General features: G+C 40.9%; 1 protein-coding gene across 1 annotated transcript; it reads right to left on the reverse strand.

Moving 5' to 3' along the window:
- Positions 1–11916: 11916 nt before the first annotated feature.
- Positions 11917–87312, reverse strand: ldlrad3 (low density lipoprotein receptor class A domain containing 3). Its single transcript, XM_083917074.1, has 6 exons — positions 87005–87312; positions 56593–56739; positions 46670–46795; positions 44478–44609; positions 13516–13909; positions 11917–12835 (listed from the first exon to the last, which is right to left on the reverse strand). The coding sequence occupies exons 1-6, from the start codon at positions 87057–87059 to the stop codon at positions 12631–12633; spliced, it is 1059 nt and encodes a 352-aa protein (XP_083773200.1). The 5' UTR covers positions 87060–87312; the 3' UTR covers positions 11917–12630.
- Positions 87313–103242: the final 15930 nt, after the last annotated feature.

The raw sequence follows: 103242 nt of genomic DNA on the forward strand, positions 1-103242 counted from the left end.
AACGGTAAAAAGAAAAGAAAAAGATTTGCAGGTGTGTTAAAAGTAATTTAAATGTGTAAAAATTACACAATGCCTATTCTTCTTTTGCTTATGACTTGTGCTATTTTCCTCAAAATACAATACTTGTAAGCCTCTTGTATACGGTGGTTTAACATTTCCTATCTGGCAATGCTGCTTTGTTTTCTTTTGGGTGCAGGGATTCAAATCCCCCAAAGCTCCATTAGAATCCCGTAGACACTGAGGTGACGCAGAGGTGATAAGTATGTGCAGGAATCTACTTTTTGTCCATAACCAGAATTATGTGAAGATCTGGGTTGGAAAATATCCAAAATGTCCTTCAAGGTTCACCCCAGAAGAGACATTTGGGAAATCTGTGTATATATTGCTCTTCGTTGCAGTATGGTGTCCCAAAGCTTTCACTTAAGTGAATGAGTGAGTGTGTGTGTGTGTGTGTGTGTGTGTTAGACATGCACACCACAAGATCATCTGTGATTATCACAGATGGCCTGGGGTCCCTTTGCTGACATGACTCTCATTTATAACCATCAGGGGTGGATGCTGCACCCTTACCTCTCCGTCAAGCTAATTCTCCTCTCTCTCTCTCTCTCTCTCTCTCTCTCTCTCTCTCTCTCTCTCTCTCTCTCTCTCTCTCTCTCTCTCTCTCTCTCTCTCTCTCTCTCTCTCTCTCTCTCTCTCTGTTAGATACACAAACTATGGACTAGTGCACTCTACCTAGCAACGCTCAGCACTGAATGGCATCACACACTGCTCTGTGGTCCAACTCTATAGTCAGCGGAATCAAAAGACGACTGATGTTTGAGGATCTGGCTGCTGTCCACAAGGGGGACTGTTTGTCTTTGCTGATGTATCATCACAATCCCCACAGCATTGTGTCATCTTCCATCCATTCAGATGTCTAGATTTAGATGAAAATTAAGAAGTTGCATAATCAATCAACTTTAAAACTGCTTTTCTTTTGGCATTAGATGCATACAAATGAGCCTTAATAGAATATTCTCTTTAAAAAGAACGAATCCTTCTCTCTATTCAACAGTTACTATGAAAAATTCCCCAAGTAAGGGAACTCAACAAGCTGTTACACATACCCGCCCCCCTCCCGCCTTCCTATCAATCCACACAGCAACCAGTGCTCACTGAAGAAAAGGGATCAGCTCCTTCTGGTGTGTTCCCTCGGCCCGTTTAGCATAGGTCCCCACCCTGGGGCCTTCGGGCATGGCTCTGTGCCCTGACACTGGAGTCTGGGGGAATGCACACCCTGCTGAAGGCTTTTTAATGGCTCAGAAAGGTCTTTAATGAGCTTGAAGATGCAGTGCGCCGTATGGCGTTGTTCACCTGGGAAAATGACAATCTGTGGACACAGGGCGATGTATACATGGCTGGCACATACACAGAAACACACATTCAACCGACTATTTGCAGCCTCAGCACACTATTGTCCTTTTAGTGAATAGAGCTGGAACGTGGTCAGTCACGGTTCCATTAGGGCGCTGTGTGCTTGAGGACTGATGTGTGCTTATGTGTGTGCTTGTGTTGTTGTTGTTTTTTGTGTTACTAGGTATAATTTTGTGCTCGTCTTCTCCAGTCTTGCAGTTATTCCATATTACACCCCTTTTGTATACCACCTTGAAATAAGGTTTTGTATTTATTTAATTACTTATATCGCCAATAGTAGAACACACAGAATATGCATGGCCCCCACCTCTCTTCATGCTGGTGCTAGGCGCTAATTAACAATAGCGGTGCCACATATAACCCCATTTGTTGCCTGCCTCCACCCCTCCAGGCCCCTCTCATTCCACCAGTCTACTATCTGCCTCACAAGTCTCTGGGGTCTCATAAACTAGCACACTGAATTTGGACAATCCAACACTGGCTTTGTTTCCCCCAGACCAGGATTTTCTCCTCATTAATAATTTCCCTGTCTTTTATCCTTTTTTCGCATAAACCTTTTCCAAGATTTGCTTCATTTGTTCTTTATATTTTCAAACTTTTATTCCACTCCTGTCCTTTATTGCTTTATATAAATACCAGTTAGAAATCAGTGGTTCTTGGTGCATCTTCTCTTGACTTCTTCATCCTCTTATACATCACTCTGTTTCTGCGTCTTCTCCTGTCCTGTCTCTCTCTGTCAGTCTTTCTCCTGTCACCTCCGTTTGTTTCCACGCAGCTGCAGGACTTTCTAACACCCATGACCAGCAGTGAGAGGTGCTTTATCAGCAGAGGGTGTGAACGTGACCAAGTGGGGACTTCCCTCTCTTCCTTGAGCCACAAAGCCAGGACGGTTTGCAACAGCACATCAGCACCAACAGAAAGGCACCCGCTTTTGTTTGCACTTAATGGATGCTGCCCATTCACTTATACACTCCCCTCCTCAATCTTAGCTCTTTTTAGTTCTGGCTTCAGTGTTCTTCTTTTTTTCAGCACAAGCAGTGCTATAAAAGGTTTCTTTCTTTCTTTTTCTTTCTTTCTTTCTTTCTCTCTTTCTGCGTTATAAGAAATAAAATCTGTGCTCCAGCAGTATTACAGTTGAGTGCACATATCACACAAAAGTCAAAGGTTTCTTTGATGTAAATCTCCTACTCTATCCATCTTTCTTTAAAAGTTCCTTGCAGATGTGCACACAGCCCCCCCCCCCCCCCCCCCCCCCACCCACACACACACAAACACACACACACACACACGCACACACCCTTCACACCTGAGTTTTACTGTTCCACTTCACAGAGCATCAGTGGTCAAGTCAGTAGAGCACGGTGAGCCTCTGCTTGTGGGCCCCTGAGTCAGAAGTTCGAGGCCCCTACTGCCCTCCAGAGGGAGTGCCCGTGGACGCAAGGGGAGGGTCAGGGCGGCCCTGTTTGACAGCTCAACACACAGGGTCTGCTGGTGACCAGGGGGCCATCGAGGGGACCAAACTATACTGCTTTAGATAGCACCACACCCCGGTTCCATCCCCCAAGCCTCCGGGCTGTTGTTCCCTCAGAGAAGAGGGTGTGTTTGCAGGAGAGACCAGGCGAGGAGAGGCAGGGCCCGAGACAAAAGACGATCCTTCGGCCAGCACTGTTCTGCATGGTAGCGGCTGTATTCTTCTCCCCTCTTTTTTGCTTTTTCTTTTCTGTGGTTAGCTGCCTTTGTGGAGACGTGATGGAGGCCGGGGGGCAGATATGATGGATGGAACCGGGGGGCATAGACGAGCTGGGGTGGGGGGTGGGGGGTGGCGACAGGGATGGAGAGGCCCCAGTGTCGTGCTCCCTGTCTGAGGGGAACGTGCGAGGCAAGGGGTGGCCGTGGGTGGTAGGCGGACTCGGGCAGGGCGGGGTGGCTTATGCTTTCTATGTTGTGTGCGTGTTTCATTTTAAAGGAGTGTGGATAGAAATGGGGGTGCGGTGGACTGAAAGGGGGGGGGGTCCATGCAGTATCTACGGATGAGGACATACGAGTGGAGAAGGGCGCTGCTGCGGGTGGGGAATTGTTGGAGTTGAGGGCACATGCTGAAGAGAAAGAATCATTTTTTAGCATCGTGGGGGATCCACGGTCCCTGATGAGACTGCAAAAAAAAAGTCCACCACAAGCAGATCTGTTCTCAAGTTGATAAATATTACAAAAATGTTGATTGATGAATATCCAATATCCTTCTGATATATCATTTAATACAAATTAGCAACAACTGAGAGTTAAACATACAGTCAATACTTGATAATTGTTAATGGGGGAGAGAGAGATTTAATAGTGGTAGAGACATAGTTTTTTGCACTGCCTAATGACTGTATGTGTGTGTTTGTGTGCATGTGCCTGTGCTTTATGTGTGCACGTGAACTGGGTGCTGACAAATGTGGAGCTCAGTTCTCTGGGGGACAGAAAGACAGATGAGGGTACAGAGTTGGGATGAGGCCACAATATTTCATCATAGACAGCATCGAACCAGACCTAGATAAATTGTTTAAAAAAATCATCATATGGGCAATCCTATTGGCCAACAACATATAAAACCACACACATAGAACATGATGTTGTCATCCATTTTTAAGCATCACTCTGCTCTTCTGTACTCATGTTTCTTGTGTATTCTGCAGAGCATCTCTTCTTTGTTTCATCATATGATAAGGATACTTAGGGATACTAGTATTCCCAAGGGATTACCCTCCTACTACGGCCTCCTTACTGCACCTTGCATTGTGGAATGTTCTCTCAGCAAATCAATGTCAGCCTGCTTCTTGACTCGCTTCCCTCTCCCGCTGTCCACCTTGCAGTGTGGAATGCTCTAATCCATACGTATACAGGAACAAGTGTTTATAACCACAGGAACACCTTTCAGTAATTTGCATAAAATCAAACCCCCATTTGACCACCTGACACCAGTCACATTCTGAATATCCTGTCATTTCGCGACAATTTAATGTCAAGGACCTGTTTTTTATCATGAGCACAATCTGCTGTTGTTGCTCCTTTATCTTAAACCAATTATTTGTTTTCAAAGCTTGTTTGAAATTCTTCAGGTTGCCATCAAAACAAAAGCAGCGAGCTCATACCACTCCCACTGTAGTCTATCAGATCGACTGGAGGTCTTTGTTGACACATACAGACCTCCTGCTGCATGACAAAAACACCCTTACACCACACTTTCACTTTCCGCTCATTAAGGGAGATAGCAAACCTCCTCCTGGTGCATTACAGACAGGAAACAAACAAAGAGGAAACCGTCAGACGCCAATCTTCCGCCCATCAGATACCAATCGGGCCTGGCAACCTGCTGGCATCCCTCTGGAGGACTGAGATCAGTATCTGGCAACATGCTGGTTGTCCAGTAGCCGGCAGCCTGGTGACTGTCACCCAGTGCCCAGAGAGAGACATCCTCTTAGGGCTGGGACAAAGGTGGCCGGTCCACAGGGATTACCCATTAGCATGCTAGTCTGTGTGTTTAACACTGGCCTGAATTGAACGGACAAGAGCCAGCACCCTGGTCTATTCTTAAGCAGGGAAGTGTTACTGTTTCAGCTGCTAATGCCGCTCTGACTTATGCATATATACGCATACATGCATATATATGAGAGGAATTTTTGTTTCTATAGGTATGCTGAATGACGTAATGACAGCACAGCTGTTTGAGGTAAACAATATATAACTTTTTATTTATTCAATAACCAGTTATTGTCTTTACTTTTCACTAAAAAATACATGTATTTTAAGTAATATCTCATGAGGGTTTTCAGTTTGCATTTAATGAACCTTTCCTTGACTTCCTTACAATGTGGTCTGCCGGCCTTTTGAACTGTGTGTGTTGGTGTGTTGGCCTTTTAGTGGTTATCAGACTGTGACATCCACTGAGTTAGGAGCAATATTACATATTGTTTGATGTTAGTTGTGCAGAATCAGTGTCATTGGTGCCTTTATGCTGTCAAAGAATGGCGTGAATTGCACAGCAAGGCATCTGTCCCAATCTAGGATTCATGCTAAAGTTTGAACATGAATGAAGCTGAAACCAGGTGGTAGCTGCAAATATTGCTGACTTATTCATGCTGTGAAACTAGCCAATTTGTCAATGGTGTTTTAGTTATCTGCGTGTTGGGGTGACCATAGTCTCACCATTTTCTCTCTCTCTCTCTCTCTCTCTCTCTCCCTCTGTGTGTGTGTTAGCCTAATGATGTGTAAAGACGCCTGTATGGAAATGTGTATTTGTGATTGTCCTCAATGGTTGTGTGTATGTGTGATGTGTGAAACGCTCCTGTTTTTTGGTGCTGCTGTGTGTTTGATTATGTGCTCAGACTTGCTGGCTGGTGGCTGATAATGACACAAGAGGCCGTGTGTTTGTGGATCTCTGAGCTGAGGAGATTCCCACCGTGCTCAGTGTGTCTGGGCTCTGTGTGTTTTTGAGGTTGCACGCGTGACTCCGCCAGCTGTTCTATTCTCCCGTTGGCCCCCTCAACCCTACCCAGCCCTGGTCCCTCGCCGACCCCTCCTTCCCTCAGAGGCCTGCTCTTCATCTGATAAGAGCCGCGCTGGCCAAACCCTCAGCGGATCTCCTCAGAGCCCCTCAGAATTGCTCCGTCCTAACAATACAGCCTCCTTCCCCTCCACGCTCAGTCCATTTACATGTGAAAACACTGGGTCTTATCTCCAGTTCACTGGAGCTATGGCACACCGGCCAAGTGAGTGTACGTGTTCCTATATGTGGGAGCAAGTGTCCTTGAGAGAGAGCTGCATTAGTGAAAGCAAGTGAACGCTTATGTGGCTAAATCTAAATTTATATCCCTACTTGAGCCTCGTATCTCTTACATTTTCCAGTTGCGAAGCATTATCAGAAATGACATGTGCATATTAAATATACACTAACCCCAAGAGTCTCATTCAGCACTAGTTGAAATAATTAAAATCTTTATTGTCAGCTGGGTATTAGCCAGCTTTATCGCACTTGCACCGTATCCAATAGCTAACGGCTACGGTAATGCCAAATGAAAGACCCCCAAGAGAGGAAAAGTAGTCTCTCTTCTCTGTCACCTTGGAATATTGCCATAGTGTCTGTTAACGATAATCTACATCTACATGAACGTCCCCACTTTCCTTACTGCAATGCAGGCCAAACCACTATTACTTCCTTATTGTCATCGTTTGCGTCATCTTTACTGTTCTCTACACTGTTGCCCACTGAGGGTCCATTGACTCAAGACTAATGGGGCTTGGTCTCATCTCCTGTGGGGGCATACATCAAAGGACAGCATCCTCTCGTCCAGCTCACTATTTTGCAGCATATAGAAATAGCCCTTTTGCCAATTCACCAGCTGCCAGGCAGAAAGATGCCGGACAGACGGCAAAAAAGAGAAGTGTGCAGGCTTTTAATTAAAGTCTGTGTAGTTAAGGGCTCGGGCTAAGCAAACATGGGCCTCTGGCATCAGAGTTTAAGATGAAGTAAAGGAGAGCGGGGCGATGAGAGAAAAGCTCCAAACATAGGAGGGGCGAGGGGGAGCGAAAATGAGAGATGTATGAGTGTGGGCTGATAAAAGATGAGCAGGGCCGTTAAAGGATGAGAGGCAGGTAGAGCGATGGGAAGGACAGGATAGGGGGGAAGGGTGTGTGTGCTGTCAGAGATGCTATCTCACATTATCTGTTGTATAATAATGTGATGCGGATATTGGGGAGGGAGGTGCGAGATGAGATGCAGGGTTTTGGGGGACATAACAATGAAAATAGGGGGCGACTGGTGAGATAATGTTCAGAGTATTCATGTATTCAGTGAATTCTGTGTCATAAGTGATGTAGATAGTTGCCATGAATCTTAGATGTATGCAAATGTGAGAAGGCCAAGCTTGAAATTTTGTTCCCAAAAGAGTATCAATAGCTTCTCTGACAGAACCTAAATTTGACATATTAGATTACAACATTGTAGCAGGACAGAAGCGAAGAGCGTTGCACGTTCTGCCCTAAGCTTCGTCCTTCATGGTGATACGGTGACCTCTATTGGTGGAGATGTAGAAGTGCACGTTTCTGTTCAGCAGCCACTACAGTGTGACATTAATGCACGGAGGGAAAACGTGGATACTTGAGGGGATTCAAGAGCTTCCCAGCTAAATGATATATGCTTTGATTTCACCGACTGTCACTTGATCGGTGCTTCACACCAGCAGAGGCTTTCTAAAAGTGGTTGAAGGTTTCAGTGGTGGAGAGTAACTTCGCACATTTACTCAAAGCATTGTACTGAAGCATATTTCTGAGATACTTCTTTCTATTTCATGCTACTTTATGCTACTTTATGCTTGCAGTCCACTGCAATCCAGAGGGAAAATTGAATTTTCTGCTCCACTACATTTATATAACAGCTCAAGTAGCAACTTACAAAACAAAAACAAAAAAACATATGATAACCTTATAAAATACATCCTCAAAGCAATTTCAGTCAAAAACAACTGGACTGGTTGTTTGTCTAGGAAGACGTTTCACCTCTCATCCAAGAGGCTTCATCAGTTCATGTACACATCTGACCAGGCTGGGTCAGATGCGTAATATATATAGTAATATCATAAATAATTATAAATCACATGGGGCCACTTTTACTGCAGAATGAGTATGTTTGTACTGCACTGCCCTCGGCTAACATACCTTTTTGTCCTCCACTTCTCCCCCCAATTTTTTCTTTATACTTACACAGAATGAAAAGTTGCTGAATGAAAGATGCTATGATAAATAATAAAATGAAGGTGCAGGAGTGGATATGTATCAAGTGGGAGTGCAGGGGCCTTCTTTCAGGACGAGTGAGGGTGCCGCATGGGCCAAGCTCACATACATGTCACTGTTCTGCATGTTGAAATAGAGGTAACTTGGAAATAAAAAAATGTGTATATGGATCTTTAAAGGAAACATATTTAATATTATTTTGTTTTTTATGAACATATCCATTGGAATGCACATGCAGGCACATTCTATGGGCCTAATGGAAACAGTCAGGATCATACATACAGTGCCTATAGAAAGTTAAGGTACCCTTTTGAAATAGTCACTTTTTTTGCCTTACAACATTCAAGTTAATTTTTTCAAAATTTCTGAAAATTAAGAAAAAAATTAAAAACTAGAATAGCAGCGTTGGAGTACCAAGATGTAATACTTTGTGGGGGCACCTTTTGCTTTAATTACAGCCATCAGTCTGTTTGGATTTGTCTCTACCAGCTTTGTGCACCTAGATTGGGAAATATTTCCCCATTCTTCCTGCAGAACTGTTGGAGTTCAGTCAGATTCTGTGGTGAGCGGTGATGGACTGCACTCTTCAAGTCCATCCACGGATGTTCTGTAGGATTCCGGTCAGAGCTCTGACTAGGCCACTCTAGGACATTCACCTTTCTGTCCTCTAGCCACTGTGTTGTTTTTATGGCGGTGTGTTTTGGGTCGTTGTCATGCTGGGAGGTGAACCACCTGCTCATTTTCAAGTGTCTAATAGTGGGTGTACTTGGAAGCATCCATTTTCCCTTCAATCCTGACCAACTGCCCAGTCCCTGCTGAAGAGAAACAAGCCCACAACATAATGCTGCTTCACTGTAGGTATGTTGTGTTTTGAGTGGTGTGCTGTGTTTGGTTTTCACCAAACATAGCGCTTGGAGCTCAGCCCAAAAAGTTTTGGTGTCACCAGAGAACCTTTTGCCACATGGCATCAGAAATGTCAATATGTTTTTACGAGACTCAGTGTGACATTTTTTAAGAAGAGGCTTCTTTCTCTCCACCCTGCCATACATGTACAGCTTGTGAAATTGTTGTCACATGCACAGATCGACCAACCTCTGCCATTTAGCCTTGTAACTCCTTCAAGGTCACCATGGGCCTCTCGCTTCCCTGGTCAATCTTTTCCTGGCTTAGTCCACCAGTTTGGAGGGGCGGCCCGATCTAGCCAAGGTCTGGGTGGTGCCATATGCCTGCCACTTCTGGACCACACTCTAAACGGTACTCAGAGGGATAGTTAAAGCCTTTGAAACATTTTTATATCCTTCTCCTAACTTGTGCATCTTTCCAACCGTGGTGAATTATTTGAGTTACCTTGCACTAATGGAGTGGAATCCTCAAGGAACAGCAGATTTTATTTTGAAGTAAAATCTAAAACACCACAATTGATGTCAGGTGGAGGCCAATTAACTTGGTGTGTGATCTGGAAGGTGATTGGTTATACCTGAGAACTTTTATAATAGTTATTCTAAAGGGACTCATCACTTTTTCAAGCCTGCTATTCTTTGTTTTTCATTTTTTATTAATTTTCAGAAATTTTGAATAAAAATTTCACTTGAATGTTGAAAGGGAAAATGTGTAAATCAAACTGGATACATACATTTTATGTATTATCATTTCAGGCTGCAAAACAAAAAAGTGACTATTTCAAAGGGGTATCAAAACTTTTTAATAGCCAGTGTATACTCTGATAATGAGGACAGTGAGTTTGAGGAAAGTGAAAGTGAGGAAGAATTCAACACAGAATCAGGACTGAGAGGCAGAAAAATACTAGCATACTCCCAATATCTTACTGCTGAAATGAATTTAATAGAATTTTTAGCATAATCTGCACCATACAGTTTAATAATCGATTTGAAACAGCATATTGTAACCAGGTGAAGGGTGAAAGTAAGGCGTAGGACAAAATAAGTGCACCCCTACAAATGATAATATGTTGTAAATTGTAATATGTTATGTTTTCTTTTTGAAGGAGCTGATGTATCATCTGAAGATTAACTTAATGAGAGGAATAAATATTGTGAATGCAGGACTTTTAATTGAGTATTTGTGGTATGGTCTCTTTTCTTTAGTAATGGATCAGAGTGCTTTCGGTCTCTCCGCCCACACTGTAGGCTCAGATGGCATTTCTGCTGCTAAATCTTTATTATTTGGGGATTTGTGATCTAACGTTTGTCTGTCTGGGGCACAGAATGGCGGTGAAGCCTCCAGATTTTACAATAAACACATTATGACAGTGTATTAAGTTACTGAGAAAATGTAATATTAGATGTCCAGGAAGACTCGAAGACACACAGGATCTGAGTCAGATTTTTATATTACTCTGAATGTACGGAATACAGTGGATAAAAAGATCATGATGGCCAATGTCACACATACACTTGCACGCACACACACACAAACACGCTCACGCACACACACACACATATATACGCAAATCACTAACTTCATGAGATCAAAAGGAATTTGATCTTCCTTAAAAAGATATAAACAACTGGTATAAATTTAGTCCTGAGAAATATTTTCCAGTTTTACAGCAAATAACATGAATTCTGTGTTACTCAATGTACCTTTAGACATTTTAATATAATAAAGGCACACACAGTTGAGACACAAAATGATTCCTTTGGAGGGAAATATTCTTGGGTGATAATTAATAATGATTATCTTTGGTTTGATTGTTTTTCTCATGCCTGCATCATCACTGCTGGCTCTGGAGGAAAAGAAAGAAGCAAAGGAGAACTACATTTACACCTTCATCCCTCACTTTAAACTCTACTTTTAAATACTTGTCTTTACTTCTACTATCTCCTACTGTATGTACAGTGTTGAACAAACCACTTTGATATGAACGAACAAAGGTCAAAAGACAATAGTACATTTATAAACACAGATCCTTCAGATATGGATTTCATCAGTCATTGTATAATACTACTGAGGGTAATTTTCCAGAATGACACAGATATTATATACATTAAAAAATCTCAAGCAAAATCTGTAACAATCTTATCTAAGACATGAAATTCTTAAAACTATGTTTCTGAGCTTACCACGCGACTTGTGCCCACAAACATGTCACATACAAAGGCACCAAACTGGCCACAATAACAACTACAAAATCATTTGGATTTCTTTTTTTGTGTCTACATGAAAACATTATTGGTCTTTGAACAGAAATGTAATACAAATGTATCTTTTGCTTAGAGGAATGATTTATGAAACTCACTTGGTAAGGATATATACTTTTAGAATTTCTGCTCAGCATTATTGGGGAAAAAATCTCCGTGGTCCTCTTCACATTTTGAGCCTGAATTTAACCAAATGACAACAAGAAATGTTGTGGAAAATACTGTGAAAAAAGCTCAAGACCTCAATTGTATCTTAAACAACTCAGTGGAAACACTTTGCTAATATGGGTTTAGTTTGAAGTACCACTAAAAAAAACCACAACCAGTCCACTTGAACCGTATTATCTTGTCACTACTCATATCAGCACTGAAAAAAAACTATTTGAAATGTTTGAGTACCTTTGACTGACTGTTCTTGTGTAGCGTAGCTGTATAGGTTTCTGTTGAACTATATGATTCAAAATCAATTTACACAATACTACTGTATTATCTTTGCTTTGACTTACTAATAAGATCAGCTTATTCGAAGCTAACACACTTTGTTTGTACCCTAATTGTTGAATGCACTTATTGGAAGTCGCTTTGGACAAAAGCGTCAGCTAAATAAAATGTAATGTAATTTAATGTACTCTAAAAAGTGTATCGACTTCATTCAGAATAAGGTATCAAGATGTCAAAATGATGAAGTACATTAAGTCATCAAACATAGAAGTAATCCTCAACAGTACAGATATTATCTGGCTTTCAGGTATTTGCAGTTAGAACACAATATAAATCTCTTATAAAGCTCACTATGGAAAACATAGTAGATGTGAAATGTGAAGTACAGCGAGGAGTATGGCAAAATGGTGCATGACTTTGTCTCATTGCTGCCAAAATGTGTTACACAACGGAGAATAACGGTACTTCTTTGGAGATGCAGGCTGTGGTCACTGTAAAGTACCATATACAGTATTTCTTCAAGGGGGCACAATTCAACTGAACTTAACGGATGAAAAATGGATGAATGTTGAACTGACTAATGTGTAGTGCAGCCAAAACCCCAGCAGGGGGAGCCAGCATACAAGATCAGTCTAGCAGGATGAGCTTGTCTCAGTCCAGTGCTTCAGTGAGCTGATGTGTAGGCAGCAAGTTTAGGACATTGTTGAGTCTACAGTCCCTTAGTCCCTGTTGTGTCTTCTCAGCAGGTCTTTGCTGTGGACTTGTCCTGACCTCATATAGCCCTGCAGCCGGGTCCTTCAGTCCTGCAGTCTCTGAGTTCTAACTAGTTCTACCAAGAGGGAGACTACAGCCGCTCCAACTCCTCTCTGGAGGTCAAACTCGGCTGCATGCCTGAAGCCACAGTTCTGGGTGTAGAGGGTGCAGAGGGATGTGCTGTAGGGTGGCTTAAGGCGTCTTGAGGGCCCTCATATTGAGGAAGCTCGCCCTCTGATGGAAGCTCCCCCTCTGAGAGGTATGGGGGAGGAGGGAGATCAAACCATGGAGGCCGACTGGGGGAAAAAAACAAGAGGAGACAGATAGAGGAAGAATGTGATGTCAGGGTTGTGAGATATTGCATAAGCACTGTACAATGAATGTTTTGTTGACTAAGACCAGCATCTAGCAAAGATTTGAGATGCAAACACCCCTGTCTAAGAAAATAACATCATAATGTAAGAAGAACCTGTCATTATTTAAAGACACCTGTAAGATTCAAATTCCAATATTATGTTTTTTTCCCCCCGATTTATTTTGATCAACTGGAAAAAAGTTATAATTAAAAAATGAATCATTGTGAAGCTGGTAATGGTGAAGAAAGGTAAATCAGAAAATCATTCTCTTCATTTTCACTGTATTTTTGTATTTATTTTAGTAATTTTTGATCAGCTTCGTAACCAGCAACAATCCCACCAAAAGCATCGCTGGGACCAATGCTGACAGATATTTTATGGATTTAGTCTGTATGAAAATCGACTGTATGAGAAGAACAAGCTAACAAGTACATTGAATTACAGTTGTATTATGTTTCATTAAAATTCTACACTAAATTCGATTATACTTTGCAAGTGAGACAACTTTTAACCCCCTATTTCTGCTTTTGGTTTAGTCATGGTTTACAAGGTTTTCTTTATAGATATAGACACAAGATTATAATCCTCCATACAGCTGTTAGACTTATTATTGCTTTCACCTGACATCCAGAACAGCTTGTGAGTAAGATGGAGGTGAGTCCATGGAGAGTCCGGAGGGATAAAGGGTCCCAGATAGCAGCTGCAGTGCCTGAGGAGTTGAGCTGTACTGGCCCGCTGCGGAGGGGGAGCCGGGGGAGAGACCAGGGCCCCCGGGATGGACGTGGCCCCGGTCCAAAATGACCAGACGGGACAGCAGCAGAGGCTGGTGGTGGTGCGAGCTCCCTCTGACACCTCTGGGCAGCAGGACGCTCCGCTTCCTCTGGTGATGGAGCACCAACGCCAGCAATGCCACCACCAGGACGAAGATAACGGCGCTGCCGATGACGGCGTAGGTGATGCTGGGGTAGTAGCGCAGACGATAGTCCAGTGTCACAAAGTCCTGCCCTGGAGCTTCTGTTAGGGAGAGGGAAGTAGATGAAGATAAAGTTGAGGATGGATGATGTAGGGGGTTGGGGAGAAGGGAGGATGAGTGGTACAGTTGCAGAGCTCGGGGAAAGGACAAAGGAGCGAGGGAAATGGGCATAAATAGCAAGCAGTAAATAGATTTCCAGTTCATCTTGAAATGTGTTCTGTCCGATTCAATAGGGGCAGCCTCTCTTGGAGATGAGAGCGCTATATAATAAGCCTAACAGCCGTCAGACTCGACCCAAGAGCCAGAGACAAGGAGAACAAATGTTCTAGTTTTAGATAAAACATAACTGCTTACGAGCAGACAGTACCGTGGAACTAAGGGGAGGGGTGGTGGTGTTGGGGGGGGTGGGGGGGGGGGGTGGTGGTGAAGGGATACTATTCATTAGGTAGCTGAAGTAAGGCTGTCCTAATGAGAAATGAGCTACATATAACTATTTTACAGTTTGTTTGAATTCAAATTACACTAATGCCTCAAGGTGCTGTAAACATCAAACCTCCATGTGCCTCCTAAAAAGTTCAAAACACCCTGTGGAATACTTTGTCTGCTCTGTGTTTGAGGTTTCTCCACTGCTGCTGAACAGACTCTGTGTATTAAAGCCTTATATAAACTTAAAAATGACTCAAATCTCTGTCCAATAGCTATCATGCAGACAGTTGAGGATACTGCCTAGAAAGCTTGCCAGGAAATGACCATTGCGAGATATCTCGAGGTACAATCAATTTTTCAAAATGCTGCCATCTGTAAGGATTAGATCCTCTGAAACTGTAAAGTAGGCATCTTTTGGAGCTGTTTTTTCAAGTTTTCCAGGCTTATATAGACTTACAGGCGCTTGGGGGATCTTGTGTTTAGCAGTATAGATTCCCCCTACATGTAAAAGCTTGAGCTACAGGGCCTCAGAGAATTCAATAAAACGTGCAGAACTTCACAAAAAGTCAACCAGTGTGACCCTGCTGTGTTGAGTTTTAGGTCTGGTTCACAAAGCTACGATGACTACAATGCCTGTGAAAGGGATTTCCACTTTCTGACTCCAAGTAGATTATGCAATTTACTCTCTCTCTCTCTCTATATATATATATATATATACTGGAATCCAAATCATGCATTGATAGAGGTCACAATGTGTACTTGAAGGAATAGTTGGGAAATAAGCTTGTTTGTTTTCTTGTATACAGTAAATGCTACGCTACGGCTAGCAGCTTTCTAGCTAAGCTAGGCATACAGGCTGTTAACAGGACAGGGAGAAACAACTAACATGTCTACGTTTGTTTAATTTGTACCAACAACAACAAAAAAAGAATAAGTTTAAGTTCCACCTTCATCAGGGTTATATGCCCGACTATTTCTTGGCTGGGCACACTAACTTCCTGGAGTCTCTGATGGTTGCCTGGCAACCTTACAAGGATAACAAGACTCCAGGAAGTGAGTGTGCCTTTCCAAAAACTAATTTGGCACATAGTCCCTGTAACACTGCAATGTTGTAGCAGTGAAGTGTTGATGCATTTTAGTTTTTGTACAGATTAAACAAACAACATACTGTATTATGTGTTAATCAGTGAGCTTTAGAGGTAATCATAAGTGGATTCTGTACCTTCAGAGACTACCCTGTTTCCAGCCTTTATGCTAAACTAAGCTAACCGGCTGCTAACTTCATATTTAACTGACCAATTTAATCTAATTCTCTGCAAGAAAACAAGTAAGTGCTTTTCTCAAAATGTCAAACTATTCCTTTGAGAATAAGGTGCTGTGGGTTGGAGAGACTATCAAAGCTAATATTTGTCAGATTTTTGCCAAAGTATTTGTATGGACAAAGAAGCAAGCTATCATTTGAGGTGTTTTTTGAGCTTGTTTTCTTGTTCTTCGAGACACCATGCTGCATGTCTACCTGACCTTGAAGGCCTGAGGGACTCTTCAGCAGTGTGTGTGTGTGCGTGTGTGTGTGCGCGCGCACGCACATGCTGTTCAATTCCCAACAACAACCAGCCTGGCATAAAGCCTATTTATGTACCAGTGTGTAGTCAGGGGCCCCATGCCTTAATTAAATCTAATCTAATTCAGATGCTCCACCCGCCTGCTGCCCCAACCAGGCACCAGCCAATAAAACAAGCCCCCTCGACCCCTCCCTTGTGATTTAAAATTGGCCAATCTTTCACGCTACCAATTAATTATGAACTGGACTCTCAGCAGAGAAAGGCCAAAACAAAGAAGAATTATTTCCATAATTACCTAGTAGAAAACGAACAAATAAAGAGATCCCACCGCTGCCACCCTACACTGCCTATCAGGTTTCAGTGCAGTCCTCTGGGAGCAGAGAGAAACACACACAAAAGGAACTCATAATGCTGTAACATTAACAATGAGAGCCTATTCGGTACATTAGCGATAGAAGCCTGAAAGGCTGTTTCAAATCACACAGGAGATGAAAACACTGAGAGGAAAGGAAAAAGAGACTGAAGCAAGCTTCTTTTCTGTTAGAGGAGAGAGGTCCTGTGTGTGTTGCCCCCCGCTGTGTGTGTGATTGAGCTCCGCATTCTGTGTTTCAGCCCATTTTGAGCTGTTAGTTGTAGTTACGGTACAAAGAAAGGTGTGATCACCTCATTCAAAGATAGGTGAGGGGGGTCTCACAATAACAATGGTAATTCAGATTCAAAAGAATACAGTCCTAGTCACACACCAGTGCCTTACTGATCAACCCATGCACTGCAAACCTGGATTTATTGAGACCCAGTGGAGCTGTGTGTGAGAACGCAAATGTTGGAATCAGTTGGATCGGACATTAAACAGACTTTACTCTGCCAGCTCCCTAGTACAGAATCTGTGTAATGTCCGATTGAGCCCATGTGTGAATATAGCAGGTAATTATCTGAAGAATTCACAGCAAGCGAGTGGGAATGTTGATGACATTTTGAACATGCAGCTTGCTTGAAACCAGAAGAAAACAAAAACATGAAAGTGAAGAAGAAGGGTCATTTACCCAAAGACTCTAAAATATCTAACTGGAGAGAAGACAAGATTTGCAAACTTGCAGATCCCTTTTATTACCAAATTATGAACTGGCTACGTGACCACGGTGAAATCAGCATCATGTCCTGCCTCCTGAACTCAGGTACCACCCCCTCACCGAAACCCAAACTGGACAATATCCTGTTGTGTGCTACATGGTCAGACCATGTCTGGACCTGATTCATCATTGTCCTGAGCCAGTGCCAGGTGTTGAATTCAAGGTACATTAAAGGAAAAAGGGGGAAAGTCACACACTCAAAACTATGATTACATCTTTTAATTTTAAATTATATAGATTAACATTTCTGCACATATTGCCTCCTTTAACATAATTCATTATTATATGATATTATGTCAAAACAGGTTAGTTAAAAGGAATGGCCTTCACTGTGTTTTACTGGCTTTCAGACCTTAACCGTCCCCACATCTCTTGTGATTGGTGTGCTCACACACCACTTATAGTGCCGGGTCCTGCTAGCATCTCTGACAGTGTTAATACATTTGTACCACATTCACTTCATGGAACTGTCATGATCAAAGGTGAACATCAAAGATCACTAGAGGCTTTCCTATCTTTTATTCTTTGTCAAACTAGTTGACATGAAAGTCCAAGCAAAGCTGCTTGGATCCACAATTGACCACACGGGGGTAAAGTTCAAAGTGAACAAAACTGTCATTTTAGTTAATTCAATCTTGTGTGACATGAAAATTGAAATTCTAAAAACCAAATGGACAGTTAGCTAAAAGTCATAGGCAAATGGTTCAACCTATAGCTGCTTTCATCTTCAGGTACTCCTCAATCTTCTCTTTATCCATGGAATCAACTGGAACACTCCTCTACAATTTCTGGAATTCTTCATCTACAACAAACTGGCAGTGCTTCTCATTGTGGAACAGGATCTTCTGCATATTTTAATCTTGAGGGGGTGAACATCCTCAGAAACATTATGGAGCATTTCTGAGTGGAGCTGCGTATAGATGTAGTTCTGTTCCACATAAATATGCTCTCCAGTGACATTGGCACAACTAACAGTGCTTCTATACTGTTTTCATAAACTCATAAACCTTCCATATGTGGAGGCTTGGGGAAGGGAGCTAGGTGCAGCCTCTCAGCCACTTTAATTACATCAGAGTGCCTTCTCCCCGCATCCCTCCCCTTTCCTCCCATCTCGCCTCCTCTTTACCACTCCTGTGCCTTTTGTTTCCCCCTCTTGCTTCTCTTCTAATGCCTCCCTCTTCCTCCCCCTCAGCTTTGTGCTTCCCATTACTCCCTCCTCTCCTCTGCACCCGCTATTCCACTCTAGTCCCCTCTTGTTGGTAATTTACTGTCATGGAGATGACATGCACCTTGCTTTTATGATATACAACAACTGTACTCAGCCTGGATTATGCACTCTGTGGAATGCTTATCAACAGCAAAAACCTTTCGAATCTCCATTTTCAATTTTTCTTCACTTTCTCTTTACACTCTCCAGGCTTGGTCCTCATTCTCTCTTAAATTGTCTACCACACTCTCTCTTTTTGCATTACATTATCTCCTACCTGCCTTCATCTTATTGTCCCTGCGTGTGAGTTGAGAATTATAGGGACATGGAGGGGTCACAGACAGACAAATGTGGACATGTCCAAAGGGAGTGGGAGGGAAGATGAGCATATAGTGCATTTTGAAGTATCATGTGCACACATCTTATCTTCCCTACCACAGACTGGGAAAATTGAAGTCCACACACTGCTCCAAACTAGCCTTACATTTATTACAAGAGACAGAGTAACACGGACCCCCTGCTGTATCCCTTCAATACCAGGAACGCACTCTTTTTGCCTGGATCCCTTTTTTTGTTGCTCTCTTCTACATCTTTGTGCTATCCTTTTTAAACCTGGATAACGAGCCTCATTTTCTTTGAGACTTTCCTTTTTCTTCTTCAACTGGCATTGTTAGGAATTCTCAGTGTGGTCTTACAAAGTAAAACCTAAAATCAGACTGATATATTGGCAAGGTCCATTTTTAGCTGTTCATATATTGAAAAATATAATGCCAGTTGGGGTAATAAAAAGAGGCAAATACATGTTAATTAAGGTAATTTATAAATAGTGTGATAATTACGTGTACATTACTGTAGTTTGTCCAGCACAGATGTTATCTTTTAGCTGTAAAATGTCCTGCTGAGTACTTGTACATATATTTGTCTTAGAGTTAGAGTGAAATGGAAGTTAGAGCGTCTTTATGTTCAGTAATGTAACCATTTTTCTATGTGAAACAGGTATAGTTACAAGAGGGATTTGAATCAAGTTGTTGCCAACTGATATTCAAACAGATATCACTCACCTGCAGTAGCAACAACAACCAACAACATCATCTCATCTTCATCCGCTTATCCGGGGTCGGGTCGCGACAACATAAAGAAAACAACAAGTGGGTTTTGTATATTGAGGGGTTACTGTAGCTATTTGCCCCCAAATCACCATCATACATCTTATGTCTAGGATCCCATGTTCCCAATGAGTTATCAAACTATTTTAAAGTGTTTTAAAAAAGAGAAAAGAGGGATTTTGATATAAAAATACTTAAAAAAGGATTTTTGACACATATTTAGAATATAACAAGAGCAAATAATCGGGACCCAGGACTATTGCTTGAGTTTCATTTCATTATGTCTTTACACAGCCCCATTTAAATGATCTTTATTAAAATAGTTAACTTGTGTTCAATTCTGATATACTGTATACACTAATGTCACTAATCTAATATCAACATCATCATCAGGTTTTTTTTTAAACTCAAGTAATGATATTGGTATCCGCCTCAACAACCTCAAGATTTACATTAAAGTGTAGCACAGCACATGAGTTATAAGAGAAGAAGCTTTCACACGAGAATAGTTCTTAGTTGAAATTAAATAAAAACAGAAATCCATTGAAAGGTGCTACAGAACAAGATGCCACAGAATATTGGTGCACACCCTCACATTGTGGGCTTGTATTCAGCTACTGAAGCAAACTGAGGGCCAATGTTAGTGCACAATAGGCTATTGAGCATGCAGTGATGATTAAAACAAGCTCTGAAGCACTTCTTTGTCTGCCTTTAATCAAACTATGCTGCAAATCAACAGCAGACATGTCGCTGGGCTGAGATACAAGTTTTTTTTTAATGGAACAAAATTCATTTATCCTGATTGGCTACCTGCCACTGAATATGCTAACCAACAACATGTCAGAATGCGCTCATCCAAGAATGAATGAGTATAATAAAAGGAATAGAAATCGGGCTAATAAAAGGTTCCAGATATCTTAATTGCCACACTTAAAACACCTCTAAATAAAGGGAATGGAAATATCCCCTCCCTCTGGCTCATTCCTGAGGGAAAAGCTAGGGCCTGCACAGATGTGCTTTACTTTCCCTATGCAATGAAGACTCATTTCCCATTCACAAAGTGCAATCTTTAAACAGAGTGCAAAGTGTGTGTGTGTGTGGGGGGTGGGTAATCATCCTCTGGCTCCAGCATTCCAGGGTTTGCAGGTAGGTGTCGAGTGCGGCTGTCTTTAGATGATGGAGGTTGGTCACAGCAGTGTTTCCCCTTATTGGAGCGTCACTTTGTCTGACGCTAATTACAGGTGTGGGCCCCTGGGCTCATTTTGCAGCTCTGTTGCCACAGTTACGCCCACAATAACGGAGTGATAAGATTAAGTGCAGAACCACTGACAGGCTTGGCCAACTCATAGCTCAAAACATTAAGTCCAGTATGAGAAAAGAAGAGGAAAAAGGGAAGGGAAGAGAAGCGAAGTGAAGCGAAGCGAAGAGAAGAGAAGAGAAGAGAAGAGAAGAGAAGAAGGATGAGAAGAAGGATGAGAAGAGAAGGGATAGATGAAACCACTAGGGGGCAGACAGCTCTCATGTTTTCTTGGCAACATGCACATACAGTATACTCATATACTTAAACACACATTCACATTTATCAGTTAGTAGTGGGCGGGCATCCAGTGCGTTGGGTTGAGGGGTGTGTTGGGGGTGTGTTGTGGGTGGGGTGGTGGGGGGTTGCCATCTGGCTTCAAAACACCCTCAAACAGACGCACACACATGCAATTAGTTCCCATACACAACATGCATGCTAACCAGGCACATGCATTCACAAGCATAGCATACAGTAAGTTCATCAAAAAAAAAAGTTCAAACACATCCACACACCCACACATTCACACATGCTTTTAGATGCTGCAAAAAAAAAATGCAATACAAACAAAATCCCACAAATCCTTTCATCCCGGTCCAGAGCGGGCTAACTAAACCCATGCCACATGGTGGAGAAATGGGAGAAAAAAAAATTGGGGGAAAACTACAAACAGCAACTTGTGGGTCGTTTGGAACACTCGTGCCTCTCCAATGCTAGCAGAGAGGAATCGAGAGACTGAAAAACAAACTCTTAAAAGTGACTGTGGTGGCTATGGTCGCAATAAAAATTGCTAAAAAGTATTATAAAACTGAAACTATCAGGGTTTTTTACTGTCTTTCTGGCACAATTTACATGTGCCATTAAATTTAAATCTTCATCTGGAATATAACACAATCATTCCACTGCCTTTACTCCCAGCAATTGTTGTCTGCGTTTTTCCCTGCATTGCGATTTGGTGCACCCTATAAAAGTGTAGTGAGGTTACTTTTCTTTCTCTACAGGAAGTATTCGAATGGATTTACAGCTGTTGTGTTTTACAACACGTGAACGTTTCAGTGTTTACTTTTGACTTTGGAAACGAGGATTGTCCTCTTTTGGTGCATCATCTTGGCCAGTAGCAGAGCCTTTAGTGGTTTTATTTCTAACTCATGAGCAGACACTGTCCAATGTCATCCAATCACTCTGTAAACCAGGATGGATGCTTCGAGCAAACACTTGACTTTAACCCAGGAGGCAGCTGTTATGTTATGTTACAAACATATTTATTTAAAAACCTACAACTATCTTATCCTAACTCTAGTATTTGTTTTTTGTTTGAATTCACAACATTAACCACACCCCCCTTTTTTTAAAACAGTGACTGCTGAGCTACCCAGTGGGTCCACAAATGACACCAAGGGGTGTATATGTTATGAGTATGGACGTGAAAAGTTTGAACCTTCTTTATCTAGATAAGACCTCCAGATACAGACCAAACTTTATTTCCCCACATAAATGCCTCTCCTCCATCCTTACTCACATGCTTTCACTACTGCACTCGAGATGTATGGTGTTTATTTGTGTGCTGTACCTTACGGATGAGACATATCCACTCAAGCACCACTGATAAATGGCTTTTGATACAGGCATCCTTGCAAAGAAACTGTGAAACACTCGGGGTATATTTCATCTAGCAGAAATGTGGAAACACTCAATGTTCTCACTGCATGTTAGATCAAAGTCTATGCAGGCCCAATGCCCTCAATGACAGGATGTCGGATTTCCTATTAGGTTCGTGCTTGACACAATGTGTTTATTGCTTTGACCTGCCTAAGCCCTTTGAGCAACTGCCTTCATGCAGGCATTTCAGGCCGCATGCATTTTAAACAAGAGCGTGAGATTTATCAATGCACTCTTGGATTTCAGAAAATGAGACGCTGGTTGTAGAACTTTAAGGACTAATGAATCCCTAAATAATCGTTTTCACAGCTCTCTTTAGATCTTAGGGCTTGGACCCTTTGCTTTCAGGTGATCATCCTCGTTGTCCTCTGTTCTGTGTTATTGTTTTTAATAAACCCTCCATGCCAACAAATTTCCCCCTGGTGGGACATAAAAGATTGATTGATTGAAAGCTGCTCTGCCAAGCCATGCTGGGAAGCAAAGTGTGTTAACTGCTTTGCTACGGGACTGTTGCAGATCCCTTCGGCAACCCAGCATTAATATTCATGTCCCATGCTATCACCCTGTTCCTGTTGCTGTGCCCCGTCATGTACTATATGTCTGTTCTTGTTAGCATGCACAGAGAAAGAAGGAATTAATGGACAGGCTGTGTGTTTGTGTGTGTGTGTGTGTGTGTGTGTGTGTGGTATTCTAAAAGCCTGCCTGTCCATTAATAATGTAACTTTGTTATGTCTATACGGTTTCATGAAGGAAAGCCTGTGTTTTTGTCTGTCTTTCTTCAACTCTGTCCATTTGTCTGTCTGTACATCCCTGTGTGTGTATGTGTGTGTGTGTTTGAGTGGTGCTTTGGGGAAGCGAGGTTTTCATGCTTCATCGGGCTTCTATTTGCCTGTCCTGTAATAACTTGTCCGCTCCATTGCTCGCCACTATCAGACCCCCCCATAACACTCAGTCACAACTTACTGTGGAGCTGCTAGAAGAGTGGAGGGGAGGTTGGAGTTAATGAATGACTTCAGCATCTGGAGAACATCCACAGAGGAGGAGGAGGAGGAGGAGAGTGAAGGGAAAGATGGGAAGGACAGGAAGGTTGAAGGGCAGGTGAAAGGAAGACAACTGGCTGATACATTTAAGGAGTAGCTATTGCAAAAAGGTTAAATGTTGACTATGGTAAATGAAGTGAGTACTACAGCATCATGTACTTGTAGTGACAAGAAGTCAGTCTGATTTAATAACCAATAACAATGCAGATTACTCTGACTGCTTTACTTTAATGGTATTGGTAAGCTTGGAACAGACACAGAAGGGCTACATATAGTTAATGCCTAATATTCAACAATGTTGAGTATAATTGGTTCTCGGGCTGCCCCCAAATAGTCGACCAAGCACTGGTCGACCAAAAAATCACAAGTCGACCAAAATTTAATTAGTTCATTGGTCGCAGGGAAAAAAAAATTGGAGCCATATCTTGTCAAAATTAAGTGAAAATCTATGTGACTGGCGGCTAGTATTGGGCCTAAAAGACTGTAGGGCTTTAATTTAAAGGACCAGATACAGGAAGTCATGACACTCACTCAAAGCAGTGTTTTTTTTTTTTTTAAGACGGCAGGTCCTCTCGACATCGTTAACAGTTAATCATTTATAGCCAATCATGTCGGGAAAGACGTCTAAAATATGGGATCACTTTGAAAAGAACAAGGATGACCCTAAGGTCACATGCAAACTTTGCAAGAAAAACTTCACCTATCACTCAACCATGACAAACATGACATACCACCTTAAAACATGTAAGTAAGTAACAAGAAATAACAAGAAAATTCTTGTTCGGGGGCAGTCCTAATTGGTTCTAATCTTTTATGTATGGTGCAGCCTTTTGAAGTTGCTAAATTGCAGTGACATATATGTGTATATGTGAACATATGTACATATACGGTACAGTATGTATGCGCTTAAAGATACATTTTCGTATTTTCTGCTCCGATTGTGTCTACTTGTCTCAGAGGGGTGGGTTGTTGTCTTCACACAAAAGTAAATTTCCTTCTAAGAATATTTAGACATTTTGGAAAATATGCTTGTTCGCTTTCTTTCCAAGAGTTAGATGAGAAGATCGACACTGCGCTCATATTTGTGTGACAGATGCATGTCGACGGGTGGTACGTGCTGAACTATTTCTTGGCTGGGCGCAGTGACTTCAAGGTGTACAAAGGACTTAATGTTGCTGCTGATGGGGAAACATGGGAGAACTGTAAAAAGTGAGACAGTAGAGTAGCCTCTGTAGAACAGTGGGGAAAGACTGAAGGTATGTTCACAAAGAACAGGCTTTTGTGTGTTGGTGAAAAGATGGGCTATGAATATAGCTTTTCCTTGTGTATCACAGAGAATCAGACGCAGTAGGAGCTGCAAAAGCAAAGATGCGTCACTCAACGCTCTACTGCTTCAACAGAGGCACAGGAGTGGGAGTTTCAACTCTTTTTTTTTGTAGAAACCCTTGTGGTGGCTGTAAAGGGTAGGCTATATTTCCTGGAGCAAAGGGAAGAATGGGGATGGTTAGAGGTTGCCCATGATCACTGAGAGGCTTTGAGTAAGATCCCCTTCCACCAAACCTGACGGTTACGGTCACCATGGCAACTGTTCTTTGGGGCAGAAAGGTGAGTTGGGAAGGGGAGGAGGCCTGCCTGATACTAGAAACAACCAGCACTCACTTACGCCTGACGCATGCGCACAAATAGATAAACCCAAGGCCAAGAATTGATGGAGCTGAGTGATAAGATAGTTGAGATTAAGAGTCCTATTCAGGACTGTGTGCATTTGCAGGGATGGGATCCACAGACTTCGTCAAGCCTCCACATGAGGGACAGGACACTAGGTTATAAACCGTAGCCTGGAGCTAGATAAACAAAACGGCAGGCAGAATGACATGCAGGAGTCACAGAGGAGACACACACTCATGTGACAGCCTCTGTGACAGGGGGCTGACGTGGGACGATTGACTTGAGAAAATGGGATTTTGTGACTTACTAAGCTCATACAATACAGAAGAGAGCTATGGATGTTGATGCTCATTAAGCTCAAATGTGAAGGTAAAGAATGTGAGAATGGTATTAAATGTATGGATATTTTATTATTTTTATGAAATATATTCCTGTCATGGAGATGATTTATGTACGCCATAATATGTTAAACTTTGTGTGAACTGAATTATATGTAAGCACAGTAGTGCATTTTAATACCCTGCTTTCACCCTGCTGTGTGACCCGGAGGACAGAGGGAGCTTCACAAATATTATGTAAGGACTGTGGATGAGCTTCCTTAACCATAAAACACATGAAATCAAGGCAAAACACCACATTTTCTTTCCATCACAGTTGACCTCTAATGTCAGCAGGATTTATTAGAAGTCAGATACATGGTTAACGGAAAAGGTAAATGTTACCAGGGACAACCTGACTAAAAATATGTTGAAAGACTGTGATGGGGAGGAGGATAAGGCTGAGTTGATGCTGTCACATGGATATTTGGAGAAAAACAACTATTTTAGAGGCACACAAAGGAGAGATACCATTCAAAACCCTATTACTAAAAGTCTGGCAGCAGCAGCAGGGTGTTTGTAACAGGACTAGTCTTTTAATAAATGGACAGCAGTGAGGACTGTTCTGTACTGCCAGCATGGCGTTGCGTCTAACTCTCAGATGTTTGCTCTGCTTACCGCTAATATAAGTTTCCACTGTCAACCAAAACCTTTGTTTCATAGCTCTTCAAAGCACTCAGAGGTCTATTTGTTATCAACAGCTTGAAAGGATTTTTTGCCATGAATAATGTGCTCCTGTCCTGAACCAATAACTTAAGTATGCACATTTTCCCAGATTGTGAAAAGCATCTATAACGGCGAATCTCTTTAGTCATTAACTGTAAATTGGGACAGTTACCAAGACATGCAAGCTTTTAGAATAATTCCCTTTTCTTTTTGGAGGTTTTATGCCTGCCAATGCTGTAAGAAAATCGACTTGTGGAGAGGGGGGATTATTAATGCATCACAATGAAAAGTTGCGCATAGGGAATGTTTTAGAACCTCTTCTTCAGGGATGCATTCGTGGAAACTCCAGTATTTTAACTTGAGAGGCATCCAAGAGATCTGTCTTTAGGAGACAAAACTTGGAAGATCCTTTTTGAGATTGCTTGAAAAGGATAATGCGAAATTTTAAATATTTTCCATTTGCATTTCAGCAGCTTACTCTCAAATCTCTAATGTCCTGGCAGACTTGCTTACACAGATAAGGAAGTTAAGTCAGTTAACAGTTAAACACATTATGCTTACAAAAAGCACATTCATGCTTACAAAAAGGTCATTAGTAATAAGCTAATGAAAAGGAGAAAATGAAAACAAAATTTGATATAGTCCTTTAATAAAAGTCCTTTAGTTTGACTTCTCAAGCTTATCCAACTCTCCGAAGGGAGTTATCCTACATCCACATTTGGTGATGAGATTAGTGCATGGTTATTGCTTCTTGCTTTAAACTGGGTGTGTCAGCTACCTTTGTAGATGTCATTTTTATTGATCACAAGTGGCAGTTAAGGCATCAGTCTCAGGCTGCCACTCACAGGTTCAACTGCTGAGTTTGTACCATAGCGCACTTGTGACTGGCAGGTCAACAGATGAGATCACAGGGTTGCTATGGTGCATCTTATTGTATCAGTGCTAACATTATGACACACAAAGATAGAGTGTGTCCGTTTTCTAAGCCCTCCTCTGTACAGAGATAAAACTAAATCCATTTGTGAACATTAAGTGACATGTTCTATTCTGTTTGTGTAAAAGGCGGCAACACTTTGAACTGCGAGTTAAAATCCAATTATTTTTATATTGTTCTGAGTAAATTATTCTAAACACATTTCTATATGTGTCAAAAGCAGAACACGTAATGTTCCCTTTCCAAATACAATACAATAATGTGTAAATTATATTAATTCTGAACACAAACAGCAACAACACAGAATAATGAAGACAAACTGCAAAAAATGACAAAGTATTGCAGTTAAATGCTGCAGCACTCTCAGGTTTAACGCTGACATAAACTCTGCACTCAGAAAAACATACACACACGCAAGAACACGCATGAGCACACAGGCAATACATTCCTCATGGTAACATTATCTACTGAGAGGAGGTGGCAACAGGAGACCGTGTTTCAGTGAGTGAAGCCCCAGTTGAAAGCATTTGATTTAGTTCTCAGAGCAGGGATCGTAGTCACACAGACAGGATTTCTAAAGTTCCGTAGAGACCTCTCTCTTAATAACAATGTAGGGAAATTGACAGTTGTAGAATAATCTCAGGTAGTTTCTTCTTATTTGATCACCTAAATCACTGAAGAGATTTCCATATATGTTCTGTGTGCATCGATAAATATGCACACAGGCCAGCCAATGCTGTTCAAGGCTAAACACAGCCAGCATGAACAGCCTGCTCAAGGCTTATCTCTTAAAGGTACAGTGAATCGCAGCTCCCCCGCCCCCACACGACAGGCCCACTTTATCCTGGCAGGCCACGCTACGATAAGTCTGAGCTCAGAGAGGAGAGGGGCGCAGGGAAGTCAGGCCAAGATCTAGCTTCAGATCAAGTTGGATAAACCCCGCAAAGATACACACACATTCATGCTATGTATAAACACACAGTAATTGATAAACACACAAAACATGGACGCACCAAATAATAAAAGTAGTCTGTAAAGAATAGGAAGGCGCTGCACACTCAGAATATCACTGCCCGTGTACAATGCCGGTCCTCCCATGGCTTCAGTTCTGCCCTGTTCTTCTCCTGGTTAAGAAACAGAGCAAGACCCCTGATGCCCATTCTACCACCTAATCCCCTCTTCTTCAACAATAGGCCTGGTCAGGCTGGTGGAAGTGCGAGGAGCCCCTGCGTCTTTTTATCAAAGTCAAACAACAGAACAACACAGCTCGTTGCTGAAGGTGTATGGCTCCTGCTCATACCTTTGTGTTCAGCTAGAGTGGAATCAATGGCCTCTGTCTGAGTGATAAGAAGTGAAGCATGATGGTCGTGCAGCTTGCGCATGTTTGCTCCAAGGGGGACAGTGGGGGTCGAGGAAGCATGGACAGATTTGGGATCAGTGCCTATGGGGAGGCTGGTACCTGGAGGTCAGAGATAAGGCTGGTCACAAAGCGTTCTCTCAGATAAGTGCCTGAAGTCGTGACCTTTTACGTATGAAAGACAAGTCTGCGAAAGAACGCAGGCCATGCATGCTGTGCAGTCTGAACAAACAATGGGGAGCTGAGGGGATAGAGAAAAAAAACGCCAGCAGGAATCTTGGTTTGCCTCACCAGAAGGTATGCTAAGTGTGTCACCATCTCTGTGAGGTCTTTTGCATACTCCCCAGCTATTATTATTTGTCAATCTTTCTCTTGTCTCTCATCTTCTTTCTCTCTCCCTGCACGTCATTTGCATATCCCGCACATCGAGTGAAGCCCACAGCTGAAAATAGCCGATTGAGGGCTTCTTGAAGACCAAAAGGACAGAACGGCAGTGTTCGATGAATTGCAGAGATGTGACAAACAACATCCTTTCGTACCTTGTCCCCTGGATATGTACAACACCAAAGCTTTATTAAGAAGAAGAAAATACATTTCCTCTTGTTGCTTAAGGGGAAGATATAAACACAACCCAGCCAATTAGGATCAATGCTTCTAAAATCAATTATGCATGTACTATTATAAATTCACTATATGCACAAGAGCCCTGTAGCTTATTGGCAGAATTGAAGCAGTGTGTGTTTAACCTTTACATGTGAAAGGAAGATTATTTTTCTACTTATACCCTTGCTGTACAGCTTACTTGCTCAATGTATTTTCCTCATTCCTTCCCTTGCACTCTAGTTCCCCCACTTTAGTTTTTTGTCTATCTTTATTGACAACATTCTTTCCTTCGTTTGATCACTAAAAGCTCAGTGAATGTTTGTTTTGCTTTCTCCCTCCCAGATGCCTTTGTTTCCTGGCTCTTATCAAAGTATTCAGATTCTTTATGCCTGTTGATCTTTTATACGCCTTATTCTCAGCAGGAGCCTCTTTTAATGGGCTAGACAGCCACATTAATGGATTCCTCCAAATCAATAACAGCCAGCCACAGTATATGTTAACGTAAACTAATGCTGCATCATCTTCAATAACTGATCCGTGTCCATGCATTCACATGTGCATATTTCGTCTCCGTAATTAATGCTTTTGAAAATATGCACATTTATTTATGATCCCATTCATCAGCACTAGGCTCAGGCACGCGAAACACAGACACACGATTTCTAGCCCACGCAACCAGGGATGAGACAGACCACACATCAAGCTGCTGCAAACAGTGCAAGTGTGTCAAGTCGATGCCCATCTAATTAATAATGCAGTTTCCAGCTATGCATCGCCCCCAGTAGCCTGAGGGAGTTGTCTGATACTGTGTTAGGGAGGGAGATCAGGAAGCCTGCTGTGGAGGGTTTGTGTGTTGATGCACAACTTTCACAGATGCAATTAGTTGGAACAAAAAGCAGGAACCCTCTAAAGAAAGATGATAGACTCCTTTCTTATTGCCTTTCTGGTTTTATTTTGTGGTGTGTCACATTAAGTGTCACATACCCGCTGTAAAACCCTGTTAATAAACAGCAGAAAACAGCACAGAGGCTAGTGAAAATGTTATGGTGGTCACTTCTTTTTTATATCTGTTACTTATTGAGTCTCTCTTTTGAAGTTGTGGCAGACTTATTTGAATGACGTCTGAGCAATGCTCCGGTGGAGACAAACAGAATTTATGGCTGAGATGACAATATGACCAGTTCTAATAATACATTCATGGTCGCCTTGAGTGTCATGTTTCCAATCCTGCCAGTTGGAGTTAGAGCTAAATACCTGTGACTACTGCAGTCATTTGTCCTGGGAATGAATGCTGATTTTAACATTTCCCACTAAATACCACAGCTAGGTTTTTTTGTGGCAAGCAGAGGCAAATGGGCTTAACTGTGTCACAATTCCATACTGCATGCTATACATTATATGAGTTATTGTCCTGTTCTGATTTTTACAAATAGAAAAAATAATACATGTGTGCTAACAGGCATCAATCAGTTTGAAAATTCTGGAGAGCAATTAATAAACATTCAAAGGTAATAAGTAGTATTGCCCAAAAAACTGTGTATACCTAATACCAAAGTAATCCCTCTCAACCTCACTTAGGACCCACTAGAATGGGTGGTGGTGTCTGTACCTGTAGAAACCCTACCCTCTGCCTGGATCTGGGTGTAGGCTTAGCCCACGTGGGAGTTTAACCCCCAGTCAATAACAGGCGCAGAGTTAGCAGCCCCCATTATCATTAGAAATGAAAAGAGGTAATAGGAGTTTAAAACTAATACTACTTTTTAAAAGTTCAAAACCCATTTTTAGAAGCAATGCAATGTTTCAAGGGAGAAAATTAAACTTAATAAAAAAATAAAAGAAAACATGTCAAAGAAAATCACAACCCTTAGTTTTGATGATATTTCTGTGAATACAAATGCAGCTAAAATCTTTCCCTGTAGACTGGCAGAGTTGGAGGATGCTGCTTTGAGAAACTAGGTTATCAACTATAAAACCCCACTCGAAAGCCGCCCCTCAGGAATACAGCCAATACATCCACATCTATTGTGCATGTGTGGTCTACAAGGGAATTGCCTATAGCTCAGCGCATGCAAAGGTACATCAAGAAGTGTTTCACAATTAAAAGAATTAATAAATGTACATTATAGCCTGTGTACTTTTACAGGCGGTGGCAGTCGAAACATTTCCAACATAAGGGATAACTCTGATGAAAGAACACTCTCTAAAGACCTTTAGAGCTACACTGTGTGTGGATTTTCTGTCCTATTTAAACATTTCAATGGTAGCCATTTTTCCAAATGCAATAATCCTGCAGTTTGAGAAAAAAAGAAAACTCTCTTCTTTCATAGACTTTCATTTACAATTCTTGTTGGCAATGAATCTGGTTTTGGAGCCCACACATCTGGATTTTTCTCATAGAGGGCAGACATTTCACTCTATTTTGGTTTTCCTCTGCAGAGGCAGCCACTTGTACAGTAAGTTCTTACTGCTCAGTATTTCTACTATATGGCATGGTTTTGAATGCACTACTGCAGCCCTGTATTCAATATACTGACAAACAAACAACTGATAAATGTCATCGCTCAAATGCACATTTAAATTCTCAATAATGTTGACCAGAGCAAGAAACACCTGAAGTGCCATCCGCATCTCATAACTATACACTTATACTCGAACACATGCACACAAACAGAAAACCAGCAGTCATCAATATCTTACCACGTGGACTTATTTGTACTTAACAATTATAGAAAGCCAAAAAGTGGCTATATCAACCATTACTATGTACAATGACAATGTCAAAGTCTAATTATGTTTATGTGCATATGAATACATCGAAAGCAACGGAGAAAAAGAAAGGCAGGTGTATAACAGAACAGCTATAAAACATGAGCATTTCTTCAACTTAAATACTTAAATACATCCAAAATGTGTTTAAGAATTCCTCCATTAATTGTGTCTAAAACGTCATGCAGTACATTTTTTCTTATCAGACCTCTTTTTGTAATCCCAACCCAGGTTACAGTGCTTCACACAAGGCAGCAAACTGATATCAAAACTACATGCACTTCTACATGCTTCAGGATCTGAGTTTATCTAAGACTCGCATAAGCTTGCGATGGATTTTTCAGATAAGAAATTGAGGCGGTGAAGATTATTAAAACCACAGCTCAAAATATAACCGTTACGCCATACTGATCGTAGATAAGTCATCACTGTTAACCATTGCTTCAGATGGTATATAAAGTATATGTTCAGATTATGTGAAAACCTATCTACAGAAAATGAGTCACCTGTAAAAACTACAAGCCTGTCAGTCATACACATGTACAGTCTGTCCCCATGCATATTAAAGAGGTAATAAATAGAACACTCATTTGTACATCAAAATGTACATCTGTGGCCTGTAATGTATCACTTTCATATTCTCAAAGGAATTTCAGTCAAAAACAACTGGACTTGGTTATTTGTCTAGGAAGACGTTTCACCTCTCATTGGATGAGAGGTGAAACGTCTTCCTAGACAGGCTTCTTCAGTTCATGTACGCATCTGACCAGGCTGGGACTGGTGCTTTTGACTGAAATTGCTTTGAGGATAACGATAACGATGACCTGGATATATGAGAATATTCATAGGCTCACTTTCATATTGTTTATTGCTGCTATAACAATCAATTAAAGATTTATACAGTACTGTCCAATGTATGACTCTTTTATTTCTTGGAGTTTCAGAGCAATGCATTTAGTTTTCTCTTCATCTCTGTCGCAATCATGCACTCCCTGGCAGTGCACGATTGTCCTGCAGGCACACTTGTCCTTGCTTTTTGCACACTCTTCCCACCAAAGAAAGCTGCTTAGGAGAAGGACCAAAGGTGAAACCCCACCACACAAAACGCTTTTGAATGTTCCCTGTATCGTGCTGTCTCTTGTTCTTTTTTTCCTCTCTATTCCCCCGGCTCTCTCAATCTCCAGCATGGTTTTAACATGCCTCTAGCATGTGGTGTCCATATGACAGTATCAAACAATGAGAACAACATTAAGAGGGAGAGAGAGCGAGAGAGCGAGAGAGAGGGATGAGGAGGGTGTTAGAGGGGATGTAAAAATACAAAAAAAAAGCACTAGTGCAGAAACAGAATGGTATTATCATATCATGCATTGTGTTTAAGCCTGGCCCATCTGATCAACGTGAGCGCAGACTGCCAAGAGGAAGCAAGAGAACAGAGACGAGAGGAGAAAGCCCGTGATGAGAGGAGACAAGGCCGTGGGGCATGAGGCGATGAAATGGTAAAGACAAGCGATGAGAAAAGGGTGGAGATGGGAGCCAACTGCCAAATCTGAGAAAAAGTAGATGTAGGAGGTTAATGGTACGAGTCAGAGAAACATCAATACGAAAAGGAACAAAAAAAAAAAGACATGGCAGCAGTGGAGGAAGATGGTGCAGAATCCAGTAATTACCATGAACGAGAGCACTGTTGCATGCAGGAACTAATCTCGCCTCCCTCTTCAATCTCCGAGCTTCAAGTATGACCTCCTTCAAAATCTCATACCCTGTAGTTTCCCTCTCCTCCCGCCGCTCTCCTGTCATCTCTCACACTCCTGTTCTCTATTTTGTTTGCTGCTTTCACCCTTACCTCCTCTCTTCTTTTATCTGCACTGCTTTGTTTCATTCCCAACTCACCACTGTGGCTCCACTTCAATCCACTTATCCTAATCAAGCATTTTGTTGTTTCCTGTTGCCCATGCTGCGCTGTTCTCAGTTCTGCTCTGCTCTTAACTTCGCTTCCTGCACCTGTCTCACAGGTTTTCTGCCTGCTTGTTCCCTCTCTCTGCAGATGCCTTATTTCCTGCTTACCTTCTCATCTTTTCGTCCTTTCAGTTCCTGTCTTTAGTGATTTTTCGCTTTCTACCAGCGACCCATGACCCCTTCCCGAACCTACTGTTTCCGTCACCCTGTTTCCCTCCGCTTCTCTGCCCTCCCTCTTGATTCCCTGTCTTCTACACAAAGAATCCAGAGGGTTTTATCTTTTTTTCCCTCAATGGCTTTGCCACTCTCCCTAATCCCTCATCTCCATCAGCTTCCCTCTCACTCTCGATCACTCTCTCCCTTGTGCTTTCTTTCCTTCTTCCGCTACATCGTCTTCACACTCACATTTTGCTCTTTTTTCCATCCCATATTTTACCCCGCTCACATTCCTCTCACAATTCTTCCTTTTACACCCTCTGACATGCAATCCCTCTTTCCTCTCTCCAGGGCACTCTTCTGTTTCCTCCAGTCCACTTAAGCCTTCCTTCTTTTTGAATTTCCCTGATGGATACATGCACCAAACACATATATGAACATTCACATCTCCAACAAACACACACACACACACGCACACGCACACGCACACGCACACGCACACACATTCAAGAGCACCCTCACCTTTATCATCACCGAAACACACATCTGCATTCTATCAAAACACCATCTATAACTGCTGTGGCTCTTTGTCTGTCAAGCAACACCTTCAGCTTAACCATATCATGGGCAAATGCACTCTTACAGTAAAGGCAGAAACACATTTGCAGAAAATAACCCGGCCCATTAGAGTGAGAGCTGACTGACACCTTATGCATCATCTGTTTAGCCCTAATAGCTGCACACTATTCTGGTCTATTGCCACTTAAATCTATGTATGTGGGAATACTGCTGCCTCTTAGTAATATTTACATCAATATGGGCTGTTTAGGAGCAAGAGCCGGTCGTCCACTACAGTAATTGGTAGATTGGTGGTTTGATACCCGGCTTCTCCAGTCTGCATGTTGACGTGTCCTAGGGCGAGACACTGTGTGAGAGTGCGTCTGAATGATTAAATTAGTGGCATCTTGCGTATGAATGTCTACGTTTACCATTTAATACTGAATTAGTTCGTCAGGTAATCATGAAGAAAGAATGCATGAAAAAGTAAAGCAGTATTCAGCAATGAAACCCCTTGCAATTTGACAGCCAAAAAGGATGGCCTTCAAAGAGTCAGTTCTGTTGACAAGATGCATTTTATATTCATATGTTGCCTTCTGTTCTTTGGTTTAATACACCAGTCTTTCTGCAAAACTGTGAAACCAGAGTTGTAATGCTATTAAGTGAGTCTTCTTCTGGATGGCTGCATTAGACATGCCTGAAGTAAAGATAATATGGTCAACCAAACAAAATTGTGTGCTGGAAATTAAATTGAGCTCTGGGCTCAACCATCATGAATTTACTGTATCTAAACCCCCCTTCCAACATTCATCAAAGCTATACAAGAGAATGTAATCATATTCAGTGCACCTCTTCGCTCTGGTTTCATAATTTTCTCCAGTTTTAACTTGATGCAATTTAAAAAATGCAAAAGCAGCATTTTTTCCTTCTCTTGGGCCAACCGAGATAAAAAAAATGTCTCTTGTGCAAACTTATAGAAACATTTCTAAGAGAAACCAAAAACAAGAAGTGATTAAATTTTCCTTTTTAAGCTCTTTTTACTGCATGCTGAACCTATAAGTGACTTCATTAATAATCTTGAAACTTTTTGCAAAGAAGAAGACAAAGTACTTTACAGCTATTGAGGACTTTACCAGGGTGACTAATGAGCAGTCGATATCTAGTATTGGTGCAGCCTCAAGACCACTTGGTCTTTCTTTAATGTGATATTGTTCAAGAAAGATAATGGCCTCGGGCACCTCATTGGAGTTTGCACAATGCAGAGTAGGCAGGCGCCATTTTCTGAAATAGCCAGTGTACTGTGAAAAGAGTGGAGGTAAGGTAAATGACTGAAATGATTTAGAGATGGAAAGAAACGGCTAGGAGAGAGAGGGAGCCCCATTCGAGCATCCCACACTTTACATGGTGATCTCACCTCCTTTCTGCTGTCAGCTAACCAGTGAGTGTGTACTGAGGGGCCAGAGACGGGTCTGTCTCTCAAGCCAAGTGTCGATGGAGCAGGGAAATGTTGCAGTTGAGGCCAGGCTTAACACGCTCTAATGCAAATGTGATGCTTGTAGAAGCACAAATCAGCCAGCTAATGAGCTTGTTTTTGTCCTTTTTAAGGTTTTACATTTTACAGAGCTTCTTAAGTAATCTAATGGTTCAGAATCAGATCATTCTTCATGATTCAATGTTGTTGGCTGGTGCGAGGCCATCAAGGACCCAAGCCAGCTCAAATAGAGATTGACACTTGTGCTATATTATCTCTTAATGGCAAACCTGAACTGTCCTTGGACTCATCCATTCACAAAGCTATGAAAGTGGAAGTATAGCAATAATGGCAACAAGAAGTGATGGAAAACAATCACAAGCACACCCACATACATGAACACACACAGACAAAAAAAGCCCCCTCACTCAAAGTACGACTCTACCCAATAGCAACAGTGGAGCTATTGTTCGGAGTGAAATTCCTCCACAAGTCTGTGGGTGCAGGTCGTCACTTGACCGCCATCACCATGGTGACTGAACGAGGATAGGTTTAGGAAAGGTTGTTAATTTACAGGAGCCTGAAAAGCAACGGCTGACTGGTCCTGATTCAAGGACGGGGGTGATTCATTCAGACTCTGGTCCCGGGAGTGACCTCCCCATAGCTAATGGCAATGGGGTCCTTAAACAACAGGAGCCCTGAAAAAACTGACACAGCCTTGGTGATTGGGGGGGAGATGAGGACGGAGGGAGGGTGGGAGTGGGCATATATTCTCAGATAAAGCACAGAAAACATGCACAACAGATGGGTGGAACTCATAGATAACATCAGTATAGATAATAAATGCTACTGCCAGAACTCCTAATTTAAAATGCACTCAACAATTTAGTCTACAATTAAAATTATGGAAATAAGAAGCTTCACCCCCTCAGTTCAACAGCATCTTGCCAACTGCTCGGCCTTCCTCTCCTGCAGACCAACAGCCAAGAGCCTCTCAGCGCTGCTTTGTGAACATGCTTATGGCTAACAAAACCAAAAACCTGAAACTGTCCCAGAGTTCAGATCCATGGGTGGCAACATGTGCAACCTCCCCTATTTGTGCCTGTCAAGTGTGCGTTGGCTCTGATAAACTGGCACTATTACGTTCCACTCCCACACCTCAGTCTACTGCCATTATATTCCCCTACGCCATTTCACACTCCCTCCCACACCTTTCTCTCTCTGCCAGCACCCTGAGTGCTACTGACGAACAGAACAACATCTCAGCCTTACACACGTCTCTACAACAAAAACTGCACATGGATTAACTTGTCATTTTAATCTACAGCACTTGTATTATTCAGGCCCAAAGTCTGGCAGCAATCAATGGGGGAGGACGTGTCTGTATGAGAGGCTATTAGCAGGCTAAAAAGATAGCAAAAGTGAATACATACTGAGAGACTTTTAATCACTCTGACACTCTGTATTCTTTCTATAACAAACTGACACTATATATTAATGTCTAGTTTACAGAGGACACTAATGGAGAGGCACGAGTTACTGCTGGATGTCAATGTATATACAGCCCCGTCTGAATTACTAGTGTGTCTTGGCCCTCTAAATGGCAGGGCTGTGAAGACAGGTTTTAGAATACATAGTGCTTATGCAAAACAGCAGATGCAGTGCTAGTGGATCTATCCAGTAGTTCTTACACAGCCTTAGGAGGATATAACAAATAGAAAGCTGCAGATTACTCTCTGTAGGAGGGGAGTATCCCTGGAGTTTAAAATGAGGGATTTGACTTCTCGAAGAGCAGCGCTCCATACACAAACCAGAAGGTTAGAAATATCTATTGTACTGTCGGTGGGAATAGAGGTTTGTGGCTATGTGGCGATGGTGGCCGAAATAAAGAATATGGTCATTTTAATGTTTTAGTTGGAGAGACATTGTTACAATTAGCCAAATTCCCTTGACAATCACTGTGAAATGTGATTCTTGCTGACAAGCGTGTCAAAATGTATAAAAGAAAATGGCAAGTTTAATTACACACAAATCATGGTCCCCTAAAAAAAATTGCTGACACTTCATTTTGCAGATGTGGGTGCGTGTTTAGTGCATGGTTTAATTTTTCATCAAACTAATCAGGGTCAGAGATGATGTCGACTGCCAATGTTCTGACATTTACTCATGTAGCAGAATAATGCTAATAATCAGCTTGCTGCCCAACATCTCACTGGCTGACAGTTCTCTGAGGACCTGTAGGCCAATGATTACTCTGATGGGGTCACTGGTAAAACCCATTATTCTACAAATGTGTTGTGCAGTTATACTCCCTGGACAAAGACTTTATAAAAGATATATCAGAATCGGAATCAGAATCAGAAATACTTTAATAAACCCAGGGGAAAATTGTTTGCGTTCAACTCCAGCTATACAAACAACATATTTATCAACAACAATATTATACAGATAACATATATTAGTAAATTTAAAAAAAACAAAAACATTTGTGACATCACTTATAGGCTAATCCAAAGATGGGCAAAGAGATGGAGCGTGCATAGAGCTAAGGCTGGCTGAATTGGCTGTGGTCTGTAGAATTGATGTAGCCACTTTCTGTTCAAAGAAAAAATCAAATTGATGTTTTGATACTTTCAAAGTGTTTGTGCGCCACTGGCGCTGCAGTCCTCATGACGTAAAGTATTTTTTTGCCTTTTATTTCTTCAATTATTGCCCCGATATTGAAATAAACAGTCTGGAGGAGACATAGCAGCGAAAGCATGAATCTTCCTCATGTGATATTGAAAAACTACAGCACATCATGAAACTTAATGCAGGATTGGATACACACACACACACACACACACACACACACACACACACACACACACACACACACACACACACACACACCAGACCAAAACAAAGACATTTGATGCTTGTGACTACACAAAGCATACCTTATCTTCCAAAATACACAAAGCCATTGGGAGCTTTTGATGCGCTCAAACCATCCTCTGACCCTCTGTTTCTACCTTCACATCACTTACACTTCCCCTCACTGTTACCTTTTCCTCTCTCAGAACAATTTCAGTTGAGGAAAAAAAAGATGAAGCTTCTTTGAGATAGAAAAGATGTGAGAATTAATCACTATCATACTCTCCCAAAGTCACCACACCATCTGATACTCTTCTGTCTATTTGTGTTAAAAATGTGTAATGAGAGACACTGATTGCATTCAAAATCAATTACTTTTCTTAAGTGACTCTGAGGGGATTCTCAGCCACTTTTTAAAACTTTTGTACAGAGTCTTTAAACCTGTCCTCGCCTTGACCTTCAGGTAGTTGCTTCTGGAGGTGGCAGAGTTATGTTTTGCAATTAAATATGCACAACGATCGCTGTCAGATGCACTGTGTGTGTGTGTGTGTGTGTTCATGCCTCCTTGAATATGCCGAGCGTCTCTATTGTTCTCAGCGAGGGCCCCCCCAGCATCTGGCCAAGCCTTGGGAGCCCTGCGGTGGAGTTTCAACAACAATTCATTGCAGGGGCAAACATGCGCTCCATCACTGCACTCTCTATCCCCTGCTATGAGCGGCTCGGCAGACCAGTGGGAGCAATGAGAGGCTCAGCTTTGCAAAACTAGCTATCATGTCATTTCTGTTTCTGGAGTTACACTGCTTGGCCTCGGGGTTCGACTTGAGATGGATGCTGCTCTCATCCTCCTCATCTTATCGCTACCCCTCGCTCAGTTGTATCCAAATCCCTGCCTTTCTCTACCAAATCACCTGCCTCTCTTTGCTTGCCTCCATCTTCCTGCCCATTGCTATTCATTGCTCCTCGCGACTCTCTTTCTGCCTCACTATATTATGTTTATGTGGTGTGCTTTCCATTTCCTTATCTCTGTTATCCGTTACACGCTCCCCACCCTACTCCTTCTATCTCACTGTGCAACGATTGCACCAATGCATTTATAGAAGATTGTGTATTGTTACATTGCACTGTTTGCCACTTTGCCACCTGTCTGCTATTTCAAAAATCAATTACCCATCAAATAAAACGATAAAGCGTAAAATCGGCTCTGTGCTGCTGTTTGTGTCTAACTGTGCTAAATTGTTTAAAACCGCTCTGATGGGAAATAAAAACACTGGAGGAATAAAAAAAAAAAGCTAAGGGGATGGTGTTGCTTCTGTAGATCTAATTATCTGACACCTCTAAGGCAGGATAACCAAACACTACTTGATATATGCCGGGATGATCTGTCTGCTGACAGGCTGCGTGCTGATCTCTCACTAGACTTTTCAAATCAAGGAAGCAAATGTGGAGACACTGAAGCAAGTAATTATGGGTAAGGAGGAAGAGGAGTTGAGGAGGTACAGGGGAGAAAGTGAGGAAGGAGATGCTGTGCTCAGGTGGCTTAAAACGGATATTGTATGCCTTATCTGTCACCTGCAGGTCTGTGCTTATTATAGAGAGAGGCAAAGTCAGAGTAGAATGTAAGGTGAGTATATGTGTGTGTGTGTGTGTGTGTGTGTGTGTGTGTGTGTGTGTGTGTGTGTGTGCGTGAGTGCGTGCGTGTGTGAGTTCATACAGGAAAGACATGCAGAGCCTGCCTTCACTCCTTCCGAAGCGCAGGGGCTGATGATAAAAAATAAATGAAGAAAAAAACTAAGCTACAAAAAACTGAGCTACTCTTCCTTGATGTGTTGTGAAGGTCACAACAACACGGAGCTCACGGCTTTTCAACACTTGTACTTTACGCAGCGCTACACAAGTTTCCAGCAGGAAAATAAGCGAGAGAACATTTGGGTCATTTGTGCTCCATACATACAAATAAATACTGTAAAATCCGTGCTGACAGGGAGTCTTTGGGAATATAACGATAGTAGCAAACACTCTCTGGCACTGGTACATTTCTGTGGAAGCTGAATTGAATATTTGCACTCTATGCTGCTGGATAGTTAAAAATCAGGGATTTTATGATGAGAAAAAATATATAACTTGGTACTCTAGACACCTGAAAACCCGAGATGAAGGTAGTTTGAGAAGCCTCTCAGTCAACTTGGAGGCATTTTAAAAAGATTGTTGCAAAGCAGAATACTTTCTTTTTTTACAGATGCATTCTATCTCCAAATCTCTCCAATAAAGATGATCATCTACATGACATTTCCTTGTATTGTGTTATCACAGTATACATTAAAAGTGACCGATAATTGTTGACTCCACATCAGGTGAATGGTAGTATACTGTTACTTTTTTGAAGACGGCGAGCTGTTCAACCTGAATCTAGTATTTGTGGAGAAGACCTTATGCCTCAGATACCACAACAACAAACATACACTCAGCTACATTCTGCCAGCACTGGAGTTGGTATTGTTCACCTGTCAACAAGGAAATGGAGTGCAGTGGACACAGATATCGATCGATATTTCTCCATCACTCACTGTAAGGTTCTATTCAGCATTCTGTGGCTCTGCATTGAGTCGTGGAGTATGAGAAGGACGGGTTTGCGATGATGGATGGACTCTCTTTCTTTCTGTCTCTCTCGCAAATAAACAGGTAAAAAATAAACAACAGAGAATTTTACTAAATCAGCTTCACTAATTAAGCAAAATGAAAAAAATAAATAATAAATAAATAAAACATTAGCTTGTCAAATTAAGATTTGTGAGGTAATACATTAGAAGGCTAAATTATAATGAGCACAATAATTATCCCCTGCGATGAGTATCTGATCTGTAGTTTGTCAATAGTGTCACATCAGAGCCATTTTTCACCGTTGAGGAAAGAAATGAACTGTTTAATTTTATTTTAGAGAATAAATGATGTTGAAAATGTTTCACCAGGATTTACTGTGTTCATATTCTGAAGCTGCAGAACTCCATCTCTGTGTATGGGACACATTTCTGCTGACTTTGCCTACAGACACTTTTCTCTGTACTCCACACTTAAACTGTTTTGTTATTTCTGCGTAAATCAATGTGACAGCATCACCTAGACAAAAGGGATATATAGGATTTTTTAGCCAAAAAAACCCACTGACATTTTTTGCTTGTGGTTATATGCACCTCAGGGTTGGACTGCTGGCAAGAAACATGTTGGCTTGCCAGTGCAAGTAAAGCTGAAGGGTTGACACAAGCCTACTAGTGTGCCATAGCAGCAGCTGCATGTGAGAAGTGAAGCTTCCAGTGGACTAAGAACGGCAGGCCAGATGTAAGTGGAACATGCCAGTGAAAATGACACTCGATACCAAAAGACATCAGATGTGCTGTCAGGGATCATACTTCTGTTATTTGTGATTCAATGCAAAGTCATCAAAACGTCATCAGTATCATTAGATTTCACAAAAGTACGCTAATGATGCCGTGGTGTGTTTTTTTTGTTTAACAGGCACAAAGAGGAATGTTCACAGCGGTGCATGTGTTTCTTCAGTTTGGTTATCAAAGTTTAACATGTAAGTGGCAACCTTTCCTAAGTGACGTGTTCAAAGATATCCGATGAAATCTGCTACAATGTTCCAGTATTTTCAACAATTATGGTCTGATTACAATACATACAGTACAGTACAGTACAGTACAGTACAGTACATATGAAAAGGTGATTGTTAGTATGCTGTTACTTTTTGGAACATTTTCGGAGTAATTTAATACTGCAAGTAATCAACTATTCAAAAATTGCAGTTTATCCAAGAGATAATGAACATGGACATCAATACACATATTATCAGTCTTTGTACTATGGTTGGGCATTTGAAGAAATGTCCTTGATCAATCATCCGGAAAATTAACGATCAACTATTGATTAATCATTATCAAAAATTTTTTTTCATAAAAGCCATAAAAATACCTAATACAGAGGATTTTCATGGTTGCAAGTAAAAAAGCAATTACTAAATGCTGGCTTCAGCGGAATCCTCCTACCATGAAACTCCTAACAAACATTATAAACTCTATCCAGGCAATGGGGAAATTGACTTTTGTGCTGCGGCTTCAAAAGGATAAAGGAGAGGAATGCTGGAAAAAAATGGGATTGCTACAAACACAAAGACTCTTAATTGTATTCCAATGTGTGGATATTTGTATTGTGTACAGTGCCTATGCTTTTCTTATTTGTACCTACTTCCAAATATGTGTACTGTCGTGTCCTAGCCCCCTTTTGTTTGCTTGTTTCTTGTTTTATGTTCATATATAGCAAAAATAAATAAAAAAAAACTCCCAAACAAATACAGCGTGTTTTTCCCTCAATGGAATAGTTTATATTTAATAAATATATAGCTTAATCAATGAATTTTCTCTGCCCGTTGTGCATCACAGCTCCTTCATGCTAAGACTGAGGTGATGCTAGGTTAATAGTAGGATGCATAGTAGTTTACAAGGGTCGGAAGTGCGTTGCCATCTTTTAGTTCGAAATAGTCTCATGCCAAACTTCGTCTTGACCTCTTCATCTTAACCTAAGTTAGTTTACAATTCATATGTATGGCAGCTTGTAAGCAGCTGACTATTTCCTTTTCTCTGTCTCTTAAAAACAGTTATATATCACCCCCTGAAATTTAACATGATCAACAAAATCTTTAATGATCGGTTATCGATTATCGATTGATCATGCCCATGCCTACTTTGTACATGTGGCCCCTCCATTTGTTGTTTGAGTTTGAGATGAAAAACATTTCAGGTATTAGTGAAGTGTTTATACTACATGCAAATGCCTTCAAACCATTGGACTTAGTAAACCATTGGTCCAGCAGAAACATAGTGTCACAGTGTACATTTTTAAATACCATATATATATGTAAAAAACTGTTTCTTATTCTTATATATTTCTAATTTGCTACTTATTGCATATATTCTGTTTATACCTGTATATATGGCTATTTTTGCATTCATTTTGGCATTCTAATGCTGCTTATATTTGGCATTGATTCATTTAGTCCTGCTGTTGGTTTTTAGGGCTATCCTGAATACCATTTTCTGTTCCTTGTGCAATGGCATTATGCTCGGCCTTAAACAATGTTTATCTTCATTAAATGACTTGAAAACAAACACCAGTCTGCTGCTACAGTAGAACCACACTGACCTATTCACACATCAGACGGCTCAGTTATAACACAACAACGGCAGATGTCTCCGTTACTGCCTGAGGTGGACGGCACAGTGCCGCAGTGTTTCAGTGGAATTAATAATTGATTTGTGGCAATTGCATGGTACATTTCAGCCTGCATGTGCGACTTTTATGCCAACCATTTTTGAAACAGAGCAGCTAATGTTGGTAGCAGAGTAACAAGTTAGTAAGCACTCTCCAGCAGCTGCAACCTAGCTCCAGTTTGAGGAGAGGGGAGGAAAGAGATAGGTAACAACGAATATCCAAATTGTCAACTATTCAGGTCCAGTCCTACTAGTTTTTATTAAGTGCACCCTGTTGATCAAAATAGACCAACTTTTTCTGGTTGTAACTCTGTGACTGAATTTGTTGTACAGTATACTTTGACAATTTGCTGCTGCAGCAATTCAATGTTCTCACAGGAGTGTGAAATATGTAAACCTCTAATAAAAAAACCTTTGAAACATCTGAGTCAAAGGCTAATCAGAGGGCTCAGGAACATCCTTCAACACACCCTCAGCCTGCCTGTGTCTGATTCTCAGTGCCTGAATAGATGTTCCATTCTCGCTTTCTTTCCTGCACACATGACCGTCTTACCTGCTGTAGTTAGGCAGAGCTCCTCGTCGCTGTTATCCTGACAGTTGTCCTGGCCGTTACACAAGAAGCTGCGGTCTACACAGTGGCCATTTCGACACTTGAAGCGAGCCTCCGAGCACACCAGTGGGTTGCCTGCCGTGGTTAAGTCAGGGCAGAGGTCAAGGGTCAAGTGTTAGTTCAAACAGGGTTACAGTGAAAAGTTTCAAAGTTACCTGAAAAACACAAGCACCACGGGGAGTGACTCTGAGAAACAAACTTCTAGCATAAACAACTTATTTAAAAGCAAATTACATTAATATTCTGCAGTGGTGCAATTTGTTAGAAGTTGTCTTGTGTATCTAATCTCATTCCATCTCCAACACTTTGATTTGATTTAATTTAGGGGAAAAACATGGGTATTACATTAGCATGGGGATTTTTATTGAAGATATTAAACTTTAAAAACAGTGTGAGTTATAGCAGTAAAGCATTGGACCTGGGGAGTCACATGAAAATCCCACTGAAGAAAAACATCAAAAATCCTACCCAGCACTCTCACTTCTTTTTAGCATATGTTCCAGTTTTGTCTTTAGCTTCTGCAAAATGAGGCAGATTTATCTTGTGAGAAGATCCAGACAATTACACAGTGGTGACGCAGTGTGTGCTGGGAGCGTGGAGCAAAGCTCCATTTAAATGGCCAGATTAGATTTGTGAGCGAAGTGCCCTGCAGGCGAGGAACATTGCCTCTGACGATGGTGAGTGATCAGCTTCATGCACGTTCCCTACTGAGAAAGCAGGGGTAGGGTAACGTGAGGACAAAACTTTACTGCTGGATCCTGGCGTTTTCTTGTCCTTCATTTCAATACAACATGTGTATTAACCTGTTTAAAGACAAAGCTAGACCCAAAGGTGCAGTCAGGAGTTAAAAGCGATAGAAACTAATAATGATGATTCAAACTTTTTTGAAAAGGTAATAGAATTTAGTACATTCACCATTCATACCTTGTCACCACTATTATGATCTGCTCTAAGTGTAGGGCTTGATAGTAAGTGGAGGGGAGAGCAACAGTGAAGAAATGGCATTGCTTATAATTTAATTCTCCTTCATTTTCCTCTGAAAGGAGGGACGTAAAGAATACCTACTTCACACTTTAAACAAAAGACCAGTAAAAACAGTAATAGCAAAAGTAACAAGGTCTAAAAAAAAAAGAAAATCAAGTGACATTCCCTGACCACACCTGCCCCATAACCACATTTTAGAAAAGGCAAGTTATAAGATCATGATCACATATTTGCTTTTAAAAATGAATAGTCCAACCTCCAAAGACGGGATGCCAGTTTAGTTCTTTTTCACAGAAAAATACACTATGAAACATTTAGATAGGTGAAGGAGGGAAGAAGAGTTTTTCTCTTTTGTTAAAAAAAAAAAAAAATCCATCCATCCATCCATCCAAAAAAAAAACTCTGTCCCTGAAAAAGAGCTATAAAAGGAGGGCCACCATGCCTCTGTTCCTCACACGTAGTTGAAGAGTAAATGTACATTTATGTGTAAACATGTTAAAAGCCTTGTTAGTGAGGTTAGAACCAGCACTATTTTGGCCACGTCCACCATTGAATAAAACCTTGCCTTGTTTGTGATGCCTCACAAAGGAGATAATGGCACATACTCTGACATTACGAGCCCAAAACTTAGTTTTCCCTGACTACATGAAAACAGAAAAGGAGATGAAAATGAAAGTGTGAAAATTGTCATGATGTAAAGCGTTTTCCATAAGATCTTTTTTCACTCATTCAGCGAGGATGAAAGGTCAAAACGCAAATAAAGAGCTACATTTAAAAAAAAAAATAATAATACCCATGTATGTGTGGACACTTATTACATCACTATGACATAATCACAGGTTTTTTCTTCTTCACAGAGTTGAAAAAGCTCCTCCTGAGCCATAGAAGACAACTGTTTTAAAAGGTTGAGTAGTACATGATGAGTAAACTGCTGGACTGCCCCTTTAATCAGATTTTACAGGAATAATTATATTTAGGAAGGTACATAATATTACGTAATCAACCAATCACTGGCTCTGTGAGCAGTACAGTAGCTGCAGGATAAACTGCTATGACTGAGGGCAGTATATCGTCGAACAGTCCATGACTTCTGGTGGACATGGCATGAGACACATTGCTATTATTGGAATTGTTTGCTGTGTGAGACTCACTGCAGTTCTCCTCGTCACTCCCGTCAGGACAGTCACTAAAGCCATTACAGCGGAAGCGTCCAATGATGCAGTGGACCCCATTAGCGCAGGCGAAGAATGTTGGGGCGCACTTTGACTTGACCTTAGCTAAGGAAAGATGGAGGGTTAGGGGAAGTGGTGGAAAGAGAAGAAATAATTGATTAATTTCTGGGTGATATGGAGATGATCAAGCAATTCTTAATGCACTGCATAATGATAGAATAAACCTTGGATCGCGATGCACTAAGGCCTTCTAAGTTTTCATTATGTTTCTATGATAATAAACACACCACTGTTTGTTTTTAAAATTAAAACAATAAACCATTCAACCAGTAAACACTGTACACGGTAAAAACAGTCAAACAGCTGCTTTGTTATGGAGACCACTTAATTACTCAGCTCATTTTTTGTTCCGTAATGCTTATCTTCATGCTCTCTGAAGTAAAGGGGTAAGATGCTGAGCACAAAATACTGATAGGAGAAGAAAATAAGTTAATGACAAAGACAAAGAGAGCAAATCGTATGGAGGAGTGTTTCTATGGATTCTCCTGTTGATAAGTCTAAGCAGGCCACGGGTCTTATCTCCCAGGACAGGCCTGACTGAGTGACGAGCCTGCAGAACATCAATGCCTGGCATCTTCCATTTAGCACTGCCCCTGGTTTTAACTCAAACACATTGATCTTCACTGGCAGGAGAAAAAACAAGATTGCAGGTAGATGCAGGCAAAGACATCAGAAACTAAAAGGACCTCACTTTAGTCGATCACAGTGAAGTTACAATTTCAAAGCCTGACAAGCCAACAATAAAAGACATTGCACTACAGTCATTGATATTTCCAATTTACAGTAACAGACCTATCCCAGACCTGCTCTACTCTGTCCTTTGTTAAACTACTCATGGATTATTACATTCCTGTCATTTACATTGTAATACAAATGCTTAAACTTGTAAATATGGCTTTGCGTGAAATCTACTCCTGTTGTTATTGTACTTACTGGAGACGGAGAAAGAAAAAAACGCCTAATCTAAGACATTATTATGATACTTGTTAAATAAGACTAGAAGTTAATGCCAGTGAGGGAACAGCATTATAAACATTTTAAACATTACAGAACAACAAAGGGATGGAACAACCCACACACTCAAACACACAGGGGCTGGGAGAGTGAGTGGGCAAACTAGATCTCAAAGCGAGCCACCAAGCAGTCTTTCTGTTTTTTTCTCCCCACTGAATACAAAGGGTGGAATTGGCCTGCTCATAGGTTGGCATTGTGCCGTCTCAAATGCCAGGGGCGCGCATTTTTCCTCTACAATATATTGTTGTAGGCTGATTTATGAGTTCTTTCAAGCTGCGGCGAGTACGTGTAGTGAGGGGGGAGGGCTAGGCATAACAACCACAAGCGTTTGGAGCGCCCGTCTCCAGAATGAAATGTAATCCACTGAACGCTCGAGGAAGCTGGGATAGCGCCCGTTCTCTGTGTCTATAGTCGGGGAAGCTTTTGTTTACCTGGACAGCAGAGGCCCTAACCACCCAAAGCTCTTTTCCCATGGTATATCACATTCATTAGAGTCCAGGGAGAAAAACAGGCATGGCTTTGAGCTGTAGCAACACATCAAAGAGAAGATACAAAAACATGCTGCTGTGGAGGGGGAAATTGAAAGTTATCCAGCCACAAACAAAGGCAATATTATCATCATAATAATACCAACACTCTCTATTTCTTTTTATTTTACATATCTTGGATGTAGGAAAAATATAAATTTCCCTTTGGATAATACGACTTTCCTCTTCTCTGCACTGACATCGATTCTGACTGCTTTTTTTTTCATTTGCTTGGCAGGCTTAGCTAGAAGGACAGCTCTGTTATTGCTCTGAGATTCCTCATTTACTCCCTCCCTCATTCGAATCCTCATTACCACTTCTACTGCTGGCAGGATTCATCTGACCCAGTGTTTGTGTTCCAAATTAGCTGAAAAGTCACATGAAGGGCAAGCTCATGAAGGGAGAGTCGTGGGTGGGAGAGACAGCGCTGGTAAGAAGGCTCCAGCTAATGTGCTTAGCTGTATTCTGGGGATGTGTGGCCCTTCATAGCCTGAGCTGAGCAGTTTTCAGAGCAAGAAGAGAGAAAATTAATTAAAAGAAGCAAGTTGAGGGTGGAAGGCATCGTAAAAACACGAACGTATTATGCTTACTGAGAAAGTGTCCTGTTTAATGCCAGCCCTGTCTCCTAACATTCCCTATACAACAAAACCGCATTCTCAATAACCTGTCCCGGATTACATTTGTCTTTAATATCACAAAAACGTTTCCAATCAAAGTCTGCGAGAGTTCGGGAACGTAATTGCCTAGGAGACACGGTTGCAAATTCAGGTAACGCTGATTCATTTCAGCACCTCTGCCTTAATCTGCAACATTTTATACGGTCTTAATCCCTTCTTTCATCACTATTTCTCGGTTTGAACTCTTTTAGTTCCATGGCGCTGACTTCTTTGAGCCTTTGTAGAAGTTGCTTACGAAAGCAGGCAGGTCGTTGTGTGGCTTCAAAACTTAGCTCCAGTTTTCGGCTGAGCAGCACAAATGAAAACAAATGAGCTTTGCAGTCAAGTTCGATTCCTTGAGGTTAGACTATCACTAGCAGAAAAACATGGCTGGATCACACCAAAAAACACACAGGTGGAGGACACTTAAACAAAGGCACAAAAACACACAGAGACAGTGAGTCCGCACACCAGAGTGCTCCAAATAGCGTTTAATGCTATATTACATCATGTAACGTTTCGGCCCCAGCCCTTCATCAGACAATGTCATGTCTCTCTCTCTCTCTCTCCCCACAGGAACATCTTTGATTAAGATTACTATATTGCATCTTCTCCAAACATCCATAGCTCATTTGTTTTATTTTCTTGGATTTTAAATAACAACAACAACAAAAAAAAACTCAAATGTTTCTTTCTGAAGGAAAGGCAAAGTTCACATCTAGGTCAGGGAGTTAGCATCACCATGGTATATTTTATGTTTAAGATTAAATCATTTGATAATTTAAAATTAAGTTGACACAGAAAACCACTGTTTTTCTCTTCTTCCCCGTCTTTATCTCCCCAGTGAATTCAACATTCATATCAGGCAGAATCTGACAGCATAACTCCTGTTGCAGGTAGTCGCTCTTTGCTTTTCCCAAAATATGCACCTCTATGCCGTTCTCCATACTTCTCACCTTTTCTCCTTCTCCTCTATTCCCCAGAGAACAGAATCACTTGTTGTTGTGATGGGCATACGAGACTGACAGAGTGAGGAGAAAGATTGGAGGAAGAGACTAACAAGAACAAAAAACAGCGTGAGTAGAGTGAGAAGAATAGAACAGAGGACCGCGAAAGAGTGGAGACAGCTGAGGGCTTCAAAGGTTTCGCTGACCTTGTTGAGCATTTCTTAGGGTGGCAAATCAATAGGTAATGGAGTCAAGAGTGTACTGTAAGCAAGAAGGGTAAGCATAGTTTTAGTCTAGAGGGCATGGGGATCGAAATAATCATTCCGTACATTTCACTGTCTGAGCCCTGCATGCTCGTTGTACAATACATTACAATAACCTTCCATATGCAGGGAGAGGCATTGCAACATTATAGAGCTTCCTTCATCTCAAGGGCCAAGTGTTTACAAGCCACTGGCATTCTGCGAAGCCATCAAACTTCATACGAGATGAGGAAGCGAGTGCGGCTCATATACCATACGACGGGTGCATGTGCAAAAATGTCAGTAATATTTTAACAGCTCCAAAAAAAAAGGGAGGAAAGCAAGGGCATATAGTGAGAAAGCAGCGAGTGATCTGTCAGATAATAGCCCTGCTGCAATATTCATCATAAAAAGCAACGTACTGCTGAAATTGCCTTGTTTGAATCGGTAACGCCCAACACTGTATTGTAAAAATGACATGGCCACGTTTCTTATTCCTTTGAAGATTTTGAAGCAATCGTTTTACCTAATTTGTGACTATTGATCGGGCAAGGATAGCATTCAATCTAGAAGAGAAAGCTAGAAGAGGAAAGAAATACAGCAGGAGACAGATCCAGAGTAAGAGACTGTATGTAAGACCCTTATCAATATTTCATCCATGTTCCTTGGTATTAATTACAGCAGCTCATTGATCAGTCAACCATTAAGCACATGGGATGCACCAGACTCAGTCCCATTAAAGCGTCCTCCGCTGTCCTAACTTTTCCTGCTATCAGTGCTCCATATTCTCTTTATTTTCTTTTTCTCTTTTCTTTTTACTCTCTTTAGTTTCTTTTCTGAACTAGGCAAAAGCAACACTCACAAACCGAGACATGCTCCAGTCTCCAAATCTCTCCGATCCCCCCTAATTTTTCTTTCTCCTAGACGTACCCATCCACACAAGGATACAAAAACAAACACACTCTCAGGGCACAGAGCACCTATGCACAATGAAGCACAGCATGAACACGAGACAACCGAAGAACAAAAACATATCAGTCAGCGGTATATGGCTCTTTGTGTTCGTGTCCGTGCATTGGTCACTGTTCTTATCACATAAAGGCACACTCCTAATCTTAGCAGCCTCTTTGGGTTTGAGGAATTGACACAATTTGAGCCTCAATATCTAAATCATAATCGGTGCTTTTAGCTATTTCAATCGCTGCTGCCGGGGGGAACTTTGTTGTTGATAAGCATTTAGTAGCTCTTTTGAACTCAGTATCTCCTGGGCATTTTGTGGAGGTCAGTAAATAGAAAAACAAAAAAGCACGGTTGATGTTGCTCCAGGCTTTGGCTGTGTTACAGTAGGACTGCAGGAAGCAATAACCTGATAATATTCCAGGAATCAAATGAAGTGAATTCATTTTGCTTCTAAATGTTGTGAAGAGCTAACAGGATCAATAAACAATGCATTGGGTAATGAAGACTTCAAATGGTTATATCCCCCAGTGTTATGAAGTAATAACAGACTTCCAAACATCAGCCACCTTGTGTGTGGGACTCCAATTTGCTGTCCTTCCTGTGTATCTTTCAGTGATTGAATAAAGCAGGTTGTGCCAGTACAGAGCATTTCACATTTCCCTTGCATAAATTGTTTTGTTTAAAGCCAGACTATATAACATTTGCTGAATAGCACCAATGTGGCCAGAAGTAACAATTAAAGTGTAATTATCAAAAGTAAAATGTGCAGCCCAAGTAAAGAGTCATCAAGTCAGTGAACTGACTCGGCAATGTCAGTTACACAGCAATAGTCATCTGAAGTACGCTCACATTGGATACCATTTGCTGCTAGTTATACCAGACCAAAAAGGCTGTTGCAGTAAAAAAAAAAACGAGTGTATTGAATTGACCATTGGTTCATTTCATTTCTTATGAATTCAACGTCTCATTTGAAGTAGAAGATTGTGCTATTTCTACTTTCAAAAGTTACACAGCCTTGCTATAAGGCTTGAATAGCTATAATGATCTGCTACTTCACAAGAAAAAGAGAATTATGACAAAGAAGTTTAAAAAACAAAAACAAATTTATGTAGAAAAAAACATTTTAAATCTCACCCATCCTATTTTATCATTGTGCAACTCACCAGAGATGTTGTTCTTAAGAAAAGGGGGGCATAGTCAGCAATATCCTGCTTGTGACTGGTAAACCAAGATTACAGGTAAGAATTTAGATACTGAGCAAGTGAGAAAAAGGCACAATCAATCAATCAGCTTTTTTGCATTTTGGGCAGAATATGAGGAGATGAACATCAATTTTGCGTGGTTGATGTGCTCTGATCTTTGTTCTGTCAGAGTCACTAGCCTTGCTGATGGTCCTTATAGTTCAAAGCCGAGTGAAAGTTGAACTGAAACAGAAGTTTGTAAGTGTAGAATTCCGAATACATGAATTCCTTCACAGAGAGGCCACGGCCTCAGCCTGCAGGGCCGCGAGTTTAGAACAGTCATTTCTTTGAAATATACTTCTGTCTTTTCCCTTTCTCCCAACTGCATTTCTGTCCCCTTGTCTTTGATTTCCCACTTCCTGCTTCATACATCTTGTCCACTCACCCTTTCGGCCCCACTACACATCTCTCCTCTCTCGACTGCTCATGTCCTGCCCAGACAAGAGCCAAGAGGCTAATCCTGGCTCTGAGGCCCTGTAACCTCAGACTGCTCTCCTCCTTCCCTCCTCTGTCAGGATCCATTTGGTCTAACACTCTCGCTGCTGTTATGGACACCAGAGAGCAGGATGGTACTTTTGACCTCTTTGTGTGAGGAATTAGTCAGCAGCCTGTCTCTGAATCATTTCTTGAAAATCCCTCAGACCCGCCCACACATGCAACAACACAAAAGCACAACCACATGGAACAGATGCACAAAATTGGAAATACTGAAAAAAGTACCGATATAAAATCCAGTTGTGTGGTGCAAAGCCGAGGCCGGTTACACACTAACCAAAAAAAAATTGGACTTGATTAAATGATCTGTAGGGGGGTCCTGGCCTCACGCGGCAGGACAGTAATACAATAAGCTGCATCTTAAATGCAATAAGACTCAGGCTTGAAATATTGTGTCTCTTCTCTCAGACCAGACTGTATTTAAGAGCCAGCGAAAAGTATTTACATGACTCAAGATGACCCTTGTGCTAGAGGGGACCAGAAGAACAAACAAACAAGAGAGGAGCAATGAGGCTCTGGAGGAAGGGAGAAGGCTGTCTTTTCTAGGTGAATAAACATTCCCCTGACCATTTGAGAGACTATTCCTGGCCTGTGAGGCAAAGCAGACTGGGGCACATCTACAGTAAATAAATAAGTTAAGGACAGAGGCGAGCAAATGCAGACCGGGTTTGCATGAGTCTATTCTGAACTTGCTCAACCTCTGATAGCACTGGAATAAAATATATTCAGGTCAACATAGAAGGCGGAAAGAAGTTTTTATCTGCCAGTGAAAAATGAGAATCTGCAAGACAATGTCATCATAAGTTCATGTGTGGGTGGTTAGGTCTCATGAGGCACTTTTGTAGTGATTGTACCGATGCAACCCGGTATATGCAAGTTAGTGTGCTTTGCAAATATATCTTAAATTTCTTCTAATTTCATACAGATTTGAAAGAGAATTGAGCTGTCCATGTTATTTGCAAGTCCGAACTGATTTGTTCTCATTTGTGTTTCCCCGTTAACTACATGGTTTCCAAAAACAAAATTTTCATTAATGAGACACCAGGGAGATGTCACCACACATGACCTTACCTCAGGTTCTGCACAAGTATTCCTTGGATCAGAGACACCCACATCAGCACAATCTGCTGGCTAAACAGCGTGGGCTTACAGGGGATCTAACTACAGCTGTCTTCTGGTGTAAGGTAAGGTAAAAATGGCGTTTTATAGGTTTGTGCATACATCAAATTATTGTGTATATGTGTTTAAGGATCTGGTGTCATCCCTGGTCACTTCAAATGGACTAATGAAGAAAAAGAGTTAAAAAAAAAGCTACAAACATCCACAGTGATGGAGAATTAAAACACATTTTCTTAGAAACCTTCTGATAGAGGCCACCTGCTCATATTAAAGATGGGAGGAAATATAATATCCTGTGGTCAACACTGCTCTGCCTCCATGGTAATGACTGTGATTACAATGGGCAGTGGCCAGACATCATCTGATACACTGTAAGATTTCCTATAATGGTTATATAAAGGTAAAAATAAGTCAGTGTGATAGAATATTCTGAATATACTATTTTCTGAGTCTTCATTTAAACACACCATTCATGTGACTTGATTACAGAAGGATAATACGTTAAGTCAACAAACTGTCTTTCAAGTGAGCAAATAAATAAATCTTCCTCTTCCTCTAATATATATATATATATATATATATATATATATATAACGGTGTGTGTGTTTTCTTAGAGGGGAATGTCTAATTATGATTCTACTTACAGAGAATACAGTACTGCAGTCTCAAAGCTTCCAGGCATTGTGTTCTCCTCAGATAATAGACAAAAAGACAGGCTGTAGCCACCATAATGAGTCCACCTCTCTACCTCCTTTCCTTCCCTGCCTCCCTTGTCTCCTCCTCCTTCCCTCCCTCTGCCTGTCTGTCTGTCTGTCTGTCTGTCCCTCCCTCCCAGCGGAGCCCCTAATGGAGCCAGCGGCTTGTCTGGGGATTTTTGTGAAGCAGTCGCCGGAGATATCGACTGACAACTAGCCATCTATTTGAGGATAATAAGGCCCACTTATGCCAGAGCAGATAATGTAGACGTCGACAACAAACACAAATAGTCCTCTGACAACCGGAGAGAAAGGCTGAGTGTGATGCTTTATGATAACCTACTTTTATCTTTAGTTGTATAGCATGTCAGCAACAGACAAAAAGGATCTTGCTTGTCAAAGTGAAGTACTTAAGGTAAATTTGAATGTAACAAATTAACACTTGAACAGCATGATTAGATAAAGCAGGAGCACTTTAAGCTGAAGTTTTTTTTTGTTTTTTTTTATAAATATTTTCTGAAATTGTCACTTTATCCTAACAGCCCAATGAGACAGACCTGTGAAAAGGTCTACCTCCACCTTCTTCTTCCTGTTTGCTCCTAAGGTCATCTGCTAGATTCCACTGTGCCTGATTGACAACTTATCAGTAACAGTAACAGAATCATGATTCGTATTTGATCAGCGCTGTCAGGATATAGTGACAGTTCAAGCAAATGTAAAAATATATATTAGTTAATGAAGTTACTGACTTCAGCTCTTAATGTTTCTAATTCTGATAGAATTAGTCCAAATTCATCTTTATATTATTTTTCTTGTGTGGCTGTACTGTTGCTGACAGTTTAAGGCCATTGAGTGATGAGAATCTACGGCACAGAACCCATCCAGTAAGGAGTGTAAAACTTTCTTTAAGTTACAGGAATGTCAGTAGTAAAAGTCTACTAAAGAATATAGTGCAATACACCTCTTGAAATGTCCCTATGTATATATAACTTCAAATAGCAGAGACATTACAAACTAAGAAGATTGATGACTGCAAAGTTTGGCTATGTGGGCCGCGTGTGTCTGCATGTTGGTGCCGGCCTGCCATGGGACACAACTTTGTCGAGAGTAGTCTGCCTGTTCCCTGAGCTGCCAACAAGAGAGAACAGCAAGAGAAGTGACCGCTTGAGGAGGAGATGAAGAGGAAAGACGAAAATGAAAGAAGTGACATAATGGAGGACAAACCATATGTGATTTTTTTGGCAGGGAATTAGCTGGGTGAAAAAAAAAATTCTGAGGGCTATGCTTTTCTAATTGGAAACAAGCCTCTGTGAAGCAAATTACAAGCAAAAAGCCAAAAATCATCAAATGAGATAGGCGAAGAGGGGAGTGAAAATGGGAATGCGGGATAGTTAGAGAGATTAATAAATGGGGAGATGGGGGTTTCCATTCGGTGTGGCAGGGCCTCAAAGTCAATCTTCATCAGCAATCCCATCTTTGTGTGGAGCTCTGGCTGAGACGGGAGGGGGGATAGGAGGAGCAGCAGACCAGAAAGATCAAAGCCAACTTAAAGTGAGGATAAAAACTGAACTATTACTGTAGCCTTACAGTAGAATTATGCATGTGTTACTATTCCTGTGTGGAGAAGTAATCGGCCTTTGCTTTGATGGTATTAAGTTTTGCCCTGGTGCTAAACTAGGGCTGTGGGTCTGGCAGGGAGGAGGAGGGGTGTACGCGGTAGGGAGACAGGGAAGGATTGAAGAAGGAAGTTCATTTAAGTTGGCAGAGAATTAGGTTTAAGTGGCCCTTATGGCTTTATAGGTAGGGATGGTAGAACATTGTACAGAGAGAGGAGTTGAGAAGACATGATGTTGCTCTAAATAAGCTATCTGGCTTCGTTGCTATAAGGCACAGGCTAAGGGCTGAAAAAGAAAATAATTTGATAATGGAGTCTAAACTGGACTTACGACAGCCTTTCTCGTCGCTCTTGTCAAAGCAGTCGGGCAATCCGTCGCACTGCCACGCACCTGGGACACACTTCCCATCCCCACACATGAAGTTTCCAGGGATGTTGCACTCTGTGGTGAAGTTATTCCCTGGGAGCAGCTGGCTCTCTGATTGATAGAAAGAGAGAAAGACACAGTTAGAGAAAGAGAGAGGAGGGCAACAAGAAAGAGAACAGATTAATACAATCTCACGCCATAAAGAAATCAAACAGATGGAGGGATATTGCATTCCAGCGATATTCATCAATGCAGTCAAAATGGAAGATCGTTATTATCTCCATTCTCTAAAGATAGAAAAAATAATAAAGGTAGTTGCTCTCTTTATAAAGCTATATCAATCTACGGGAAATAAACAAAGAGGACGATCTTATGAATACAAAAGCAGAGGAGGTCATTCAGTGTTAACAGTATTGTGGGCGTAAGCTTCATGTTTAGAGCTGGGCAGTATCATAATCGGGAAGATAAGGAAATAAACACCAAAGCACACTCGTATACAAACAAGGCACATATTTATTTCTAGGACATATAGATGCACAGATACTCATGCACGGGCCAGAAATAAACACATTCAATGGAAAGCATGTGCCCTGAACCTGTTGGGGGCATTTCTAGTTGACGCAGTGCAGCTGCAGCATAATGGGCTGGAATGTGAAACATGGCCTTTTGGCTGAGGTTTGACACTATGCGGTGAGCAGTTTAGCTCGTAAACAAAAACTATAGGCCGGTAATGAGGAGTTACGGACAGACCGGGCGAACACTTTCATGCTGCAGTGCTGCAACTGGGTTCAGCTGGTTTAGGCCATTTCATTACACTTGAGAGCAGGATGCAGGAGGTGTATCTGTTGCCAAGAGGTATGAACCTTTAAACCTCAAGTGACGGTGTGGTTAACCACTAAAGTGACTGATCGGGTCACACTTTAGGCTATGTCTCTCCTTCTTACATGAATTCAGCTGAAAAGAGCAGTTATATCACAATATTATGCTTTGTGATACTGCATCGATTCCCAAAAACATTGTATTTGTTAAAGATTTGTAGCAGACAATGGTAATGTTTATGATGATTAAACCCCCTATTGCTAGATAGAATTGTTTCTACAGCAATTTGACTGTACCACTCCAAAATATAAGCATGCTTACTCGAATACCATTTTTTGAGCTTCGGATCCTCAGTATTATTTAACTGCGAATATTTAGATATTCTAAAACGACACCAGGCTGCTACAGTATAATTACACAGACCTCTACATACATCAAATCACATGGTTGTACTGTGAATCAGCCAGACATTTCTCTGTTCCAGGCTGAGATGGATGACAAAAAGCTTGTGTTATTAATAAATTACCGGCTAGGGGACGTCCTTTGCTCAGAAAACCAAATACCTACCCAACAAACGATAATCAGAATAGTGGAATATTCTGGTCTAGCCCTATTGCTTACAGTATTGCAATATATTGAATTGTACCATCACACACATCGTAATGCCAGTATTGCCAATACACACCACTAGGTACATCATTTCTTACTGACCATTTAAACAATGATATTAAATATATCATTCTTTAGTGTTGTTTAAAGGAAAAATGCTACTTTTGTTATTTCAATGTTTCAAAAATAAATCACATGAATGAAATCACTTTGTGTGGGGTTTGTTTTATCTATTTAATCATCATATTTTCCACAAGACTGTTCATTACTGAGGGTTTCATTGTACTAAGGTACAAAATAGAAAGCTTTGACCTTTAAGTGTTTGTGAATTCATAGCCAGAGCTCACCTGTTCACAGTTAGTTGATATTCGCTCAGTAGATGTAGCCTGTTCCCAGAGCACAGCTGAGAAACTGACACATAGAAATCATGTTCTTACATCATGCCTCTCCTGTTGCCCTTTTACTTCAGCAGGTTGTGGAAACCACATATAGATCTCCTTTAAATGAGACAGCACGACACGTCAGCTCCTGTGCGTGGGGATGATGCAAACCCCTCTTTTGTCTCTTGCAATATACAGAAGTGAAAGTGAGGGATAAAAAAAGGGCTCTCGTAATTTAGGGGAGTGGAAAACACTCTAATTATTATTTGTCATTGATGAGAGGCCAAACGCAATGATGATTATACATATTAGTGATTGCAACCTTCACAAACCAAATAGTAGATGTTTGTGCCTCCTCCTTAGTGTCACCTGTCAGGATTATTTCAATAAATAGAATAACACCATTCCCAGTGGTGTTGCCGAGACCGTTTCTTGTAGATAATTTACCGCAGTGAGCCTTAGATATATCAACAGCCATCCAGGAAGGTGTGAAGACAACCACATGTCATTTTTTGTTATCTATCTGAGAAAACACCACCAGCTTCACAATCTCCCATGGCTCGCCCCCTTCCATCCTTGTTTGTTTGTCTCTTTCTGACATAGAGACCAACACATAAATACAATATTCAATACAAATTCAAAACTACATGTTTGCTTCCCAGCTCTAATTAGCCGTGTTCTTACATGGACTCTGGACAATGTCTGACAAATTAGGCATGCACAATGTCCTAATTTGCCCTTTCTCACATGTCACACACATCAGGGGATTGTCTGTGTAATGTAGTCAGTTTTTTCTTTGGTCATAATAAAATAAGTCTCCTGTCGTTCCTTGAAATTGTCTGACGATTACAGAGACAGCCCCTAACAACTGAAATTCCCAAATGTCTTCATCTCTCCAGGTAGAAATCCTCCTTCTGCTTTACCCTCAGGTGTTAGTTTTTTTCTTGGTTCACATGCCCACTTGCCTTCTGTCAATACTCAACACAACGATCCGCTCTATTCGCACATGGGCTTAATCAGGCATTACACTGACTTTGCACTAGGGAGCTGGCATGGTAAACGTTCTCAAATATGGCTCCACCGGGTAGTGTTCATGTTTGCAGTGGGCATGTGAAAGGGGCGAATCCTTCTTCATAATATAGCCATACTTCTTACACTTTGTATGCTTGGATTCTTCCACAGCCAACGGCCTTCAGGAGGGTTTACCCACACACAGATAAATGTGATTGAGGCAACTCAATGCCGACATAACAACTAAACAAAATACCAAGTAAATGCCCACACACAAGCGCAGGAGGGAGCCATGTAAAATGACTTCAAAGAGCTGTCTGTTGGAGAGGCATCAGGTTAATTGGAGAGTTGCTATGAAAGCATGAGAGAGAAAGAGAGAGAGCACAGACAGAGGATTGTACTGTATGCTGTGTGTGTTTGAGAGACGGCCATAAAGAGTGAATAAAAAATGTTGATGGACAGCTCATCTTTGCCCATGAGTCCCTTGACACCTCCAACAGCAAACCTTTGCAGCATTTCTTGCATCCAAGTTGTCAGTGCCTCTTTTTGCAGACTCGACAATTCTTATTGCAATACCCCTGTCGTTTTATCGAGTACAGTGGTGTACCGTCGAGGTAACAAAGATGCCCACCTCATTACCAGAGTAAGTGTGGCTACACAGCTCATTACAGACTACTCTGTGAGCTTGTTAACAGAATATGACGCTGTGGGCACTGCAACACTCCCAAGGTCACCTGCAGAAATTTAATGGACACAACAGTGTCTATGCACAGGGACTCATCCTGTATGCTTTTAAGTATTATGCTGCTGATACCTCGAGCATTATGCCTAGCTGCACAACACTGCTGTGTGCAACTGCGGTGTCCGAGGGAGAACTGGAGGAGATAAGGCAGGGATGACACTGGACGTCTGTGTATCTTGCTGGGGGAAGTGTAGACCAATTACACAGGGTATATATTGACTATACTATCCTTGCCACTGCACACACATTCTCTGCTTCCCACCCTTTCCCACCCTCCACCATGCCTGTGTCTACTAAGGTCCTATTTAGACTGTTAAATCACAGAGCGTAGAATTTTTCTGACATCCGCTGGATACTTTTTAAATTAGTATTTACATTTGCGCTACTTTTAAGAAGTTTCACTGGTTCACCCAGGGTGAAATTCATCCCTCTGTTACTGTATATAGAGTGTACCTCTCTTACCTCAATTATAATATGAAACAAAAACGAACTCCCAGCATAAACATGAGTCTAATTTCCCAGTGGTCCTGAATAATACTGAAATCACATTTGGAATGTTTTTTGCAATATTGTGACATGCAATATGAGCATTATTGCTTTGCAGTGGTATATTATATTCAGGTTACTACTGAAAGCAAAGCAAGCATATATCTCATTCAAACACACAATACAAAAATCCACTTAATTACTATTTATTGAAATTTAGTCAGCTATTTTACTTTTACTTTTTATTTAACCTACGTTTGCTTGTACTCCGCTGAAGAGCTGCCAAATTGTCATAATTAGCCATCATTGGCTTTCAAATCTAGTTATGATGTCAGATAAACTAAAGTCAAGTCCTACTTGGGCCACTCAGCACTCACCACAACGACCTGCAGACTTTAAGGGACAGAGCCTTCAATATGGCAGTCTCCACCCTCTGGAACTCGACCCCAGAAGAAATCTGTACTGCTATGTCTATGGAGATTTTTTTTAAGATTTTCTTTTCTGCAAACACTACTACAACTTTTTCTCGGTTGAAAGCCATTTATTTCTGCCCTCATACATGAAAAGTGTCCTTGGGCCCCTTAAAAGGAGCTATAAAAATTCAAGCCATTATTATTATTATTGTTTAAAAAACCCTGCTTGTGTGTTATAAGATTTAAGGGGAACAGTGAAGCTTTCTTCCCTCAGCAGAATGTGAAAACAGCCTTCTAATGTCAAACTCTGCACTTACATTATTCTGCACAGTGGAGGTCAAACATTCGAGAAGAAAAAAAGCACAATACGTATATATTTAAAGGTACCATGTACAGTTTTTAACCACTAGTAGTGCTATAGAACAATATTTTTTTACCAGAGGCATCCTTTGTGCATGCACACACGAGTGGTACTCTTCTGGCAAGCTTTCAATTTCAAGCTATTCCTCTGCTCAACAGTTGGTTGTGGTAATGCACAAAGGAACTGTGACTGCAAAGGCAAGGAAAAAACTATAAACATAGATGTAAACAATCCAGGATTTAAGATATTCACAAAAATTACTTCAAAAATGAAATCTGACAAAACTTAGTTTACAAGACAACTTCCAGGGCACCTTTGATCTGAACAGGCATTTCTGGGTTAAAGCAAGGGATCCATTCTAACTCATTCTACATTAAAATAAACCATGGCATTAAAATCTAAGGGATGAGCCTGGTGCTTTATTTCTGAGTATCTTACAGGTAAATTATTTTTGACATTAATTTCAAAAGGTGATTACTTTTTGCATTATTGGAATTGGAAAGATCTGTGTACCCATTATGTCTTTAAGGTCAATTATTCAATATCTTTGGCCACTGGTTCCCATTTGAATAAGCAAAAATCAAGCCAATGCATAAATGGCAAGCTTCCAAATGTTATTTCATGATTTTCCACGGGTACACTTCATACATAATGATTCTGGAAATGGCAGCCTGGAGACTTCTGTACACCCTAAGCAATCCTCTGAATATGCAAACAAGCCTGTGGTCCAACTGCCTACATTAATATCTTCCTACCAAATGTGAGCATGCCGCTCTGACACTGGACAGCTATTTTGGAAATAAAACCTATTGAAAATTTAATAAGCTTTAATGCATATAGATGGCTTCCCTTCTGGGTATGTCTAACCATAGGTGCTGCAACAAAACTGAGAAAAGTACTATGTGGTGGGGGGAACCAAAAAGATGCCATGATGAGTCACAGGTATAATAGTATTATCCTAAAAACAATGTTTAACTAACACGAAAGTGATTCCTCTCAATCATCAAGTATGACCCACTAGAAATGTGTGGCTGTGTCTATAGCTGTAGAAACCCTTCCCTCTGTCTGGATTTTCTCTTCTTGTTGTTAAGGGGGGACAGGGATGTTTCTGGGTGTAGGCTTGACTCACGTGGGGGTTTAACCCCAAGCCAATAACAGCATGCAGAAGGAGCGCCCCTCTGATCCCCAACCATCACCTTATGACAGGTACTACTACTACTACTTCTACTGAAGCATAGATGCTATTTTTCCATACACATGGGCTGGCTCTGCTCGGTTTAACTCAACCCGTCAGCTAGGACTGTAGGATTTTATCGATTCTGCGAAATAAATCGATATTTTTTTTCCACAGAAAGTATCAATTTTTGGGCCGAAAGCATCCAGAAATTAAGTCCCATTCAAAAAAAACCTGGCACTCTGCCCGCTGCCCATTTCCTCCCCTGATCGCTTTGCACGAAGAGCATTTCTAGCTGTCTGTCCAGCAGAGATGTGCACAATCTTTTTATCTTTGAGCTTTTTGGAGCATTTAACATCAGGAGCAGAAAGTCATTCTCTCTCATAGAGATGCACGGGCAACAACACTCCGCAAAAGACACGGAGAGCACATCACCTGCTGCAATTACCGTTTGTTATATTGTTTGGCTTTAATAACTTCAGACACAGCAGAAACAAAAGAATCACAGAATGCAACGTCTGTGTTAAGCTCAGCTGCATAAACTATCAACATTAGCCTTCTACTAATTAATTTTTAGATTGGTGTTCATTAAATTACATATTTTTGAAAAATGTTTATTAGTGTATTTTTCAAATATTTGTTAATTATTGTCAGCTAAAGGCAAGTTTAAGTTACAGGTTTATTGTTGACCATATAACATTAATGTTACTGCGTTATTAGCTTTAACCATTATACCAAGCCATATACTATAATGTGTAATTGATTCATTCAGTTTTTATTGATTCAATACCAGTCAAGATGTCACCAAAATCACACTGTCCCTTTAAAATCTTTCAGAAAATGTGTAGTAAAAGTGTGTATCCTATCGAATCGTGTCGAATTGTTGGCTGAATACCGTGATATATATCATATCGTAATCTGAATATCGTGTATCATATCGTATCGTGAGATTAGTGTATCGCTACAGCCCTACCATCAGCTCAGCATTGCAGGGATTTGCCTTTACAATAGGACTACTTGCTTGAAGGTGTGGCTTCCCTGCTGTGGCTTTTAGGGCTATGGCTCTATAGTAGCTCTGTTCATTTTGGCCATCTTTGTATTTTATATTTTTATATTTCTGATTTGTACCAAAACTATAAACATGTAGGACATTACTACAGATGTTCCTGTTCTTATGTCGCAATGCCTGCTGTTTCTATTGAGAAGCCATCGTGTGAGTGGTCAAAGAACTGATGTGAATCGGTGGATAGACACATTTCATTTACTATAAATTATTTACAATAAAAGTACCCTTGTTATTCATAAGTTATTCGATGCATCTTTTTTTATTGTGAAGCAGCAAAATCAGGAAATGTTAGGTTTTAGATACCTGAAAGTACAAACAGGAGAGAAACTAAACTTCAAACCATAGATATTCTGTTAGAAGCTACAAAAGTACTTTGAACACAAGGACTTTTAAAAACGTCTTTCTCTCTGCTATCCTGCTGCATGAGTTAAGTCTTGCAACACAGCTTTCTGAGGGGAGTAGTATGTCCATCACGGGTGTGCTGCACCCAGCAAGACGTCACTGCGGCCAAATTGGAGGAGAGGCCAGGGTGCTTTGACCCTACTCTGGAGAAGGTCCATCTTGGGCACGGCACACTAAAACTGATAATGGAAATGCAAGTCAGCGCAGTATGGTTTACCTCGGTGTGGGCAAAAATGCCTACATATTATACCTTTAATAAAACAGTATATAGGTAAAACATGTCTACAAACTACAAAAAAGGAGAGGTAAAGATGAGTAGAGGAAGGGGAACAAAGGTGAAGATACAGCTGGACAAGGACTCAAAGGGAACACATGGAAGAAAAAGGTAGAGTAGTAATAAAAAGAAACAGAGAGCCGGACAGTACCATCATTTCTTACCCTCGGGTTCTATTCCCTGTGCTCTACGTATGAAAGGTCAACGATATAAATCTATATCTGAGATGACTATTGGCTTGGCTGTAACTGTTTTAACCCTCTCTTCTTCAGCAGGCTTAGATATCTGACCTGCATTTATAAGCATTTATAAGCCCATTTATATCCCACATTTCACCATTATCATCATTTTACCCAGGTTTTTTTTACTGCGTAAAACAGAGCAAGTCAAGTTACATTACAGCCTGATAATGTCGATGCAAATATGGACGGCATTCTTTGATTATGTTGGAGGACAAGGGAGGAGTAAATCAATATGACCTAGCTCTGAACAAAAACAACATTTTCAGGTTTAAGAATAGAAATTTTTTACACACCACTCTTAATGGGCTGACCATACAAGGCCCACAGGCTCTGGGGCTCAGCAGGATGGAGGTGATTTGGCTGTCTCTTTCATTGTTTGTATGTGTGTGTGTGTGAGTGTGAGTGTGTGTGTGAGAGAGAGAGAGAGAGAGAGAGAGAGAGAGAGAGAGAGATATTCCCCATCCTGTTCCTTCAGCTCACTGAAGCGTCCAGTATAAATAGGCACAAGTGTAAAGACCCTGGTCTGCATCAATTAAAGACACCCTACGGACAGACAGACACAAAGGCAGGGCAGCATAAGCACAGAGCAACAGAGCAAGCAAGGCCTTAATGGGGAGAGTAATGGGGAGAGATGGAGAAGAGGGCAGTCATGCATGACGAAAGACAGTAAAACCCGAATAATACTGGCCTCATTTAGGCCTGCACCTCTTTCAGCCATTGTTTGGCCTTTTTCAGCCGCGAATTGCCAAATGGAAACTATTTTCTGGCAGGATGTTCTGTCAATCCGTGTGTTAGAGGCTAAGGGGCCACAGGCTCCATCACCTGCTATGTAGTCACTTTATTTGTGTTGTCAACTCTGCAGTTATGTGAAGAAAAGAGATACATCTATGCCTTACTTGGTGAGTTACTAGTTGTTGACATGGCATTTAGTGTAAGAGTATAATAACAATATGCACTTTGACTGTGGCTTCTCTGTTGTTGGGTTGAAAATCCTTACCTTACTCCATGCTCCTAAACTCCAATATGTACCAAAAATAAATTAGTGACCTAGCAGTAGCTAATCATTCATGGGCAACATCAAACAAAATTTGTGATTAATGCAACTGTTTTCTTCAATTACCTGCTATATATCAAAATAATAACCCTTCTGCAATAGAATCTACCATCAAGCTAAAGTAATCATTTCCAATAGGGCCTCTATAATCTTAGACAAATGCTTTCATTTGTCATGTGCGCCATGCATAATATTGCATTTACATTTTTTTTTTCAGTTTTCCTGTATACATAGCGCCGCATTCCCATATTCCTTTTTGTTTAATGTCATTCTGTGTATGTTGATGTTGTGACTACTACACTCAATATTTAGGCCACTTCTTTTTTACTGTAGCTTTTCATGTGTAGCTAACTCCAAAAATAAGACTTCCCCACCAGAGAAAAATAGTCAAGGGGTTGATGTGAGTCAGTCTTCCTGGCTGCCAGAGCCTGTGCTGTTCCCAGAGTAGAGGAACATGAATATGTCACTTCATACTCTTCTGATACATGCCCTAACCACAACTTTGCCCTTGAAGCATTTTTGCACACTTGAATTACATTTTTAGTTGCACTTGTGGCTGCAGCTTTACAACAAAACCCAACTAGGTGACCAACAGAAGTAATCCTACAACCAGACAGGTTTTTTAAAAAATCCCAAATTTACCCAGTTGTAAAAACCATATTCAGAGGTGAAAACAAAAAGACACATACACTTGAAACCATGTCTGATAAAAGGGGCAGTGGGTCAAAGTGAAACATGTGAGTAGCTCTCCAAAAACGTTTACAGCAAACATTTTGGGTAACAACTAGATTTTTTTTTATCTCAATCCTCACTTCCAAAATCAGTGCTTTATGGTATATTGTTGAACTTGTTTAAATATGTAGGAAGGATGGCAAAAACCATTGGTCACCTTAACAGTCTAAAAGTAACAAGACCCCTGCCTCAGCTGTGGTAGATAGCTTTATCAGCAGTGATAGTTGTGATTATGTAATCCCATATTAGCATTATCTAAAACTGAGAAAATAGATGTGATACTGTTACAAGGCAGCATCGTCTGTCATTTTTTAATCACATGATAAACTGCAGGCTTTTTTAGGCGATCAGTAATAGAGACATATTGATCTCTAATCTGGTCATCATCATCAGGTCACTCATTCACTAATGAGGTAAAAAGAAGTAAGTCAGTCAGTCAGCTGAAATTAATTGTGCTCTTAATCTGAAAGAGCACTTTCTGACGGATGAGGATTCAGATTTTGGGCATTATTTGTAAGTTAATATGCAGGTCACAGAGCGAAGACAAACCAACCATTATATCAAAAACTTATTGACTGATGCAAATAAGTCAAAGACCCATAATTATTAAGTGCATGGTTTCATCTTACAACATAGCCATGATCCATCCATGTATGTATGTATCTATGTAATCAACTTAAAATACTGTACACTGTATATTAAGTCTATATCTAGTCAGTATACAGAAAGATAAACTTATCATAAAACATTTTGATTTGGGCTTACATAATACAATATTGATGATGAAAAAAACTTAAAACAATTATTTTCTCTTTTGATTAGCTTTACCCTAATAAAACATGAAATACTGATATTTGTGAAAAATTATTTTGATGTTGCCCACAAATAGGCACTGTTACTGTCCGTCGAAAGCCTACAGTTTTAGAAAAGCCTGGAATTATGGCTGATGGCATTTTTTAGCCATGTACAGTAGTGCTTTGAATTGATAAACAACTATGCGTAGTATTGACACTTAAGACATACTTAAAAACATTTATGGAAGAAAATTAAACCATCCATTGCTGACATGGTGCCAGGTGTCCCAGGACCTGGTGAACATCCAGACAAAAAGCAAAAGCATTATTGCAGGTGCAGGCAAGAGTGGGGAGGGAAATACCGGTGGATTTTTGTTGCCTTATGAGATTCAAACAAAGTGTTTTGCAAAGTCCGCAGCAAAGGATTTGGCATTTCGCACGGAGGGGTGGCAGACATCACACTGTTACATACAACACAGTCATTGTGTCTTTCTTTTTCTCCTAATGACAAACGGTTGACTCCATGTTCATGAACAAAAATAAAAGGCTACATTTTAGAATTGAGTTTTGTCCACGTGACCACGCCCAACTCGATAGCTCGAGCTACCCTGTGCCAGTTTAACCCATTCCCATCTGGTCACCCTAACTGCAGTCGTGTGTCACTGTTAACCCTACTGTTGGTCTAATGAGGGCTGCAGACAGACCTGTGACACACCTATGAAACATGATGGTACAGCCGCTTATTTATACCTTCCAATGAACTGATACAATGTATAAAAATCGTCTCTGTTTTCAAGAGTTAGCACAGGACCTGATGACGCTTATACCATTATATACCAGTGTGAATATTTACTCCTCTGTTTGACACAGAAGTAGAGCATCTCTGGGAAATGGAAATGTCTGTTACGTTCATATAATTAATTCATACATTTTATTTCATGCATCTAGAGAGAGCTATAGACAGGGTGGAGTTGTCGTATTGAGCAAGAAAGTTAAACAAAAGCAGTGGTTGTTGAAGAGAAAAAAAATAATGTTTAAGAATCCTCCTCTGTCACTTAAGTCAGCTGTGTAGCAATAATGTGCGTTTCCCCATTTCACATGACACTTAAAATATTCATAATCACAAAATATCTCAGCCACGCACCCATTTGTCTTCACAACTAGTGACATGAACTTTTCAGTACATGTGCCAACACCCTGTGGAGACAGACGTTAATAAAAAAAAAAAAGGGACTTTCTAAACCCACCGACCCAGCTGAGTTTAATGCTAAACAATGACAGACAACAGTCGTCACAAATGCTTAAAATTATTAATTAAAGTTAAACTCAATCTCTGAAGCCTTGTTAGCTAGTTACTGTTCAGATCGGAGAATAGCCGACCAACGACACTATAGTGGTGGGTGTGATACACTGCGCCACTGTGCCTGGAAGCATCCTCATTTTTGTATAGTGATTGATTTTGGAATTTTTTATGTACTTTCAATCCTTTTCTTTATTGAGCGTGGTTTTGTGGAAACAAAATATGTTCGAGAAGATACAATTTTTAGGTAAAAAATGACTCTGGAAGGGATGTTAATCGAGTAGATATGTTAGGCCCTTTTCCATGTTTAGTCCAAGTTTTAAACTATGATACTTGAGCTGATTTCACCACCCTGAGAAAGGGAATTAGAGTCCAAGGACATCCCCAAAAGCACATACTATCTGATGATCAAATCTTAAAAATCTTTGGCATCAACCTCCCAAGGAGAGAGTGCACAAGATGGGCCACAGCACAGGTCAGCCCTCACAGGTGGGGCATACATGAAATCCCCCTGCGTGCATGTGAAGTGGGACAAACAATGGGGTACAAGCTTGTCCTCTCTACAGACTAAAGCGGGATTAGTCAGCATTCATGCAGCACGATAATGAGGCAACTGTTTGTCTTTGGGACTTAGCATTTTCTGTTTAAGGACACTGGCTCTTAAGGCACAAAGTCGGTGTAAATCCCTCAAGGAAGGAAGACTAATATAATTCTAGTGATGTGCAAAAACATTATAATAGCAGAATATAAGATTTCACTAGTTGTTTGTTTTGTGATCAAAAGGAGGCAGAAGCTGATTCAAGAACTGTTATATAAGCTCACAAATTATTGAGACCAACTAGCATAAAGTATTATTATTTTCTTTGTATGCAACATAAATGGAACACCTGCACAGTATGTTGACTGTAAAGTACATGTGAACTAAGAACGAGAAAACCTTTGTGAGGTTTGGCAACAGTCTCATTGCTTTAATGGCCTACAAAATGTCACTGGCTTTTCATTCTTTTCATGTTATTTTTTTACTTTTCAGAAAACAAGTATAATATGCCAACATCTCAACACAATCATTATCTTGTAGGGAAAAGTTATACAGAAGTTATTTTAGTTTTTCTGCATTGGATCTACTCTCTTACTCACATCAAACATAGTGCTGGTTACAGTCAACATGCCTGAATAAATGGAAGTTTTCTAACCTCCTATTGCATACAGCATTATCACAGACATTGATGGATAGCTGTAATTTTAGAGCAGCTTTTATTTCCTCAAAACTCCCATGTAACTAATCCAAACACACACACGCACAAAATCCAGCAGGCTGCACAACATGGGTTAGCCTGAAGATAGCTTGCTTACTGTGCAGCATGAGGCTATGTGGGTTTGCAATGCCTTTCAAGCCTTCTTTTGTCTGCATTGAAATGCAAACAAAATATGTTAAGTACAATAAGAACTTTATAGTGAGATACAGTGGCTGTGTTACCTGCAGCTATACAGTTAGTGCTCAGTTCTTTACCTCCCTAGTGAAGCAGTGACCTCTCGCCCTGCCGGCATTAAGTGCTTTCCTGCATTTGCGAGGTTCGGAAGAAAAAGCCTAGATAACAAAACAAATTACATATAAAATGTCTGTAAACAGCAAGTTTATTTCTGGTGTCAGAACAAAATCGAAGATTTTGCCACTGAGATGTGACCACCCAGCGACTAGCAGGCATCTGGAAAGGGAGGGGCACAGACAAACCCTCTTAATAGCCTCAGCCTTGGTAAAGAGGCTGCATTATTGATGGTGCATCTGTGGGCTGAAATACTACTAGAGCAAGATGGATTGGGGGGTGGGTCGGTGGCAGGGGGCTATGATTTTGAATGTGATTTGTAGAGCATAATTATTTCACAGACACAATAAAAGCTCATAACTAATAAGTAAAATAAATAACTACTACAATCTCTACAAATACAAATTGTGTTCAAGTAATTTCTATCCTACCACACAATATTATTGAGGGATTTGAGCATCATTTTGGAACGTGTGACATCAACTACATCTGTACGTTTAGATATACAATTATAGAAGTTAAAACATCTGTCGATCCATGACTAATGGGTTTCTCAAAATCACAATAATGCATGGCGCACATGCACAATTAAGAGTTGTGGCAGAATCACTAGTATTTCTCTCCTCTTTATGGAGCTGCAGAAAGTAGTGGCTGTAAATATGCATTACACAAATTACAGTCAAGTCATTCCCTGCGACTTATTCCTTGAAGCTATTTCTGTGCTCTTGCATATGGGCATATAAAGGTTAATGGAAAGACAAAAATGCAAACTCTGCAAACAAACAAGCTCTTTGGCAACATGAGCGCGACACCGATTGTTTCATTGGCCTCTGTCTTATCATTATGTATTGATTTAGCAGCCTCTCCTTTATGAAATAGACCTTGCAATGAATGCCTTATACTGTCTATGGATCTTTAGAACAGTGAATGGCCAAATTGGCCAGGCTTGGCTAAACAAGGCCCTATTAATCAGGCACTGGTCTCCCGTTAATCTGGGATCATGGATCACACCAATCCTATAATCCCATAGTGTTGGTTTATTTAGGCTGTTTGTGAGTCCATCTGTGGCTGAATTAAAATGGAGATTAGAACATAAATGCATTACAATGCAAGCTCAGTATCGAGGACATAAAATGTTTTAATGTTACAAAAAAAAACATACGCGCCCGCTGGCGGTATAAGGCACTTTCAGAAAAGTTGTTTTGTTGCAGTTTTCTTTTAACCACTTGGCTTGGGTTTCAAAGAAGCAATTGTCCATCTAATCCTCTAAGGGATGACAGGGGCATTTTCAACAGCATCCCAGCCTATTAACATCACCTTGGGATTACCTTCACAGAGAGGAGGAGCTGATGGAGATGGGGGGTTGTGGGGGGATAAGGAGAACGATGACAAAAATGAGATTTGCGGGCAAGCTGCTCACCAATCAGACAAAAAGCAGTCTTGTTTTACACACAGACATACAAAAATAGACCTAGGAATGCAGACATGGTATGACCACAGAGATGTACGCACAAGTAAACACAAGGCCAGACAGACAAATATCTTCTTATGGGCTTGAATTCCTCATCAGTCACAAGGGGGAAGCTGCTCCTGTCAAACAAACACATCTATCCATTAATTTTGGTTCCTCACATCGGCCTATCAACCGCACAGAAGTAAATGTCAACACTCCCCTGCGTCTCTTTCATCATGCAGAACACTGTTGCAGAATACACCAGCAAATAGCTCACACGCTTCATCCACCACTAAGCCGTGAGACCCCTTACTGAGAAAACTGGCATTTCTGCAGAGACAGCCACAAAGAAAGAAATGATGCATACAGTGGCATGGAGGAAAGCTGCCAGTGTTGACCTTATGTTAAAGCCATGAGACTCGTGTTTGCTTAGAGTCACACTGAGTTCTGAACATGACAGGAGGCAAATATCTGCAATCAAAATCTTAATTTATACAGGATTCATAGAGCCTAACTAGCTTTATAGATGCTTAATGAGCAAGAAAATGACCTGCAGAAACTCAAATCTCATAGGTGTATGAGTCGAGAGTACATTTAATTCCATAGAAACAATGCTTCAGAGATGGAAATTGAAATAATTCTTCTTAGCACATGCAGGCTCATTATGCACCATGGAGAAGATGTACTGTAGCAGAGTGTGATGAGAGAAGTGAGAAAGAGGAGGAAAAGAAGTTGCATCCTTTTACTTAAAATGTGCCTGGGGAGGGGAGAGAGATAAAATGATGGAAGTGGGGAGTGCTCCACAAAAAAAAAGGCACAGGCTGCCTTTGTCTGTCTTCTAGTCTGTGTATTAGCAAGTAATGAGCTCCTAATTGTGTAGCCAGGCCGTGGAGTCACTGCAGGGGTTGAAAAGCAGTGTGAATGAACTAAATCTGACAAAAACACTGGGGCAAAGACAGTATTGGAGAAACAGAGAGAGAGAGAGAGAGCACAAGGTGAGAGGGAGAAGAAATAAAAGGATGTAAGATAGAGACACTCCATTAAGGAGAAGGGGTAAAGGGGGAGTGACACTGGCATTACAAATGGAATGTTAATTTCAACTGAATACAAATGAGGGAAAATAGTGCCAGTGGCTGTTGTCTGTGCTGTCTCACAAAATCTGCTTTCTCTTTTTCTCTGTATAATATAATATCTACTCAACCACATAGTAATGAGTCAAAATGGTAATAAGTCAAGTTGAGGGCCTTAGTTTAAAAGGTAGCAGGAGTGGGAATGGTTCTCACCGTGGAAGCTGATGTTGTAGCTAAAGGTCATTCCAATGCGATTTCATTCGACGTGCTGTCCGTAAAAGGCCAACTTAGACATAGAAGCAACGCGATAGGAAAAGACATTCAACGGGGGTGAGGAAGGTCACAAGAGTATTAGGTGATCAATTTTTTCCCAAACTGGTAATTACAGTCAGGGCAATGAGTTCACAGCATAGGGATGTCTCATTTTTTGCTAGCGATTTTCTCTCTGCACTGTGTGATAGTGAGTGGCTGTGTGTTTTGCTGTGTGTTCACATCTTTGACCGTGTGTACTTTGCGCGCACATTATTCGTTCATCTAAATCCATATCCAAGTGAGACGTGTCGACAAACTTTATTATGTTTTCTGGTTGCCACTTAATTCATCTTTGTTGGTGAGCCTGCTTCAGCTGGCCTTACTTCCCCAATGAGAGATCAGCTGCATTCCTCAGACCCGTAATTCTGCTACACTCACTCACATACAGAGCCCTAGACCTCGATGTTGTCATGGTAATGGCTAAAAAGTGCTCTCACACTGCATAGAAAAAGCTTCATGCACTCATAGGTTTATGAACGCCGATCATTTCTATCTTACTGCATTACATGTCAGTGCTCCATATCACAGGAAGAGCTGCAGTAACTTGACACCTCTACTGTATATATTCTTCTGGGTCAACATCATCATCTACTCTGACATGCTTCTACTTGCTATTGTCTCTGATGGCCTTCGCTCCATTTAAAAGCAGAAGTAAATGCAAAGAGCAGTGCTTTAGTGGCTTGTTGACCAGGTGACTGCATGTGCATCCGTCTGCACCAGCGATTAGCACCATACACTTAATTTCTCTTCACCACAGCTACACCAGTGCTGTCTGAGGTAATGGATTGAGGGCTGGTGGTTGTTAGTGGAGATGGAGGTGGCTGGTCTGACAGTGACACACTGCTCAAAGTGCTCTGCGCAGCACCGGTAGAGACACCAAACTAAATGAGAATAAATGGCCTCCCTCTAAAAGCAGATCACACCATTTGGGCTTGGTTTTAGAAGTTTTTTTCTTTTTTTTTATTGGTTGGGATATTTGCTTCATGTGAGTTTGTGGTGAGTTAATCTAGTTTGGTTCAAGACTCTTACTGGCACTGATCTCAGCTAAACTGTGAGAGGGTCAGCAATGCTGCATGGCACTGCATGGTTTTATGTTGTATGCAGACTTAACTTACTATGTGTACTGTATGTGCGTCCATGAGTGACTTTGTGTCCTATATTTCTGTCCTTGAATGAACGTACCTTCCTTCTCCTCCTAAGTGTCTGCACAAGTGTGCACACTTTTTTGTATCAACAGTCACGTGTGTTTACAATTCTCTGTGTCCATAAATTTGTGTGTGTGTTTGTGTGTGTGTGTGTGTGTGTGTGTCTGTGTGTTATGTACGTGCCACTGCAGTGAAGAATGTGTGGCTGGCTGCAGAGGTCAATCAAGGAGGAATCTATCATAATCCATCATAATCAGCTGCTGTGCTGTTCCTTTAGGACAGATGAGCTCCTGACCCATGGCGCACACGGTGAAGATGAGAATCACATGAGGGTGAAATGTGATGTTTACCAGCTTGACTGGTTTTTGTCGAAGACGTTTTCAACTCTATCAGGGGTGGTGTATACAATGGCAGAAGGTCAAGGCATCTACAAAAGCTTGTGGTTATTGAGGGAGGTCTATTGGCTGAACATCTTTACGTTTTTCATTTAGGAATATTACTTGAAAAATTTTGCTGTTTCATAAAGATCAGATCACTTGTTTGATGTACTGATGAAGTGATGGACATGTCATTGTCTGTTTACAAAAAATATGCGCATTTTGGCAATTTCATTTTAGTTTAAATCCCTCTAAATGACACTCATAGGAATTAAGATAACTTTGCTCTATATTATTATAATTTACTTCAAACAAGTATTTCGTTATTTTACAAATGTGTTTTGAGATTATAACTTGGATTATGTTGTTTTTCTAGTTGCAATACAAGGAATGACAAACATCTTTATAAAGTGGAAACCTATGTTTGTCAGGCCTCTACTCTTTATTTCATTAGAAATATATGATATGGTATCTGTCATGAAAAAAACATTTTAAGAATCAATACAATACACTTAGGCTTGGGGAAATTTCAAATCAGTACTATTCAGCCATTTTTAGTTATTTTTATATAAATGATACAGCAATTGACTGATGCTGAATATAATGTTTATTTAGCTATTCATTTTGCTTGTATTTATTGTCTCAGTGTTCATTTCTAGAACTGGTTGACAATCTATTATATATCTAATATATACAGTGTAATGATAATAATGGTGAATATTCTTTAATAAAGTCATTTGCTTATCAAAGCACCCTTCTGAGTACCTTTGTATTGTCATATTGGTTCAAAATCAGTGTACAATCCACATAGAAATGGTCTATTTTCATTCCAGCTCAAACATTCACTATATCAGCTGCCATATGACTATTCACATACTGTATATCTGTACATTTTTCCCGCTAAAAGCGGTAATGGTGTTAGTCTCAAAAACCCCATATCGGTCAGGCTCCCAAAAAACTTTGCACTGCGTTATTTGCACCGTGTGAATGCCGCAAATTTGCTTTGTGCCATTTACACTGAGTTTGTGTCTATTTGCATCTTCGCATTGACTTTGTATGTAATCGTGCCACCCAATTTGCGTGAAACATAGCCAGTGTGAACACAGCTGTACACAACACTTTTGATCCGTTGCTCAGTGCACTGTCAGGACATCAAAAGCATTGAAATATCATTACACAAGTCTTTCGAGAGCACTAACTTTGGAAGTACATTACTATAAAGCTCCATCAGAGTCTGTGGAAATCCCACCAATCCTTCATTACGTATCTGGAGTCATTAGGCACAGGATGGCCGGGCTGACATATCGTCCTGGGCATAAAAGAAATTAGTCAAATCCAAGGCTTGCAGCTCCTCATTAGAGAAGGCTGCAAAGAGACGGACTCAATTACCATCTCTGACACAGTAGACCCTGGCAAGACTAATGGCTCTGGCCCAATAATGACCTAAGCCAGGCCTGTACTTCCTGCCAACCCCCGTACACAATGAAACCACCTCCACTTTCATTTTCCCTCCCATACCTATCTTCTGCCGAGCCCCTCTGGGTTTACAAGGTAGAAAAAACAATTTGATGAGTTAATCATGCCCTCTGATTCACAATCTGTGCAAACAGTTTTAAAATAAATGCCCTCAGATTTCGTTTTTTTTACACAACATGAATGTAGTTTCCCAGGCATGCACGCATTAGTAAATTAGCCAACCTGTACTGGATGTTTTGCTTGTGTGCTTATTACCTAGCCTGTCTATTTGTTGTTATGTTTAAATGACAGCACTAGCCATTATTTAGCAGTTACGGCAACGTAGCTCCCCAGGGTTTAAATGCTTTAACTTTTGTAATTTCAACAAAATAACTCATGACAATACATTGTTTAAGGTCCTAAGTGGTTTTGCCATTGGTAGTTTAAATGGTTTTGTTCATGGCTAATGTTGTACAGAAGATTAAGTTAGGCTAATAGCTAACTTCAGCTGGCACTGAAGCAACAGTTATCTTACTGTGGGCTATACCAGAATAAAGGGCTCTCCCCTCCTACCATGTAGAAATTATAAAAAATATGATAGCCTATCACACATATATACATGCAATAATAACAATGTCTTTCTCAGTGACAAACACTCATTTTGTCTTTCCATTCAAGATAAATAGGCTTAACAGAAATAACCTTATGTATTATAAAGTAGATCCTAGTATATCAAAAGGTGTCATGGGTTCTCATTCTGGATTTTATTTACATAATGTAGATTAATCACACTCAACAAGTACCAGATGACTTTACCTTTACTTAATCTTCCAAACAAAAATAAACCACAAAGTTAAAATTCTGCACTTCCTACCACAACCAATTACAGCTACCAGCCATACCCCTTAGGAACGTACAGATGTATTGTCACAAGTTATATTGCCAAAAAAACAAAAGCTTAAATCCCTGGGGAGCTACAATAGCAGAATGGTCCACACCATTCGCTGCATTGCAGAAAAACATGAAATCCGAGGGCACAGAACCCTAAAAAACCTATAAAACCATTCGTAGAGATTTTTAATCCGAGAGCATGAATTACGACAAAACCAAGGGCACGGATTGCAAAACCGTGCACATGGATTTACTCATCACCTTTATTTTTTCTAGCATGTTAACCCAGAGGGGCTGCGTACTCTTCTGCTCTCCCCTTTTCAAAATATCAGAGGATAAAAACGAGTTTCTGCTTTTCATTCCTGAGGAGCAGGAGCCCCTTTTCGTCTTTGGTGTTCATTGAACAAGTAAAAAGAACACATTTTTGTTGCCTAGGGCTTTGCCAAGCCATGGTTGACAGGAAAGCAGCATTAAGGCAATTAACATGGGTTTTGCATTTGATTTTGCCTGGCGAGACTGCCTCTGTAAACAGCAGGCGGATCAGGTGATTAGTTCCTGTGAAGATGAGCGCCTCCCCTTCCCTGGTCCCTGTCCAAGAGAGGATTACCCTTTATATATATTGTGCATACACACTGCACCTTATACATACACACACACACACACACACATATACACTGACTCTACTAGAGAAGAAAGAGAACGCGAATGAAGAATAAAAGAGAGTCATGTCTCCTCCACAGATTAACTTCCTGCTTCTGCATCACTTCACCTCTTCTTCAAACAGACTTCAAATTATCTCTGGTTGCCTTGACCCCTTTATCGTCCATTTAACACAGGGACTAATTCTTTGGATTCAGCTCCCTTTAATGAGGAGTTTTTCTGCAATGTAATAATGGGAAATTCAATATCAATATCCAGGGGTCTTGAGTCAAAGCTCTGAAATTAATTGTGACAAATAGGCAATTATTTCAAGTCAACCGAATTGAGATTGATCTTATTTGTTCATTTATGCATTCGCCTGGAGGAGTAGCCTCAAGTGCATAATAGCTTTTATGTCACTAGATTAGAATTTCACCTGAGAGGTTGCTAAATCAGATGTGTGTCCATGTGAGTGAGCGTGCAATAATAGGTGAAAAGAATTTCATTGACACTGTCAACTAAATCTCAATCTGTTGTAAAAAGAAGGGCGGGTCACATCAATCAAAGTACTTTACTTTGTCTTCTACCATTGCTTCATCATGCCAGGCTGAATATGTTTTCTTTAGAAAAAGGTTACTGATATAAGACACATAGTGGCATGTACAGCTCTCGATGGCCATATATGGGATGTGATCTGCTCACTTAAAGCTGAAAAAGAATCTGCCAGATTACTATCAATATGACACAAAGCTATGTTACATTCAGAGGGGGAAAGACGATTCCGTGTAGTCTGCATATCACTGAAATTTCACACTCTACGGCACCTCAATTATAATTGTAAGTTTCACTTTGGCAAATGACTTGTTTCATGAGCCAGCATTTCTTGCGTGTGAGTCTCGGACTAAGAGTTTACCCATGACCTATTAAGCAATCCTAAATTAGTGTGTTGTGAGAAAAAGAGTTCCACAAAAGGTCTCTGTAATCCTGAAGATTAATCTAATCCTGCACATAAATGCATTAGCAGCAGCACTGGGATTCTAAAACAGGTTTCATCTGCAATGCTATTATGACAGTTTGCACATTAACACACAGGACATTCAATGCTTACATAATCATACTTGGCATGCAAAAGAGAGAAACGAGGAAAACAAATGTTTGTGTGATTGCAATCAAAAAAACTGTCTAGTTGAAATAACCAATTTTACTTATGATTAGATGTTTAGAAAATTGCATCTAATTACAGTATCCAAAGCAAGTCGATAGAGTTGGGCCACTCATTGGAATGACGAAACTGCCAGAGCTGTATCTCAATTACAAAACAATTATGCATGAGGCTAAAGGTATATCCACAAGAAGGTTCAGTGCTGCATAATCATCACTGCAGGCAATTGGCAGCTGATTAATACAACCTCCCTACGCAGATGATAAAGCATTGGGCAGTTTCATAGGGACACTTTTTGAGCAGCATCTCCTTTAAACCAGTCACCAAACATTATACATTCTATTACTTGTTCGTTTATATGCCTGTGAATGTTCTCATTTGTCCAGGTCATCGTTATCCCCAAAGCAATTTCAGTCAAAAGCAACTGGACTTGGTTATTTGTCTAGGAAGACGTTTCACCTCTCATCCAAGAGGCTTCCTCAGTTCATTCCTTCGTCCCGCTAGAGAACCCTTTTCTACTTGAACACTACTGATAAAGTCGGCGCAAAGAGTTATTTTTGTACCCTTTTGTTAAGAAAAAACAGAGAAAGGTCAGATGTGTACATGAACTGATGAAGCCTCTTGGATGAGAGGTGAAACGTCTTCCTAGACAAATAACCAAGTCCAGTTGCTTTTGACTGAAATTGCTTTGGGGTTTGTTTATATATACCTTATATTATGTGACTATCAATCAATCAATTAATCAATACCTCCTTTCACACATGCACTGCAAACCTGAAATTATCTAAACATTACCCAGAGGGGCTGAATGTGAGAATGCAAATGTCCGATTCAGTCAGACCGGGCATCAAAGAGTTTACCCTCCTGGCGCCCTAATACAAAGAACGTTTAATGTCCGTGTCAGCCCTTATGTGAATAAAGCCGCTCATTCTTCAGTGTATTCATGCATCAGCCAAGAGTGGAAGAAAACAAACATCCAACAGTGAAGAAGAAGGGTGATTTACACAAAGACAGCAATGAAAATGTCTAACTGGAAAGATTGGGAACTCCTGTAGGTAAGGCCCGACGCCAAAATCAGCAGACAAATTCGAGGAACCACAAGAGACTTTGATGTTTAGGACCAAATTAAGAACCGTCCCGTTGGTGCAGTGTAACCCCCCATGCCCAAATCAAACAGATGTTTGATCTATGTCCAGACCTGATTCTCGTGACATTTTCTGGACATCTATTTGCGAAAATGACTAATGAGGGATAATTTATTTTGCCTGAATTCACCTCATCACCTCATGATAGTCTGTAATGCTTTTAGTTGAGGATAAAATATTCACTTTCAGGGCCATAGTCATCTCAGTATCTCAAATCAAATCAAAGTCATACCAAGATATAAAACACACAGCACATATATTTTCATCCTGGTCCCCAAACAAACGGAAGATCAGCAGCCCTAATATGCGTTTCTCTCTGGGTTTTGTTGACCTTTAGTGTTTGTTTGCTTTGACAGAGGGATGCTGGAATTTCACTCCAAAATAGCCTGTCAATGTCCACCCTGGCTGCCACGGTAGCTGTGAGACACAGTACAGCAAATGACTGCTGATCACGGGGGACAGCAGGGGAGCCAGCTGTCAGCCTGCCAGGGTCTGTTCCCTCTCTGACAGCAGGCAAAGTAACACAGGGGACACATAGAGCGGGTCATTTTCCTCTCAGAGGGGGCACCGTGGTAGAAGATAAAAGTGGGAAATCCAAGGTGACTGGCAAGGACAAAAAAGAGCAAATGTGCCATGTAAGCGCCAGACAAAATAACCCATAACTCTATAGCTGTATCCCAATACAAGTCTGCATTTCGAGACTGAATACATCATAACATATTGGCAACTTAAAGGTCCAACTTTAAAGGCTCAAAACTTCAACTCAATAAAAGACTGACAGATTTCCAGCCTTCTGCTGACAGCTCAGACTCTGCTAGACGATGTTTTAGTTTTAAGTATTCAACATCATCAGCAAGACTTTGTGTATTAATTATTGTACACTTGCACTAGGACCTGCAATTCAATCTTGGTTAAGTTTCTTCCAGCGATAGAATTCAACAACATAATGAATGAGTATATCCAACAGCTTAACTGCCCTCATGGTGCACGAATAAAAGCTTCTGTCATAGACATGTAGCAGAACATCCCATACACTTGCCATACAAGTCAATAAATGTTTACATTTACAGCTGAGTTGGGACACATCTTATATGCCTGTTCCAGGCTTTCCTCTATATACATTTTTCAAATTGATTGCCGCCACTGCTTCAGAATTTTATGAAATGTAATGAAGTCACAATTACATGACTCTGCAAGGGCTTTTAATTTGACAGTGAGCGCTCCAGAATCTGGGCAACACGCACCTGAGGAGAGACAGGAAGAGAGCCAAGTAAGGCCTTTACACACCTCTCGTACATCCGCACATCAGAATAGTTTTACATCCAACATGTCCAGGTTGTCCTGTAAATGTTCTCAGTTGTCCAGGTCATCGTTATCCCCAAAGCAATTTCAGTCAAAAGCAACTGGACTTGGTTATTTGTCTAGGAAGACGTTTCACCTCTAATCCAAGAGGCTTCATCAGTTCATTCCTTCAAAACAAACATCCAACAGTTTTTTTTTTTTAGTTTAGTTTAGATAGTTTATTTCGAATATGTGAACAAACAAATGTATCATACATAAATGGGCAGTCATAAAGAAAAGTAAAAAAAAAACAGAGAGAAAAATAAATGTACAATAACAAAGTAAACAAAAAATATATATAAATTCTGTTCCACCATCTTATACAGGGTGTTTTTTACTCAAAACTATGAAGGAGAGAGAGGCTGTTTGAATTGATAGGAGGGACAGAGAAGAGAGATTTCTGAAAAAAGAATGGGGTTTTGAATTTTTTTCTCTTCTCCAGTAAAGCTGAAGAGGGTTTGTGATGTTCCTAGTCATACAGCACATTTCATACGACAGGCGTAGACTCAGCTGAGCTTCACACCACCCCACCTTACAGTCCACTGTAAAACTTAACAACTTTCTGTCCCCTTTTGGATCCTCTGCTTCTCATACGGTATGTTTGCAGTGTGGGTATGTGCCCATCTGCATGTGTTGTAGAAAATACAGACACTGCAGTTATCTTAAAATGCTCCAAAAACAGGCTCTGCTTGGACTTTACTTGAAAATAAACTCAGCAGATCTCAAGTTACCCTGTAGACAGCTAAAATCGATGTCTAGCACAAACTGTCCTCACAGTTACCTCCACTAGGAATAACTATAGATAGTATACAATGCACTAGGTAAAAGTACTGAATAAACACTCAAAGCAAAAGTGATATATATTTATAGGTGGACAAAATGCAAAAATAAACCCTAATGGCCCAAATTAACTCTCTTCGGTAAATAAACAGATTTTTCCAAAACTGACGTTTGATCTTGGCATATAAGGACGTGGTAGATCAATAAAAAGCAACCATCAGGGATTAACAAAGCTTGTGCATCACTGCATGGAAAATTAGTTGAAATCTATCCAAAATCAATATATAATGAGCTGTCTTCTAACTTTTTCCAGTACATTTTACTCCTCTCTGTTTCTCTCTGTCTTCTTCGATCCATATATCCCAGGGTTCATGAAACATTTAGCTTCATGACTTATAGATCAGAGATGATCAAAGAGAATGGACACCGAACCTACAACCCCCACAGAGAAAAATACAATATGTCTTACACCTTATGTTGAGAGATCCTACAGTACAACGTGCAAATATGCTTTACTGTTCAAAAGCATGAAACATGCGTAATGTGTTGTTACATTTGACTGCTAAATAAGTCCACACAATATGTGCTTACAGTAGTTAAAGCTGCACTGGTACCCACGGTCTAAAACTCAACTCTAGTCGTGCGGCTTTGTTTAACTGTGGGAACTAAAGCCACGCTGGCGCTCCTTAATCCCTGGCCTTCTCTGTGCGACTATGGCTGGAAGCATATCAACCATGACAGCCTGCACTAAAACACAACATCTCTTTCTCTCTCTCTCTTTCTCTCTGGTTCCTTTTGCAAAGACATGCAAAGATAAGCACAAACACATTGGGCTGACTTCCCAGTCTCTGGGAAGTCACAGTGCAGAAATACAAAGCATAATGAGCAGGAGACAATGTGATTCTGTCTCCATGTTCAGTGAGATAAATGACCCGAATAGTCTGTCTTCGGTTATGAATGGAAATATCCAACCACCTGGCCCATGTGTGTGGCCTGGTAACACAGAGCAGGTAATGGAGCGCACATTTATGTTGATTGAGGAGATAGTTATGTGTGCTATGTCAGTTGGCTAACTGAGCCATTTAAGAGACAAGAGAGTTTGTACCAATGGTCTCTTTACAGAAGAGACACTGAAAACCAAAGTCAGATAACAGCTTTGACAGATCTCTCTGTACAGTTGTGGTGGTGAGCTGTACAGCAACATGTAAGACATCAAGGCTTCTTCCATAATTCCTCACGGAAGCAAGACGTTGGCTTTCAGAGCTCTGTGAGATTATTTATTCAAGATGAATGGAAAAAAACACTAGTCATCAGAGGATGTTAATAGCTTTAACACATGAAAACAGCCTCAAACACATTCCTGCATTTCATTGGTGCAATAGATAAAAGGGAAATGGCCCCATTAACACTATGTATTCACACAAACAAAAAACTGGACTGTTGTTGTGTAATATTTGATGTCAGTGCTTATAAACTGTGGGAAAAGGCACACATATCTGTGAAAGACCTCTGAATTAAAGAGATATTTGACCCAAGCAGTCCTGGGTGTTATAGCAATGTTAGCAGACATTTATTAGGTTGGCATATACAGTATATCACAATGCTGATCCTTAACAAGCAATAATCATCCAATGGGTGCAGACAGAAATAAATGATTCAAAGCTAATTCATCTTTCCTACATTGTATCTAAATTCATTTATATCAGTATTCCCCCTGGCGCATGGCCTTGCAGACCAGCTGAACATCTTAAATATAATGTCCGCCTGCACATCACAAAACCATAAACTTACCTTGTTTGTAACTGCATTGCAACATTTTATCGTCAGTGGGTTGTGTGGCTAAATCTCATATTACATAATAGCACTGATTTATCTCTTTCAGCTTTGAGGGCAAGTGCAAGGCTGCAAGACCTAAGGCAAGGAGTCCAGTCAGCTTCCCCTGGAAGGGACTACAAATAATGGTCTTAACTTAATTTTATATTTTATTATTACCATGGCACAGATGCTGTCCGTACGGTATACTTGAAAACGTGAAGACTTTTTATTTGTTTTGAGCCATAAGAAAGAGCCATAACAAACTAGTGATCAATCAAAAGCACCAAGAGCAGATGGAAAGATGGAAATCTTAAAGTTTTGCTCAGATGAAAAATCGGGAACTCTGAGGCTGTAAACAGTGTTTTGGACACAGTTCTGGAATTGTATTAAAATGAATGAATCTGTTGTCGAGTGTTCATATTATTGTCCATTGTTTATAGTATGCAAAACAATGTTTACTGTGATTTGCAGTTTCCACCATTAAGAAATGTTATGAGTTATAACATGGTGAAGTGTGTGCAGGCAATGAATTGTACTCACCTATCTGCAACATATCACATATATCTTGTATTCATAGCTGCGATTATGTAGTAGGTAGCAAATGATTTAGTCAGTGTGCACATGGGAAAAAACACTGAGACTTCTGCACAAACCAAACCTACTACATTCTACTTCATTCATACATATTTTACTCTCTGCCAATGTAATTTTCAGCTGACATATCTTTAAATGTCAATATTGTAATTATCATTTTAGGTATTGCAGCCAAGACTCAAATAGATTCTGAAATGCATTAGAACTGTGTCAATGTCATGGCTAAATCTCAAATCAAATGCAAAATCATGTGCACCCAATTTATACCTAATATTACTGGCTCATATGTAAGGGAGAATATTACCAATAGCAATGTCCTGTCAAAGGACAACTGACCAGTAATAGCAATGTTCTATTCTTACTTATAAAGGCTACGAGCTCCAGAGAGAGAGAGAATGAGAGAGAGAGAGAGGCAGGCTGTGAGCTAATAAAAGGCTGGTACACAATTTCTTTATTCAACGCTGACAACACATAAGCAATACTGAAGAAGACTAACTAATATTCGTGGAGAAATTTTCTGACATCAATCATGTGCATGCTTGTTTGCTCCAATAGAGCAAAGTAGGGTGGGGTTTGGCAGCCAGCGCTATATCTCTGCTCCACAACTAATATATTTACACTTCACTGGCACTGACATTGATAACAACATATTAATATGCACACACTTGCCATGTCGAATAAAATGCACACTAACTAGGTGTGTACTGTGTCGACATAAAATTCAGAGATCTTGCAAAAATGCCTTTTGGGTATGTGCAAGAATCCTGAAGTTAAATTTAATACATTTTCAGACATTTTTTAAGACCCTTCCCATACATTTTAAGACCTCATCACTACTTCTAGTTCTAACTATTGTTCAACAACACACTATAACACCTTGGACTACTGTATCAGTGCAATATAATTCAGACAGACTGGGTGATAACAAAGCACAAGGGTGTTTAAGGGCATTTCTACATCCATTCAACCAGCTCCATAATGACTGAGATATGTAAAACAGAATCAGGCATATGTACGTCTTTATGTCTTTTCATAATTCTATGCATCTGGACCTTGCTGTAGCTAGCTCTTAGCATGTGGGACTGGGCAACATTGATCCCCATCGAGACTATACTCTATGTATCATACCCATATCATATATCATACCCAGACTCACTGACATTACACCTCACAGTTATTTCCAGAGACCAGAGGCATCAGCCATAGTCAAACTCCTTTATCCAACCATTTATCTGAAAACGTGCATTTCATCATTAGCTAGGTAGTTAAACACCTGGGCGAAGCATTGGGGACTTTTGCGTAATCAATCAAACAGTAGTTACTCAATGGGTAATTGTGCAGGCAACAATTGTCATTTTCAGATGTCAAATTCAGCAGAATTTCATAAATAAGCGCTATAGAATCCCACACAATGATTAAATTCATGCAAACTATAGTGTAAATGTACATAATGAAAACAAGCTACAGAATTTAAAGTCTGTGCTGAAACTTTTCAATAGTGGTTGAAATCGCCTGTTAACTATGCACAGTTGAAGCAGTAAGTACCATGACATTTCCACCATAAATTGGGAATGTGTGTGTGAAGTGTTTGAAAGCTAAAAAAACAAACAAAAAAAAACCATACTCTCTAGTATAATGTAATATGCATTTGATCAGGGTCGCCGACAGGATGGAACGCCAGGTCAAATAGTCCTAAGCAAGACACACGGTGGCGGAGCCCACCCCTAAGCCCAGGTGTAGCCTACTAATAACATTCACAATAGCTCTGTCTGTTCAAATGTCCCAGTACGCAAAATATCAGGACCCTGAAACCAAAACAGCTAAATGGAATTCAATCATCTGTATTTGTTATTGCCTTTCTTATTGTGACATAAAAGGTCCCATAAGAGACATAAGAGAACCTCTATCACATGTTCATTTTTAAGGCATGTTATCCAATTAATAAAATAGCTCTAAACATGTCAATGGATTTACATATATAGATATATATTAAAGCTTACTGTACATGTATGCGCCTGTTTACCTCTGAATCACTGTTTATCATACACCTGTTCCCCATTAATGCAATTACTGCAGGCCATCACTGAAACGGACAGTTAAGTTTTTCAGCACACTGTCATCGCCACAGATAGGATAGCTTGCTGAATGCAATAGCAACTCAAAACCTACAACTGCATGGTTAAGAGAAGGCAACGTGCAAATTGGCTGCATTTGTATTGAAACTCCTCCTGTACAAGTGTCCTCCACTGGGCCCCAGCCGCCACCATGGCGGGGCTGGAGAATAGATTGAGTTGTCAACGCTGTCCTGTCAACAACCCCGCGGTCATAACCTAACCCGGAGGAGACTATAACCCAATCTCAGTAAAACATACAGTAACGTTAGATGGATATGACAGGGTGGGTGTGTGTGTAGCAAAATATTCTCACTCAGAAGTGAAGGGGACATGCACCCATTCGACATGCATGAAAAACTCTGAAACTGCTTCAACTCCCAATTTCGAGACAAAAAAAGACCGTTCAGGGTCTTTTTTCGTCGATGGAAATGAAAAGCTGGATAACTTATTTTCATATGAGTTGCTCTATGAAGTTTCTGCATAGGCCAACCGTCGAAATAAACATCGGAACAGTTAGCTGTAGCAGCCCACCTCACGGCGAACACTTCAAAAGATTTTACAATGCTCCCCCTCACACACACACACACACACACACACACGCACAAACACACACAAACACCACCCGTTAGCGTGTCGGCGCCGTGACAACATTAGTTTCCGTACGCTTTTTAAAAACTTACCAACAGTTCTTGAGCCTGACCCCGAACCAAGCAGAAGGTACCAGAACCACATCATACGGTCTCCTTTTACCCCCGGCCTGCCCTTACCGTCCTGCCCCGCCGCGGGCCCGCAAACTGGGGGCAAATAAGAAAAAACTTCTATCCGATATAGCTCTAACGTTACTACTGGTGCCTGCAGCCCACTTTCCAAGCTGAGTCTGTTTTTATTTGTTTTCTTCCGGCGAAACTAAGAGTGCATTTGGCGTGTGGGTAGTGGGTTCGCGTTGGGACAGAAGTATGGAGTCAGTCCGGTTTGGGGAGTGGGAAGGCATACAGGCTGGAAGGCTTCGGCGGTGGCGGCAGGCAGGCTGGGGACTCGGTAGCTGGTGTGCTGGTGCTGAGAGAGGCGGAGTCGGAGGCAGAGAGCCGCAGAGCAGAGGTCGGCCCGGCCAGGACAGCGGTTCTCAAACTGCGGGCTAGGGACCGCTAACGGTCCCCACTTACAAAAAAATCAGGAGATGTTTAACTGCACCGTTATCCGGTCATTGCAAAGTTAGCTGGTGCTGTGATCTCTCCCACAGACTCAGAGGTGGCTCGAAACATAAATAAATTGGGGAAGTGTGTCGACGAGAGAACCTCGAGCTACAAAATGAGGGTCGAGTCAGCTCCTGGTGATGAAGTTTTCTTGAAATTCAAAAAGAATGCAAAAAGAAAAATAAATAAAATAACAATAAAACTTTCCATGGGATTATTGTTTCAAAAACTAAAACACTAATGTAAAAAAGTTAAAGATAACACGGAAGAAGAAGATAACTGCCCTACTTTAATCAAATCCCAGTTTGTTATAGTAGGGTACTTTGACATGACTATTGCTTATAGGCCTATTATGAAGTATGCCTTAAAAATGTCTCCATAAAATAAATAGGCCTACTGTGTAACACAAAGACTTAAATAACTATTGTGCAAACCTACTGTACAGTAGTGTATAGGTTACTTTATTAAGAAACAACATGTTTTCTTACGTTTTACAAATATAGGCCTACTGCACCTCATTTGTAGCAATGTAATCTAATTAGAGGGATGATGGGGCGAAAGGTTGCACAGTGGTTAGAGCAGCCGTCCTGCACGTCTCCCCCTCTCTCTCACCCCATTTCCTGTCGGTCATATATATTGAAAGGCTTAAAAACTAAAAATTAGAGTGATGACAGAATGAGAGCTGTCATGGCTGTGTGGTTTGAGTACACAGAATGTCATATCTGGCGTGACAAAAGGAGAGGCGTAAGCCAGCAAAGTGGTAAAGAAGGGAGGAGATAGAAATTAAATGATATTGTTGCTCTCAGTTCAGCCTCCCAGGACGTTCCTGTAGATTCTCCTCCTTTAATCTGGAGTTTTCTTATTTTGATCATGTCATATTATTAGCGAACTACTGAGGACTGAAAGATGGTGCATTTTTAGTTTACATAGTAGTACTTAATGTGTTTTTCAGCTCCAACCAACTATTCGAAAGCCTCTTCCTTCCCAAGGCCAGCTCACCGTCCTTATCTCTGAAAAGCAGCTTCTGGTCAAGAACCTCCACTCCATCCATAATAGCTTCACAAAATGCTTCACCTACAAACATCAGATGGAACCTAAACACAAACAGTGAGCCAGGCTAATGCTAAGCCATGTTAGCTTGCTTTACAGGTAAACTGAAGCCGGCAGTTTATCTCACAACATTAAAACTCTAGGCAGTCAACTATTAAAAATAAGCCATCTAACAATAAATAAAGGTAAAACGCAGCAGCTTATCATCAATTGTCACAGATGTCTCCTTTTGATAAATGCTTCTGAGACAAAGTAAACTTCACAATTTATTTCTTCATCACCATTCAGTCCCCCTTCTTTATGGCTTGTGCAAGGATATATTTACATATCACAGAAATGTTAACTGTTCAGCATGAATCACGCCAAACAAAATCAGCATTGTGGAGATTTTTTCAATAGAGATGAAGATATTTTAAATCTGGAAAAAATACATATGAAGGCAACAGATGACACAGGAGAAAACTGTTTTGAGCTTCTTTTAACATATTTTTCCTTGATGAAAGTTAAAAGGGGCAACAACTGGTAGTTTTTTTTTTGGTGTTGGCAGAAAGTGAGCGATAGACACACACAGAAAGAGAATTCTCTCCAATTGTTCCTATACAAACTTAGCTCTTGTAGCTTCCACAAGTAAGGCATTCAATATTCAACAACCTAGATAGAGGGCCCAGGCCCTGATACATAAACTGCATACATTAAAGGAAGGAAGAAAGTATTGTCACGCTTTATATTGGTATTTCCATGCCAGTTTGAGTTGAATTGAATTAGAGGGAGACAGAGAAGGATGGGAGGACAGGAGGCTTCACCTATCAAACTCCTATCCTCTTTATCATAGAACTGCAGCTGTGTGCAGACAGACAACCTCGCTTCAAACAAACCCCTCCTTTTTATAGCATGCTGCTAACCTGGAGGCATATGATTGGAATGAATCCCAATATCAGACTCCTCCAGCTCACTTCATATTCATCCACGCACTGCCTTATCAAACCAAAGACCCTTGCAGACTCAAACTTCACGGGAGGGTCTTGGCATGTCAGTCGGATCTGTTAAAACTTAGTCAAAGATTCTAGCGCGATAGCTTCTGCAAGGGCCTGTTGTCCTCATATCCCCCAATCGTTGCCTGTAGGGCCTTGTATATGCCAATCTGTTATGATGAGTCCTTATGTTAGATGGTTGTGTATGTGTGCCACGTAACCACTCTTGAATTGTCTACAGTTGGCAGATATGAATACTTAAATGAGCTAACAAAAGCAGACACAAGTCTCCTCGCCACAAATCGTTAATACAATCAACACTAATAAAACTGCTTGTTGAGAAGGAAGAAGATTTGTCAGTCAATGCTAAATGGATTTCATTCTGCTCCCCTGGAGTTATCATTAATGTTTATGCCAAGCTGATTCACTAATTATACAGCCTGATCCATGAACCAGAACGGTATAATCTGTTTTTGGGGGGCTCTGGGCTGCAAGCTAAAAGCAGAAATGGGCTCTACCATACAGTATTACTGATTGACACAGTGTTTGAGTAATGCCCATCCATTAGTGTAGGCTATCTATAAACAGCTCAGACCTAATTAGCCACTGGCCAACAAATGGACTCATTAAGGGACATTAAACTCTAATATGAAGGTTGTTATTGACTTAATCGCAGGAGAAACCCAATTAGTGCGAAATTTGGAAAGTTACTCTGAAGTAGTGAGACAATTTGATTGGCGAAGAGAGAGGGGGGAGGTGTAGAGCAAAGCAACCTGGGATGACTTTGCCTGTGGGTGAGAGATGGCATTGAGAGATAGATTCAGCCAGAGATGCAGTGCGAGTTATGGGAATGTGTACAACATGAGCCACACAAACAAAGTCTATGTGAGTGTGTGTATATTACTTGCAGAGCAGTGGGAAAAGAGATTGAGTCAGGAAGCCAGCGGCAAGACGTATCAGGAGGTGGATGAGGAAAGCAAGGGATGGAGAAGGTGTGAGAATAAGGATGAGTGAAAACAATCAGGGAAGATATTGTAATAGAAAGAGAAATTTTAGAGTAACACATGCTAACTTTATTTGTGGATGTAAACATACTCTGCCACAAGAGTAGCTGAGTCCACTGTCGGCTAGAGCTTTCCTAATATATCACAATACCTAACAAGATTGTGAAATGAGGGTGGGAGCAACATAACTCAGAAGAGCTTCAGGGTGACATGTCCTTGTCATGTCAGACAGTCATCGAGGTAGCTGTGAAATGCCTAAGCCCCTTAAGGACTCACTGTCTGGTATGAGTCTCTTGACATTCATCTTACATTTAATATTCAGCGTGCTGATGTGAAGGACATCATTGTTTGTGGGTGAGTGTATGAGTCAGAAAGCGATAGGGAGAGGAAAAACAGGAGGGAGGACACATGAAAGAACAATGCACTAATGATATTAGCCACTGTTTCTGCTGGCCCATTAAAAATTTGTTTTTAGTGGCTAATATTCAGAGCAAAAGACCAAAACAACAACGCAGATAAACACGCAGGCTTATGTGACCAATCATATTAAAGGGGACACATGCTCATTTTTAAGTTCTATTTTGGGTTTCTACTAGAACTTGTTTACATGCTTTAATGTAAAAGTAAGGAAAAAATATATTTTTCTCAAACTGAATATATTTCAGTATTAGTAAATATTAGTACTATATTCACCCGCTGTCTGCTCCGACACAAGTGCTCCATTTTAGCATCTGTCTCTTCAACACCCCCCCCCCCCTTCCGAAAAAGTCTGTTCTGATTGGTCCGCAGCTGCGCTCTCTGCATCTCTGTATCATCACTGCAGCCGGGGAAAACGGTTATGTCACTGTAGCAGTACATTCTACCTATATTTAGTACAGTTGTGATATCGCAACTGTGTTCTCACGGCTCCTTTAAAGACACAGAGCTACAGGCTTTGTGCATTTCTCTGTGTATTGAAAGTTTTTTTTACGGTATTTATATAGCACCTCAACCTGCTTAATAATAAAAAAAAAGACATGAAAATCCACCCTTATTTACAATATTGGACATTTAAAACACACATGAACGCATCATACATATTTGCATGCTTGCAGAATTTTGCCCATACTAATGTTTACCCGGAGTCTCATTCATGCTCTTCCAAATACATTAAGTGAATAATCATTCAATTATGTGACCAATGCCTTGTTCCACTGACATTAGCTAGCAAAGCTGACGTCTGGCCTGGTGGCACTGCAGGGACATCAGATAGGCATCAGAGATTGAATCAAAGGGAGATAGAAAGAGTAGTTTGTGTGTGTGTGTGTGCATGCGTTTACGTGTGTCTGTGTGTGTAAAGTGTGTGTGTCTGTGTGTGTCCTGTCAATTTATTAAGCCCAGACTGAGAGTCAAATGAGGAACAGATATTGATTTGGGATTTCAGAGGCAAGGGCCAATAACAATTTGAGTGAGAAACGCCTGAAGCATCAACAATTACTTTCTTAATCAAGCTAGACAAAATTATGTACAAATTGGAATGGGTTACACGGCAAATTGCAAAACACAAGGATTATAAAAAGTATGAAAATTATAGCATTGGCGTAACACTATTGGAAAGGAAAAATACAGGCATGTGACTTTAAGTCAAATTCATTCAAGCCCACACAGTTAAGGTATGGACCCACATTATCCCCCAACGAGAGCAATAATCATTTATCAATACAAGTAATTGTTTACATTTAACAGTAAAACCTGCACAGGAAACAGGAAATGTGATTGCACAACAGCCAGAAGTTGTTTCTGACAGATAAAGATCCAAATGAGTCCTAACATAAAGCTGAAAGGGGCTAGCTTTACTCTCTGTGCTGATCTGTCTCCAAGGGCAGCAGTAGTCCATTAGCACATCTGGTCTCCAAACAACAGGCAGTGGCATTTCTAAATAACAGCCTCAGACAAGGTTGAGTCCAGTTGAGCAATGGGCAATCTTGTCTCACTTATAGATAATTAGAAGACATTGGTTAATTGTGAGCACTCCTCCAGGTTTCAACCCTTGGATTGCCTCAATCTGTTTAGTCAAAAAATAAACTTCACTGTTGCCTTTGTAGACTTAGATGTCACTCTAAATGATGAAATTATTGTCCATTGAGTTTAAACGATGGTTGATTAGAGAGAGCAGATACACCAGGGGCGGCATGTCAGAATGAGTCTGTCCTCCGTGAGGCTCTATTTAGGCATGGAGGTGTATTGAGGATCAAGAGTATAGCCAAGGCTAGTTGGAATGTCATTAGTTTTGCAGGCATTAGGTCCTAAACCATAGTACTGGACAAATTCAAATTCAAATTCTGACCTGATGATGGCATTAAATGAAAAGTCAAGGGATCACTGAATTTATCCCACATCATCATGTGCAATGTATTCTCAATGACTGGTTCCTATGATATCTTACAAAATGTTATGCACAAAAATTTAAATGATAGCTCATGGAATGGCAAGCAAAAGTGGAATGCAACGGTTTTGTGTCAGTTAGGTTTAGGCACCAAAACTACAGTTTGGATCAGACAATTGAGTGGGGACATCATGTACATGGTGCACCGGCACCGTATGGCAACATGGTTTAGACCCAGTTCTTTGGAACTGTTTCACAGCTATTGGCAGGCTTGATTTACTTTTTCCCCCATCTGCATTCCACAAAGATCTGACCTACTCTGCTTTTGATTGGCTCATACGCATCGCCTTCATCACAGAATACAATGCATATAGGGAAAAGAAATAGCACTACCGGAGTGGGCCTTGTAGATGACGGCAGGCTTATCATTGATGGCACATGCTCATTTGTAATGCTCATGCTGGGCTGTCCACAGACAGCTTGTTTTCTGATCTGTGTTGTCATTTGTTGTTTGCGTATGAAGACTTTCTGGTCAAAGCACCTTCTGGTCAGCAGCTCACAGGCACCAGAACGATTAGTAGTACAACCATTATTCTCACTCCTCCCATCCATACAATTCATCCTTCAAAGAAACCAAACAAAACAGTGCTTGCATCTTTGCTGCATAATGTCCACCTATACAATTCCATGTGTCTTTCTTAGCCTCTGTTATTGACAAATAGAAGGGGGAGATGAAAGAGAGAGAGATGGAAGACAGAAGGACAGAAGAGAGCATCAGGGCCAGAAGGTCACGTGATGGAGTGAGGCCAGGATGAAAAGAGGCACCAGTGCTCCCAGCAGGCATGGCCTGTTTTATAGCAATCATTTTGGCTTGGCCCACTGCTCATACCCGCAGGCTGCCTTCATTTAGTGGACCACCAACTGTCGCAGGTGTTTTGTTTGTTTTCATGGGCCAAAGTGGGCCAATCTTCTGTGCCTCCCTGTTCCTATTCTGCATTCTTTATTAGACTGCTTGGTGCCCCAGGCTATATTTGTGTTAGATAAAAGGGTCCAGACTTGTGGGAGGGTAACATTGAGAATAACCTTGGAAATATTGCAGCAGTGCTAAATGTCTACGAGATGAACAAATATGCATAGCTCCAGCGAGTGAGTGACACGTTTGAGCTATTGAAGTGTGAATTAGTATAGAAGGAGCGGCGGACAGCGATTGTGAACAAAAGAAAGTTGGAGCAACAAGGAGGAAAAGAATTGGTTCATACATTCAGATTCGGCAGTCAAGTGCATGAATATAGATGGGTGTGTGGAAAGGGGGTAAGGAGGAAAGGGAGCATGAAATATCTTAACTAAAGTGAAAGTTATGGGTGTTGAGAGAGGTTTCTTCAAGGGTTTGATAGAGTGGATCATGTGTGGAGTTCAAAATTGTTCAAAGAAACTAAAAACAGGGGAGGCAAGAGGTGGCAGCCTGAAGGTTTCTAGACTGAGAGAGATTGTTTAAGTCTGGGTGCAGCTAAAGCATGAAGATTGGACAAAGTTGGGCGAGAAGCAGCACAGTGAGAGGCTATCCATGGGGGGGGGTTAGGAGAATCTGCTAGACTCAGGGTTAATAAGCAACACTACCACAGGGCTATAACTCACGCCTCGTTGCTCTGGGCTCTGATTGGAGCTGCGACGAGTGAGGAGGGGAGGGGAAAATAAGGGGAACAGCAAGATGGCGGTAGGGGAGCTTGCTGAGAACTGGGCCTTTGATCACAGGGTGAAGAATTACCAGCTCAATGCCCACTGTTCGGGCCCTAACCCCAAAGCACCACAGGAAATGTTATTATTCAAATATCAACCCCTTTCTTGCAACACAGCTCTGATTCATTTATTGGCACGCACACAGACAGAAATACAAACACAGGCCACACATTGACGGACATACACAAACACATAAAATTACTTTGTTATGTTGCCTTGCCTTGGGCGAACCCTTGTTAGAGTCACTGCTGAGGAGCTGTGGGGCTGTGACACAGTGACATAGGGGGATAGCAGTTTAATCACGCACATGTCAGCCAACACTGACAAAAAGAGGACAGTCATCAAAAGCGTCTAAACAACAGCAGCGGAAATGTGAAACATAGTCGAAATATAAGACATCTTGTGAAGTGTGAAGGGAGCATGTTTTGGAGTCCAAACATGTCTCTGACTGGACGCCAGGGAGGGAGCCATTTAAATTCAAGCAGCAACGTGATTCACCTGTGAATGAGTTCACTGAAACATACAGGACATGGTCTCAAAACACACTGAAATGTCATGAAAATGAATGCACAGGAAGTTTCTTAGCAGTATTTGGTAACTCCCTGCCCTCTTGAGCATGTCTGAAGCTTACCCTGTTTGCTGATACATTTGGTGCGTTTTTGTGTGTGCGTGTGCGTGTGCCTGTGCGTGTGCGTGTGCCTGTGCGTGTGTGTGTGTGTGTATGTCCGGGCTGATGGGGGTTTCCCACCTGCTGTTAGGAGGGAGGAAATGTGAGTGTGGAATGAACATAGCCTTGATCGTTTCCGAAACTCAAAGGGGGACGCGGGGTGGGAACCATAGCACATTTCGGCTGGAGGAAGGCCAAATCCAAACATGTAGGGAGAAGGGGGAGTGTCAGAACATGAGTGTGTGTGCAACATTTTAACTACACACACTTGAAATGATTATTTATGTGCTTGAAGTGTTTGAATGTTGTTGTTTTTTAAAGAAAGTGCAGAGCGATCTATCCTACATAATATTTGATGGGGCGGCAAACTACCTTCTATTGCTCAAGTCCCTAAGGACCCAGAATGTCCCATAAATGTCAGTTGGGAGCAGAAAGCGTTGGCCTTGGTCTTTGTTTCCCTGTGGATAATTTAATTGAGAAAGTCTCATTAAACACCAGTGCTGGGTGGCGCCTGGGCTCAGACACATGCTGAGCCTGACTTTCATCATAAGAACAATTAACATGACTGGACGCTCGTTTAATCAGACGGACGTTTTTTAAATTATCTTAATGGCCACCCATATATCATGGTTAAAGTCAAACCCTGTTCACCAAGTTGTGGCTTCTAGTGCTTTGAGGTGGCGACAGGGTTAAATAAGCATTCTGATTGGCTACGGTAATGAGAGGCTCAAAGGTTCCATATTGTAAAAAGTGAGTCTTTTTTTATTTTAAAGTAGGTCGAGGACGCTATATAAATACTGTGAAAGAAAAACTCCACAGAAAAATGCAGCTAATGTGCCATTACATTCATTCCCTGGCTGCAATGAAAAAGCAGTGATGTCAAGAGGGCAGATGCAGAAGACTAAAAAACACTGACCAATCAGAGCAGACTGGACTTCTTCTGAAGGGGGACTTAAAGAGACAGGGGCTTTTAGATGAATGAAGCCCCGCATTGGCTTCGTTTTTCCGTGCCAAAAACTGTAGTTCATCGAGTTGCCACTTGAGGCTTGCTCCAAAAGCTAGTCAATCCCCATTGAGCCCAGTGCTAAATGCCCAACTTTAGAGCAGAAATAAAGATGTTTTGGTCTCAATAGCCAATTTCCCTGTTCATGACAACTGTAAGGGGTTTGAATTTTTACATATCTCACCCATTAAAATCACAGGAGACTTAAGGCTTCATTGGGCCAGCCTCAGCTCCGGCCACGCTCCATCTCTTCCCCCATTTCTGGTTCAACTGGGAGTTACAGCCGGGCCACACACCTTACCATGTGGCATGTAAACATGTTCTAGTAGAAACCCAAAATACAAGTATGAAAATGAAGCGTACAATGGGACCTTTAAAACAAATCAACTCAGAGTAACCACGCATGACAGAAAGTAGTTGTTAAATATAATGCAGAGAAGAAAGTTCAATTGGATCCACTCATTACTCCCCTATGTCCACCTAAGTCATACACAAATCTTTCACAGGGATACAGTGCAGCTATGACTCAGGCATAGTGTGAATAGGCAGATAGTTTCTCTCAAGTATTTCTTGTCCTCTGAGTTATCAGGTAGGGCCCTCGCTGAGTGTCTTTGCATGCACATTGTTGCCATCTTTTTACCCATTATCTGCCATGCAGCCCGTGGTAATGGAGATAGAGTGTGCAGGTTTGAAGCGATTACATACATTCAGAGACTGTGAAAGTGTGTGTGTGCATAGAGAGAAGAGAGTTGTCTGTGCAAATATTTATATGACATTGTTTGGGCAGATTCATAGATGGTTTGGTATTCCATCCGCAGTAGAGATCGCAAGGCTACTCTGAAACAGTCCAAGCTACCTTGGGCCAGCTCCAGCTTTCACTTCACAGTCCTCCTGTACACTATGAGACCCTGCAGGGCACTTGGAGGTGTGGTTAAAATTGGAACTCATTCATCTCAATCCCCTGCCTGCCAGCACTAATGGATGTTAGCCTGTTTTGGAGAGACAATAAAATTGACAAAAGACAGGATTTCAGGCTCCCGTGGCGTATGTGGACATCACTGAAAAATACAAACACATTTAATCCCTTTGCGATACCGTGTGTATTATGCATGATTTGAATTCAGCAACAGCATCTTCATTGCCTTGAAAGCAAAGCACTCTTTCCACAATTGTTTCAAAGCAGCCCTGATGTGTCAGTTTACTGTAATCAGTTTGAAGAACAGAATTACTTTTCATTCTGCTCCATCTCCACATTGTCTGCGCTTTGTTATAAGCCCCATGTCCAATTCCCTCTACTACAAATAAAAGATGCATGAAAAATGCTTAAAGGTTGAATATAGACTGTGTGGCTACCAATAGGAAGTAGCTGCCTAGTTGGAAATTGAATTATATTCTAAAGTGCCTTGAACGCAATAATACACGTATGCTTTGAGCTTTATCTACAAATCGTAAAACATTTTCTATCTGCAAGAGAGTTCGGATCCAGGTGCTGAACCTGCCTCGTGCCTTGTTTACTGTTTTTATTTTCTCTACTTTTTATGCCTTTCAAACTGCACCTCAGTTCTCACACTATTTATTATGCTTCTCTCTGCACCTCTGTCTCTTTCTGCAGAAAAACATCACCCCTCAAGACCACACCTTTATTCTATCTCTTAAAAAGGAGAAGCTAAATCACAAACATAACAGACTGAAATATCTACTCTGCCAATTTGGCGCTTCAGTTAGGAGAAATCCATCAAAAGTTCTCCCTAGGTAAATTTCTCTTTCATTCTTTTTATATCTGTTCTTGTGGCTTCTACTTTTAAAAAAGAACAGGTATCTATTGGGAGTTTGTGGCCTAGCTATCCAGAAATACTATCTAACATGGTAGTGTATTAATTGCAGCAGTATCATGAGCAATGCCTGGATTTCTATGCAGGGGAAGTGCTATAATGTTTGTGATGCTGGTAGAGATAGACAGTTCAGTCATTCCCCTTGCTCAACAGAGGTCATTAGCACAAACCTGCAAGTGTTGGTTCTAGTTAGGGATGCACAGTTTCAACTTTTTCAGTCTTGATACTGACACAGATACCTGGGCTTTGCATATCGGTCGATACCCGATACGATCCAATACCATTGTTAAAATAATAAACTGTACACCTCACCATGTTTCAGTGTTAAGTTAGCATTCATGCTAATTGTCATGTTTCGTAACTATTAATAATAGAAAACCATAGCTCAGGCTATTGTTACAGAACACATTATAATTTGTACATTTGTATCTTTATTTCTATATTTCAGTTCCATGTTGTTGCTAGTGTTGGCTGTTAGTCAACCGGCATGCTGCACATGCGCCGCTTGTGAGCATTCAATGGATTTGTCCATGGATCCGGGTAATAATCTCATACCCAATCCAGCTAATTTGTCAATATCGGGACTGATATCCAGTCTAAATATCAGATCGGTGTATGAGTGTAGCACCAAAGAGGTGAGATATCAACAGAAAAACTGAGACTGAGAGGTTTTGGAGTATGTGGCTGTAACATTTTCAAATAAATCCATGTTGTAATCTTTCTTTTATAATCAGTTTTTAAGATTTTAGTTCAGAGAAAGATGTCATTGAGGGAGAGAATTTTTTGAATAAACAAAATAGTGAATGTTTAGTTTTATCATTGCATCCAATTAGGATCTGAGGAGCTGCTTGTCATCTTGATTAAATAGTCACCACACGGATGCTGCTGAAGACACGTGCAGACAGGAAATACAGTGACAAACAGTAACACAACAAGTCAATTACGAACTAAACTCACATTCACTGTACACATTTTTACTGATATTTACATTCCTGTGTCTATGTTTTCCCTATATTTCTTTAATATTTTCATGTTGCTCCCAACCATAGACTTTCTATAAAAATGGATGACACATTATCCACTTCCCCTCCACCCCTCCACACCAGCACCATGGTGTAATCTTGCAACCAGAGTCTGAGCAGTAGTGATCGGCCTCCTGTCCATACACCCATCCGACCAAATAAGAGTCAATCACAGCTGTAAATCATGATGTGTCAACCTTTTTTTAACATCCAATCACTAGTTAAAATGAAACATCAGAAAAATAAACACTTAAACATATGTATATCAGTATGATAAGAACAACCTTACCATCTTTGGAAAAGACATATTTGAGGTGTACATTGATTATTTTAGTTAGTTCGTCCCATGTCCCATCTGCTAACATGGAGGGAGAGGGATTCCTGACCTATAGTGCAGCCTGCCACAAGGGGGCACTCATCATATTTTAGCTTCACTTTCAGGGAGTCGTCCATCTTTATATCAGGTTTCCACGAAGTGCGCTGGACTTTGAAGCCAATTTGACACAGTGGCCAATCAGTGGAACTACAACATCTGTGTTGGTTGTGTGATGCCATTGAGTTCAAAAATACTTTTTTCCATTGACCTACCTGGAAAGAGACATCTGTAAATGTGTGAATAACCTTTTTCAAGTGTCAAAATCCCTGCAATATTACTCATTAAAATCTAGGAGAACTGCATGATTGAATAATTTAGCCCACATTCAAGTTAGGAGGCACTTAACCGGAAGTTGTCAGCTCGGCTGGGAGTAGTCTAAGGCAACTGCTCTGTGGGCCCAACAATGCGGAATGTTGAACGTTTTTAGCTTAATAAGCCACTGAGCAACTTTCATAGAAATGAACAGGGCTCTGCCTCGGACGCTGTATCCAATTCTCTTAATACATCCATGGTTTATAGTCTATTTTCCTGACATCTCGACACAAGACATCTTTAAAGGGACATGTTATGCAAATTTTCCAATTCATACTTATATTTTGGGTTCTACTAGAACATGTTTACATGCTTTAATGTTCAAAAAACACATTATTTTTCTCAAAATAAGTCTGTCTTGAATATACCTGTGTTCACCCACTGTTTGAAACGCTCCGTTCTCTTTAAGCCCCCATTCCAGAAAAAGCCAGGGCAGCTCTGATTAGTCAGTGTCATTGTGGCACTGTAGTGGGACTTTCTAACTATATATAGCATAGCTGTGACATCACAACAAAAGCAGGGCAGAACAACTCTACACTACCTGACTGCAAGCAGACTTCAGACAAGAAATGAAAGAGCTCCCCATGTTGCATACTGTGTAGGAGTTTGGGGGATTCGTCCTGATTGGCAGAACAAGTTCATGTAAATTTCAACGGGCTGTTCCACACCAGCAGGTGGTAAACTTGTACGGGAAATTATGAAATGGAACAGACTGTTTCTTTTGACCTGAGGATGGCGAGTATAAGGAATAATACTCCAGCACAATAGCTTCCTGCATCTCTTTCCAAAATGTAATTTCTACGACTGCCAAAAAAACTCTACTCTTGGCAGCAACTCATACAACCTTGAAGTTGAAAACTCAAGCAACACCTGCTTCGTTATACTTCATTAGTCACCGTGACAAAATGTGTCCTTTGTATTTGACCCATTTAGCAACAGTGGCCAGCTGTGTTGTAGCCCCTAGGAACCAAGTGAAGGGCCAGTACACTGGACAAGGGTAATGTTCAGTGCATTCTCAATACATTACATGCATGTATTTTGGGGATGGAGGAAAACTAAAGAAAGCCCCAGGACCTATTTTCCACCACTGAGTAACTTTGCCAGGTTTTGGCCTGTTGCCTAAATCATATTAAAGACCTGTGCCTTGATTGGTCGTCATTAGGAGTGCCTCCCTTCTCCCCTCACCTTGCAAGTGAGTGAAGTTGTGCCAGGTTCTCAGCTTGACAGCAGCTCCTGAAACACAATTATCAACTCATTCTTCAGTAAATGTCATCAAAGTGTGCCAAGCCTTCCTTTTAATAAATCAAATGGCATCATTTTGAATGTTTTATAGGCTATATATATGGTCAACTGATTTCACTGGTTTTCCTTCGAATGATGCCTTTGATTTATTAAGGATCATTTTCCATGGTGGAATCTCCAGTCTTTTTCAGAACAGCATGATGAATGAGGCCACTGACACTAAGCTACTGATGGAGAGAAAGCTATTTGTGCAACAGCAGGCATTTAAGTCTGCTACTCTCGTTCATGTGCGTCTACAAATTATGCAAAGCGATGGTATTTGAGCTTTATGTATTAGAGAAACAGATCAACTGAATGGATAACACGGCTGTAATCTAAAGGTCATCATCCCAATATTCTACAATAACTATTTTCTAACTAATGGTGAGCTATACAGTAAAATAAAACTAAAAAACAAATACATACTATGCAGTATCTGCAATATAATCTGGTAAACCAAAGAGGACAACAGTACAAGTTTAATGTTCTACTCTGTCCCTGATAAAACTGCCAATGCAATCCATCTCATCAAACATGGAAGTGTGCATCTAATCTCTTGGCCTTGGGGCAGACCTGGAGGCCAGACGGCTGCACCCTTCCTCACCTCAGGCCAGGCCAGAGCAATTACTACTGCTTCTTCACACACAGACCTGTGTCACCAACGCAATTAACAAGCTCCGGATGAACCCGGGCAACCAGAGAGGGACAGACTGTGTACACAGTATGAATGAGAGGCATGAGCAAGGATGGGGAATGAGGAAGAGATGGAGGCGAAAACATGGTGTGTTTCAAGCCAGGTTGCCGTTTTTTTTTTATGAACAGTTAGCGTAGGCGGATGTCAAACTCTGTGAAAAGAAACATCTCGAGGATTTTAAAAGTCTCATATTGTAAAAAAAGTGAGATTTCTGTCTTTTCTGATCACAAAGCAGTTTGAGGAGCGATATAGATACTGGGAATGTATCAAAACGCTCAGTCCACAGAGAAATACACACAGCCTGTATTCAGAAAATATAAACTACTATATTTAAGTAGAAACTGTTGCTGTAGTGCCAATACAGTCATTCCCCCGCTGCACTGGGGGTGCAGAGACGCCGAGAGCGCAGATGTGGAAGACCCAGGAATGCCGACCAATCAGAGTAGACTAGTAGTAGTTTACTAGTAGTAGTAGTAGTTTTAATGTATGAATTATTAACGTAGATTTTCCGGAGAGTCGCTAACAGCCTGCCGCGGCTAACACGGATAAGCTCAGAGCGGCAAGTTGAATGCATTACTCATTATTACACCGAAATTTCACTTTAAAGATACAGGGGCTAAAATGGAGTTGTTCAGACAGAGAGTGAATACAGGTATATTCAGACAGACAGTATGAGAAAAAAAAGCATCTAAGAATGTTCTAGTAAAACCCCAATCCAAGTTTGGACCTTAAAATTAGCATGAGACCTTTCATACCTCATTTTTATTTCATACTAAGAAATGTAATATTCTGTTTCGATATTACAATACAGGCATGGTTGTTTTCTCTTCCACGTACATTTGGGCAGAGATTTTTGAGAACGAGGTTGCCAACAAGTGCCTCCCACTTCTTTACATTCTACATTCATCCTTGTTGTAAGGATGATTCATTACAGCTGTGTCAGAGAGAGTATAATGTGTTACAGCTCCCAGAAGGAGCAGCGGTAGGTGATATCTAGGCGGGGTGTTCATTTTATTCAGTCACGTTCCATTATATGCTGGACAAACCCAAGAATCCTGGCTCCTTTCCACTGCATCCACGCCGTCATGATTCCCATTTCTATCACCTTGCATGTGACCTGTTTTATGTCTCCCAAGCTTGATTCTAAACTTTAATCCCGATTCTAAACCCTGGGACGAGCCTGCTCCTTTGCTGCTCTTTTGATCACAATATCCCCTCAGTCTCCTTTCGCTTCCTACTCTAGAATTCTTTCACTTGTCCAAGTAAGATGCTCACACAGGGAAATATTTCACAGAGGTTAGAGAAAGAAGCCCTAAGGTGCATCGGCTGACTCGGGGATGTAAGAGTGATGGAAGCTGTCGAGAGGAGAGATGGATTCCCCGGCCATCTCGTCTCCACCCAGTCATTGTTC

This window comes from Echiichthys vipera (genome assembly GCF_963691815.1).
Source record: "Echiichthys vipera genome assembly, chromosome: 7".
Classification (NCBI taxonomy): domain Eukaryota; kingdom Metazoa; phylum Chordata; class Actinopteri; order Perciformes; family Trachinidae; genus Echiichthys; species Echiichthys vipera.

What these genes read in the sequence shown, in the direction of transcription:
- ldlrad3 (XM_083917074.1), bottom strand. Translation starts at nt 87,059, where the DNA reads ATGATGTGGTTCTGGTACCTTCTGCTTGGTTCGGGGTCAGGCTCAAGA. An exon ending in GTCAGGCTCAAGAACTGTTG is followed by an intron (nt 56,740 to 87,004) that starts GTAAGTTTTTAA and finishes TCTATCAATCAG; the next exon opens with AGAGCCAGCTGCTCCCAGGG. An exon ending in CAAGCTGTTCTGGATGTCAG is followed by an intron (nt 12,836 to 13,515) that starts GTGAAAGCAATA and finishes TTTTTCCCCCAG; the next exon opens with TCGGCCTCCATGGTTTGATC.